Source organism: Xyrauchen texanus, chromosome 34, assembly GCF_025860055.1.
Source record: "Xyrauchen texanus isolate HMW12.3.18 chromosome 34, RBS_HiC_50CHRs, whole genome shotgun sequence".
Classification (NCBI taxonomy): Eukaryota; Metazoa; Chordata; class Actinopteri; order Cypriniformes; family Catostomidae; genus Xyrauchen; species Xyrauchen texanus.
In genome coordinates this window covers 34609136-34714973 of record NC_068309.1, presented here as the reverse complement: position 1 = coordinate 34714973, position 105838 = coordinate 34609136, and the positions used below count along the sequence as shown (strand labels likewise).

Sequence of the window (105838 nt, the reverse complement as noted above, 5' to 3'; positions counted from 1 at the left end):
AAAAACAATTCCAGCCCAATCTGTTATGCCTGTTTCCCAGTCTGGTCAGTTGGCTTGTTTGGGGTTTTTGGTAACTTTTTAGCTGGCCAGGATGGGAGACCAACTTAAACCAGCTAAATCCATCCATCCATTTAGGTGTTATTATTAATAAAATCCCCTACGTTTGAATATATAATTCAGACAATGACTATCTGATTCCACAGTGCTATGAGCCTTTACACAGCGCCATAATTGTTTATGAGTAAAATGAGGTGGTTTATGAATGTAATGGTTTAGGAGTAAACCAATTTCACTACTCCTACTATGGCGTAGCCGTAGATTTTTCATATTAACTAGATAATGCAAATGTTGCTGGTAACCTTCCAATGGTGAATGTTTTGTTTCTTAATATTAATTAAAGTAATCTTCCAATGGCGTAGCCCTGACTCATTAATATTAAGTACGACACCTTCGCCATAGTAGGAGTAGTGGATTTTCACACATTGACTCTCGCACACGACCAGGCGTGTACGCCTCGTGAACTCATGGACGAGCAAAATGGCGGGGAAGAAGCTCAAGTTTAATGATTAATGTTAACGATTATTTACACAGGAGTTTCGCAGTTGGCGCAACCCACGCACGAGCTTTAAGTGTTGGACGCGGCTCGCGTGCATGTGAGTCGACCGATGTACGGCACGTAATAACAATTTATTCAAAGATGGGTTATGGTTATATTACAATATAACTTAGATGTGTTATTATCAAAACATATGTATGATGTTTTATGCATGGAAGTTTAACAGAATATGATCTCGCTTCGCAGATCATCATGTCTTTATTACGAATGTTGAACAGACTGCGAGGATCTGTGCACTGGAAACAAGGCTTTGAGTATTTGGGAGCCAGTGGCGTTCATCCACACAGCAAGAGATTGCAGCACATTTCAACACATGCAACTTCATGCAACTATCAACTGCTGCATAACTGCTTAGGTGAGATATTTTCCTCCACTACATCAAGAACGTGTTGTTTCAGAACTGTCCTCGTTTATCATGCAGCTTAAATTGCAATGCACGTGCATTCCCAGATATAAGTTGCATTACAAAACTGAAATGTGGCACTTTATTGTCATTACATGTTTCACTGAAATGTGTGGAACTACCAAGAAAAAATTATATTTAAGTATTTATGTATAAAAATGTAATAAATTAAGAATATTTTTGTAACTATACAATCTAGAGCAGAAGCTAGATATTTTGGTGCTAGCTGTGTGCTTTTTATTTTTTTTTATTTTTTTTTTTTTATTTATTTATTTTTTGGCCACATGACAACAAAATGTCTACCTACATGTTGGTTACACCACCTGACATTGATTTTTTTTGGACAAAAGTTATTTTAAATAGGAATCATTTTTAAATTAAAAAAATAAATAAATTCTGCTACACCACTCATGCCAACATAACATTTTTCAAGAATATCAGCTTTTATTAATTTTTTTCTGTCTCCATAATGTTACACCACATGACATTTTTTACTTAAACCCCAGAAAAATTTATAAATAACTTTGAATTAATGAATTAAAAGCTTGTTCATTATAGAAGAGGTGTATTCAAGTAACTGTGTTCTGTGAAATGCATTTGTAATGTATTTTTGAATAATTTAATAGATCTGGACAAAACATTAGAGTCACATTATTGACCCACATAAATTTATTATATTATACATATACTATATAAATTTGGTAACACTTTACAATAACAATCAATCACTACAATCGACACAACGTTGAGTGAGTGACGGAAGGGAAACCTAAAAAGCTGGTTTCAATGTTACATTACTCTTAATATTGCACCATATATACACCCCGGCCCGTATACACATATATATATATATATATATATGTCTAAGTATTGCATGATTATTGAAAGTGTCGATCCCCGCAGATATTAATGCTGATGTGTGTGTAATTTTTCTTGTATCCCAGTTTAATGTGCAGAGACAAATAAAAGTAAGCTATTTGTAGGTAGATTTCACCTAAAAGTGTATCACTATGGCTCAAAACTGTCCTCTGAATGATTGAACATCCTCACCAGCCCGACACAGCAACATTGACTCAACCAGTGGTGTGAATGTGAGGGCGGGACTATCTGTTTTTACAACCAATGTGAGACAGGGATTTCTGAAATCAGTTTGAAGACAGTGATTATTTTCACACACTAAGCTTTAAATTGCACAACATAATAAACAGAAGCAATAGTTAAGCAATGCATCAATCATAAAATGAATTTACGTATATCCACAGAGCTCAACTATTGCGGTCTTGTAATGCACTTTGACTATGTGTGGCTGAGAGACCACTGCCGCTCGGCTGCATGCTACAACTCGAAAACGAACCAGCGTAACCTGGACACAGCCAGCATTGAGCTGAACATCAGACCTTCAAAGAGCAGAGTGGATGAAGACTACCTCTTCCTCACATGTGAGTGCACCATATAGATTAAAGGGATCATGTAAATTCTCATTTACTCACCCTCATGGCATTTCTAAACCTACACTGTGTTATTTTTTTTGTGGAACACAAAAGGAAAAATGTCAAACAATCTTCACGTAGGTTTTTTTCCATTCAACAAAAGTTCATAGTGGCCATGTCAAAAAAATAAAAACAATAAAATCACATTCAGAAGTTGTCTATACTGGACAACTCGTCTATATCCTGTCACTATCTACCTGTCCGTCGATCCGTCTGTCTGTCATCCATATCCATCCATCCATCAAAGCATTTTTTTTTTATTTTCGTCCAGTAAATGACTGTGATTAGCCCATCCTGGTAAGTGCTGAGAAAAGTAACAGGTACCACGTGAGGGGGTCAGAGATCTAGAAGGGCTCTGAGGGGATTGCACGATACTAGTTGGGTATTACCAACTCATACAACGGAGGGGGAGTTCAGTTTTTTTGTCTGACTATGACAGACTCCGAATCACATAATTGTAAGGCTTGCTGGTATTTCATACTCGATATGTTGATTTAAAATATATAAACAAGTACAGATGCATGATTAACACTCTCATGTACACCTACGGGCAATTTAGATTTTCCAATTTACTTGATCTGCATGTCTTCGGATTTTGGGGGAAACCGGAGCACCTGGATGAGATCATGCAAACTCAACACAGAGAGGCCCACAGAATAAATAACAGCATGCAGGTTTGGAACAAAATGAGGTTGAGAAAATAATGACAGAATTTTACATTTTCAACTATTTCTTGGAGACTGTGCCTGGAATACACTCATTTGTTAATGTTTTTTTTTGTCTTATGTTGGCACACGCTTATTTCAATCTTGGTCCCCATTTCGCGGTGAGCATCCTGGTTTTCAAAAAATATTTGTGCAAAAACAAAAGCGCATAAATAATTCACTCTTACATAACATGCATTAAGTGCGCACTGAAGTTCTCTGTAAAATATTGTTGTACTTGCTTCAGTGTGAAATCGAAGGATAGAAACTTCTCCGCACAGATTGTGGTCTTATTGTTTAGATTACTTTAACACTCTCCCAAAACAAAGATGATATCTCTTTCCTAAGTAAAGATAAGAGTCTGTGAGAACGACAGAACTTTGACTCTTACGAAACTCAGTGGAAACAGCTGACAGACCACCTGTGAGATTCATTTTAAAGAAGATTTTATTATTACCTTGAGGTGTAGTTACACAGTAACTGCTTTGCACACTCTCTGTTATGACTTTTGTGTCTGTGTTACTTTGGCCCAAAAATGCGTAGATAGATTGGTTACATATTTCAAGATACATTAGCCAATGAAGATGTTAAATGCATTTGATAGACTGTAGACTGACATTATAGTAACATGTATTTACTATTGCAGTATTGTGAAGTTAGAATTGACCCTATTTACTTTCTTAATAAACATTCCAGGTTTATTATAAATGATTCGTCAGTGCACATTATTAGAAAGAAAAAACTGTGCTCAACTAAACACTTCTGTGAGTTCGCTAAACTGTGAACTGTGGTCATTTCTTAAAAAGACAGTACCGTTTTAGCACTTGTTCTACAAATAAATGAAAATGCTTGAATAATACAAATTATGCATGTAAACAATAAACATGTGTCCAAAAAATCTATGCAATATAATGCAATTTTAAGACATCATATTAATTGATGAAATATGAATTTGTAAATTTTTAAGAAGTTAAAATATATCCAAAATAATGAAAACTGAATGATTAACCTCTCCAGTCCTATTTTTGGACAGTCTCCTGAAATTTTTCACACTCAAATATACGTAAAAGCCCACCATTTAAATATCATCATCATATTCTGCATACCCGCTAAAGGAGCGTTGCCTTTTTCATTGTACGCTCTCAACACTCTCTACCCTGAGCTCACTTCCAGACAGTGAAAAGACAGAAATTGTGTGGCAAGATCGTATTCAATAGCTCTCCACCTTCTCGGTCTGCCCACAGGTCGTTTCCAGGTCTTTGGGAGACTATACACGATGGTGCATATTGCTCGTGCATGGTCCTGTTTGGATGCCAATCGAGTGACATGTCCAAAATATTGTAGTCACCTTCTACAGATCTTGACTGAAATCGGCCATTCTCCAGTGCATCTGAAGATCTCAGCGCTTGTTGTACGCTTGAGATAGGATTTCTTAAATATCCTTCTTAAGCACCACTGGTGGAATGCATGATTTTCTGGTGTAGTGTTGTTGTTTCAGACAATGTTTCTGCTCCGTAAAGTAGTACTGGTAGAATGTAGACCCCATAGAGGCGAATTTTGGTTTGAAGTCGTATATCTGAGTGCCAGATGTTTCTTGTTAGTGATGTAAAACATTAATGAGTGATGCCAGTTTGCCTGGAGTCCTCAAGTTAACTGCTTCCTGTATAGTATGTCAGCCCAAGTAAATGAAGGACTTGCTGACCTCCACATGGTTTCAGGCAATAGGCACAGATGACAGGCATGTATTTGATGGGACAGTTGTCTGGATCTTGGTTTTATTCCAGTTGACCTCCAGCCTAACTGGCATGCCTCCTCATCCAGAATCTCCAAGAATAGGACAAGGACTTCCAGCATCTCCGCAAGGAGGGCAACGTCATTCGCAAAGTCCAGATCAGTAAATGTTTCATTGCCAAGAGTTATTCCTGTTACCACGATGGACAGTTCTTTCCATGATGTGATCCATTGGGATGAAGAAGAGGTTGGAGGACATCCTGCAGCCTTGCCTAATTTCACCATTGATGGGAAACCAGTGGGACAACAGGCCGTCGTTCGGTACCGCATTCAATGTGCTCGTGAACAGTAGGGTTGCCACGGTGTACAGTGTTATCGGTTTACTCGATACAAGGGACAACACCAGTGTGAAATTTTATACTGGCTAAAAGGGGGAAAAATTATGAATGGAACTTCCATTATCAATACAATAGCCTAACGAAGAGAATAGCTTTTAATAAAGAATATTTATAGGAGAGTGATACCACAATAGATTTTGCACTCCCAGTGGTTACCTTTGCCTTTGTAGAATGGGAGGATGATACCTCTTTTCCAATCCTCAGGAATCTCCCCACTAGTCCAAACCTTGTGGTTGATATGAGTTAGCCAGTCTATACAGGAAGAACTGCCTGCCTTCAGCATCTCCGCAGTGATGCAACATATGCCTGGAGCTTTTCCATTCTCTGTTAGCTGCATGGCAGCCATTACCTCCTCATGGGTAGGTGGGTCACAGTTGATGGTGTTGCCCAGCTCTACATCAGAGTCGTTCTGCATGATGGTAAAATCTACAGCCGATTCATCCAGCACTGTGGAGTGGAGTGGGGCTGGAGATGGCCTGTTACAGGAGGTGGCCATCAATGTATTCCTTCCAACACTCCAACTTCTGTTTTTTGTCAGTAAGGAGGTGACCATCACTGGCGCCTATTGGGCATGATGTAGGAGGAATGGCAGAGCGTAGTCTTCGCAAGTTGGCAAAGGCATCCTTAATTTGGCCTAACCTGAGGTCTTCTGCAGCCTTCTCATTGGCCCACTGTTGACGGTCCTGGTGGGATACTAGCCCTGCACTGCTTCTGTAGTAACTTGCACTCTTCCTCCTTGTTCTGTAGTCTGGCCAGGCATTTCTTCTCTATCAAGTTCCATACTGTGGACTAATTGCCAGAAATTGGTCAAATTTTTTCAGAACCCAGAACATTCCTGAGAACAAGAGCTTTCATTTGATATATGATTTCTATATAAGTGCTACTTGAAAGACTTTTATAGTCATATGAATATTTCTAACCCATGACCTCTAGGTGGCGCTGATTTTTGACGTGAATGTTTTCAGGGCTTATTTTGTAACATAATTGCAGAAGTGATGGTTATCTATGAAAAGCTCAGATTCTAAGGTTTCAAACGATACCCCATATGTTTATTTACATATGTGTGAAAAAGCAACCTTCGAAACATACTCACCATTGTTTATGTGAAGTGATGAAATCTGAATATTTTGCTGCATGTATCATCTTTCCTATATGTTATCTCTTAATTAAGTAATTTCCATGTTTTTTGGGTTTCCCATTTCCAGGGCCAGATGGTCATGTAACACGCTACAAACTAGCCTGGCTGGCTCAGAACAGCTATGAGGGCCAGAAGAGAAGTTCGGTACAACCTCGTATCCTGTGGAACAAAAACATCTACACCAACGCTAAGGTACCCTCTGCCGGCTGGGACAAGTTCATGAGCTGTGACGAGGAGCTAAAGAACTTCCTCAACAACTTCCTGCTTTATGGAATTGCCTTTGTTGAAGACGTACCAGCGACCCTGGAAGCTACGGAACAAGCAAGCCAAAGAGTGAGCCTCATCAGGTCAGAGCTGCGTATTGATGCTCCTACATTCATAAAAAATATCCTCCAAACCTCATCTGATTGTTTCTTTAAAAAAAATATTTCACCCAAAATGTAATTCTGTGATAATTTACACACCCTTATGTCATTCCAAACCAGTGTAACCTTCATCATTGGAACTGCTAAACTTAAACTTAAAGCTGACGTACGTCAATTCTGCGACACTAGTGCCAACGAACTGAATTGCGAAACTAAACTAATACAGCTTTCTGAATATGCCTGATAGTTCCACCTCCAACTCACACCATTGGTTGAGTAACTTTGTTGGGGGGGGCTCTAAGCTGTTTGCTTAAAAATACAGATGTATTTTCATAGCACCACAGAGACACAGTATTTACAGTTTTTGAGTTTTAAACTAATTACTTTTATGGTCATTTTTTCAGTCTCCATTCACTTTGGAAAAGAGTTGTGTGAACATTCTGCTAAATTTGACCTTTTGTTTTCTATGGAATTAAGCAAACCATACAGGTTTGGATTGACATGAGGTTGAGTAAATGATGACGGGTGAACTATTCCTTTAAAATACTGTAGGCGAATTATTTAGTACAGTTGCTACTTAAAATGTACGAAGTCAAGTCAGTTGTTGTTTCTCAAGTGTGCTGCTCGCCAGGCGCCTTTTGTAAGGCACTTGAATTCTTTTGGCTTTGCCAATGATGACTAATGAGCCAGTGCTGGAGCTATAATTAGTCAGACTGTGCACTTTCTTTTCTTGTCTAGCTTTTTAAGGGAAGTGTTCTTAAATTCTCTCCAGTGTGTTATTTTCTCATTTAATCCCAAATATTCCCACCCTAGAGAGCACAAAGAAGCTTTATACCTAGTCATAATTGTAATAATTGGAAAACATAATAAAAGTTTCCTCAGTTGACCAATAAGGCCCAATAGATAATTCCAAACGTTAAGGTCATTTAAGGGAATAATTCACCCAAAAATGTAAATGCTCTCATTATTCACTTTTAGAAGAAGATGGAGCTCTGTCAGGTCTTTATAATAAAAGTATATGGGTGCCAGCATTTTAATTATGCAAAAGTCATATTTAGACAGCATAAACGGAATACCCACAACTTCAGTTGATCAATTAATGTCTTCTGAAGGATAATTGAATAGGTTAAAATTATTTTCTTATTTTTTTGTCAAATTGTGAGAATTATTTCAAGATGAATGTACCGTTTGGGCTTGCTTTTATCACAATGCTGTTCTGTAAATAACAATGTAGTATTTCCGACATTCTGTTTGTTTTATGAAGATGAGAAAATTATCACCCCCAAGTATCATGCATAAATGTTTTTTAACAAGGTGCAAAGATGTTGAAATAATCCTCACAGAGTTACATGAGCTTGTCTCTCGCTCACACATTCAGTCAGAGATTCTCAGCCGCAAGCAAATAAACCGTAACAAATTATCGGCGAAAACATCGGCGTGATGATAATATTTAGGTTTCCCAGGTTATCGACCAATAATATACCGGCCGCCGATATATCGTGCATCCCTAGTGTTTTCTTGCTTCTTTTTATGGAGCTTTGAAGCTGGAATTAAATGGCTCTGGTCATGTGACTATTTACATCACCCATGTAAAATATTTACTTGAATACAAGACAGTCTGCACTTTCTGTACAAAATACAATATTTTGAATATATCTAGACAAAATCAAATGTGACAAGTGTATATATATCCTCTTAGTCCTTCTGAAAGCAGTCTTTAATGCATTGATAATTAAGATTACTTAAGTGAGGCAACTCTTTGTTTCTAGGGAGACCATGTACGGGCGGATATGGAATTTCACTTCAGATTTCTCTCGTGGAGACACAGCCTACACAAAGCTGGCACTGGACCGCCACACCGATACGTCATACTTTCAAGAACCCTGCGGGTAAACACCATAATCAGTTTGGCTTTACTTAGCTATATATTTAGTTTTATAAAGTAAACATAGTCAGGTAGAGGGTGGAAAATGATCACGATAAACTAAATCTCTATTACAGTATGACTTTGGTATTTGCGGTCAAAATTGACCGACCTTTTTGAAAATGAATAGGAAAGACCAAAAAACAGAATTTTTTTTATCTGTCAAATACAATCCTATCAGCCAAAATGCAGGGAAAAAAACAGACATAAATTACAGGGTGAGTCTCTAAAACATCCTCAGTGCAAAACATACACACCCACTCACACACAAACAACCAGTTTTGTCCCCACCAGTTTTAAAAAGCTCCCGTCAGCTAAGTGTTTTAAAGCAGAAGAAACAATGCCAGTTCTTGGGCAGGAGTTTCCATTTGATTTATTAAAAGATATATTTACATTAAAATATTATTTGAAATGATCTACATATTTAAGAGTTTAATGACATCATAAAATAACAAGAACAACTGTCCCCACCACGTTTTGAAACAAAGTGATGCCCGTTTCACACACACACAAATGAACTGGTAAGACTATAACGCAGAGCCTTTGACATTTGTCAAAAAAATGACTATAAATCAGTCATAATGCTAAACACACACACTCCGAAAAGAAGGGGTGAGACGTTAACACAATGCAGAACACACTCACATACACACATACACAGAACCAGGGCATCAATAAGTGGAGCTCTGCAGACATCTTTTGGTCATTGTTGGCATCACAAGTCAAAATGAACACTATTATTCAGTTGCCAGGTCATTAGGAGTGTATTAATGCAAAGCAAACGTTTATGTGTTCTTAATGTCACTTTTTTGATCAGTATGGTGCCACTTCCCAATTTTGAGCCAGGAAAAACCTGTTAACATTTAGAAATGTACATGTAAATAAGATCAAAATAGCATAAAATTCCAAACAAAATGCATAATTGTATTGTTCTTCAAGGAAAAAGAATTGTATCATAATCATCATCCAAAAAAAAGGGTTAAACATCTGACCCTTCTGATCAAAAAGGACCGCGAATACCAAAGGGAGGTGCACCTTTTCAATACCATAGGAGGGTTAAAAGCAATGCATTTTGTTCTTGATAGCTAAAAGAAGCCAAAGGATGCAAACATTGTCAGATAGAGTTCATTAGTTTACTGTTTAATCTGAGTGGCTCTATCAGATAATGATGAATATTAAAGTCCACCTGTGAACAAATGAGCTACAGAGAAACAGTGATTTTTAATTATTTTGTTGATGTTTGTATAAGCATCCAGGTGTTTCACTGTCTGAGGCACGAGGGTACGGGCGGCAGAACTCTGCTGGTTGATGGCTTTCACGCTGCAGACAAGGTCCTCCAGCAGACCCCGGAGAACTTTGAGCTGCTCTCTCGTGTGCCAATCAAACATGAATATATCGAGAATCTGAGTGACCACTGCAACCACATGATCGGAATCGGACCGGTGCTCAATGTTTATCCGTGGAACAATGAGGTGTACATGATCCGGTAAGATACCTTTTTTGTTTGGACAACAAATCATATTATGAATATTTTTAAAAATAATGTGATTTGAACATTTATGATAACCATTGATTTACATTTGATTGAACATGCAGATTTAAATGATTATAATCAATAAGATCAATCAATTGTAAAATAATGAAAAGGCATAAAATTGTGTGTGCAGATTATTCATTTATTTAATTAAACTGTAGCCTTTTGCGGTTTAATAATCTTATTTTTTATTGCATTATTGCAATTTCGATTAATTGTGCAGCCCTACTTTTATTGTAAACAGTTAATAAAATAATTGTAAAATAAATACAAGAAAAATAATATAAAATAGTTAATAACATAAAGAGAGATATTTTAAGTGAACTCCATCACGCCCTTGAATACTGAAATGTTTTGCTGCCACAGTAACACAATCGACATGCTGCTTCCGAATGTTCATGTATCCTGAAATCGACCTTACACTGCTGAATTACTAACAAGCGGCATTCCCATCAGACATAATTGCACCAATTCAAAAGTGTTTGCTTTTCCCTGTGGCACTACGGATGAGCAATCTCAGAGACTCAGGTTCAGGTCCAGTGGAAACCAGAAAGTAATCGTGTTCACATAATGGTGAGTATCATTCGAATGTTGCATTTTCGCTGTGAAATTACATTTTTAGGGTTTGGGTTAGGGCATAGAGTTCATAAAATAAAATATGCATTTCTGTTGACTGTGTTACATCATTTACAACTAAAAATACAACTCGCTTTTGGCGCCACTCTTTGGAAATTTCACTTCAACAACACTTCCAGCTTCGGCCACTGGAGGCAGTGGTTTTCCATATTTACAATGTGTAAAAACCATGTTGATGCACTATTTGAATGCACTGTCTACTTTTTATCAACACAATGTTTTGCAATATAAGCTTTTATAAAGCAACAAACAAAATACAGTTTTTTTCCCTGTGGTGCTACTAATGCTACCTTCACGTGCTATCTGAATTTTTTTTAAATACGAATTTGCTACTTGGGAGTTGTACATGAACACCACCTCAAGTCATAATTATGGCTGGGGAACTCTTGAGTTAAATTCGTTATTCAAGGTTCTGAGTTGGGAGGAGACATGGAGGATTATAGTTTCAATAGTGAAGCTACCATATTATTGCTTGCCGTTTCAGTCATATACATTGACGTATATCAGTAACTGTTTTGATGCTTATTGTAAGTTTTTACACAGAGAAAATGGCATGTATAAGACCAGAATTCCATCATCGTCAGCCGCTTGGCTAGCATGTATTATGGTGTCACAGTAAGAGTTCCTCAAGAAATATGCATGAATGGATCTGGCATCCTCCATGTTTCCAACAACAAAGCACTTGAACGTGACGTGCTCATAATTATGAAATCAGAAGTGGTAAGTAGGATAATTCCAATAGCAGCATAATAGCACGTTGCACATGTAATCTCCTTGACACGTGTTCTGTTCCCATGGAAACCAGGAGGTAATCGCATTCACATTAACAATGATGGCCGTGGTTCTGAGGATGCATTTTCACTTTAAAATGACAATATTACTCCACTGATGGATAGGTTTAGGTTTAGTTTGAAAGTAGAGTTAATAAAAATTACATTCCTTTTGACTGAATTTTGTCATTTACAACAAAAAATACAAATCGCTTTTGCCACCACTCTGTGGACGTTTCACTCCAACAACACTTTCAGCTTTGGCTAATGGGGATTTCAGTAAGCACAGACCCGATTTTAGCAGCAGAACTTTCGACTTCCTGATGATGAATTCACAGTGTGAGAAGTGTTCCTCACAAAGCTTGGAATAATACATTGAAAATACACTTTAAACCCTTTTGGTCAATAAAATAGGATTTTAGAAAGCAAGACAAACAACTGTTGTTAACTACTCATCCATTGATCCATTCATTCATGTTCCGTTCAGTAAAACTGACTGAACCTAGATCATTTCAGCTGTTTATATTCTGCATTTTGGGGTAATTTTGGTAAATGGTAAATTTATTACCATTTTGATGTATACGTGATCATCCTCATCTTGTGGATAAGATTTCATGATGATAACGTTTATAATTGTTCTCAATTAAACATTTGCTATAACCATTTTATAATTTATGGCTGTTAAAAAAAATCTATATTGTAGCCCATAAATATCAACTTGTCAGGTTGGGTTTCTGTCTGACGGGACCGTGGCTTCATCGTACCCTGTCTGTCTCGTGTTTGGATGTTCTTTGTGTGAGCGCACAGGTCCGGTTGTCCGCGCTGTGTGCGAGTTACCACCATGCGCTCTCCGGTAATGTCATGGTCCTGTCAACTTGTCAGGTTGGGTTCTTGTCTGACGAGGACTGTGGCATCATTTGTGTTTTGTGTCCGGGACATGGTGTCTAGATCCTGACTTCCTGTCTGTTTCGGTTTTGGTCTGTGTCAGGATCCGGACACTCATGCCCCATGTTCTGTTTGTTCTGTTCCAAGCGTGTTAATGTTTTCGCCCTCATGTATTTCAGATGCTGCTGGGGCACCAGCCCCTTGTTTGTTCATGCCTTTTGTTAATCCCCTCACGTGTCTTGTCCTTTGCTGGATTGTTTGATTGAATGTTAAATGTAGTTCAGTGTTGACTGAATGTCTTGCTAGATTGTTGTTTGGTGTGAAGAAACTAACCTCACTTTCTCTGCCTAGTTGGTCCTGTCTCATGTATCTGTTGATTGTGGTACCGTGTCAGGTGACTAGTTGCCTTCCAGTTTGCTGCATGTCAGCTGGATTTCCATGGAGGATACCTCGTCTTTGCCTGCGTGTCGGGAGCATCATTCTGCACCTCACTAAGCTTCAGTGGAGGATTCCACAAATCTATTCCTCGACATCCACCGTGACAGCTGATATTTATTGTAAACAAATCCTTTGAACTGTTCCTCTGGATTTGGGTCTGTTTTTCTCGCTATCGCGTGCTATGAGAACAATCCAGCCAAGCATGGACCCAGCAGAGGAATCCACTCTTCGCTCCGCCTTCTCTCAGCTTTGCTGGTACATCAGCAGGATAAAATCTCCACATCTAACCGGGCTCTGGAGATGATTGCTTCTCAGCTTGCTGAGCTCACATCTGTCATGCAGCAGCTCCGCCAATCTCCCGATGCTGGCCCCTCTCAGGAAGCATCTTCACCAGCACCGGCGGTTACCCATGTTTCAGTGCGCTCTGAAGCCCATATTCCCCTTCCTGCCCCATATTCAGGTGAGGCTGGTTCCTGTGGCGCATTCCTTTCACGATGTTCCTTGTTCTTCACATCACAACCCTCTGCTTTCCCATTGGAGAGAATGAAGGTGACATACATCATCCTGCTCCTCACTGGAAGGGCTGCTGATTGGGGAACCGCCATGTGGGACAATGGACGTGCTTGTTGAGCATTATTCTTAGCATTCGCCACGGAGCTCACAGTGATCACTGAGGCCATTCCCCTGCCGCTGCCAAGGCCCACGGCCACAGAGGCCTTTTCACTGCTGCTGCAAGTGCCCACAGTCACGGACACCGATCCCATGCTGTTGCCTGCGCAACAGGAGTAAACATAGGGCGATGTCACAGTCCTGTCAGACAAAAACCCAACCTGACAAGGTGTCATCGCCCCATGTTTTGTGTTGTGTCTTTGTGTTAGTGGACAGGTCTGATTGGCAGTTACCACCATACACATGTTATTGTCGAGCGCTCTCTGGTGATGTCATGGTCCTGTCACCTGTCACGGTCCAACACCTCCTGTCAGGTTGGGTTCTTGTCTGACGAGGATTGTGGCATCATCGTTCCATGTCTGTCTTGTGTTTCATGTCCGGGGCATGGTGTCTGGATCCTGATTTCCTGTCTGGTTTGGTTTTGGTCTGTGTTGGGATCCGGACACTCATGCTTCTGTTTGTTTTGTTCCAAGTGTGTTGACGTTTTCTCCCTCATGTGTTTCGGGTGCCGCTGGCGCTGCCGCATGTTTCCATGGTAACCCTGATTGTTTCCATGGGAACATTGATCATGCCAACTTTCAGCTGCAAGCGGCACCTGCCCCTTGTTTGTTCATACCTATATTAATGCCCTTGTGTGTCCTGCAGCTCTGTAACGCAGCAGAGTAGCCTCTGCCATTGGGAATGTAGATGTTTCACAAAGTAATTTAAAATAGTAACTTTTATAGTGTAAAACTACATTTTAAAAATCTAGTTGGCACACATGAACATCTGCATAAGCTATTGCTGCATTGCATACTGTTTTGAAAGAGCTGTGTTTCACTGTTGTTTTGCAGGTATAATAACTACGACCGTTCTGTGATTAACACCGTCCCTCATGACGTGGTGCAGCGCTGGTATGCAGGTCACAGACAGCTCACCACAGAACTGAGGAGACCAGAGAACGAGCTGTGGGTCAAACTCAAACCTGGCAAGGTATGCAGTACTTCTGCTACACACACATTGTTGTGCTCATATTATTTTGTAAGTGGGTCAATCTCATTTCAACTGTTAAGAAGATGTCCAGGTCATATTTTACCCCAAAATCAACAGATAAAAATAAGACATTTTATTTTGCATGAACAAAATGAAGCCTGTTTTAAGGACCATTAAGAATTTTGATTGTGACATTATTTTCAAGACTATTAAGTAGTGATTAACCAATAAAGTCCCCGATAAAGCAGATCTAGACAGTTGGTGCTGGGGCGGTGGAGGGATAACGCTACACATACTGCACCGCTGTAGCCGTTTCCTGATGTATTGCGTGAGGCGAGTAGCAGCTTTAGATATATTGACACACAGGAATTGGGTGCATAGGATGAGTTGCACCTGTTCGACCTATCAGCTGCGCGACGTAGAGTTTCCCAACTGAACTTATTTGTCATTTCCAAAAAGCCACTATTGGTGCCAAACCGATATGTCTAACTCAACATTTAAGAACATTTCTACCCCAAAAAATCTCATTCTAATTATTTTAATGTGAAAAAACAATGCTATATTATTTAAATGGTTACACTTTACATTAAGATTCTATTTTTTTATCATTGACCACGTTTACATGAACTTAAGAAAACTGTTTATTCCAGGGTTTTTGCTGAAAGCACCATTCTGAGAAGCCATTTAAGGAGTAAGAGAAAGCAGTTAAACACACCCATGTTTCTCCCGGAAAACACTGCTTGTGTCAAGTGTATCTGTCTGCATCTGAGAAGAGTATAGCTGCAGGCATTGCTTCAAAAAGGGCCGTGAGTGCCAAAGTGCAATTGAAGATGGAGGGAGCCCCTACCCTAACCCTTTCCCTAAACTTAACCACAAAGATTTAAAAAATAAAAAGTTTGTAAAATCATTAAATATACAGTAAATTAAAATTCCTTTGAATACAATCATACTGCTATATCACTAGGTGGTGACAGTGAGGACCAATTTATATAAAGTGAAGAGGAGAAGAAGCTAGCAGTATGTTAAGGTAATAGGCTAGAATTTTCTGGAGAAAACAGAACAGATGAATGATTATCTTACCATTTATATATAGTGGAATAGAGTTAAGAGCACTTCTACAAAATTTCACATTAAGGAAGTAAGTTAACTTTACCATTTGATATGTGAAATACATTTTAAAAGTTATTCTGTCATATATAAAGAGTTAAGAGAAAATGAATAATACAGAAATTGCATACATTTTTAAAGTTCTTGTAGCCAATAGAATCGCTTGATGATCCAAGGGAGATGCTTCTAGTCTTGCTGGACACACGAGGTATAGCTGCAGGCTGGATACCTCGAAATGGGGGCAGAAGCTACAAAAGAGGACAGGGTTACTCCAAGGGGGAAAGGGGTGTCACTTTCAGTCACAGTTATGGTTAGTTTTAGAGTTATGGATAGGTGAAGGTGAAATAAACACAACTAACAGTGTAGGAATGTGGCATCCAACTGTTCCAAGACTTCAGGATTTCGCTGGTTATTTGGAGGGGGCTTAAGTAGTGGTGGGCGCGTGTTGTAGTTGTCTTGCAGGACACAGACACACCACTCTCACTTATGTGGTAATGTAATGTTCTAACAGGTTTTTGAGGTGTGCTCATGTGCATGAACAGATTGAATAACAAACATCATAAGATGGACCCCAACAACATGTCAGTACAGTGGAAAGAATTCAACATTTCTGGGAGTACAGGGGAAAAAGTGCTTACACTATAAACTATACCCATTTATATAGTCCAGGGCCGTAACCACAATATACTTTGATGGGGACAAGTTCCCCCCCAATAATCAGATATGACCAGATTGTCCCCCCAATAATTGATATTCTAGTTGCTGTTCTGCTGCAGTCCATTATGCACTGCTGTCTAATTGTCATTAAGTTGTTGCAGGAGTAACATTTAAGGACATTTTAACATTTAAGGACAGTGTCATATATTCTTAATGCAAATATTATTAGGTAATTATTTAAAATCAGTTTAAGATTTTCTACATTTCTCTGACTTTAATTCTGAATTTTTTACAGCACCTCTTAAGACTCTACTTTTAAAAGAGACCATTTTATTTTGAGTATGTCTTGTCAGGTTTGTGCTCTAAAAATGAGCCACCTGTTAAAGGACTAGTTCACCTAAAAATGGAAAATGTACTTTTACTCACTCATTTACTCGCCCTTATGCTGTTCAAAGCCCATATGCTGGGGTTTTTCTTGGAACATAAATATATATATATATTTAAAGCAGCTCTATTCCATAGAATAACAGTTTATAGTGAGCAGGAGCTTAAAGGATAAATATTATAAAGCACTATTAAAGGTTCAGTATAAAAACATCATAAACGTAGTCCATATGACTCATGCATTATATTCCAAGCTTTATTGGGCCATACAACAGCTATGTTTGTGGTATTTTTATAGTGATTTATTTTCTCTTTGGACCTTGACAGCAGTGGGTCAATATGAACTATTTTTGTATGGAAAAGAGCAGCGTTTGGATTCTTAAAGAAAAAATTGCGTTAAGATTTCACTGGGAGGAAAAAACAACGAGGGACAACTTGAGGGCAGTAAATAAATGAGTATATTCTTTTTGCTACCCAGCTGACACAGTCATGTAATTTTACAGATATATATTGCATCCCCCAATGTTCAAGACAAGGTTACAGCTTTGATACACAGCAATGTAAACTATCAACGGTCCCTTACGTTCGTTCATAAGTGCTTGTACATTGAGGGAGTCGTGGATTTTCTGTAAGAGGAAACCACTATTGAAGTGCAATTCCACTGCAGCTCACGATAGAAAGATTAAGGAAACAAACACCGCAACAACTATGGAATATCTGAAAATAATGCAAAGCAACAGAGAATAAAATAGAGAAGTCTTTCTCGGATATCACAGGGAAATGATGTTGCTCTGGAGAAATCTGCTCACTGACTGAGCTGCATGTATACAGGAGTAAAGAGTACGCCGCTTATACAGTGCATGTAATCGGGAAAGCTTTTTTATCGCAATTCACCGCATTCTTGCAATTTTCTGCTTTCTGGTGTCCGTATAAATGTAGTCATTTGCAAATGTATTTGGTAGCATGAGATGACAGTGAACAATAACTTTTTACAGCATTTATTAAAGGTGCAGTATGTAAGATTCAGAAACACTTGTTATGAATGACACCTGTGGCCTTTAAGTGAACTGCAGCCAGTTACCTGTTGCTTGTGCTAGTGCACACACTCCATAAGGACACGAGCATCGGCCAAAACAATGACGTCACGTACAAAGAGACTGATCGTGATTCACTGGGATCATGCTGACAGATGAGGTTACATCTCATGGTTATAATAATAAAAATAAAAAACTGGCCCCATTCACTTCCATTGTAAGTGCCTCACTGGAACCTTGATTTTTGCTGCTTCTTTTTTTAAGAAACAGAGGGACGAGTCAAAATACATTTTTGTGGTACATTATGCAACAAATGCTTTCAATTGAGCTTAATTTGTATTGAACGCGGAACATTCCTTTAATGGTGCAATATGTCAAATGTTTCATGTAATATTCTCCTTTTTTTGCCAACGTGTGAACGGCTTGTAACGCAACTTAAAAAATGAGTCCTTCCTGGACTTCCTAGGTTGCCTATTAAGCATGTAGACTGATTTCCATGCAAACGGAGCATGTCGCTTTTGCCGGGAAAATCCAAAGGATGTGACACTTATGCGTGCTCCCGAGAGTCTTGCCTCAGACAGTAATCGCTTCTCTTCCGCTATTCAACAGAGACTACAAACTGCAACACTAGGTAACGTTATCTTAGAGATGGAATCCAGCAAATGTCCGGCTCCCAACATAACACAGACTCCGACACAAACTCTGAGTTAGCCATAAAAAAAACATTTATCTACTGCATCCTGTCTGGCTAAGCGGAAATGTGATCGCGGTTGAGTGAAAACTAGAGTGAACATCGGAAGGGCATTTGATTCCTGGAGGGACCTTCACTTGGTTTTGATCGATATATCAAAATGTCAGTTGTGATGGAATCACATCAATTCTGAATTGCGTCAACATATATAATGTACAGCCTATTTTAGAAACAGCTACAGTCATCATCCACCACATTTAGCTAACAGCTATTGATAAAGCTGACTAGCTAGCTAATGCCGACATAGGCTATCATATAAATGCAGTCAATTTATCATGCAAAGAAAAGTGATTACTTCAAACTACAGTCACACATAGTCAGACCTATATCCACACTTTGTTTTAGCCCTGTTCCAGCACTGCAGAGTCGAAAATAATATACAGACTCAAAGTTTGTTGTAAAACAATCATAGCTGTCATTTTAATTACGCTACCTCATCTGTCAGCATGATCCCAGTGAATCACGATCAGTCTCTTTGTACGTGACGTCATTGTTTTGGCCGATGCTCACTCGCTCGTGTCCCTATTAGGGTTGCAGCGGTATACCGGTTTCATGGTATACCACGGTTTGAAAATTGACGGTTATCATACCATGTACATTTGCTTATCTACGGTATTGAGAAAAAAATGCAACCAGACGGAGAATCTCACATGCGCTTGCGCATCTCCTTTCCTCCTCGTCTCCCTGTCAGACTCGTCAACTTGCGTCTCTCACACACACAAATGCAGCGGAGAAAATGTCAGAGAGAAGCGAGCCGAGGGGTACTGACATGAGTGTGTGAGTTAAAGCAGTGTTTCACAACTTGTTTATTCGGACTGGGTCGCGGACAGCAGGGAAAGAGCAATGCCATGGTTCTCCCATTGAAGATATTTCAGCGGCCGCCCAAAGTATAGACTATTTAGGACTGCCGAGGCAGATTTAATAATAATCTTGCAAACAGCTAAAGCAGACATGGGCAATTTACGGCCCGCGGGCTGGATCAGGCCCTCCACATGGTTTAATGTGGCCCCCGGCTCATTTATCGTAAAAGTGCTTTTATCATTCATTGGATATTTTGGTTAACTTGCATTCGGTTAACGTGTCTCCAAGTGTTTAACATGATCAGGGTTGCCAGATAAGAGACGAAACACCCCCAGTTTGAGATTTATACTTGTGCAAATTGGAAATATTCCATCTAATGTTATACTTATTTTATGCAATCTGGCAACCATGCACCATGCACACGAGTGCACTATTTCTGTCTCTCGAACAAACTTAGATCTGTAGTGCAATATTCTGCTCAAGGAAAAGTGTTATACGGCCACTCTGTGTCCATTCTTGAGGCTGCTTGTGATGTTTGGTGCTACAAATTTTGCAGGTACAGGGCTCTACGCTAACTTTTTTCCCAAGGAGTACATGCGCTCCTAAATGAAAATGCGTGTATGTGCGTGTACTAAGGGACAGCACATACCTCCCAAATCACACATGACCCATGCCTACTAAAATCAAAGGTTATCAGTTGTCCAGCTGCTTTTGTATGTTGACCATCTGGCATACTTGGAGGTCAGCCAGCAGTCTCTCATTATGTCAGCAATTTGACCGATCATCTCCGCACATTGTTGTATGTGGGATTAATGTAAACTCAGTTTTTGTGGTGGAGTTTGATAAGCGGCCCAAATTTCACGAAAGGTTCTTCTTCTTTCACAATGAAGTATGCGACGTTTATCTTTATTTTCAGCTGCTTCCTCTTCTCCTCCTCAGACTGCAGCACTTGCCTCCTCAAGGCTGCTGACACTGAGCCTGATGGTTTCTCCACCGTGAGATGTTTCGCTACACTATCTCTTTTCAGATTAGCGATGGGCATTCCGGCTCTTTTCATAATTGGTATTAAATCCATTCAAATTAAATTATTAAATGTAATTACACTCTACCTTAACCACAATTTATTTAAAAATGCATTGATTTGTTAAGAAAAATAATACTATTAAACATTTGCATTTAAAGTATAACTTATTGTATATAAACAAAGTGCATATAAATCTAACCATTCAAAATGAATACAATCTGAACAGCATAATAGACAGGGCCACCGCTGGCCAAATTGATGCCCTACACGTGATATGAGCGTGAAGCGATTGTCTGTGTTCCGCAATTGCTTTCGGGTCCTTGAATAACGTATAGCGAGCGAGTAAGGGCAGCCGGTGGACTTTCTGGTGCCATCCTAGTGTAAGATGGTGCCCCCCTAGGGAGTTGATGCCCTACGCAAACTGTGTAGTGTGCATGTAGGTAGCGGCGGTACTGATAATAGAATAATGCACCATATCAAAGAAAAATAAATCATTTGCAAAACTGCAGCATCACACAAATTGAAATAAATGTAAAAAAGAAGGATGTTATTTCACATGTGCATTTAAAGTATAACTTTTCAATGTACATAACAAAGTGCATATAAATGTAACAATTCAAATACAATCTGAACAACATATGTTGGCTCCGCCCTCCCTCACGCATCTTTGGTTCATTGGTTGACACTGCGTGTCTGATTGACAGAAACAACAGGTGAGGCTTTTAGTCTGAGCAGAACTAATGTGCGCTTGAGCATTTAGGCCTATATTATTTAATTTTGTTTTTTCGTTATTTTTGAATCTTTTGATTATTCATATCTTAATTTTTTATTTGTATAAATAGATTCTGATATGCAAGCCGGCTCCCAACGTTCACCTACAAGAGCCGACTCGTTTGCAAATGACCATCACTATTTCAGATGCGGGTTTCCTGACACGAAGGACGAGATGCCCACCTGTTTCTGCCCTCTACAATATTTGCAGAACATGATGTTGTTTTCGAACTCTAGCCAAGGGAACATTTTGAGCCAATTCGCATTGAATCTATATGTTCTCCCTCCACCGGCTACAGTGGACGTTGAAGTGACAGCAGTGGTCACGGTAGCTTTACTCTCAGCATCCCTAACGTTATGTCTCCGGTAAACCCTGTGAAGAGACTTCATTATTTGAACCTTGCGAATCCCCCTCGCCAAATTCCTCTTTCTCCATCTCTTTTTCGCTTAAAATAAAATGCGATGTCACCTATAAAGATACTTTTTTCCCATTGTTCACCTTTCCCTCTCTGACTGGACCACGTCATCACAGAAAACTCTACTGTGGAATGTGGGTTTTGTAATTTTTAAACAAATATCTTAAAAAGGGGGGTTATGTTTGTAATCTTTAATCGCACACTGTGCTCGTAAATAATTTTTCCAGTTCACACATATCTATTTTTAGGGGCAAATGCGAGTGTAATACTCTCACTGTAGAGCCCTGAGGTAAACCTTCTCAGTGATTAAATTAAATATAAAAGTAGATCTCGGCATCATTGACATGCGAGCAAAAGCAAGCCAGAGATGAATAAGTATATGTATTTATTATTTGTGCAATTTAGAAATGTTGCAGTCCCTTCACACCTGTATGTTAATTTAACTCTTGCAGTAATCATTTATCATAGTCATGCAGTCTGTGTTATTCTGTTGTGTGCTGAAAGTCAAACCATCGAGGAGACCCGCATCATGTCCCTTTTAGCATGTATTCGGGTAATGTTTTAGAAAAAAATAAGTCAACTCGCCCGCTTTGCGACAAACATTAAAAGTTCTATAAATGTAATTCTTTTTTTTATTAAAACAGACCTCTGATGTAGAAAGTGTTAAATTGAATAATAAATGAACTGGGAAGTAGAGATGGTAAAATACATTTATAATCTCAGCCTTTATTCAGTTTTTTAATTCCTGATAGAAAAGTATCTATCTTTGTTGAGTAATACAATTCTTAAAACAATTGCAGACTAGTCCCATTAGTCACCGATACTCTTCAGAAAATTGAGTACACAACAATTTCCGTGCTTAAAAGATACAAAAAACAAATCAATGCAGAACATTGTATCTCAAAAGCAATACAATGTTGGCCCCCTTTACCAAAATAGTTGCCCACCCCTGAGCTAAAGGCTTCTCATCTGCACTTTCGCACGAGTGTAACAGAACGAGCTCGCGATCGTGATGTTCTCACTGCGCGTGCGTTCATCAACTGGGCTTCCCTTGATATTGCGGAGCGCAGACATCAAAACTGATGCGACCAATTTGAATTCTAGTGAGACTTTTGTAGTTTAAAGTGTTACGGAGGAAGTCAAGTCGAACCTCTCAACAGTAGCAGCCCTGACATGCCAAACAGCACTGAGGAGGAGAAGAGCAACTGTGCTATGCGCCCAAAAATAGATTTTACATGAGTAAACTGTTTAAGTAACTGTTATATTTTGACAAAAAGTTATAGTTTTATTTGAGATAATCTAAAGGTAGAATCTATTAGGCCTCATTTTATATCAACAGTGGCGGTTATAGTTAAAGTTTCAAGATGTGTTTCAGCTAATATTTATTTTTCATAAATACTGTAATTCATTACTATTATTTAAGACCAACACACTGACCTAACCATGGTAACGAGGAGCCTTTCCTTCTGTGTAATATGTGTATAAATATTTAATATTAGGTAACAAATGGGATAATAATGGGCTCATATAATTAATAATGTCACTTGATGCATGTCCTTGTACTGGAAAACCATGAACAAAACTATGCAACCCAGGATACATTCAATTCAGGTTGTGTTTAATCTATGGCAGGTCGACACTTGATTTCCAATGTAAAATCTGTCCTGAAGCAAAAGCAGTTGAGAAGCACTGAGTTAAATGTACAGACAGGAGCGGTCTATATTAACTGTTAATAATCATATTACTTCAAAACCAGTTGAGAAACACTGAGTTAAAGGTGCAGACAGGAGCGGTCTATATTAACTGTTAATAATCATATTACTTCAAAACCAGTTGAGAAACACTGAGTTAAAGGTGCAGACAGGAGCAGTATATGTTAACTGTTAATAATCATATTACTTCAAAACCAGTTGAGAAACACTGAGTTAAAGGTGCAGACAGGAGCGGTCTATATTAACTGTTAATAATCATATTACTTCAAAACCAGTTGAGAAACACTGAGTTAAAGGTGCAGACAGGAGCGGTCTATATTAACTGTTAATAATCATATTACTTCAAAACCAGTTGAGAAACACTGAGTTAAAGGTGCAGACAGGAGCAGTATATGTTAACTGTTAATAATCATATTACTTCAAAACCAGTTGAGAAACACTGAGTTAAAGGTGCAGACAGGAGCAGTATATGTTAACTGTTAATAATCATAGGACATTACTTCAAAAGCTCATTTAGTAGTTCATTTAACATGTAAACTAACATGCTTTAGTTATATAATATGTTAGTTACATTTTTTTTATCATGTTTATAATTCTGTTAGCTTTCTTATTTTCAAAAGGGAGACTTTTTTACACATCAATAAAATAAATGGTTTCAATTATAATAGTGTTTGCTCAAAAATAAAAAGATAAATAAAATAACCCTTCTGTTTTCACTATAATAGTAATTGTGTTATAACGTGAAACTGTGATATTTTCTGAGACGTTTATCATACCGTGAAAATCTCATACCGTTGCAACCCTAGTCCCTATGGAGTGTGTGCACGAGCACAAGCAACTTGAGTTCATTTAACGGCCACAGGTGTCATTAATAACAAGGGTTTCTGAATCTTACATACTGCACCTTTAATAATGCATTTACTGATGTTAACATATACAACTTTTAATGTTAAAATGTGTTCTATGCAGAAATGAACATTAACCAAAGATTAATAAATGCTGTAAAGGTATTGTTTATTGTTTGTTTATGTTAACGCCTGCATAAATAAATATAAATATGGTAATAAATACATCCTTATTGCAGTGTTACCAATTAAACTGTAAACATTTTTAAAGTACCTATTGTAAAAACTAATATAATTATAAGATTTTAAAATGTATGTCTTGACAGGAGGATACCTTATTGTCCCACAATAATGACAATTTGAGAGAAATAATCTTAAATTAAAAAATCTCAATGGTCCTAAAAATAAGCTATATATCAATTCTTTTCTTTTTTTTTATTTGAGGTGAAATGACACGTAAATGTTTTGTGAAATATAGCATGTATGTCACTTCTGGTGTATGACACTATTGTTTTCTCTAAGGTCCTTTTCATTGATAACTGGCGTGTGCTGCATGGCAGAGAGTCGTTCACTGGTCTGCGGCAGTTATGCGGGTGTTACCTGACCCGAGATGATGTTGTGAACACCGCCCGCTCTCTTGGTCTCCAGGCCTAAGACCCCAGATTCAGCATCCGCAGAATTCAAACACCTGTCATTTTTTTTTGGCATCTGGGAAGTTAACGTGAAATCAAATTTACCCAATTGAATTTCTTTATACACACTCCTGGACTTATTGTGCACGTTATTCCAAAGAAAAATAACATAACTATTGCTAATTTTTTTCAATAAATTAACTACTTTCTTTTCTTTCTTTCCTCTATCGATAAATGTCAACCAATAGGCAAATAGCTATTTATGCATTGTTGTAGTCAATGTAGCCTTTCTTAAATCTTGCCAATAGTTAATGCAGTAATTGAATGTAGTGTTGGAAGGTCTGATTCATTTCTGCAAACCAGCTCTTTCAAACGGTTTGTTTCAATGAACCGTTAAAAAAAAAGATTTAGCAATTATTTTACATCATCACGTAATAGTATGTAATTCTAACAGCCCAGCGTCATGTATACATACTCAAAACATTCAAATTAAGCCATATGTAAGCAGATTATTACTAATTTAATGGCATTTAAAATGAATGTTATAAAGGTTACAGGAATTATAGCAATAGATTTGAAAAAGAAGCATTACCTTTGGGAAGCATGAAGAATCCAAACAATTCCTGATGGATAAAATCAGTTCCTACCTTACATTCATCTTGTTGAATATTCTGTTTTACTCACACATACAGTATGTCACATTACAGAAGTAAAATGGCTTACCAATGCAATTTCATGTTGACTTTAAATCCATTCCAAGAAAATGCAGATCGGGCCATTCTATCACCAAAAGCTTAAGAATGGTAAGTGAGGATAAGACTTCAATAAAGTCTTCTCAACAGAGAGATATGCAGCACACCCCAACACAAAATCACTTTTTGAATTTGATTTTATAAAAATATGCACTAAACACTGTAGGTTCATGGCACAGGATGGCTGATGAATAGCATTGTATGATTAAGGCAGCATGGCTTTGAAATGCTTCTTTGTTCTGCAAGACAACTTACTATCATTGAAGATGAACTTAACCTTTGTTTGAATGATGTCAACTAATAGAATTTGTATTAGAGGATGTATCATTTAATATGTAATGTTTGATTTCCAAGCTAAACCAAATAATAGTAATGAAGCGTATCATTCAGATTTCATTTTTCAGAAATAGGAAATGTTGGTGAGAAAATGGCAATGGAAATTCCTGTTTTCATCTGAAGGATGATTTGCTAGAACCTCTGATGAAGAATAGCAGTCAAATTAAAACAGGCACTCTGACATTGTCATACTTGATCCAAATGAAAGGATATATGCTGTACTGTAGAATTAATATGCCAATAAAGCCTTTGTTTCACTTTAAACTTTGAAGAATGATGTCTGAATTGGGTTTAAATCATTGTAAATGCAGGGTATTCTTATAGGTTGGTACCTTAACAGCTGTAATGTGTAGCTGAGAATGGGTTTGTTAGGATCTGGCTGCAAGTCACTCAAAATTTGCCTATATACTGTATACATTAATCTTGGGGAGATTTATTTTATATTTTTATGTGTAGCATTTTAACATCCTGTATTTGAAAATCTCAAATGATTGTATACAGAGAAATACCAATGTTACCTCTAGAAAATAAATTGAATTCCTCACATTTCATGTCTTTAATGATGACTTTGATTATAGTCTTGTCAGTAAATTAATTAATGGGTAAATGGAAAAACACTTCCATTAATTTCTTACTAGATGGCTATATGTTGTGTTTATGTAATTCACTTCCATGTTTTTTTAGTTTAGTTTACTGTAGTTTAACTTCTAGCAAGTCAGTCCACTGGCGGCCATCTTTGAAACGCTTTGAAACGAATCTGTTTCCAGCCATGCAAGTGCAGCTCCTATCTATTTGAATGGGGAAAGACCCAAATCTCCTAAACTATTTGTCAAGATTACGATCAAAGAACATATTTCAAATCAGCAGTATAATCTGAGAACACTGGAATCATAATGTGTGCTTCTTTACCTCAGATTACACTTTAAAAAAGACGCGATTTTCCGGCTAATGCTCGTTCCTGAGTTGATTGACAGGCAATGTCACTCTCTAAAAGGAGATTGGCTCGTTTAACTGTAAGGCGGGACTTCCTTTCTATAGCTTTCCAGCTCAATTTCAAATTTTTGTGTTAAAAAAAAAAAAAGACATTTCTAAGTGACTGCTAGTCATGACAACGGGCCCCACAAGTGCAAAAATTATCACAACTTTAAAACTATAAAACCACTGTAAATGGGATGAGTGGATTTTTTTTTGAGAAAGCACTGAAAAATAATCACTTTATAGCTCCGACAAACAACATGTCAGAAAACTTTTTTCCCAACATAGGTTAAAATGTACATGAAAGTACAAGGGAAAGTGTGTATTTTAGGTGCTGTGACAAGTCAGCATAAAGATCTTAATCACCTTTCAACTTTTTTCCAGAGGTGCAAATAACTGTCTAAACAACTAAACTAAACTAAACAAGTATAATATATATGTATATATAGCTATACAAGATCATAAAATAGTTTGAGGAGGAAAGCGTCACACAGCAGGACGCTGATGACAATGCTTAAAATTTCTTGTCAACTACTATGTGTTTATTCATAAATGAAAATAAAGTTGGACAGAATATGTACATATATAAATATAAACAAATATAAATATATGTAGAAAGAGTGAAATGCCCAATGCATGGATAAGCGCTGTTTCTGCTATCCTTTAAACAAAGTAAGACTCAAATAGCCACATAGTAATATTTTTCATGACTTATTTTCTGCATTTTATTATGTATGAGCATTATTCAGCAAAATCAAAGTCAAATCTTTATTAAATTTATTTCGTTCATTTGAGCAGAATTAAATAAAAAATGTAAATTTTCAATAGTCGAATCGCCCCCAATACGTCTACTCAAACTTTGATTATAGTCCCAACAAGGAAATAATTATAATGCAGTCAAGGACAATTTATGAGAAACAGAAAGATTAGTTCACCTCTGGATTCTTGTGCAAGTTGTTTGTTATTTTGTCACGTGACAGCTGTAAATGATAGATATTGATCTAAACAGAAGTTGCGCAATACATATGCACGGCAAACATAAAATGAAGGAATCATTCTGAAACTTCTCGTTCTACTGTCACATAAAAGATTCGTTCAAAATGAAACTTCTCATTCTACTGTCACATAAAAGATTCGTTCAAAATGAACAAATCGTTCACGACCCATTGTCACAGTGACAATCCTTGAACGTGGATGTGGTTACAGTTAAGCAAGTCCCAGTTGCGCCATCGTGTGGCAACATTGCTCGTTGTCAACATGTCACTATCGCGATACTTCACGTCACGAGATTTGATATTGAGCTGCTTCATCAAATGCGCATGTTCACTCAGTCACACGTGTTGCTGACTTGCGAAGCGCGCAGTGAAGATGGCGGACACAGAAAGTAAGATCATTTTCACGCATTTACGATATTTTTTACCACAATTACTATAATGCAATTTATAAATCAAGTTTCTATGTTTTGTCTTTTAATTATAAAATAAAATGCATATAAAGTGCAATAGTAATATTGGTAAAAGCTAGGATCTCACCTTCTGCCGCACATGTGGCAATATGCAATGTAGCTTAACATGGAAATACAGGATAGTTATACATCTACTCTCAGTTATGTATATGAAGGGTAATCATTATAAGCATAGTTATAATAAGTATTTTTACTTTACACAAGTAAACTGTAATGGACTGGTTAATATGATGGGAAGACAGTTTTTTGAATTTGGAGGAGCCTTAACCTAGAATATTAAATATTCGATTAAAACGTATTTTTGTGCTGCATTTAGTGTTTAGTAACATTACATGAAAACAACATAGTTTATACTTCTATAATTTATATTCTACAACCATGTTCACTTTGTTAGGGAGTCCACATCACGTATCGTATTTTTTGTAAATGTACCAAAACTATGTCCATAAATCTTATATGAAGTTTTGCAGTTAAATGTTTAAGATTTCAGTGCATTTAAAGTTTTTGAAAAGTAAGAAATGGTAGTTTCTACCCCCACGTGCTGTCTCCTCGCGCCACGTGGTTACACCAAGAAAATGGAACTAGAACACGCGCTTTTCCAACTGCAGTGGACAACCTGGATTGGTCAGGACATTGTATAGTCTTAATACTAAAAATTATATTAGAAAATAATTTCCTAAACATGCACGTCTCCTAAATTTCTCTCACTGTACGTTCTTTGTGTGTGCAGTTTCTCAAATTATTTGTAAAAGACCTTATCCATTGTTTATGAACAATTGGAAAAGTGGAGATTAATTTATAAAATGTGTAGTAACCCTGGAAATAGCCAGATGGGATTTAGGATGTTTGCAATACTGTTTTTTTTGTTGTTTTTCATACATTAACGTTCATACTGAAAATCTCTTTATTTTTTGCAGTTGCCTCAGCCAAGAAACAGAAGAAAAAGACAAAGAAAATTGCAGATGAAGAAGTTGGGGTAATTATATGCTTGCACAAGTTAATATATTTCGTTTTTTTATGTCAGGTGTGCAACTGCAGGCAAGGGGTGAGGTGACATGGTTATCTCAAGGTATGGTATGAGGTTCATGATTCAATAATATAATCTGGATATCACACACAAATGAAAGGTGTTTATTCCGCATCTCAAAGTTGTCTTACACGATATAATTTATTTAAGGGGTTATGAAATGCAATTTTTTTCTAGTTTGATTGTCTTCCATGAGGTCCATTTGATAAATGTTATTAAAGGAACTTACCAGGTTCAATATAGGTTAAGCTCAATCGAAAGCATTTGTGAAATAATATTAATGTCCACAAAAATTAACTCATCCCTCCATTTCTTTAAAGAGCACATATTAGGGTTTTTAAACATGCCTAATTTTGATTTAAAGGTCTCATACAATAGATTTACATGCATCCAAGGTCAAAAACAACTTTAATTTGCTCATAATTTATATTGCAGCATAAAATGTTTTCCCCAGTGTCAAAAACAACTCTTTAATGATCCATTCTAAAGCATTCATTCTAAACTCCTCCTTTCAGAGAGCCTACTCTGCTCTGATTGGTCAGATGTCCCAGTCTGTTATAATTGGTCTACTTCTTACAGCATGTGTCAAAGGAAATGCCCACTACCATATCTGAGTTTCAGATCCATCTGAACAATTTTTAGTTTTTACCTTGGCTGTACGTGTATACAGTATAACCATAAGACCAAGGATATGAGAGTAAAAATTATTCTGTAAAATCATTTTCAAACCTTTTGTGTAAAGTTATAGCCAATTTTACATCTTTGTCAGCAAACCCTAAAACGACTGTAAAAATTGCATTTTAAACTACTTTTAACAAGAATTAATGCAAGGGCTTTTTTAAAATATACTCTTAACATTTCTGTTGAAACCCTCCAAAAATGGCCCCATTCACTTCCATTTAAGTGCCTCACTGCAACCTTGAGTTTTGCAAAAATGGAACAGCAATTTATTTGTTTTTGGTGGTGGTGGTAATCAACATAATGCCACATATGCTGTCGATTTAGCTTAACTTGTATTTTAGGCTTCAACTAATTACTTATTTTTTTCCAACCGATTAATCTAGCAATTCTCCCCCCGCTGGAAAGTAACATTGCCCTACTAGCCATTAGCATCTACTCTAGGGAGTGTTCGTTGAGTTTTTGTGTGAAACATGACAGATGAGGCAACGACGACTCCCCAAGCACTGGCTACCAACCAACAATCCGACAAAACTCACTGTAATAAGTCCAAATACTTGCGCTGCTTTTTCGTTGTTTTTAGGTCTGAGAGCCCCAGTATGTTTTCTTTTGAGATGCTTGTGCATAGCACTTGTGCTGCTGTGGTAGACATTTCACTTTTACAAAGCATGCAGTTCACCATTTTATTAGGTCTCTGTTTAAAAAAAGTCCACACTTTTGATGATTGAGTTTGAGCTTTTTGGGATGGTATAATTTTCATGCCATTTATATCTCGGAGATCTTGATAATAAGGCAAGTTTTTCTGTACTTCCATGTGTAAATATTATATTCAGTTACTTTAAGGTCTTCAAGGACCTTGTGCGTACCCTGTAAATAGTGTTGAAAAAGGGACCGATTTATATTTTTAGTGGGCCATTTCATTTATGATCACATGGGCCTTTAAACGTTGTAAATTTAAAAATATTGGAGTTTGACTTATGGTTTCATTTATTGTTTCAGTTTGAACTATATAAAAAATCATTATATACCATATATTATAAACCCGATGTTGATCATTTTCGAATTCTGTTTCCTTACTGTATTATTAAATTGTTACATTCAGGAAATTCAAGAAAGTGGTGACTTCCTCATCAAACCTGAATCTAAAGTTGCAAGCTTGGACACATCTCAATGGCCATTGTTGCTGAAGGTAGGCTTCTGTTGCTCACCCACAAATAATTATAACGTTACCCAATGTGTGGCATGATGAACGTGTTTATCCATTCGCTGAGCGCTGCTGCTTCTGTCCCTTTGTGGCTTTGCGGTCCGTTTTGGTCTGTATGGTTACAGCTGCCTGGTTTCTCTCGGCTGGGCCAATGTTCTATTGGGTCAGCCGTTGTGGGGTCAGATGTGCTGGTACAAGGGGTCAGAGTGGCCCTGACAAAGACGAATTGACACTTCTGATCACACATGTACACTTGGGGTAGCATTTCATCCCGTTATGTGTTCATCTCTGCTTTTGTGTACTTGCTTAACAATGAACCTGCTTATAACCTACAGAATTTTGATAAGCTCAACATCAGGACAGCTCATTACACTCCTCTGCCACATGGGGCGAATCCACTCAAGAGGAACATACATGATTATGTCAGGTGAGAGGAGTGTAGTATTGACTTGTGAAAAAGTCAACATGAAATAAAAATTCACCCAGTTTACTTGACACTCATTCCTGCTAATGTTGTGAAACAAGTGAACCGTGCACAGTATTCCAAAGTAAATAGTTTTATAAAGTTTATCTTTGTAATCTTTCATCAGTGTATTAACTTGTTGGCCTCTGAAACGTGTCATTTTTGGCTGATAATACTAAGTTTGTCTATTTGAAAAAGTGTGTGTATATTAAATTTAAAATCGATAGGTGTTGGTCTTTTTTTCTTTTTCGTTGAACATTTCTGTTTTACATCACATATCAAAAGTAAAATGGGTTATGAACTTTGTTTCATGTTGACCATTTAGAAGCCACATGATGTGATATAGATTACATTAGCACTCTGTGCAAAGATGACCTATTATCTATCACCCAAGACTGATGGCTTTAACCAAGTTAATGGCAACATGTTGTACAAGTGTTTCTCTAAATTGCTTAATTCGTCTGTCCAGGACTGGTTTCATTAATCTGGACAAACCCGCTAACCCGTCCTCCCATGAAGTTGTCGCTTGGATCAAGAGAATCCTTCGTGTTGAGAAAACGGGACACAGTGGCACTCTGGACCCTAAAGTGACAGGCTGCCTGATCGTGTGTGTGGAGCGAGCCACGCGATTGGTCAAATCTCAGCAAAGCGCAGGTAGGTCAGCCATAGAACTTCCAGGTGCTTCTGCCAATAATTTGACATGAAGCCTGACTTCTACAGAAAAATAAGTAGCCTCTCCTTACTACTCTTGTGCCGTGTCTTTCAGGCAAAGAGTATGTGGGAATAGTACGGCTGCACAATGCACTAGAGAATGAACATCAACTAGCAAGGGTAAGTAGGAATGCAGTATGCTGGTTTAAGATACTGTTTAGTATTAGGGTTGGGTGGTATGACTGTGTATTCCGGGTGATGGTTGAAATGTCAAAAGGTATATGACATATCCAATTAGAATTGGAGTCAGAACTGTGGTTTTTAACTCCAATGTTTCCATGGTTATAGCAGACCTGGAAATGTCATATTTTTTTTAGATTTGCTCTGCTAAAACATTTTATTATATTGCTCTTTTTAGAGTAAAACATCCTCACAATTCATTGCGATGTCTGATGTGGCGTAGGGGGCTAAAGCACATAACTGGTAAATCGGTAGGTTGCTGGTTAAATCCCCACCGCCACAACCATGTGTCCTTGAGCAAGGCACTTCACTCCAGGTTGCTCCAGGGGAATAGTCCCTGTAATAAGTGCACTGTAAGTCGCTTTGGATAAAAGTGTCTGCCAAATGCATAAATGTGAGTTGTTCTTATGAATCTGTTCTCTTTAATGAATCAAAGCAATTCATAAAGGATTCATTAGAAAATCGGTCTGAATTTAATTGTATTAATCTGAACACTTATCACAAATGACTGGGTCATGGACATTCACTGGTCAGAAAGGGCAGGAACCCTGTAAAAGTTTTGAATATTAAAAAAAAAATCGTATCGTAATAGAATCTTTATCCTTTGTAAAGTGTTAATTCACTGGTTTATCCCACAATTTGATGGTTTGCTTATCATTTATAAAAATTATTATTATTTCCCAGTGGAATTCTGTGGCATCATGGGAAGATGAGGAAATTTGGCACAATGAAAGGGGTGGGTTTGAATAGTCCCCAGTACACTAGACCAAACTGTTGACATTTTGGATTGTAACTCGAAATCGGTGTAATGGTTAGAATTCTACCCGTGTGGTCTGGTTTAATACAACGTTTATGACCTTACTACGATAAATGAATGCCGTTTATTGCATTTACAGAACTACACGCATTGTCTGGTTAATCATAATCGGTGTTAGAACATGGATTGTGCTCTGCACATTTTTCCACCATTGGCCACACTGCCTCTGGAATTTTTTATTTTAATTAAGTGATGTATCTTTTGAACGCTTTGTCAGATTAAAAAGAAAAGTGTCACTAGCTGGGTTTTCTTCATAATGTTTCAAATATTAAGCACATTTCTAAAAGTTTGACAAAATATGAATTGTTGCACGTTCCCACCACACCATACGCATTGTTGAGCTGTCTTGTTATTATGGAGCAGCTGATTGACCTCCTTGCTTCGGGGAGTGTCTGAGTTTATGGTCATACTGCCCACCCATATTTCGTAGTTTAGACTAACTGATACTGTTTTATGCCATAAAATATTTTAGCTGCCTAGGAAGGGTCCACTGTGTATGAAATGATGAACTTGTTTATCCATTCTCTGAGTGTCTCCTGGCCCCCTCTCTCTCACCGGCATTCGGACTCGCTCCGGGCCGAATGTCAGTGCTGCTGATCTCCTGGTCTCTGCTGCAGTGTTTTACTGCAGTGGCTGATTTTGGAGACCCTGCAGGTTTGGAGGGCCTGGTTGCATCAAAGAAGACCAAACATGTCTGAACACATTCCTGTGGACCTTGTGACCACAGGTGGCAATTGTAAGTAACAGAGCAGTGGGTGCTAACAGTCTATTCTGCTTACTCCTGCAGGGTCTGGAGTGTTTAACAGGAGCTTTGTTCCAAAGACCTCCACTCATCGCCGCTGTGAAACGACAACTGCGAGTGCGGACCATCTACGAGAGTAAACTGATCGAATATGACCCAGAGAGGAGATTAGGTAAAAATGTAAAGCTTTTAAAATCTGTTTTTAAGTCAACATGAAATCAAAACGGTTTACTTAATGCACAATACTGGTTTTAATGTGCATGATTCCTCTGTGCGTGTTAACCAAAGAGAAAAGGTTTGTATTGTCCACCTCTGAAATGACTTTCCTCTTCAGCTGACATTACCTAGGCCATTGACTAGCATATTGGCTGCTAAGGCATTGTTAAAAGCTACTTTCTGCAGCCTTTATAAAATAGTAATTTAATGCTGGTTAGAGATACTGTAATGTTGGCCAATAAAATGATAGATTTGAAAAACGGTGTTCCCATTGGGATATTAAGGTTTCCTTTAGGGTGAAATTGACCATCCTCAAAGTCCTAGTCAGAAAGCCACCTCAAAAGTGCTAGTGGTTTTACAATCTGATCAATTCCAGATGAATAAAATAAAGTCCTGCTTTTTATTTTATTTGAAAGTTACATTATGGAAGTAAAATTGGTTTTAAATACGGTTTCATTTTGACTTGGAATATTTTGAAGCCACATGATGTGATCTAGATTGCATTAGCACTCTGCAAAGATGACTCATTATCTATCACCCAAGACTGATGGCTTCAATGCATTCTAGGTTATTGTTACGGACATTGAAGAATGTCAGTAATTGTGCATTCTTGACCCGTGTGCAGGTATTTTCTGGGTGAGCTGTGAAGCTGGCACATACATCAGAACTCTGTGTGTTCATCTGGGGCTGCTGCTGGGAGTTGGCGGTCAGATGCAAGAGCTGCGACGAGTTCGCTCTGGTGTTTTGGGTGAAAAGGTATGTTCTGATTCTGCTCCACCATTGTATGGAGACCCAAAGTGTTGAGTTCAGTTCTGGGTGTTCTCCCTGGTTCTGTTAATTTATCTTTGGTACAGAAAATGGCTGAAAGTGGAAAAAAATTACTGAAGTGGTTATGGTTTGACCTCTTCATCAAACATCAGCCTACAAAGACCCTCTAAATAACATCTTCACATTGAGGCCATGGCTTAGCATTTGGTGTTTGTGAGGCAAGTTTGAGTCCACATCATCCAGCCTTATAAGGGCATTTCTTCAACTTCAGGCAATTTTATTAGTTTTAGGAGTATTGTTAAAAATGTTCATTATGTCCAACAGAACATGGATTAGGAAATTTTTCACTTTGTAATTATTGCTGTCTCTGAAATTCATGAAGATTTCCACCACAGTGCCATTAAGCACATCTCAAATTCTGTGTTTAATAAAATTCTGTGCTGGAAATTACATTTTTGAAAGAAAATGGCTAAATCCTTGCGATTTGGTTAATTTCGTAGCTGACATTTTGTGTGTCCTAAATACAATTACATTTTTATGTTTTTGTTCTATTTTACAAAATTACAGCTTGTTTGGAACGGTTGCCCCAAAAAACATATTCTGGTTAAGTTATTTATTTTTTTTACATCTCAATTTCATCTCATGACACTTGTTTACTTGGTTAACAATTACACTTAAAATATTTATGTATTATTGGTGACAATTGTTCGGTGTGGTGGAAATGTTGCTACAACTGTGGGACGGTTGTAACATGACCACTTGATTAGAAGTCATTTTCACTTAATATTGAAATGGTTTATTTCACTGTTTAGATTATCGTAGTTGTAAACATTTTAGTAATTTTGTATTTTATGGTTCAATATTGAAAGTGAAAAATCTATATATGGAATATTTGAAAAGTATCAAAGTTAAGCTAAATAATGGTCTTGTAAAACTTTCCAGTTCAATTGAGTCCTTCATATAACCAAAAAGAAAATTTTAAATCTGTTTGTTTGACTACATATGAACCCATGCGACATGAAATTGCTTGATGTTGAAGGAACGGGCATATTCGTACATTAACCTGTTGATGCGCAATCCTCACGCGGTGGTGACGTCACTCTGCTTGCATTTCATATATAATTTACAGTCTAAATGTAATTAATGTTAACAAATTATACATCTTCTCAAAGGTCTAAGGGTTCAACGTTGATATCCGATCTTTCACGATAGCAATGCTCACGAAACGGCAATTTAGTTATTTGTGCCAGGAGAACTAATGAAAACATACAATATCAAAACGGACTTCATACCTTTATGAAAACACGATCGCCAGTTGAATCCAGTTCTCCACACTTGAGTCAAGCGTTCATTGAAAAACATCCAATAGCACTTTGTCCATAAAAGTGATAAATCTGAGAAATATTGATATTCTCCATTGTTTACATGAGATCTCACCTGAAAGATTAACAAACTGCAATCTGAGCAGCATTCATGTTGTAAAACTGTATATTATCTTGTTAGTCTCAAACAAAATGAGCCTGTCAATCTATTTTTTTAAAAAGCGGAGTAGTTTTATTAATAATAAAATTAGACGGATTTTGTGTCTTCAAAGGCAGAGCCTTAATTTTACTCTGTATACTGGCAGCGATTTTAGAGGGGAAAAAAGCTGCAGGAGCCTCATTTTTTGTTAGATCATCTTCAAATTTTAAATGTGACTTGTGGCTTTGAGAACATTGCAAATCCGGGTTGTCTTGGCACTTTTATTTTTATTATAGCACAAAATATTTCCATTACTATATACTTCAGCTTCTCTTTAAAAAAATCCATACACAGGGGTGCGTATCAACGGGTTCATATTCATTAGGAAATTGCGTACTCGTAATGAGAATTTCCTAAATTTGGTCATTATACACTGGTTTGTTGGCTGATATAATTTTTTTCTTTCTCAAAGGATAACATGGCGACCATGCACGATGTTTTGGATGCACAGTGGCAGTTTGACCACAACAAGGATGAGACTTACCTAAGGAGAGTGATCTTCCCTCTCGAGAAACTGCTCATCTCACACAAGAGGATTGTCATGAAGGACAGCGCTGTATGAACTTTTGTTATTAAATTATGTAGGATCCAAAATGAATGTATTTTGACTTGATAAGCATACTGTTATTGTGCCAACTGGGATTTGTTTCTTTTTTTCTTAATTCCTCACCTGAGATCCAAATTTGACTAATTCCTCCCTACTTTTTTAAGAAACATCCACAGCACAGAGCTTTATCTTGTTCTGACTTTTCTAACTGTTCAGACTAACTATTTTCTTGTGCTGTATGATCCCCAAAAATACCATAGAAACAAGACATTTCTGATCACCTTGATTTTGAGCTTTTTTAAATTCGGCACAGCCTTTCAGCCTGTTATGGACTTCCTTTTTGAAATACTGAGTCTTAACTGGAAAATAATAAAAAAAAATAAACCCATAGACCTGCAAAGTCAGATAAAGACCGATGTCTGTTAAATAACTGGCTAGCAACCAACTCTTACTTTAATCTCTCTTCAAACGACTAGTATTTGAACCCTCAGACTTTTTTAAACTTTCAGCTCTTGCAGACTGTTATCCCTTTTTAACCTGTAGTGGCTCTAGAGGGAGTCTGTCTGCTAAATCAACACACTGATCTCAGGACAGTGCTGTCTGCAGCGGGCCTGACAGACACCTGAGATTTTTGGACAAATCTTTTTCAAATATCTTCAAGGAATAGTTATTTTAAAACTTCCAATCTCTCTTCAAACTGCTCTAGTATTTTAATTAAACTTTTTAAACTCAAGTTTGACATTATACATTTTGGCTTGAACTTCTAGTTTTTGAAAATACAAGGTCTTACACAAATGTTAATTGCAGGTGAACGCTATATGTTACGGCGCAAAGATCATGTTACCGGGCGTCCTGCGATATGAAGATGGTATTGAGTTGAATCAAGAAATTGTCATCATAACAACCAAAGGAGAGGCTATTTGCACAGGTAAATATAGGAATATGCCCTCCAGCCTCAATCATAGCCACATGATGTGATCTAGATTGCATTAGCATTAAAGCAAAGATGACCACTTATCTATCACCCAAGACTGATGGCTTCCCAAATACTAATTATTCTATCAGTTCTATCAATTTGCACCTTCTGAATGTTCTATTTTTCCCTCAGCGGTTGCACTAATGACCACAGCTGTCATATCCACATGTGATCACGGGGTTGTCGCCAAAATCAAGAGGGTCATTATGGAGCGAGACACATATCCACGCAAATGGGGCCTTGGACCAAAGGTAAAGATCATTTGAAAGATGTAACTTGTTGTTGAACATTGAGTGTTTTATATTCTCTATCTAGCTCACTTGTGCTCTCTATCGAGATATATATTACACACACACTGCAAGATATGCTATGCATAGTATGCAATTCTATATGTATGGAATACATGGAAGGTGTTTGATACATTTGTGCAAAAATATTCAGTAAACAACCAGAGCACACAAAATACATGTGCTATTTTTAAAAACATAGTATATAGTGTGCAGTGTTTAGTAAGGAGATTAGTATTCTGTGCATAGCTGTTATCTGTTTTTACTAAGGCTGGGAAATTTTGCACGTTAATTTCTATGATTAAACACATTATTATCGTGTTAATTTGCGAACTTAATGCAGTATCCCCAATTTTACTTTAATAAATGTCACGCTATGGGAGAAAGTTGTCGAGTTGTTCCTGGCAGGCTTCTCAGCCTTTACTGGTGCCATATGGTCAGTGTGGGATTAGGGCATCAGCTGTCTGCCAGGAATAATGGCAATAATGTGTGGAGCAGTGCACGCTTGTTCATTGCAACGGCATAATAAACACTGTAGCACATTTAATGAATGGACGATGGAGACTTCCAGATGTGAACCAGGTGTGGGAGAGATGTCTGAACCAGTGTCCAAAGCGAAACCACCCGAAACCCTATTTTTCATGTCTGTTTATATAGTGTCTAATGCATCGGCAGTGTATGCTTAAGTTGATCTTACCAATACAGCTTGACATTAAAGCGAATCTGCCCATTTGATCCTATTAAAAAGTCCAACACTTAGGAAGGTTTTGCCCAACTTATAAAGCATGTCCACTGTTTTTAAGCGTGCATATACAGTTGAAGTCAGAAGTTTACATACACCTTAGCTAAACTCAATTTTTCACTATTGCTGACATTTAATCATAGAAATTATTAATTATCTTGGGTCAGTAAGGATCACCATTTTAAGAATGTTAAATGTCAGAATAAGTGATTTAGTTCAGCTTTTATTTTATCACATTCCCAGTGGGTCATATGTTTACATACACTTAGTATTTGGTAGCAAATTTGTTCTGCCCACAAATTTATCGAATTGAGGTCAGGGCTTTGTGATGGCCACTTCAGTACCTTGACTTTGTTCTTAAGCCATTTTGCCACAACTTTGGAGGTATGCTGTCCATTTGCAACCAAGCTTTAAATTTCCATGGTGTTTATACTTGTATACTATTGTTTGTACAGATGAAATTGTCATGCACAAAATAGAGGTCCTAAACGATTTACCAAAAATATAGTTTGCTAATATTGAATCGAGTGGTTAAATTAGTTTAATGACTTCAACCTAAGTGTATGTAAACTTCTGACTTCAACTGTACTTGTATTAAAGATTAATACCTGTGAAATGTCTAACTCAAAGAACATATGAGTATTTATTTTAATTAAAACAATAGATGACTAACCAAGATCTTGCAAGTTCTTTAAAACAAACATTAAAAAAAAGTTATTTGTCTTTGTGTCTTGTACCATAATTGACTCATGATTAATCACATTTTCTTTGTTTTTAAATTAGGAGTCCCAGCCCTAGTATTTACTAAAATTATATACCAACTCTGTTTCAGGCAAGCCAGAAGAAAATGATGATTCAAAAAGGACTTCTAGACAAACATGGCAAACCAAATGGCAGCACTCCTTCTGATTGGAAAGAGGGTTACATGGACTACAGGTACACTTCAGTCAGCATAGCTATAGAGTTTGAGCTGACCTGCTTTTGCAGACTGTTATCCCTTTTTAACCTGTAGTGGCTCTAGAGGGAGTCTGTCTGCTAAATTAACACACTGATCTCAGGACAGTGCTGTCTTCAGCGGGACTGACAGACACCTGAGCTCTTTGGACAAATCTTTCAAGTAGCTTCAAGGAATATTTACCCAAAAATTACAATTGTCATTTACTTGCCCTCAAAGTCTTAATTTCTTATGTGGTAAAAAGTTTGGTAGAATCTCCAGACTGCTCTTTTCCATATAATGCAAGTGATTGGGGACTTGTGCCATCAAGCTCCAAAAAGGACAAGTCCTCTGGCGCTATATTAAAGCTTTGTGTTGGGAGCCAAATAATGCAAAACTTTTTTGTTTGTCAGTTTTGTGGTTAGACCTCCTATGGTCACTATAAAATTGTGTTGTATGGAACAGGGTTTGTTCCATGGCAGAAAGTCATATGGGTTTGGAACAACATGAGGGCAAGTAAATGACATTGTTTTTGGGGTGAACTATTCCTTCAACTTTGTGCTATTGCAAGGCATCTTGCAGTGCTGGTTAGATTACTTCTGAAATTGACTGAGCTTGAAATCGGGGTAAATAAATATATATTACACTTGAGAATCTAATCTGGTTACTTTAATCCAAGCATGCGATACATTAATCTGATTTTAAGTGTATTTAGAACCAATTTACACTAAACATTAGTCAAAATAAGTCAAACAATATTCTGGTAATCATGTAATCCACAAAGTAGCTAATATGCACATTTAAAACACTTTTTTTTTTTTTTTTTATTGTTTTTTTAAATGATAAGTTCTTGTTTTTTGGAATCTGATTACAAAATCCAGTTTGAATGTAGTCCATTACTACTCAACTGGAATCTTTATACTTTTCTAGCTAGCTGATAATTTTATGAATCTCTGAAGTCTTATCGAAAGGTGATGTTTATTTTCTAGCATTCCCAAGGCAAAGAAGGTCGATGGTGGTGATGCTGGTCAGACAGGAACAAAGGTAAATCTATAGCAGTAAGCAGCTATTACAGGGCCAAGCCCACTGGCATATGCAATGTACGGAATTGTGACTTGTATAAAAGCAGCATAAAAAACACTGGTAGAATTGCTCAAATAAAAATACAATGAATTATATAAATTGAACTAAGTGGTGCTGTCCCCACATTCTTACTGCGGCTGCTAATGGTTCCAGGGTAAGACAAAACAATAAGGGGGAAAGAGGGCAACCCTGTCGGTGCCCCTAATCTGAAATTAATCCATTTGTTTGTGCCGCTGCTACAATGTTTCTATAAAGTAACTTAATCCAACCAAAAAATTTACTCCCGAACCCACACATTTCCAAAATCTTAAAATAATCCCATTCTACCATATCAAATGCCTTTTCGGTGTCAAGTGAGATGCCAGCGACCGGAGACTACTGATCATTCGCCACTGACCACGTGATATTGATGAAACGCCTAATGTTATCAGAAGAGCTGCAGCCCCGAATAAACCCCACCTGATCTAGATGTATAACAGATGTCAGTGGTATAAGCATTTTTAAACATTTCCTTATTTTTGACCACAAGGTGGCGCTGGCATTTTGTGTGTGTGTATATTTATATATATATATATATATATATATATATATATATATATATAATATGGGTGACTGCCAAAATGGTCTACATAGACAAATTTGATATGACTCTTTATTCCCCAAGGAATCTAAAGGGACCAACCTAATTTTTAGGCCATAAGTTACAAGCAAAAATATAAATTTGTCAGGCGATGCTCTGCAGATACCTTGAAGTCATGATAGCTATGACATGAACAAATACTCCACACTCCGGTGCTTGGCCCCTCCAAAATAAATATTTCTATTGTCTTGTTTTTGGTATTACTTTTGGATTAACAAGATACCTCAATGTTTTTCAGAGGAAGCGTGATGGCAGTGGCAGTGAAAATGACGCTGCTGCTGAACAGGACACTTCAAAGATGGAAGAAATCAAGAAGGAGAAGAAGAAAAAGAAGAAAGAAAAGAAACTGAAGCAGCAGGAGGAAGAGGCAGCGGTTGAAGCTCCTGCAGAGGGTGACACTGAGGTAAAGTTGTGACACATATTTGCTCTGATTTAGGCCCCTTTTACACCTGGCATTAAGTGGACAGCTGTTTAAGCCTTAAACCTTCCCATAGGTTCATTGACATGCATGTTAATACCAGGAATAAATGGTGAGCTGTCTCGGACGACAGCTTGTCACCGGATCAACTAAAAATAAATTACTAGGTCTTGGGACATATATTTCTCTTCTCCAACGCAGATAGTTATATCTCTTAAGCCTGTGTGTGGCTTTAGGAGTTAGACTGCAAAATGAGAGTGGATGAATGCACACACTGATTACATATCACTGTTGTCAGAGTGCATGAATTCTCTACAGTTGTTTCACCAGTGTCTTCTGTGTTTGCAAACTGATTTTCATCTTTTTTTTTTTTTTTTTTTTTTTTTTTTTTTTTTTTTTGAAGATGAGATTTTCTAACACTAATTAGTTTTTGTAATGACTCCTATCTAATTTTACATGCAGGTTACGGAGAGTGCAAAGAAGAAGAAAAAGAAAAAGGTGAAAGATGCAGAGGCTGAATAGAAGTGAACATGGAGACTTGTGAAATATTAGACTGTTAAAGAACCTTATGACTTCAGGAAGATCACACAGACTTTATTGGGCAAATGGAAACTCAGTCCTCCAGACTTGCCCACCAAGTGAGTCATGTCAGCGTTCTGGCACGATTGTTATACAGCGGGTTGGTCAATATCCATGGCAATTAGATTGTGCTTCTGAATGGTTATGTGACTGCCTGTTGTTTTTTGTCCAAGTGGAACCCATGCTGCCTGGGTATATTGATGTATTTTGAGTTTTTTTTTTTTTTTATTATTATTGTAAATACAGAGACTGAAACTGTAATCCTAAACAAATCAAATGAAACGTGAAATTCTTTTTTTACAAAGATTGTCCATTTGTTTTCTTCAATGCACTTTACATGTTTGCTATTATGCTTTGTTATCGTGTCACTACTAGGCCTGTTGCATTTACAGAATCTGCTCATTGGAGTTATTTTAGGTAACTGATCTTTTGTTCACTTAATATTACATTTTGTGATCTGAATATTTTTGGCCACTGTGTAAGGATCTGTCTCTGACCGTTTGTGATTGGAAAAGGAGGGTTGTTAATTTATGGTGTAAACATGGCAAATTCATGCTACGTTCCAATGCGAAGTCATTATAGTTTTCTAAAACGGGAATTAGTTGCATAAAAAGCAGTGTGAATTTGTGTAGAATTGCACGAAATTCTGGATCCATTGACGCATAATGTGTGAGCAGAGTTTACATTTATCAATGAAGTGACACCAATTTAAAGGGGTTATGAAGTGCTATTTTCTTGATGCACATCCAACACATTGCATTGAAATGGATTCATTTCAAGCACAACTTATTATTCAGTTATGACATTTGAAATATTCATGAGTGAAACTACATTTTTGATTGGGTCAAGGTGTTTTTATCTGGCCCATCTCAATAACCGTTCCTCTGCTAAACTTGAGTTATAATGACTGGTTCACAAGCAATCCATGCTAACATAAGCTAAACAAAACTGTACATACGTAGTCCAGAGTGGTGAAACTAGACACATACACTACCACCATTCACTTAAGTGCATATCACTGGAAATGTATAAAAATGGTCAAAAATGGCCATCTTGGTACGTAATTACATCCACAAACACTAAAAAATAGTGCAGATGCACAAAAGGCAGCAGTAGTTGAGAATTGCATCTACCTTGTAGAGTTGTAACTTGGAGTCTTTTAAAAGTGGCAAGATTCATAGCAGTGTTCGAAGAGTAGTTCATGTGTCATTGTGTCCCAGAAAAGGGAGGTGATTGGAAGGCATAGGAATAATCCAAAAAGGTGATTATTGTGATGAGTGGTCAAGGTGCTCTATACCAAGTGCAACAAAAATATTAAATGTTCAGGACTTATTAAACCACTTCAATGAGTTCTCATCAAAAAAATCCTCCACGTGCAGCAATGACAGCTTTGCAGATTCTTGACATTCTAGCTGTTTGATTGTCCAGATACTTGGGTGACATTTCACCCCACACTTCCTGTAGCACTTGCCCTTGTCTTGTTGGGCACTTCTCACACACCTTACAGTCTAACTGATCCCACAAAAGCTCAATGGGGTTTAAGATCCATAACACTCTTTTCCAATTATCTGTTGTCCAATGTCTGTTTCTTTGCCCACTCAAACCTTTTCTTTTTGTTTTTCTGTTTCAAAAGTGTCTTTTTCTTTGCAATTCTTCCCATAAGGCTGCACCCCTGAGTCTTCTCTTTACTGTTGTACATGAAACTGGTGTTGAGCGGGTAGAATTCAATGAAGCTGTCAGCTGAGGACATGTGAGGTATCTATTTCTCAAACTAGAGACTCTGATGTATTTATCCTCTTGTTTAGTTGTACATCTGGTCTTCCACATCTCTTTCTGTCCTTGTTAGAGACAGTTGTCCTTTATCTTTGAAGACTGTAGTTACACCTTTGTATGAAATCTTCAGTTTTTTTTTTTTTTTGGCAATTTCAAGCCTTGTAAAGCCTTCATTCCTCAAAACAATGATTGACTGATGATTTTCTAGAGAAAGGTGTTTTTTTTTTTTTTTTGTATCCAATTTTGACAAAGACATGCCAGTCTATTGCATACCGTAGCAACTCAAAAACAAACACAGAGACAATTTTAAGCTTCATTTAATGAACCAAATAGCTTTCAACTCTGTTTGACGTAATGGCAAGTGAATTTCTAGTACCAAATGATCAATTAATCATGATTGCTAAAGGATAAGGTGTTGGAGTGATGGCTGCTGGAAATGGGGATGGTCTAGATTTGATCATAAATTACTGTTTTATACATCTGAAATGTTCTTACTATACTTTGCGATCAGTTGAAAGTTAAAGTGCCAATTTCCTTCCGTACATTATTCCAAACATTTGTCTGCCAGTGTGTGTGTACATATATAAACTCAGCAAAAAAGAAACATCCTCTCACTTTCAACTGCTTTTTTTTCCAGCAAATTTAACATGCATAAATATTTTGTATGAACATAAGATTAAACAATTAAGACATAAACTGAACAAGTTTGACAGACATGTGACTAACAGAAATGGAATAATGTGTCCGTGAACAAGGGGAGGGGGGAGTTTCAAAACTCAAAGGCAACAATAAACGCAATGCTCTTTTTAGATTGGGGAGGACGTTTTGAGTTCAGAAATGTACTGTATGTTTTAGATTTGATACTCCATTTCATGACCCCTTTTAACCAATTATCCCCAATTTATTGGACAGAAATTTTAACCTAGCAAAACCAATAAAAAAATATTTTATTCCAGTAACAAACTAAAAAGAAAGAAAAAGGCAACAGTTCTAAACTTGTATAAAAGATGAAAAATGGAATATCGGTTTAAAAGTGATCATACGCCTGGATTTAATACTTTGTAGTGCTACCTTTTGCTTTCTTGACAGCCACCATTCTGTTCTGTCTTTGGTCACTCAAAGACTTTGACCTTCCCATATTTAAAACACAGTTTTGTTTTTTGGAAGCGTGTTTAGGGTCACTGTCGTGCTGTAAGGTGAACCACTTGCCCATCTTTAGTTGTCGAGCAGAGGGCGCTTGGAGTTTAGTCCAAAAATTCAATTTTTATCTCATCTGACCATAAACCCTTATGCCACATGGCATTAGAATCCTTCGTGTTTTTTTGAAAAGTGCAAATGAGACTTAGTGTGGCACTTTTTCAGAAGTGGCTTCTTTCTTGCCATACAGGTCAGGTTTGTGTAAATCTTGGGAGATTGTTGTCATATGCACAGACCGATCAATCTCAGCCATAAGGGCTTGTAAATCTTTCAAAGTTGCCTTTAGCCTCTTGATAGCTTCCCTGATCGATGTCCTTCAACAAAGTTCCAAAATAACGAACACTTCAGGAACAATATTTTAACAAAAATAAATAAATGAATCTAATTGCTTGTCAAATAAAGTGATTTCAGCCCAGAATGTTCTTGATTTTGTCGAACTTGTGTATTGACTAAAGCAGTCAGATCTTGATGTTAAAAGACTTAATTAAATGTGGCCAAAATGACATTAAATTTGGACACAGCCATTTTTTATTACATAATATTTAGTATTTATTTGATTTTAGTACAATACTTGTAAACTTACAATTCCAAAATAAAAGTTTCTCCTTAGCTAATTTCGTGGTTGGATAAAAGTAACAGATATGCATTAAAAAATGTTTTAAAGGAATATTCCAGGGTAAAAGAATACTTTCTCTTGATCTTTTGACATATAAGAGATCATTGTACTATAAAAAAAAAACATAACCATAAGATTAAAGGTCCACTCAATAAGTTTTTGTTCGTGTAGTCTTGAACATCTAGTGGTTTGGATTCAGCGTCATTCAAACACAATATTTTGCAGTTTCATGCAAACAGTTTATACTGAAGTGTAGAAAATTAGTATTCACAGTCAGCCATGATGACTTTAATCATTGAGTGAAAGTGTCAAATAACAGGAATGTTACTGAGATTAAGCCAGTAGCAGCTGGTCATGTGATTCTAACATGGCAGCCCCCATGTGTGGAACTTCTCAATGTAGAATAAGGCCCAGTCCCAAATGACACACTTAATGTGGACATGGCCAACATTCGCGCGTTCACACTAAGTCCACGAGACCGTCGGTTGACCCATTTGACATTTTAGTGCTAAAACGTTGCTATTGTTGCTTCAAAGAGGATTTAATATTATTGTTAATATTCTAGAGTCTCTAAAGTATCAAGACAGGAGAGAATAATTTAATGCACGTGACTGCAGCTTGTAAGATTGCTTATATTTATTGGTGATATTTATATCTGCAGAAGTTTGACTGTGTATATGAATATAATGATTTTTGCAGTTAGTGTGGTGTGTGAGAATTGTTCTCCTTTGTATACAAGAATACATACATTTGACAGTACTAGGCACCTTCTTGCAACCATCTGAGTAATGTATTTTTGATGGGGAATTTTGATATTTCAACCTCAGTTCTTGTAATACATCTATAATACACAGTGTACACAAAATATTTATACTCAGGACCTTCAGGACAAAATGTCCCCATTGAAACCCATTGAAACGGCAATATTTGATCCCAGTGACATTAAAGCATAAAATCACGAATTCTATGATATTATGTTTCATTCTGGAGCTCTGGCATCGAAATTGAAATTTTCAATGCATAATCAATATTTTCCACCAGATGGTGCCATTTTTGTCATGTTTGGCCTATGGAGCAAATACATGCTTTTTTCCTATTTTCTGTTTGTTGTATTATAGAGCACTGCAGGCCAAATGAAGAAATGATGCAGCTAAAATTGTGTGGGTGTGTTGGTATGGACGTCAGAGTGTGTCTTGTATATGTTGTCAACAAAGTCAGTGAAAGAGGAAAATAATATGATTAATATATAATATTTTTAATGGCAGTTTTTTGACCCAGGTCCTGAGTGTGAGGTTTTTTGTTTTTAAATCTGACTCAGGACAAAAAAATAAAAATTAAAATGAATGTTGTTGCTAATCATTGACATATCCCAGACTGTGATAATCCAAAAAAAAAAAATAATACATTTGAAAATTATTTGAAAAATAATTAAATTTTTTATTTATTTTTTTCATGAAAAACAGTGGCATTATGTAAACAAACTGACATTATAAGGTTAAAATCCTGAAAATGAATGAATATTTGGTAGTTATGATTGAAAGTGGAAAATAATATTAATATATCATTTTACTATGGCAGTTTTTTGACGTGGACATTTTTGTCCTCTGAGTAACTTATTTTATTGACGAACAAGTGTTAAAGTGAGTTCCTTTACCCTGTCTATCAATGCCATGACTTTTTCAAATAATAATTAGTAAAATTTTATGTGTATATAAACAATGTGTCATCTGATTGAAGTCTCGAAGTCTGTCCCAAATGCACACTTTTATCACTCATGCCCCATCATGGACTAGCTGACTAACACCCCATCGGTCTGCACACGCTTATGTCAACAAATTCTGCACTTAGAGGAGAACCTCAAGGGCGGAGGGTGCCATTTGGGACAGGACCTATAACAGCTTTTTTAAAGTCACTGATATGACTAGAGACTTCATCTATAGTGAGTCATCATGATTGTATATATTTGTTTCAAAATTACTATTAATTTTTTTAGGAGTTAAAAGAGGAAAGAATTACTGACTGCCTTAAGATCTTAAAACTCAACACTCTCTCTCTCTCTCTCTCTCTCTCTCTCTCTCTCTCTCTCTCTCTCTCTCTCTCTCTCTCACTGTCTACTCTCCTTAAATACTCCCGCCGCCCCTCACTGGTATGCGACATAGATATTATATAGAGACTATATGATGTCTATGGTATGCGAGACCGGTGTGGCACACAGGTGGACCTCATTCACCAATTATCTTCCTGGCCTCGCTCTGCCCAGACGCCGCTCGGCCCCGCCCTGTTCGCCACAAGTGGTTATATTTTTCTATCTTCAATTTCATGCATCCATTTGAATAGAGATTTCATTTTAGCGAGACTTTTATTTTGACATCTTTGAGTTCTTCCTGTTTTTCTGGTCAGATATATAAAGCTTCCCATTAATGCTGGGATACTCCCATTGCAACTCTCGAGCTGAAGTCTCTGTGCTACACCAGAGGAGTTAATTTCAGTGTTAACAGCCATTAAACACACTGATTGAAAATTAAGCACCAGTAGTGTGTTGCGATTGTGTGAGTGTGTGCGCATGCGTGCGCCTGTGTGTGTGTCCACGTGCTTGCTTATGTGAAGCAAATGACAGAACAGAGCGGCACCTCTTGTTCATTCTGTAGTGTTCAGCGCATGTGACTGTATATTATTAATTAAATTACATCCTTCTGCTGTTTAAAGATTACTCTTTGTCATATCCAGAGATTTTTATTTTATTTTCAAATTGTCATTGATTTCATCTCAAAACTGTGAAAATCTGTCAAAATTGTGAAAATCATAAACTCTGAAAAATTTGTGCAACATCATGGCAAGACATTGTAGATGCTAAATTGTGAACTGATTTTTGATATTTTGAACGGTGTCGCCATGGTGCAGCAATACATTTATAGCTAACAATTTTAAACAGGATGTTGCTTTTATCTTCTGTGTGCATTGTGTGATTTTGATGAAAATTCAGCTGTATGTTTGGTAACAGGCTGATCATATTCATGCAGCTACCAGCTGGCAGCAGGAAGTATGGCACTTTTAACAGACTTTGAAATAGCCCTCTCAAGTTCTTTAAAATGATGTCAAGACACTACTGATGTACATTTGTAAAGGGATATTTGATATCTTAAATAATTTTGCCATGACAACACATCTGCATTTCTTCCTATATTTGGGTGTTTTGAGGCACTTGGCATGCTTAAAATTTTGCACATCATTAGCCATATGTCTGGGCAAAAGTTCAAGCATAGGCATGTATGGGCACTTGTAGCACCCCCATTTTCACTGTATATGTACCAAAATCGGTACTTTCGTAACTATAGTCATTAGGTCAGCCCAACAGGAAGTCGGCCATTTTGGAGTCACCACATTTAGACAACATAATGCAATGACATTGAAGATGCTAAATTATAAACAGATTTTGATATATCAAATGGTGTTGCCAAGGAGAGGCATTCAATTAATGGTGAAAAATGGGAAACAGGAAGTGTCGGATATCTTCTGTGTGCAATGTCTGATTTAGTCTGTTTAGTCTTGGGGGCTAATCACATGGATTTGACAATTTTGGGTCACGGTCATAGTGCCACCAATTGGCAGCAGGAAGTGTGGCTTTTACAACAGTCTTTAAAATAGTCCTCTTATATAAATTGCTTCAGAATTGTTTCGAATATTGTCAAATGCCAAATGCATGTGTCCACCTTGCATTGTTTTCCGAAATGGAACAGTTGTGCTTGGGCCCCATCATCGCTGCTTGCAGCTATATTTCTGATTTGATTTTTTTTTTTCACAAACAAGGTACAAGTCTTAATAAATTTTGTTGTAATCAACAATGTGACACAAATGCTGTCGATTGAGATTAACTTGTATTTAACTCAGAACTGCTCACACAACAGCAACAGAGACTGACGGACTGACTCTGTAGTTTTTTATTTTGTCTACTAAAAAATGTCCAAACAGTGGGCACACATGCATCGCAGGAGATTAATGTCAGCTTTATGAAATGTCATACACATTTCCACCACAATGTAATTGTGTTTGATAACATCATGTGGTGGAAACAATTGTAGAAATGATAATTAAAACATTTCTGGAATAAATTGACAGGCTCCTTGCTATGGATCATTTCATAGCTAGCGTTTTATGTATCCCAAATACACACAATAAATACAATACACAAAATTCAATAATACACTGCCTGGCCAAAACAAAAGTCACCATTTGGATTTAAATAAGCAGATACTTAAGATGATTAACTTAATGATTGGATCATTATTGCAGTGATTCATATGTTTCAGCTGGCAACAATTATTTTATCCCTAACTGATTCAGTGTGTAGCTTCTCGTTTCTTAAACAATCATGTCGGAAGACTGATCCCGTGTTAGATGTTACTGCGTTTCAGAAGGGGAAAATTATTGGCCAGCATCAAGCAAAGTAAACAACTAAGGAGATTACTGAAATTACTGGAATTGGGTTAAGAACTGTCCAACAAATTATTAAAACCTGGAAGAATAGTGTTGAACCGTCAGATTCATGGCAGATATGTGATCAGGAAAAAATCTTGAATGATTGTGATCTGAGATCACAAATGCTAGGTGAAGTCACATCGTAAAAAAAATCGACAGTAGAACTCACGGCTATGTTCAATAGTGAAAGTAAGAGCATTTACACTCGCACAATGTGATGAGAATTTACAGGATTGGGATTAAACAGCTGTATGGCCACAAGAAAGCCAATCGTTAGTGAGACTAATCAAGATTGGACTATGGTGTAGTGGGCTAAAGCACTGAACTGGTAAGCAGAAGGTTGTCGGTTTGAACCCCATGGCCACCATCATTGTGTCCTTGAGCAAGGCACTTAAATCCAGGGGGGACTGTTCCTGTTATAAAGTCACTGTAAGTCACTTTGGATAAAAGCGTCTGCCAAATGCATAAATGTAAATGTAAAATGTAAAGGAGCAATGGAAAAAGGTCATGTGGTCTGATGAGTCCAGATTTACCCTATTCCAAAGTGATGGGCACATCAGGGTAAGAAGGGAGGCAAATGAAGCGATGAACCCGTCATGCATAGTGCCCACTGTACAAGTCTCTGGAGGCAGTGTTATGATCTGGGGTCGAGGCTCAGCCACGTTATACAGCAATAAAATGAAGTCAGCTGACAACCTGAATGTACTGAATGACCAGTTTATCCCATCAGTGGATTTGTTTCTTCCCTGTTGGCATGGGCATATTCCAGGATGACAATGCCAATATTCATCTGGCTCAAATTGTGAAAAAAGTGGTTCAGGGATCATGAGGAATCATTTTCACACATGAACTAGCCACCACAGAGTGCTGACCTTAACCCCATTAAAAGTATTTGGGATGTGCTGGAGAAAACTTTACAGAATGGTTGGACACTCCCGTCATCAATACAAGATCTCGGCCAAAAATTAATGCAACACTGTATGTAAATAAATGTTGTGACGTTGCATAAGGTTGTCGACACAATACCATAACGAATGTGTCGTAGTCAAACCTAAAGGTGGTCCAACAAAATATTAGAGTATGCAACTTTTTTTTTTGGCCAGGCAGTGAATGAAATTTATTTTCTTCAAGTTAAGTTTTTTTTACACTTTTAATTATTTATTAGTATTAATTTAACACTCAAATTGACTACTATTGGAATTAAAGTAAAATAACTTGATTGTCCTTTAGAGTGGGAGATATTTATATCAAGCTGACCGACTGCTTTTACAGGTGAATGAAAAAAGCATGCCCATGTGTTCAGCGGATCAACCTATGGTCTCCAAAGGTCCAAGAGGCAAAAGGGCATCAGTTTGTCTCTCCTATCTCTCATTTTTATTGACTTTACACTTAATTGAAAAATTAAGCACTGAACTACTATGTTCCCCTGATCCTTATTTGGAAATCCTTTGTAATATATTACATTAATCCTTGACCAGGATCGCAGCCTTTCAGTTCAAAGATCCCTCATGTTAAGATGGTAGAAGTGACCTATAAGAAGCACTCAATAAACCTGCCCAGCATAACATGAAATTGATCTTGTTTTAAGGATTTTTAGATATTTTTACAGGAAAACAATAAATTTTTTTTATCAAGAATATGATTTTTGCCCTAATATCAAAGGTCTTACTAGAAAAAAAGAAATTATGATCCAACGTGAATTTTCTTAATAAAAAAAAAATAACATGTGGATGTAAAATAGCTAGAAATAGCATTTTAGCTTAGCATAAAGCTGACAACAAAGCTATTTCTTCTTACTTCAAACGTACTTCTCTGGCTGCTCGTATGAATGTAACACATCATAAGAAAGTGTTTCACCGCTGTTCAAATGCACTTTGGATTGCATCAATTATATGTGTAAATGTTTTCCATCTGAAAGGACTAAGTATTACATTAAACAAATGACAATAAACTGCAAAGTAATCTCTTCAGTAATAAAAATACTTTTTGAATGTAACTGTATTCTAATTACCAGTTATTTAAATTGTAAATGTAGTGGAATACAGTTACTTATATTTTGTATTTTAAATACGTAATCCCTTTACATGTATTCCATTACTCCCCAACCCTGCCCTTGAGGTACCAGCCAAAATGAAAGGTCAGGTTCCAGTCAGAGATTCTGCAAAGGTGTTGGAAAGAGTTTCTGAAGGATAAGCTGGAAGACAACACCTTTGCTATGAAGCAGCGAGAGATCGAGGAAGCTTTTATGACATTATCTTTCTTTGCAGATATCATATATGAGACAAACTGTGCTTTACATCGTTTGTTTATTATTTGTTCCAAATTAATCAAATAAATAACTCTGTCTCAGGCTAACGAAAAGGAGAGGTTGAAGAACAAGCTGGACAAGGGAAAGAATTCTCGTAGACGATCTATTGCCAACAGGAAGTTTGTTTGTTCACCATCCATGAATTCATGGGGAGCCTGTTCAGAGACAACAAAGCAAAGGTGACCCATCAAGCCAGGGTTTATGTGGATTAAACATGACCCTGTATTTGCAGTATAATGTCAGGCAGATATGAATACCTGGTTTGTCAGCAAAATAACAGCATGGTATATTGTAGTGTGCGTACATATCCATGTCTTGTTTGAAGCTTAGGAATTGGTTCTGTTTTTTCCCCCCACTTTCAGTCAAAAATGTGTCAGTACTTGAGCCAGCTGGAGAGGTTGGTCATGGAGCTAAAAACATCCTCACAGGCTTTTTTAGTTGCTTCATGCTGCAGAAAGTCCTTGACTTGCAACTGGTGAGATGTGAAGTTGTGTGGATCTCAAGGGACTAAGTTTATCAAAAATGTAATCTTTTTCTATCATCCTCTCAGCACAATTGGGTCTCTTAAAGAGATGAAATGCATCCCAAGACCATCAAGGAGATTCAAAACGAGGCCAAGATAGAGAAGCAGGGGGTAAAGAGGAAGGGCCGTCCTCAACTGCTGTCAAAACACAAGAGAGTAGACCCAGTAAGATCAGGGCAGAAGAAGAATTCTGCTTGGTCTGAAATGTGGGGGCAGCAGGAGTCTCAATCCCCTCAGATGAGCTGGTCACATCACCACTAGGGACCCTTCCACATCTCTCACAGCCTGAACAGGCCACAGTGGAGAAAAAAGCCACTTCAAGCCCCTCACCTGAGAGAGTTCCACCACCAGAGAGCTTCTCAACATCTGCTGCCCAGCCTGAAAATGCAGTGGTGGAGAAAGATGCCTCAAGCCCCTCAGCTGAGCTAGTCGAACCACCACCAGATAGCCTCTCCACATTCCCCCCTGAGCTTCAAATGGTTGCAGTGTAGGTAAAAGATCCCTCCAGACCCTCAGCTGAGCCGGTTGACCCACCTGAGAGCTTCTTAACATCCTCCACCCAGCATGAGAAGGCAGTGGTGGAGGATGAAGTCCCGAGAACCTCACCTGAGCTGGTTGCACCACCCCAGAGAGCTTCTCAATGTCCTCAGACCAGCCTAAAGAGGCCGCAGTGGAGGAAGAAGCCTCACACCCCTTACCTGAGCTGATCGCAACACCACAAGGGAGCCTCTCTATATCCCATGCTGAAACTGAAAAGGTTGCAGTAGAGGTAGGTGATACCTCCAGACCCACAGCTGAGCTTTGACCCACCAGAGAACTTCTCAAGGTCCTCTGCCCAGCCTGAGGAGGCAGTGGTGGAGGAAGAAGTAGCCTCCAGAGCCTTACCTGAGCCAGTTGCACCACCCTCAGAGAGGTTCTCGATGTCCTTCGACAAGACTGAAGAGGCCGTAGCAGAGGAAAAAGCCTTCCATCCCTGCTGAGATAGTTGCACCAGCACCAGAATGCCCCTTCACGTCCCTCCAGCCTGAAGAGGCATCAGAGGAAGCAGATAAAGCCTTAAATCTCTCAGCGAAGGACATAACCAAAGACCCTTGAGCAGCCCCCACCTCCAAACATTGCAACATCTCCAGCAGACCAGAGTACAGTGTGGATTGTTTTGTTGAAAAATTATTTCAAGGCCTCTCGTAGACAGCTGTGGCTTCAAGCCATAAAGAGACCTGACTGGACTGAGGATAATCATTATTACTCACAGCTTTGCAGCAAACATTTATTGCAAACATTATTACAGGTATGTTATTAACTCATTATAATAATTGTATAGCTAAGTATATTTATGTATTTATGATGTTATGTATTCTTCACCCAAAGAACAGGGTGTCAAAAAAAAGTCTGCATAAATGCAAATTTTCAAAGGTAATTCCAACATGAAATTACAATATCTAGAAATCGGAATGAGCTTTAATGCCAAGTGTGCTCACGTACACAAGGATATTTTTTTTGGTGATATTAGAAACTTGCAAGTGCACACAGAACATTACAGTGAGGGCTTTTTCAAATTAGGGCATATAACATAGAATGTCGTTCATACATGTGCAAGTGGTAATATATGTGCAAGATAGGAGTATGTATAGTTATTCATTTGATTATGAGTGAATGTACATACACCAATCAGCCACAACATTAAAACCACCTGCCTAATATTGTGTAGGTCCCCCTCGTGCTGCCAAAACCGCATTAACCTGCATCTCAGAATAGCATTCTGATATGATATTCTTCTCACCATAATTGTACAGCGTGGTTATCTGAGTTACTGTAGACTTTGCCAGTTCAAACCAGTCTGGCCATTCTCTGTTGATCTCTCTCATCAACAAGGCATTTCTGTCTGCAGAACTGCCCCTCACTAGGTGTGGGTGAGAAACAGATCAATATTTTAGTCAATTTTTACTATAAATTCTTCTCCATACTCAATCACTCCACTTTAACTTTCACATTCCTTTTCTTGTGTTTTTGGTGATTCACATTCTTCATGCATACCCCCCATTGGGCAGGGAGAAGAATTTCTAGCAAAAATGTATTAAAATATTGATGTTTCTCACCCACACCTATCATATCACTTCTGAAGACATGAATTTAACCACTGTTAGTATTATGGATTACTTTTGTGTCTTTATTTGCTTTTTGGAGCATCAACATTTTGGCCACCATTCACTTGAATTGTATGGACCTACAGAGCTGAAGTATTCTTCTAAATATCATTGTGTTCAGAAGAAAGAAATTCAAACACATCTGGGATGGCATGAGGGTGAATGTTGAGAGAATAAAAAAAAAAGAAGAGTTTTTTATCCTTTCTGGTAATTTTATCCAACAGCATTATGAACTGTTCATGTACTGTTCTTCTACAAAACTTTATATAGCAATGAGAAAAAGCTAAATTACAGAAAGACTGACACTTTTTTTAAATAACATTGTTTTATCTACTTTAGGTCAAATACAAATAGAAGAACTAGAAGAACCATTAACAGTACATGGTTACAAAAAAAAGCCCTTTTGTACTATCAAATATAGCTCCAGGTCTAGACGGTTACCCACCAGAATTCTATTAACACTTCTGGTCAACAATTTCCCCCCTGTTCTACAGAATGATGACATAAATTGCAGTCTGTCATACCACAACATAAGAACACAGAATTAATTTAATTTCTGCTTAAACCAAACAAAGACCCATCTCTATGCAGTAGTTATATCGGCCATTATCTCTTATTAACACTGACATGAAAATAATCAGTAAAGCATACCATCTCTTATCCACCCCGACCAAACAGGCTTTATCAAAGGACTTCATTCATCAAACAATACACGTCGCTTATTTAGTATCATGAACATCTGCAAACAACAAAATACCAATAGAATCATTGTATCACTGGCACTTTCTTTATAAAACACTTCAGAAGTTTGGTTTCAGGAAGTCATTCATTAACTGGATCAAAACACTATACAGCACAACAATGGCATCAGTCATCACAAATGGCATCATATCACCATCATTCCAGTTACAGCGAGGGACGAGGCAAGGATGTCCACTCTCTCCACTACTTTTTGCATTATTCATATTAGAGCCCTTATCTGCTGCCATAAGACAAAATGACAATATTATAGGCTTCAGAAGCAATAATACCAACCATAACATTTCATTATATGCTGATGATATTCTACTTTATCTACAAAATCCAAATAGATCACTTACAGAAGTCATTCAACATATTGCTCATTACGACTATTCTATAAACTGGAAAAAATCTACAATCCTTCCATTATACCAAAAACTTGAAAAGACTAGACTACTGGACACTCAGTTTAAAATAGGCAATATTACATATTTAGGAATAAACAGCATCTCAGACTTGTTTAATCTTAAATTTAGGCCTGCATTAAAAACAACAGAAAATGACTTACTGTGCTGGATGTACCTTCTACTCTCAATCGTAGGACAAATAGTCACTATCAGAATAACCATACTGACAAAAATGTATTATCTTTTAACAATGATCCCAATACAACCAACTAAATAACTGGTTTGATCCATCAGACTGCATAAAAAGCTAATTTTACAGGACCATTAAGAAACCTATAATTAAACTTTAAACATTGCAAAAGTAAAAAGACCAAGGAGTACTATCAGCACCAAATATTCAATATTATTATCTAGCAGTTCAGCTACAATATCTTTGCAAATGGACTAAGAATAATCACTTCAACAACCATTGGCTAGAATAAACTATGTGCAAGGACAAACCTATATTTACATTTACATTTTTACATTTATGCATTTGGCAGACGCTTTTATCCAAAGTGACTTACAGTGCACTTATTACAGGGACAATTCCCCTGGAGCAACCTGGAGTTAAGTGCCTTGCTCAAGGACACAATAGTGGCATCTTGGTGGTGCTGACCTTCTGGTCAGTAACCCTGAGCCTCAACCACTGAGCCACCACTGCCCCATATCAGACCTACTCCACCTTAGTAACAATCAAACAGCACAATTTATACCAAAATACTGTTATTTGTACAACATTGATAGCATGGTGAAAAATTAACAACATAACAGTCACTCTTTATCAGCACAAATCTACACACCAATATGGCATAACCCAGATTTTACCATAAATAAATCACTTGTCAATAAAAATTGGATAGAAAAAAAGATATCACACACATACATTATCTCTACATAGACAAACACTTCATTACATTTTCAGAGCTATCAAATAAATATAATATTAATAAAAATCATTCTACCTACAAATAAAAATTGTTATCAAAGCTACAATTGGCAACGTACAATTAAACTCAAATCACTTAGTAATTTTGGAGAGTTATTGACAGGGCCGGACCTAGGGTTTTGGGGGCCCTAAACAAAAATAGTGTATGGGGCCCTACAGGTTTCTAGAAAATTCTAGTTAATTTAGAAAAAATATACGAAATGAAACATACTACATTTCATTGATACGGTTGTGTGTTTTGTTGATTAGAGTAATTGATGGGCAAAAAATACAATAAATGGGGGTGGTGGGTGGGTCCCCGAACCAATCACGGGGCCCTAAACAAATTTTTAGGTTGTTTATTGGGTCGGGCCGGCCCTGGTTATTGATCTTGTTAATCAATTCAATAAGTTATACAGTTTATTATTATCTATAGACGCAACATGTTGAGTGCTGTCTTTTACTTTTTGTGTGTTTGTGTATGGGTCCCTCAGTTAACCAGAGTGTCTGAGCTGGGTCTAGAAATCATATAATCACTGTCAGAAAGCACTTCAATTGACTCCCAATAATCCATAAAAAAAAAAAATATATATATATATATATATATATATATGTGTGTGTGTGTGTGTGTGTGTGTGTGTGTGTGTGTATAAGTATAATGGTTATTTAGCATATATGACAATGGATGTGTAAATGTATCCTTTAACTGCTCTGGCCTGCATTTTTTATATATAGATATGAAATAAATAAAAAAATAACATACACTTTTAACATACATTTTTGTTTTTCCTTTCTTTTTTTGCCCCTTTCTTTCTTTTCTTCTTTATTCTAATAGCTGAAAATACACCATAACCAGTTGACCCAGTTACCTTGAACACTTCAAACACTGAAATCCATCCGTCTGCTGTCTTCTGTGTAGAAAAAAGTAGAAAAAAGAAAAAAGATGCATGAAGATTCTTCAAATTTCTCCTTTCCCTTGTTCCATTGCAAATAAATAACAGAATAGGGGTTTGGAAAGACATGAGGGTGTATAAATAATGACAGAATTAAAATGTTTGGTTGAACTATTCTTTTAATGGGGTCATATCTTATAATTTGTATTATTTTTGCTTGGTCCACTTTTAATGTTAAGGGTTCTTGTACTAAAACATTTTTTTCATGTGTGACCATTATAATATTCGTGAGCTCCAGAAACTCAGTCACTCCCATTTATATTTCCTGCATCATGTCACAGCTCATTTGCATAAAGTTCAACTCTGTTGCACTGACAACAATTACTGTCGCTTATATCGCCTCAGATCACCAACTTCCAGTCACTCAAATTATCACTGAAAAACACCACCATTGTGAACGGCCCTTTAGAATAAAACAGCACATTCTTTTGCATCTTTGCCTTTAAGTCTTCCATGTAAATGCCTTCTTTGCATGTGAAATGAGCAAAAATGCTTGCTCATGGTTTGCTGTTGGGTCCAATAGAGCTGTTCAGCTTGTAGTCCAAAAACCTGCAAGAGAACTCGCCATGGGTTCCCTCAAGACTTTTCTATGGGTTTTTATAATGGGGTTTTTGAACTTGTGAGTAAAATAAGGTGAGCAAGAGGAACCTTCAAGCTCCTCATCAGAGCCAATGACACCTGGACCTTCTGCAGAGAAGAAGTATTAGTTGCAGTTCATGTCTCCTTGCCTGCAGGAGCCAGAGGGGCTTCCTGAGGGAACAATCAGGGGAAAACCAATCATAAAATGAAACTACAAAAGGACTACAAAAACTGGACACAGGAAATAAACAAGAATTTCAAAATAAGAGCACAAAAACAAAAGACAACAGGAAATATGTGACATACACATTATTTCAATGTAAATGTATAGCCTATTAAGAAAAACTTTATTGCTAACTAGTATACTGGATAATGTAGAACAGGCAAGGGCCATGGGCTTAAAGACTGGACAAGCATCAAGATATTTAATACACATTATTAAACGCTGTGCCCAATACACATTATACTGGCGAGAGTAATGTTGTGGAAATGTTATAGATGTAAATTGTTGGTTTAGAAACCCTCAAGCAATGGAAACAATTGTCACAGTAGTGAACTTCATGACCAAATTGTTTTAAATTCAGGACAGTAGTATCGTTCATATCACACAAATTAAAGATTGTCATATATTGCTCAGAGAATGTTTATGTCCATTAAATCATACAATGAACCATAGTGCCAGAAGAGATTATTTTGACATACATTAAAAAGAAAAAGAAAATCCAGTTACTAGCAGGCTAAATGTTTCTACATCATAGGCCTCACACGTCACTGTTCCCACAGTTCAGAAACACTGGAATAGACAGCATCAATTCACTAATCTGACACCAAAGACAACACACAATCTTAAACTAAATGTAACGTTAACACGACAGTCATTCCTTAATATCATTTTTTAAACAGACACAGCACCCTAATGTTAGAACTATAAAACAAACAGAGCATAACACAAGAAGGACGCGATTGTCAGATCACCACTTCATAGCCTCAGACTAACCAGAAACAATGACCTAGTATCTATGAACTAGTATCAATAAAATAGATTTATAATAAACATATTAACTTACCTTTACTTGAACACAAAATCCATTTGTCTCTCCTTGCGAATGAACATCTCCATCACTTTGGTGTAATAGTCGCCTGCTTGATTAAGTTTAGCTCTTTAATCGATTTCATTTAAATCAACTTTGTGAATCCCTGTAGGTTGGCAATGCTTACATTATATCCATTTTAGCACTTAATAACGCATTAGTTATGTGAATTTGAACGTGTCGCAGCAAAACAAAAATTTAGCCTATAAGATAACATGACTGAAGGAAGGAGCTTCTGATTGGCTTACTCATTTTGGTAAGCATGCTTACCTTGGCCATTTGTTGTAGCGGGCGTGATTCAACTTGAAAGTACAGTGTTGAATTAAAGGGCTGTAAACAATACTTTGAATCAGAGAAAGCTTAACATAAAGTGCTTATATTTGAGGGTAGCACCAAAGCAAATTAATAAATCTGTGCTGCTCAACTGAGATGAAAGATGATGAATTTGAACGAAAACAGAAGTTTATATTTACAATTTTATTTAAATATATCATAGTGTCATTTTTCTTTTCACCCTTCTGTTAGGTAAGCACTGATAACCTTGCTTATATAGATGGCACGTCCCTGATGTAGAAACAAAATTAACAGTAATTCCAGTCTAAGAAAAGAAGCCAGTTTTCTTTGCACATTTTTTCAACTTGTATCTGGACTTCAGATCTCAGTTTCATTCACACAGTAATTTTTTGTAAGCCATTCAACTTAAATACCATTGTAATTTGTAAAAAATCATATCTTATAATTTGTATTATTTTTGCTTGGTCCACTTTTAATGTTAAGGGTTCTTGTACTAAAACATTTTTTTCATGTGTGACCATTATAATATTCGTGAGCTCCAGAAACTCAGTCACTCCCATTTATATTTCCTGCATCATGTCACAGCTCATTTGCATAAAGTTCAACTCTGTTGCACTGACAACAATTACTGTCAGCTATATCGCCTCAGATCACCAACTTCCAGTCACTCAAATTATCACTGAAAAAACACCACCATTGTGAACGGCCCTTTAGAATAAAACAGCACATTCTTTTGCATCTTTGCCTTTAAGTCTTCCATGTAAATGCCTTCTTTGCATGTGAAATGAGCAAAAATGCTTGCTCATGGTTTGCTGTTGGGTCCAATAGAGCTGTTCAGCTTGTAGTCCAAAACCTGCAAGAGAACTCGCCATGGGTTCCCTCAAGACTTTTCTATGGGTTTTTATAATGGGGTTTTTGAACTTGTGAGTAAAATAAGGTGAGCAAGAGGAACCTTCAAGCTCCTCATCAGAGCCAATGACACCTGGACCTTCTGCAGAGAAGAAGTATTAGTTGCAGTTCATGTCTCCTTGCCTGCAGGAGCCAGAGGGGCTTCCTGAGGGAACAATCAGGGGAAAACCAATCATAAAATGAAACTACAAAAGGACTACAAAAACTGGACACAGGAAATAAACAAGAATTTCAAAATAAGAGCACAAAAACAAAAGACAACAGGAAATATGTGACATACACATTATTTCAATGTAAATGTATAGCCTATTAAGAAAAACTTTATTGCTAACTAGAATACTGGATAATGTAGAACAGGCAAGGGCCATGGGCTTAAAGACTGGACAAGCATCAAGATATTTAATACACATTATTAAACGCTGTGCCCAATACACATTATACGGCGAGAGTAATGTTGCGGAAATGTTATAGATGTAAATTGTTGGTTTAGAAACCCTCAAGCAATGGAAACAATTGTCACAGTAGTGAACTTCATGACCAAATTGTTTTAAATTCAGGACAGTAGTATCGTTCATATCACACAAATTAAAGATTGTCATATATTGCTCAGAGAATGTTTATGTCCATTAAATCATACAATGAACCATAGTGCCAGAAGAGATTATTTTGACATACATTAAAAAGAAAAAGAAAATCCAGTTACTAGCAGGCTAAATGTTTCTACATCATAGGCCTCACACGTCACTGTTCCCACAGTTCAGAAACACTGGAATAGACAGCATCAATTCACTAATCTGACACCAAAGACAACACACAATCTTAAACTAAATGTAACGTTAACACGACAGTCATTCCTTAATATCATTTTTTAAACAGACACAGCACCCTAATGTTAGAACTATAAAACAAACAGAGCATAACACAAGAAGGACGCGATTGTCAGATCACCACTTCATAGCCTCAGACTAACCAGAAACAATGACCTAGTATCTATGAACTAGTATCAATAAAATAGATTTATAATAAACATATTAACTTACCTTTACTTGAACACAAAATCCATTTGTCTCTCCTTGCGAATGAACATCTCCATCACTTTGGTGTAATAGTTAGCCTGCTTGATTAAGTTTAGCTCTTTAATCGATTTCATTTAAATCAACTTTGTGAATCCCTGTAGGTTGGCAATGCTTACATTATATCCATTTTAGCACTTAATAACGCATTAGTTATGTGAATTTGAACGTGTCGCAGCAAAACAAAAATTTAGCCTATAAGATAACATGACTGAAGGAAGGAGCTTCTGATTGGCTTACTCATTTTGGTAAGCATGCTTACCTTGGCCATTTGTTGTAGCGGTGGATTCAACTTGAAAGTACAGTGTTGAATTAAAGGGCTGTAAACAATACTTTGAATCAGAGAAAGCTTATCATAAAGTGCTTATATTTGAGGGTAGCACCAAAGCAAATTAATAAATCTGTGCTGCTCAACTGAGATGAAAGATGATCTAATTTGAACGAAAACAGAAGTTTATATTTACAATTTTATTTAAATATATCATAGTGTCATTTTTCTTTTCACCCTTCTGTTAGGTAAGCACTGATAACCTTGCTTATATAGATGGCACGTCCCTGATGTAGAAACAAAATTAACAGTAATTCCAGTCTAAGAAAAGAAGCCAGTTTTCTTTGCACATTTTTTCAACTTGTATCTGGACTTCAGATCTCAGTTTCATTCACACAGTAATTTTTTGTAAGCCATTCAACTTAAATACCATTGTAATTTGTAAAAAATCATATCTTATAATTTGTATTATTTTTGCTTGGTCCACTTTTAATGTTAAGGGTTCTTGTACTAAAACATTTTTTTCATGTGTGACCATTATAATATTCGTGAGCTCCAGAAACTCAGTCACTCCCATTTATATTTCCTGCATCATGTCACAGCTCATTTGCATAAAGTTCAACTCTGTTGCACTGACAACAATTACTGTCGCTTATATCGCCTCAGATCACCAACTTCCAGTCACTCAAATTATCACTGAAAAAACACCACCATTGTGAACGGCCCTTTAGAATAAAACAGCACATTCTTTTGCATCTTTGCCTTTAAGTCTTCCATGTAAATGCCTTCTTTGCATGTGAAATGAGCAAAAATGCTTGCTCATGGTTTGCTGTTGGGTCCAATAGAGCTGTTCAGCTTGTAGTCCAAAAACCTGCAAGAGAACTCGCCATGGGTTCCCTCAAGACTTTTCTATGGGTTTTTATAATGGGGTTTTTGAACTTGTGAGTAAAATAAGGTGAGCAAGAGGAACCTTCAAGCTCCTCATCAGAGCCAATGACACCTGGACCTTCTGCAGAGAAGAAGTATTAGTTGCAGTTCATGTCTCCTTGCCTGCAGGAGCCAGAGGGGCTTCCTGAGGGAACAATCAGGGGAAAACCAATCATAAAATGAAACTACAAAAGGACTACAAAAACTGGACACAGGAAATAAACAAGAATTTCAAAATAAGAGCACAAAAACAAAAGACAACAGGAAATATGTGACATACACATTATTTCAATGTAAATGTATAGCCTATTAAGAAAAACTTTATTGCTAACTAGTATACTGGATAATGTAGAACAGGCAAGGGCCATGGGCTTAAAGACTGGACAAGCATCAAGATATTTAATACACATTATTAAACGCTGTGCCCAATACACATTATACGGCGAGAGTAATGTTGCGGAAATGTTATAGATGTAAATTGTTGGTTTAGAAACCCCCAAGCAATGGAAACAATTGTCACAGTAGTGAACTTCATGACCAAATTGTTTTAAATTCAGGACAGTAGTATCGTTCATATCACACAAATTAAAGATTGTCATATATTGCTCAGAGAATGTTTATGTCCATTAAATCATACAATGAACTTAAATACCATTGTAATTTGTAAAAAAATTATAATGATAATAATAATAATAATAATAAAAGTGTAATTATTAGTGGCCGACCGATATATATCCCCGAGATGTCATTCATGAACCTCACAAAAATTCAGCGTTTTCTTCCCATCGAATGCTCCTCTAATATCATCCTCTGAAGCGCACATTCCATCAGCCAGAATAAAAATCTTCAGGATCAGGATCAAAAGTTCCTCCGATTCACAAGACATGACAGTCAGTCTGGGTGATCCAGGCCATTTAAACGGTCAGGAGATTGCTCTTTGGGATGGATCCGCATGAGCACGTGAGTGCAACTTCTAAGTAAATGCGCTTCACGTGTGCTATAAGTTTATGTCTTATTCACTATGCAGTGTATATACAATTGGTTTGATTCAGTATTTTTGGAGAAAATGTGATCCACGGTTGCTGGACCGTGCTTTTATAGTTCTTTTATGTTATTTTTGGAGCTTTAGAATAACGAATATAATATATGATCTGTCTAAAAACGTCAGTATCGGAGCCTATACCAATCTAGGTATCGGATCGTTGCATCCCTACATTAAATTATCTTTCTTTAAAGATATCCTAAATATGAGACAAACTGTGATTTACATTGTTTGTCAATGACCAAAAATAATCTAAATTCATAATTCTGTCTCAGGCTGGTGTGAAGGTGAGGTTGAAATTCGATTTGGATGAGGGAAAAAGAAGTCTCGTAGACGATCCATTGCCAACATGAAGTTCATTGGTGAGCTCTTCAAGCAGCAGATGTTGAGAGAGTTCACCATTCATGAATTCGTGGCGAGGCTGCTCAGAAACAAGAAAGATGAGCAGTCACTACAGTGCCTCTGTATGCTGCTCACCACTGTTGGCAAAGAACTGGATGTTTTGACAGCAAATGTGAGCCCAAGATTAGACCAGGGTGTATGTTCATTAAACATGACCATGTTTTTGCAGGATAGTGTAAGGCAGATATCAAAACCTGAGGTTTGTCAGCCGAATGCTACAACAGCATGGTATATTGTGGTGTGTTTAGATATCAATCTTGTTTAAAACTCATAAGTTCTGTGGTTTTTCCCACTTTCAGTCAAAAATGGATCAGTACTTGAGCAATGTGGTGAGGTTGGTTATGGAGCTAAAGACGACTTCACGAATTTGCTTCATGATGTAGGATGTCATCGACTTGTGGCTGAGTTGTGTGTGTATTGGCATGGTACCAATAGTGAATGTGAATCAAAAGTTTTTTTCACAACTTTTTCTCTTCCTCTTTTACCACAATTGGGACCCTCAAATAGCTGATCTGGGTCCTAAAACCATCAAAAAGTTCCACGTGGTGGCCAAGAATGAGGAGCAAGAAGAGAAAAGGAAGGTCCGCCTTCAACTGCTGTCCACTGATGTATCCAAGGTGGAAGGAGCAGAATCTTCAAGCTCTTCAATTGAGAACATCAAAGTTCAACCACCTCCAAACCTCGCCACATCATCTGTCCAGATTGAAAAGGCAGCGATGGAGGCAGAAGAACCATCAAGCCCAGCAACTGAGCCCATTCCACCAGCACCAGAGAGTTCAGAGGAGCTCTCACCTCCGGCCATTTCTATGTTGCCGGTCCTGCCTGGCAGTACTAGAGACAAGGCCCTCAAGCCCAGCTGCAGAGGCTATTGCACTGCAGAGCTCAGAGGAGCCCTCTCCTCAGAGAGTTCCTATGTGCCAGAGGAAGCAGCAGCGGAGGTATGACTCCCAAGCCGAGCAACTGTACCCATCACTTCCACACCAGAGACCTGAGAAGATTCCTCTACTCTGAGTCTCTCCATGCCCCTTGTCCTGATTGAAGAGGTGCCAGCAAGGTGACCCTTAAGCTCAGTTGCTGAGGCCATTGCACTAGCACCTGAGAGCTCACAGAAGCCCTCTTCTCAAAGCCTCTCCATGACCCTAGTCCTACCTTAAGAGGTACCAGCAGTGGAGGCAGGACCCTCAAGCCCAGCAGCTGAGGCCATTGCAACAGCACCAGAGTGCTTAGATGAGTTCTCATTTCTCATCTCCACGTCTTCAGTCCAGTCAGAAAATGTGGAATTGGTTGATGTATCACCCTCCATCCTAACAGCTAGAGCCTTTGCACCAGAAAGCTCAGAGGAGCCCTCTTCTCAAAACCTCTCCATGTCCCCAGTCCTTCCTGAAGAGGTACCAGCAGTGTAATCAGGACCTTCATGCCCAGCATTTGAGGCCATTGCACCAGCACCAGAGAGCTCAGATGAGCTCTCAAGTCCACACATGTCTGTGTCTTTGGTCCCGCCAGAAGAGGCGGCAGTGATCGAGGTATCACCCTCAAGCCTAGCAGCTGGACCCTTTGCACCAGAGAGCTCAGAGGAGTCCTCTCTTCAGAGCCTCTCAGTGTCCCCTATCCTGCCTGAAGAGGTGACAGCAGTGGAGGCAGGACCCTCAAGCCCAGAAGCTGAGGCCATTACACTAGCAACAGAGGAGCCAGCCCATCTAATTTGCTAATTAACTGTAGAATACAAAAGCTGCTTCTTACCTCTGCTTAGTGACAATCCTTACAACATTTGGCCCGGCACCAACCCAAAAACATGTCGGATTCATAGGGAAGCTGCTTCCAATACTACCAAAATATATTTTCAGCGCATTACATGCTTCTCTTCCTTGAATTAAAATTGTGATATGTTCAAGTTTGATCAATAAACCGTGAAAGACTGCACTCTTAGTCTGATTGAGCTGCGTGCTTTCAAAGAATCATGCTGTGTGTTTTAAGAGATGACAAAGCAGAGCACTCACCCACCATGAAGCGTGCAACACATGAAAAATTTATATTTATTTATAAAATTACATGACAACATTTGCAAATTAATGATCACACTGGGCCATGTAGCAAACTGTTTATCCTGACTTGTAAAGCTTCCGTCAAACACAGGTCAAAATAAAAGCTTGATTCAAAATAAAAGCAAGAAGTACTACTATACTATAACTGTATAGTAACATGTAGTAATAATAATAATAAATAATGATAATAATTAATAATAATATTAATAATAATAATACAAATAATAATAAAAATGAAGCAATGTTGTACTGAATTGTACTGAATTCAGTACTGAAAATTTACGTAAAAAAAAATGCAATTCTATGCTGGAAAGTAATTTTTCTAAATTCTTTTTTTAATTAAATTAAATTGTATTAATTTGACTAGACACTATTTTGATGATGAAATCAAATGAAACTCTAAAACATGGAATTAAATTTGTTTTAATAAAATTAAAAACGCATGCTTTGGGTAAAAATAAAACAGATTTCAGTAGGCCCTACTTAAAAATACTTAAAGCTACACTATGTAATTTTTGGCCCTCTAGCGGTTAAAAAATAAAACTGCATGCATCTTGTGGAAGAACATTGTTTTGGTTGTGCTTCGGCTCTGCTCCTCTGCGCGGATGAATGTGATTCGAGGCACCGGTATACACATGGATACAGGACATCTTATCAGAGCGAATGGACAAATAAATAACAAAAGAAAGGAAGAGATAGATATCCGAAAACAAGTCATCTGAGCAGGTAAGTGCCATATCTTATGCTGTTGTTTTGACTTATTGGAAACATTGATGTTTTGAAATATGTAAAAGACATTACAAAATTTAGGCAACATTCCTTTACATTAGACATAACGACTGCTAGTCTGATAAGGTCAAACGTTGTAAAGTCTTTATAACTGGAGTATATTCTGGCCAAATAGACCAAGATAGTAACTAATTTGTAGATTGTCATTGTTACCAACCAGAGGTTAACATAATTTCAATACTCACATATCCTTGGCAAGCCTAGGACTACATTTACATTTATGCATTTGTCAGACGCTTTTATCCAAAGTGACTTACAGTGCACTTATTACAGGGACAATTCCCCCGAAGCAACCTGGAGTTAAGTGCCTTGCTTGATGACACAATGGTGGTGGTGGCCATGGGGATCGAGCCAGTGACCACTAAAGGACTAAAGGATTTATTTATATTTATTGCCGTAGCTTCACGCTACTCCCACACCATACACGCACTACAGTAGCCGGAGCTTATTTTCTCTGTGTATGGATATAACGTCAACACGCACAGGTGAATGACGCATGTGTGCAATTTCCCACAAAATCCATCCCTACAGCTCTAAAATATTTATATTATAATATCATTATTATAGGTTTATCAAAGTGTATTTGGGTAAAAACATGGTTTGGAAGATGGATTTTTGCTGCACTCTGTCATTAATAAAAAAAATTATTTTTATATAGTGTAGGTTTAAACAATGCATACTTTATTGAGAAATACGAAGGATATATGCTACTATTTAAATGTATTATTTACATTTAAAAGTAGCTTTTTAAATAGGCTATTGAACACATGGAAGGACTTTCATTTTATCTATTTGAGTTCTACTGAAGTAAAGAAAGTCATATTGGCTTGGATGACACATGTTAATAAATAATAACAATTTTCATTTTTGAGTGAACTACTGTATCTCTTTAAAATGTTGCAAGGATTATGTAGACCTGAAAATGTTAGACACTACAACAGAGGCAAAGGCATTGGTGGTCTTATATGGTTTATTGTTTTTGAGATAAAAACATAAAAACAATACTTATAACCCATGGCTATGATGAATTAATTTACCGTAAAGACCTTTTATGTAGTTATACTTTGAGGTATTTCACAAGGACAGGATAGGTGGTGCCTATGTGCTTCTGGTTGAAGTGGTGACAGACTATCTCCACCTCATAGACGTTAAAGGAGACTTTCACACGCTCGTTTGGGGAAGAGAGGAAACACAGAGTGTACAGGGCAAACTCAAACTCAGGGCTCACTCCAATGAAGATGCTTCCTTTGGGTTTAATGCCATTCTTCCAGCTGAACTGGAGGGCTAACATGTGCTTATTCTCATCCGGCTGGGAATCATGTTGAAAAGAAAAAAATATTAAGCAGTATACATTAATATGTTAAGCAGACAACAAAACTCCACAGAATCATGCTGTGTGTTTTAAGAGATGACAAAGAGCACTCATCCACTGTGATAAATGGATAAATGAATAAATGGCTGGATGAATAGATAAATGGACTCTGTAGCTGTCAGGAAACAGATTTCTGTATATCTACTAATATATCAGTAGTCCCATAGTAGGGGGCCTGGGTAGCTGACGCTGACTACCACCCCTGGAGTCGCAAGTTCGAATATAGGGTGTGCTGAGTGACTCCAGCCAGTCACCTGAGCAACCAAATTGGCCCAGTTGCAAGGGAGGGTAGAGTCACATGGGGCAATCTCCTCGTGGTCATGATTAGTGGTTCTCGCTCTCAATGGGGCATGTGGTAAATTGTGCATGGATCGCAGAGAGTAGCATGAATCTCCACATGCTATGAGTCTCCGTGGTGTCATGCACAGCAAGCCACGTGATAAGATGCGTGGATTGACGTCTCAGAGTCGGAGGCAACTGCCCCGCTGAGTCCTCCGCCACCCACTGAGGCGAGTAACCGTGCCACCACGAGGATCTACTAAGTAGTGGGAATTGGGCATTCCAAATTGGGAGAAAAGGGGATAAAAAGTTATTATTAACTTAAACTATACAAAATAAATAAGCAATAAACAAACTAAGTAACTCTATCCAGTACATGTAGTTTTCCATGATGTCATAAACATACCGGAGGAGAGTTGGCATTCGCACTAAATCCTTTGTAGTCAACTTGTCCAAGTTTCTCTTGTAAGTACAATTGAATCCAGTTATGAAAACCAATGACCGTATGACCTCCTCTGGTCTCTCCTACAAACACATGCTCAAAACCAGATGAGTCCGGTCTTGTGGGGAGAGAGAAACATAAACAAAAATACCCTTTAAAAAGGACTTTGCGTTACCTAAATTGAAGCCTTTTTTAAAACATCAGCATACTGTATAAAAAGCATTTGACATTGGCTTTTTTCAGGGTACAAAATAGGGCCTGAAACTTAAAAAGTCCTTTACTTTTTGGTGATAATTCTCATAAAGTGTTGATCCCAGGAGGTCAACGTATTATATTAGCTGTTTTATTCATTTTATATGAGGTTTGCTGTAGAACATGTAATGATACATTTTCTGTAATATGACAAAAATCATGTTGTAACAGGGTTGTGCACAAAATGTGGAACACAACTAAATATTTATACATTATAAATAGTTTGTACATGTTACATTTTTACTACAATTAATTGAATATCAATCAACAGATTATAGCAAAATTATGACATTGTCGAGAAGGTGGGGATTTATGCTTCTGATGCCTTTTAAAATTCTATTTGTCGAAGATACCCAAGATTTAAACGGTAAGAATTTGGATTCAAACTTTACAATATCAGTCTTCTATAAGCTGTTCTTAAGCCTCTATACTTACTTACTGGACCCTCTCCTGGCGTACAGCTCAAACCAGATGCGGTACAGCTGCTGCTTGAAGCCTGTGGTGTCCTCTGGCGACAGATGCTTCCCCACTAGATATTTGTGGGCAATCTGATAAAAGCAAATATACAATTGTTTAAGAAAGTACTTGTTCCTCTGAGCAATCATGATTATAATTAGATATATAGAATTAAGAAATATATAATATGCAAATATGCAAGAATCCTTCATTTCAAATGTTGCTGGACATTGTTTAGCGCTAAAACAAAGCAATTTGTCTCATGAACATCCAAGCCATTCTAAACAAGCTTCTTTCATACCATTCATAAACACAACAGATGTCAAAATATTCAGTGTTTGGAATGAAATGAGGCTGAGAATATTATGATCATGTTTAGCTGAACTATTTCTTCAAGAGTCGCGTTTATACAATTGTTAAAAATCACACGATAGTATATCAGTGTGAGGTTATTGTAAGGGTTCAATATAATAGACACGTATTTCCGATTTTAGAACATGTATTTCTGTGCATGGTACTTGACAAGAACTAAGACAAATTGGAAAAACTGAATACAACTGAATCACCCTTGATAAGCACCGACCATAACAATGGTTACCTTCATTGTGGGAGTCTTTATAACTGAATCCAGGAACTTGTGGTTTTCCAGTTCTTCTTCTGGTGTGACTATCTCCGGCTCACCAGTATCACTTTCATAGTTGTCCAGCAGTGAGATAAAGGCTACAATGACACAATCAGAGAACTCAACTTTTCAGTGTAATCTCTTGTTTAATACCATACTTGTTTAGAATCAGCTATTTTCTTTTTTGTCATGGCACAGATCTAAATAGAATGGTATAGTGAAATATACATTCAAATACATGGTTGCTCTTCAACTAGTAAAGGAAAAATAGTCTTTTGTAACTGCTTGTTAAATATGACAATCATTCTCTGATTTCCTACCCAAAAAAGTCTCCTTTTTGAAGATGTTTTCATCAACAAATGTGAACAAAGGCAACCCCGCTGCATCATTGTCATCTGCGAAACTTGCCAGATTACCTGCTTTGCCCTATGACATAAAGAAAAGCTTGAATAACATCCAGAATTTTTTTCATCTTTCATGCAATCCATCTTTCATGCAAAACTGGCATAATCTGACAACTGCAGTTGACCTAAAAACTGACTTTAATATTAACAAAATATATAACGACTTAGCTGTCTTATTGTAGAACCTGTTAATGGGCTCTTTTAATACACTGATGCATATGCTATTGATAAGTGAAGCCAGAGAGGGGCTTTGTGTTTACAATAAATGTCTCTGACAAAAATGTGTTGTTCTGTATGTTCTTTTACTGGATGTATTGACTTTACTGAGCAGAAATGGGTTTAAGATGTGACTTGTTGACTTGTTGATATATAAATATGGATACTAATTTAATCACATTTATATGCACAAGAAAATATTAATCGGATTGATATCGGATTTTGGTCACATTCTGAACATATGTCATGGAAATGCATTAATCCAATCTTCAAAACCCAATATTACAGTTGCTGGACATCTAAATTAGACGTTTGGCATATGTCCATATTAATCATAATTCTGTGCCATGTAAACACCTTATTTAGAATATAGACACTTTACATTACTGTTCCCTTTTTATCGATTTATATGCATTATGAAACATTTGTGCAGTTATAGCAACAAGTATAAAAGGGCAACTTTCATTTAATACATGCCAAAAAGTGAACATTTTAACTCAACCTAACCTTTCTGCTCAATCACAGCATAAATCACATAATAAAGCTTAATGACCATTAAACCATACTGAACTTTATGTACAGGTTTCTAATGTTGGCAACTCCTTAATAAATGCACTTTACATAAGGATAAAATGTATAGATTACTAATGTTATATAAGTATAATTAAGGATTTATAACAAGTATTATTAAGCATTTATAACACAAGTTATATAAATAGGAAATTGCTTACTATTTGGCAGCCTTTTCATTCTATATGTTATAACTGCATATCAATGATTTATTGTGTATTATAATGTACTGTATATAGCAGTGCTAGCTCTAGCTAATCTTTGAACTTGGCAGTGTGATACTGCAAATATTGTTGACTTTTGTATGACAAATTGTTTGTTATGTCCCTCATTTGTAAGTGGCTTTGTGACTGTTTTTCCCTCATTTGTGATTCTGCTAAATGACTAAATGTAAATACAATGTATTTGAAATATGCTGATTACATGTAAACAGGAAGGTATATTAACACCTTTTTCAAAATGAAGGCTTAATCAAAATACGGAACTTAATAAGAAAAAGTACTGTGCATGTAAACATGGTCAATATTTACAGCAGCAATTAATTGTAGAATACATTAAACATATTTAAATGCAGCTAATTTGTTTATTCTAAAACAAATCAAATATGTTTATTTTTAGTAAACAATCCCAGCAAGCATTCCAGTTTACAAGTTAATGCCTTGTCCAAAAGTGCTATTGTGAATGTTTTAAAGAGCATTTGAACAATGCCCATCTCAGTTTGTATGTGTTAAATAGGTGCATAGGCTCAATCTCTCGGACCTTATGACCTCAGGTCAACAAACATAAAATAGCAACGCAAGTCACTTTATTTGTTTTACATAATAGAACGTGAAGGATGTAACAGAAAACAGATCAAGTCTGTCTGTTTATATGCTTTCTTAAAACATATTCAAGCAAACGTGATTTTCACACTGGAAAGATTTGAAAATTACCTGTAGAGATATACGATAATCTATACCAGGTCTCAGACGATTGGTGTCATTGTCCCAGAGCTCCTGAATCATGGCTGAAAGTTCTCGATCACCTTCAATCATCTTTTTTCTTTTTGAATTCCCAAAGGGTCACTACAGGTGTTAAAATATATAACACAATTGATTTACTCAAAATAGAGCTTAGTGACTTCATATTTCATTAAATGAAAGCTTTGGAGAGTGAACAATGATTTAGGAAGGAAATTGGAGAGAGGGGGCAAATGCAGTAAATAAAGTTTAGATGATATATTTACTAAAAAAATATATATTTACAGAATTTGGTGAATATTTTACAGTTCCAAACTGTATGTCCTTAAATGACATAATATGAATATACTGGTAAACTCTGCAATAAGGTTCCATTCGTTACCATTAGGTACTGCATTAGGTATCATGAACAAACAATGAATAAATTATTTACAGCATTTATAATTTTTTTGTTTGTTAGCAAATAATACAATTGTTCATTGTTAGTTCATGTTAGTTCATAGTGCATTAACTAATGTGCTAACACTTTACAATAAGGTTTTATTTGTTAACATTAGTTAACTACATTAGTTAACAATGAACAATACTTTAACAGCACATATTTATCTTGGTTAATGTTAATTTTAGCATATCATAATACATTTTTTCCATTAAAAGTTGTTTATGTCAACATTACATAATGCATTCTGAACTAACAATGAACAATTGTACTTTTATTAACATTAATTAACAAATGCTAACAAAAAATTGTTACCTACATTTACAACCACCATGTTCTGAACTGACGCCAGAACTTTTAATAAAACGATTTAGTCCATCATAAAACACAGATGCCACACATATAGTACCATATTAATGAGCAATTAGCCATCTATAAACCCACTGACCTGATTTCTGGTTTCGAGCTGGGTTAGTGGAAGGTTTGGGTTGTCATTTGAGAAACAGTGCCTGAAGGTACACCACAACAACTCACCGTAATGATGTTGGACTGTTGGGATAAGATGCAGTGACGTTCCCACACAACAACAGAGGGCCTTTTCTAAAGGGTTAGCCCGTGTCAGCAACTCTAGCAAAAGGGATTACAGCAGGTTGTGGCGCTTTTCATTGAGCCTCTGCAGTAAAGGCTAGCTCTTTGTATGTGTTTTCGTGAGGTATTGTCTCATTACCTGACACTGTGTACCTCCTACCATCTGCACACAGTACCAGCCGAACCAAACCCCCAGAACACTGACACCTCACAGATATTTATTTCATTTATCTACAAAGTCACTGTCAAATATTAGCCAGCTGGATCGCCCATTGGACAATTAAACTCTTGTAGGGTTAATATTGACCGTTTTATTCACCTTTTGTGTCTCAACTTCCTTTTCGTTTTCAGTGTTGGGTGTAATCTGATTACAAAGTAATTTGTTAATGTAATATAATTACCTTTTTAGTTAAAAAAATGTAGAGTAACACATTTCAATTTCAATTTTTTTAATAATTTTAGATTTTCACTTTCAATTAAGTACATTACTTTGGTTACACACATTTCTCAAATAATATTGTTTGTTTATAATACATTTAAAACATGAATGTGACAAGGTGAAGGGTGGGGCCGGGTGATAATATAAATAATATTTTAATGAAAAACTTAAAAAGACACACACACACATAACGGACATGCCATAAACGATCTCTCTCTCTCGCACCATCTTCCGCAGTTGGCCTTTATCTCTCTCGGAGGCTTGATTAGCCTGATAAGGGGCAGAGTGTGTAGAATCACCACCCGGCCCGGCCCCGCCCTCCGCCCTGCCACAATGATTTATGTTCATATGTATGTATTTTTGTGATTCTGTAACAGCTGAAGAAACAACAATGAACAGAGGAAATATAGACATTATTTTGAACTCATTGAGCAGAAAAACAAAAACCTGTCTGTGATGTTTAAGAAAGAACTAAAAAGTAAGTTAAAATTAATTAGTAATGTGATTACTTTTCCCATAATCAATAAAGTAATCTGATTACAAGGTTAGAGAAGTATTAAGTAATTTGTATTTTGAGTAACTTGCCCAACACTGTTCAGTTTTCATAGTTTTACTTCATATTTATTTCAGATTATTTTACACTTAATTGTGCACTCAGTCATTTTTTCCTCATTAAAAATGTTAAACTCCTAAAGACATGAACTGTAATTTTAAGTAGGAAATCATGAGCACTCACATTAAAATGAAGACTCCAGTCATAGCAGTATCCTTATAAAAGCTGTTTTATTCTACATGGAGAAGGTCCACACATGGGGGCTGTCATGTTAGAGTCACATGACCAGCTGAATACAACGCTCTTAATCTCAGTAACTCCTGTTATTTGACACTTTCACTCACTGATTAAAGTAATCATGGCTGACTATTAATACAACATTTTTACAATTGAATCTGAAACTAAAAACTATTGATTTTACATGATGCTGCATCCATGCCGCTAGGTGGCAGTGTAAAGCCCCGTTCACACTGCAAGCGACACAATCCCATTTGTTTTCAATGAGAGCACAGCGACGGCCATTGGCAACAGAGATCACCATGGAGAGCAACAAGACAAGTTGAGAAAATGTCAATGCTTTGCAAATGATGGGTGACAATAGCGAGCAACAATAAGAGTGAAGGAAGTGGAGCTCGTGTCATTGGTCTCCTGACAGACTGGACAGGAGTGCAGGCAAGACAGTTAAGTAGGTATAGCTGCAGGCCGGAGACCTCCAAAATGGGGCAGGGTTACTCCAAAAGGGGGTTGAGCCACCTCCAAAAGGAAGCATCACTTCCACTCATGGTTAAGTTTAGGGAAAGGTTTAGTTTAGGGGCTACCAATATCTTCAATGGAGGTTTGGAGCTCACATCCCTTTTTGGAGAAATCCCTGCAGCTTTACCCTTATCAAGACAGAGAAGTGTAGTGTCGTGAGGGTATTAGGTATTAGTTCTCATCCTTGATTACATTTTCAAAAGCTATAGCCAGACGTGCAGTCCTCCAATAACATTACAGCAACAAACAGTAGGAACACCCATTAGCTACACAGATCGCAGAGCCTAGCAACACAAAGTCACTGGGGGTGTGGGTGGGCTTTAGTCCAAGATGACACAAAGACAAAAGTTACTGAGGGCAGTTTATACAGTAATATATATATATATATATATATATATATATACACAGTATATAGGCTACAGGTGCTGGCTCTGGGACGGTCGAGGCTACAGGTGCTGGCTCACTGATGTTCGAGGCTACAGGCACTGGCTCACTGGCGGTCGAGGCTACAGGCACTGGCTCACTGGCGGTCAAGGCTACAGGCACTGGCTCACTGACGGTCGAGGCTGCAGCCACTGGCTCACTGATGGTCGGGGCTAAGGTCATATTGCACTCTTGCTCGTGTGATATTGCTTGTATACAACAGTTAAATAAAGAAGTATATTTTAAAAAAAAAATAGGAAAAACTGAGTATGGTCATAAAAAATGCATTTGTGCATGAAACTACTTTCTTACGCCACAGATCAGAATTTGCCGTTACTAGTTCAAAACAAATGATGGGTCCAAGCCTATCAAAAACATCACTTTCGAACTACTAGTATCACGGCTTGGGCTGTTTCTAACATGTTATTGGAGAAACAAGGTTGTATGTGTGTGTGTGTGTGTGTGTGTGTGAGAGAGAGAGAGAGAGCGAGAGAGAGAGAGAGAGATGGAGTGTATGTGATCACCTGTTGATGATGCTGTAGTCTGTCAGTCAGCTTTCTGAAGATAATGTAATTATTGTAATGATTCGAAGGAAGAAAAAAAATACAAAAAGTACAAAAATAACACGGAATACTCGGGAACAAGTCTGAACTAAGAACTAGGAATTAACACAAACGAAACATACACAATGAGAACTGTTACATATCAACAGGAGAGAAAAACAAAAACTCACAAAGACTGGGTAGAAATCAGGGCATTATATACACAGGGGTAGAGGAGGAAATGAAACATAGGTGAGAACAATAGGGAACACCTGGCAGTGATGAGGGCAGAGAATTATGGGAAGTGTAGTCCGGGGGAAACAGATGACAGGGGCAAAACACAAGGCAAAGCAACAGTGAATTATGATATAAACCCCCAATGGGTGGCTCCTGATGCCCAAGGAAGGCTGGTAAGGGAGGCAGGGTCAAGATGGAGCTGGAGATCAATGATGCAAGAGCAGATCATGCAAAGGCCAGGAGACTAAGGAGACCAGAGCAACTCAGGTGGACAGCCGAGAGACCCAGTAGACCAGAGTAGATCAAGCGGACAGCCTTGAGACCAAGGAGACCAGAGCAGATCAGGCAGAAGTCCAGGAGACCCAGGAGACCAGAGCAGATCAAGAAAACGGCCATGATACCAAGGAGACCTGAGCAAAGGAGGAGGTGGAGCCCTGGAAGGCTGGAGAGGCGGAGCCCTGGAAGGCTCGATAGGCGGAGCCATGGAAGGCTCAGAAGGCGGAGCCGAGGGAGGCTCAGGAGGCGACGTCGTAGAAGGCTCAGGAGGTGGAGCTGAAGGAGGCTCAGGAGGTGGATCCGTGGGAAGCTCAGGAGGTGGAGCCGTGGAAGGCGGAGTCATGGAAGGCTCGAGAGGCGGAGCCGTAGAAGGCTCAGTAGGCGGAGCCGTGGGAGGCTCAGGAGGTGGAGCCGTGGCAGGCAGAGCCGAGGGAGGCTCGAGAGGCAGAGCCGAGGGAGGCTCTGGGGTTGAAGCCGTGGAAGGCTCGGGAGGCGGAGCCCTGGGAGGCTCGAGAGGCGGAGCCCTGGGAGGCTCTGGGGTTGAAACCATGGAAGGCTCGGGAGGCGGAGCCCTGGGAGGCTCGAGAGGCGGAGCCCTGGGAGGCTCTGCGGTTGAAGCCGTGGAAGGCTCGGTGGGCGGAGCCGTGGAAGGCTCGAGAGGCGGAGCCCTGGAAGGCTCGATAGGCGGAGCCCAGGAAGGCTTGATAGGCTGAGCCCTGGGAGGCTCGATAGGCGGAGCCATGGGAGGCTCCAGAGGCGGAGCCCTGGGAGGCTCAGGATGCGCTGGCTCTGGAACGGTCAAGGCTACAGGCGCTGGCTCTGGGACGGTTGAGGCTACAGGCGCTGGCTCACTGATGTTCGAGGCTACAGGCACTGGCTCACTGACGTTCGAGGCTACAGGCACTGGCTCACTGACGTTCGAGGCTACAGGCACTGGCTCACTGGCGGTCGAGGCTACAGGCACTGGCTCACTGACGGTCAAGGCTGCAGCCACTGGCTTACTGATGGTCGGGGCTACAGGCGCTGATTTGTTGTTCGTGGCATGTGTGAGCTCTGGTTCGCTGAACATTGGAGGCATAACCATGGGAGGTTCTGTGGACGGAGCCATGGAAGGCGGAGGCTGGAGAGCAGAAGCCTTTCCTCTTCTCCTCCTGAGCCCCCCACGGCTCCGCCTACCACGGCTCTGTCTCCAGAGCCTTCTACGGTTCCACCTCCTGATCCTTCCATGACTCTACCTGCCACGGCTCGGCCCCCAGAATTCTCCATGACTCCGCCTACCATGGCCCTGTCTCCGGAACCTTCTACGGCTCTGCCCTCGGAGTTCTCCATGGCTGTGGCCCTGAGGCAGACTCCCAGACCTCCTGAACCTGTCCTATGGCCGACTCCCAGGCCTCCTGAACTTGTCCTGTGGCCAACTCCCAGGCCTCCAGACCCAGACCCTAACTTGCGGCCGGCTCCCAGGCCTCCTGAACCTGTCCTTGCCCTGTGGCCGACACTCAGGCCTCCTGAACCAAACCCTGTCCTGTGGCCACCTCCCAGGCCACCTGACCCAGTCCCCGTCTTGTGGCCCTCTTGGACTGCCTGTCTGCCCCTTGTGCCCCCGAGGACTGCCTGCTTGCCCTTTGTGCCCCCTTGGACTGCCTGACTGCCCCTTGTGCCCCCGTGGACTGCCTGCTTGCCCTTTGTGCGCCCCTTGGACTGTTTGCCCCTTGTGCCCCCCTTGGACTGTCTGTTTGCCCCTTGTGCCCTCCTTGGTCTGCCCCCCACTCCTTGGACGATTTCGTTTTTGTGGGTGTTTTTCCTTTTTGGAGCGTCTGGAATCCGCTCCTCAAAGGGGGGGTTATGTCACGGTCTCCTGTTGTCTGCCCCGTGTTTCACTTGTCAACTGTTGTAAACTACACTTCCCATAATTCCCTGCCCTCATCATTACCTGTCATTCATTGTTCTCACCTGTGTCTCGTTTGATCATCACTCTCCCTGTGTACATAAGCCCCGTTATTTGTTCAGTCCCTGTCAGTCGTTGTCAGTCCCTGTCAGTCGTTCATATGTAATGTTACCTTTGCCCTCCGTAGATGTTTCTCCAGCCTGTGTACTCTTTGGATGTTTTTGTTTTCCCATCGTGGACGTTTCATTTGTTCCAGCCTTGTTTGTCTTTATCATTTTCAATAAAAAACGCATTTAGATCCTCACCCCTCGTCTGCCTTCGTCTGCCTTCATAACAGTCAGAGGCCAATTATGTAGGACATTTATACCCTGATCAGACGGTGAAGCATTGGACGTGAAGGGAACAGGTTTGTTCATTTAGCTTGTCTTTGAAATTCTTTGGGGGGCTGAACAAAATATGAACGTGCTAGAATCTGCCAGAATCAGAGTTGCATACATCAAACCAAATGACTGTCAATTTAATCTTTTTATTATAATAATATATTATGTGATGCAAATAAATAAGTAGATTTCATATAAATGCTAACCATTTTATTTATTTTCAATCTCTCTCTCTCTCACACACACACACACACACACACACACACACACACACACACACACACACACACACACACACACACACACACTTGTTTCTCCAATAACATGTTAGAAACAGCACAAGCCATGATACTAATCAATCTAAAGTGATGTTTTTGAGAGTCTTGGTCACATCATTTGTTTTGAACCAGCAACAGCAGATTCTGATCCATGGCGTAAGAAAGTAGTTCCGTGCACAAATGCATTTTTTTATGACCGTACTCAATTTTACCTATTTTTTTTTTTATTAATTTTTTATTTAACTGTTGTATACAAGCAATATCACATGAGCAAGAGTGCGATATGGCCCTAAATCAGCACTGCTGTGATTACCTACAGCCTTGTGCCTGCGGCCGAATCACAGCAGTGCTGATGTATGGCCATATCGCACTCTTGCTTGTGTGATATTGCTTAAATATATACGTATATCAGATATTTAAACTTTTAAAAAAAGCAAAGTTATTTCTGGTCAAATGGAGTAAACTAAAGAAAACTTCACAATACTCTTTAAGATTAAAAAATATAAAAATATTGTAATTGTTTTATAAAACATCTAAAAATATATTTTTCATATATTTAATACAATAATTTACATGTTTTTCTATTTTTTAAATAGTTGGCTGCAGAGGCTTCATTAACATGTCAAGTACCAGGCTGCTTAAGGACATGGGAATCCGAGGCCAGGCCCAATGGCAACCCATCAAAGCCCTTTCCAGTGCAGCTGAAAGGGCAAACCAGTGGCTCTGGATTAAGAGGAGAGACAAAAGTAACATCAAGAACGAGTTGACGTCAAGGGGGATGAGCCTGGGATGCCAGGCCTCATTGCTGAACCCTCTGGAGGTGTAGTGGGTCATCAGTGAAACACTGAGGAAAGAGGGTGCCCACTTGAAAATCCTGAGACGTCATCATCATTCCTACTCATAACAGCAAGGCCTCAAGGTATGTGCAACACACAAGGGATTGATCACCTAGTCCTAAATATAATCTATAATCTAATCATTTTATTAAATATGTTTATAAAAATATGTAAACAAAGAGTTAAAAAACCACACTGTATTTCAAGTTCTTTTTTACTTGACTTTAATGTTAAGATTGCCCTCAGTCCCCCCTACTATTAAGGTTCCTTTATTTTCTAACATAAACAAATCAAACACAGGATAAAATCCTTTGCTTGTAAACCAACATTAACTGGGAGACTGAAGACAAATAATATTTTAAGGCATAATCTACAATCGCATTTTTCAGCAAACTGCACAATGATGACTTTAAGACATTACAGACATTACAGCTTCGTTTTTTGTAAAGCTGCTTTGAAAGAATGTGTGTTGTGAAAAGCGCTATACAAATAAAGGAAGGTTTTTTTGGTTGTCCCTAATGCTTAGCATAAGGTTTGCTTACAAATGTTCATCAAAGCCGTTTAAAGGGATGCTCCTTTGCATAATGAAAATAACGACTGTTAAATCCTTCAAAAAGTAGAATAAAAGTGAAAAAGAATTGTACATTTTCAAAAGACTGCCTCTGACAACATAAAAGCTAATCAATAAACGGAAGTAGAATGCTAAGTGCACTGGATAAAGTGCATAGAGAGATATGAGCTTTTCATTATGGTGGATCAGTCGACTTCATTGAGCCCCCTGTGCTGCCATTTCATCATGTAATCTACAAAGAAAGTAATAGTCATATTTTAAACAAAATCACAGCAAGATACTGCTTGAGGTATGCTCTTCAGTACTTGTCTTTGAAGGCAAGTACTGTAGCTTCAGACAAGGACAATTTCAAGTCAAAAACATCACTATTTCTTGTACATTCAAAACTGCTCTCCCAGAAATAACAATTCTGTCATCATTTACATTTATGTTGTTCCAAACCTGTATGACTTTTATCTGTGGAACACAAAAGGAGAAATTGTGCAGAATGTCCTAGCCACTCTTTTACTTGTACTGAAAGTGGATAGAGACATTTGGTGCTGTTAAGCTCCAAAATGAAAAAAATACAAGTAGACTAATATGATAATTTATCTTTCTTCCACTAGTCTCCTGAAGTCATTGATAGCTTGATAGAAAAAAATGTAAGTTGTTATTCACTGAGAATCTTGCCTTCTGTTGTTGCTCGCAAATCAAATATGATAAGACACGTCACATCAGGTTTGACGTCAATGATGTTTGGTCACGAAACATGTGAGAACTTATTACGTTTAATGTCACTAATGTCAAAATTATTGGGACACTTCTAATAGCGCCACACTTGATTTAAGAGCTGTGGCGGAAAGGGAAAAATGTAAGTGAATAATGACATACATTTTGGTCATGTGGACTTGGAATACAGTATAGCGCACAAGTCATACGGACCACTTTTTTATGTCATTTTGGAGCTTGACAAACCCAGTCGCTATAAGCTTTCATAATAATTAAAAGAATGGCCGGGATATCCTTAAAAATATCACCTTTTGTTTTCCCTGAAAAAGTGTGGTTTAAAATGACATTAGGGTAAAAAATAATGACAGAATTTTTATTAATGTGAGAACTATCATTTTAATATAGAGTGCAAGATTTCCATCTAAATAAATACAATAGTAATCAGTCAAGTATTGAGTTGTTCTGTATGGTTGCTCAAGCAAGTCAAAGACAAAACTGATGTCTAGAGACAGCTATAGAGACTGAAACACATTATAAGGGCTGTGTATATGAGACTCACTGATTAAAGCATGGTGTGTTAGAGATATTGAAGTGATCATAGGGGTTCATATTGTTGAGAACTTTTAGGCAAATCCAGCAGAAATTCTGCCTACAGGAAGAACAGCTCATCTTGTTACAGCCCTCATCCTTCTACAGAAATGAAACAGAAGAGAAGCACAAAATGCAGTTTAATGGATCTCATTGAAATTACATAACTGTGGCATCATTTTCTAAAAGTGTGTTAAGTGTTCTCCCAAACAGATTAAGGCTCTATTAAGTTTTAAATAACAAAAAACAACCTTCCTACCCTAAACCTTAAACCTAAACTTAAACAATAGTGTCATAAAAAGCAAATGTGACGCACAATTTAATTACACTCCAGGAAAATGCATAGATACGTAAAACGAGGCATGTAAAAATGTTTTTTTTAGGTGTCTTTGTGCCTTCCTGAGCCCATTTTGTTCTCTCTCTCCAAATGTTTTATTTCTCTCTCAAATTTGTTATCTTTCAAAATAAGATTTTTCCTCTTAAAAACATTTTTTTATCCTCAAGAGGCAACACCAAGAAACATCTATAATGTTGGAGAGTCTATTAAAACATGATATCCCCCAATTAAATGAATATACCTCAGGTTACTATGTTTCATATGGCATTCGTCGTGAAGTGTGACAAGTGTGGTTGTTTGATGACATTAACCACTGGGAATATCGATGCTTTATTAAATCGTTGGCCCATGTAAACATTTGCTAGATAGACGTCTTTGACCATTACGACACCTCTCACTGTTTTCAGTGCTGTGTTTAAATGGGACTTGTGTTAGAGTTGCTCAAATCAATGAACTCTTTAGAGCGATGCGACAGCTTCAACCACGGCACCGTGTCTAGTTAAAGGAAGATGCAGAGCTGCTTGAGGAAATGGTGCACGCTTCGTGTTCAAACGCCATGTGGCTGTCTGGTTGTCCTTGTTCTGTTAAATGAGGGGAAGCACTGAGTGTGGACGGCCGCTGAAAATGTTTCAATGGGGGAACCATGGCATGTTCAGTACCTGCTGTACCTGTCCGAAGAAACCTGTGACCCACCAGTTGAGAAACACTGCTTTAGAGTGTTTTGTCTGCCTGCTCTAAACCGCAAGGATTTTAGGTAATACAGGAGTCACAGTGGCGAAGTGGTGATTTTGTTATTTCGTTAAAGTTCGTTAAAGTGCACGTGCACACCAACCCGTGTCGATCGCTCACCTCATCTTAGTCAATCCTGGGAAAAGAAGGCGAAGCTAAGCGAAAGAGATAAGAAACAGGAGATACCATGTGCCAGTATCACCATGTTTGTCAACAAAGCAAATTATTAATATTAATAAAAATAAATTATTATTTATTATAAATAATTATGAAATATTTTAAAATAACAATAATAACTTGTGAATTATTTGTGAATGCCGGTATATATAAAGAGGCAATATATGTCTATAAAACTTAGCAAACATTTGTATATTTTTAAGTAAATTCTATTAGGACAAATACTGTATATACTCCCTCTCATAAATTGAATCAGGTGTGTTATTGTTAACGGGACACTGATGCACGAGGTAATACAACAAAGTAAATAAACAGATCAAGAACCACAGTTGTCATCTGTCACCTTGTAAGCATAAGATTTCATGCTTACTGATAGTGGCACCTGGTGGCCTAGGCTGGTACCACATGCTAATTGTTAGCTAGCAAGCAAAAACGAAATAATAATAATAATAATAATAATAATAATAATAATAATAATTATTGGATTATTGGCCATGGATTTATAGACTCTTGAGAGCGTGCCCTACTCCCATGCTGGAGATCACTGGTGAAATCCCGCTCGGGGTGGAAGGATGCATCCTTCGGAGATCACATTTGTCGGCCACGGAGATTAGAGGTTGTCTTATTTTATTTTTTTATATATATTTTTTTATATTGGGAATGCAAAAAAGGTTAACAATTGTATAAATGTAAGTGCATATACATAAAATGCATTGAAAATAGATACAAAAATAAGAAAAAGACAAAAAAAGAAAGAAAATAAAATGAGACAGCCTTGATGACATGTGGCCAAAAAATATGACCTCCGGAGGACGCATACTTCCAAACGAGACACAGCCTTTGAGTCTCCTTCAGCAAAATGAACAAATCCCCCCCCAGCATGTCTACATACGCAAACTTTGATTATAGTCTAAATAAGGAAAAATTGATAATGCAGCCATGGACAAATTATTGAGAAACAGATTAGTTCACCTCTGGATTGAATTTATTTGTCCACGTCGTTCTTTCTTTTGTCACGTGACTACCGTAAACACTCATATGGCTGTCACGTGACAAGAAGGAATGACTCGGACCAAAAGAGTTGAAAGGTGAACTAATAATTTCTGTTTTCTGTTTTCCACGTAACAAACGAGCAGAGGTTGCAAACGGGAATTTAGAACTCGAGGAAGGTTCCTTTTGCCATGGGGCTGTATATTCTGCAGTGGGGGAACAACACTACTGGAAAACAGTGCAAGGAACTTCCATTTCACGAGAAGCCGAGAAGAGCAGCTTTTATGTTTTGTGAAGTTTATCCACCTGTGCTCGAGTGTACCATTATCCGTATGCAGCACTGGCGCAGGCGTACTTTGGTCAGAGAGGTTGTAAACCTAACACAGATAATATTTTTCTCTCACTCTATAAATGGATCGTTATACAACCCCAATTACGAAAATGTTGGGACAGTATGAAAAATGCTAATAAAAACAAAAAGGAGTTATTTGTAAATTATATTCACCCCTTGCTACATTGAAAGCACTACAAGTACACAGTATATGATGTTTTATCTTGCAAATTTCATTGTTTCTTGTTTTTTTATGTACAATAAATTCAAATCAGATGATTGCAACACACTCCAAAAAAGCTGAGACAGGAGCAATTTAAGACTAATAACAAGCCACATCCCCCATCACAGAAGGGGCCTGGTCCTCTCCACAGATCATTACCTCAGAGGCCCCCACCTCCCCCACCACAATGACAACTATCTTCATCATGGAGAGAGACGTAAACAGACCATCCAATAGACAGAACCCCCGCAAAGCAGCCGAGCTAGACTCTGTCTCTCCATCTACCTTGAAGCACTGTGCTGATCAGCTGTCTCCGGTGTTCACAGATATCTTTAACACCTCACTGGGACATGCCATGTGCCAGCCTTCTTCAAGACCTCCACCATCATCCTGTCCCCCCAAAAAAACAAGGACCACAGGACTTATTGACTTCAGACCTGTCACCCTGACCTCTGTGGAAGCTAACAGGTCAGTAGACGATGCAGTTAACATGGCCCTCCACTTCATTCTCCAGCACCTGGACTCCTCAGGAACTTACGCCAGGATCTTGTTTGTGGATTTTAGCTCTGCCTTCAACACAAGCATCCTGGCTCTGCTGCAGGACAAGCTCTCCCAACTGAGTATGCCTGACTCCACATGCAGGTGGATCACAGACTTCTTGACTAATAGCAGGCAGCATGTGAGGCTAGGAAAACATGTCTCTGACTCCCGGACCATCAGCACTGGTTCCCCTCAAGGCTGTGTTCTTTCCCCTCTACTTTTCTCCCTGTACACAACATTTATTTTACATTTACATTTATGCATTTGGCAAATGCTTTTATCCAAAGCGACTTACAGTGCACTTATTACAGGGACAATCCCCCCGGAACAAACTGGAGTTAAGTGCCTTGCTCAAGGGCACAATGGTGGTGGCCATGGGGTTCGAACCAACAACCTTCTGATTAACAGCCCTAACAGCTGCACCTCCAGTCACCAGTCTGTCAAGCTCCTGATGTTTGCGGATGACACCACCCTCATTGGGCTCATCTTTGATGGGGATGAGTCCGCCTACAGGCGGGAGATTGATCATCTGGTGACCTGGTGCAGTCAGATCAACTTGGAGCTCAATGTTGTGAAGACAGTGGTGATGGTTGTAGATTTCAGGAAGAACACAGGCCCACCCACCCCATCATCCTGTGTGACTCTCCAGTTTACACTGTGGAGTCATTCCGCTTCCTGGGAACCATCATCTCCCAGGACCTCAAGTGGGAGCTGAACATTAGCTCTCTAAATAAAAAACACAGCAGAGGATGTAATTCCTGCGGCAGCTTAAGAAGTTCAACCTGCCGAAGACAATGATGGTGCACCTCCATCACTGAGTCCATCCTCACCTCCTCCATCACCATCTGGTACGCTGCTGCCACTGCCAAGGACAAAAGCAGACTGCAGCATGTCATTTGTTCAGCTGAGAAGGTGATTGGCTGCAATCTGCCATCTATCCAGGACCTGTATGCCTCCAGGACCCTGAGGTGGGCAGAAAAGATTGTGGCCGACCCCTCCCACCCAGGACACAATTTCTTTGAGACACTCCCCTCTTGAGGCTTAGGTCTATTGGGACCAAAACCTCACTCCACAAGAACAGTTTCTTCCTGTCTGCTGCTGGCCTCATAACCAAGGTTTATGACACTCTTGACACTGTCTCTTATCCCACCTCCATAGACACTACACATTACATTAATATAGTTTCCACATCTGTCTTGCGTCAAGCAGAGGCGTTTCCAGCATTGAAGGACATCTGGGGCTTAGCCCAGACAATTTTATTTTCACACTAGCAACCACTTCTCTGTAGTTCAAAGCTGGTGAGAGGGTATTCTTTGAGTTCTGCTCTTGCTGGGCCTGTTTCTACAGTTCCTAAATCTTCCACTCTAGTACTATCCTCAACTTCCTCTCTCCTCCCTGAATCATCTGTGATGCAAAAGAACAGATACAGCACATAACTTATTGCAAATCAGCTTCAAACAACTAATTCATCAAGTGCTACATATTTCAAAGTGTAGACCAATAGCGTTGAAGAAAATGTATTGGGAAGAGCAGATCAGTGGGATTGCCCTAAGATCTATCATGATTCTTGAATTTTCATGTACATTACCATAAAGTCATCACAAAAGAGTTATATTATAGTGAGTAAAGTGAGGTAAATTTTTTTTTTTTATATAAATAATGTATATTTTTTGACATATATAGTCAAAATGATGTATAAGATCCTAAGTTAAAGCAATACATGAATGACTTTATTCTAAGTTCATTGACACACCATGGCATCGAATTGTATATAATTCTCCATGTTCATCTGTCAAAATCCTTTCATTAGGATCATTGGGATAAACAATGTTTCACTTTTAACTTTAAAGTAAAGTGACTGATTAATTGTTACCAGTTTCCATGCCTGATTCTGGCACAGCTGCTGCTGCTGCTCCTCAGTGTGTAGCTCATCTTTGCTACCCTCTACAAAACCATTTAATCAAATCAAAGTGTATATTTACTACAAACTAATATCAAAAAACAAGTCACACATACATTTTATGCTAATGCTCATTGATTATCCTTAGAGAAAACAATACATGATAAACAAGAAAAGTACGCTAAGGACAGGACTCGAACTGTCGTCTCCGGCGTGAGAGGCGTATGCGCTATCAAGGAGCTAACAAGTTGCATCAGTCGTTTACACACCTTTTGAGGTCAGGAGAGTGAGGTTTACACACTGCACAGCTATCTACCTGCTGGCTCTCGTTACAAGTGCAGTGTGATAAAACTAGTGTTCCTGGCTACCCACTGACTTCTTTCGGAAAAATCTCCAAAGCATGATTTGCTTCATTTTTGCTGTCTTTCCAGCTAACGGCTGTTAACTCGCCAAAAAGTAACGTTAGTTGATGTCAACTCCTCCCCTACCTGCTGCATATTCAACAGAGAGGAAGAAACGGAGTAGCCCATAGGCTACCGACAGCAAAGAAACTTATTCTATTGGCTAGATTATCTTTAAGACCTATGTCTATTTTTACAGGCTGTATGCGGTATGAGAAAAGCCAAAGCACAATGAAATAAGGCAACTTATGATTTCGGGGGTTTACATAGGCTATTGTCCGGTTTCATATTTGTCAGTCAACATTTCCAAATACATTCGGGGCTACACTCAAAACATTCAGGGCTGAAGACCCGGCAAAATCGGCTGACGCCGCATCTGGCGTCAAGGTAAAGAACATTTATCTGGTCTATTGCACTTTTTAAACTCAAACTGTGAACTTTCCTGTGAACATTTGCACATTCTATGGTTCATATTCTGCACATATTTTGCACATCCCTGCACAACATCACATATTTTGCACAACTGTACAGCTCCTTTATTAATATATTTTATATTGTATCTTAAATATAGTTTATTATTTATCTTACTATGTTTATTGTTATTGTATGCATCAAACACCAAGGAAAATTCCTTGTATGTGAAAACCTACTTGGCAATAAATAAATTCTAATTTTGAATTTGACGAGATGAAATAACAAGGTGATGTGAAACAGGAGATGTTCAACAGGCAATTGTGTCATTGTATACAAGGAGCCTCCAAAAACAGCCAAGTCCTTCAAGCATGATCTCTGATCCCTCAGCCATTACTGTCTTAAAAAACATCATTCATCTGTAATGGATATCATGAACATGGGCTTGGGATTACTTTAGTTAACCTTTGCTAGTCAACACCACTCACCGCTGCATCCATAGATGCAAGTTAAGACTTTACTATGCAAAGCAGAAGCCCTACATCAACACTGTCTGGAAGTTCAGTCTCATCTTAGATGGAAAGTAGAACAGTGGAACAGTGGTCCACATTTCAAATCGTTTTTGAAAAACACACCCGTTGTGTTCTCCGGGCCAAAGAGCAAAAGGACCATCCAAGCTGTTATTAGCGTCAGGTCCAAAAGCCAGTTTCTGTATGGAATGGGAAACTCACATCTGTGAGAACACCATGAATGCATGAAATTATGCAGAGAGTGCAGGTGCTAGATTATCCTGCCTGAAGTCCTGACCATCTGCAATTGAGAATGTGTGGTGCATTATGAATCACACCATCCGGCAACAAAGACCCTGTAAAATAGTGCAACTGAAGACCTGCATAATGGACTTAATAAACTTGTGACTTCAGTGCCTAAATGCTTAATAAGTGTTATTAGAATAAATGGTGATGTTTCACAGTATAAAAAAACACTCAACTGTCCCAACTGATTTTAAATGACTTTACGTTAAAAAAACAAAAAAAACATTTAATTCACAGGGTAAAACATCATATAATGTGTAGTTGAAGTGCTTTCAATATAGCAAAGAGTGAATATAATTTACAAATCACTCCTTTTTATTTTATTAGCATTCTTTATAATGTCCCAACTTTTTCAGAATTGGGGTTGTACATGAAGATACATAGCTGCCTTTATTTAAAGGGGTCCCTTACAAGGGAATCATCATATTTGTGGGTCCTTGGCATCAAAATGTTTTTAAAACATGGTGTAAGTATAATAACATTTTCACATCATTGTTCGTTACATTCTTAATGTAGGATCAAATCCATGGAATTTAGGATAAAATCTCATCAGACTGTACCTAATTCATGTCATATGTATTTTCTGGGTCAATTATTCTTTGCTATTTCAAATCATTTATCTGAAAGCATTTCTGAAAATCTAGCCAAAGACCACACCAGCTTTGACCAACACAAATTCGATTTTTGTGTGCAGTACTCAGGCAGTGGGTGCTGACCTGTATGTTAGCGCCACAGGAGGGACACTGCTTGCAGTTATTCTTCACATATTTTTCACTTAAAGCCTCATTCTTCGCTCTCTTAAAGATCATCCTCTTGTATTCCTTGTTAAGTCGCATCTTCTCTGCTGCACTTGCAGCTTGGTACACTTCCAGCAACCTGAGAACCTCATCTGTTAAAGAAAAGCAGACCTATAAACTGTGCAGATGGAAATAAGAGTGTCTTTTTATAGACAGCAAGGTGCAATAGAACATTAACAATTATATATTTTTCTTCAGGCTATATAATAATTTACCTTAATATTATACTGCATCAAGCGGTTCTCAAACTTTTCAGACCTCCGATCAAATCAGGTTTGACGCGCAGCAGACTTGCTACCTAATCAGTTAATATCTTAACTGACAGTTTTTTTGAATGAATGGTAGCCTACTCTTAAGGAAACTGGTCTCCGAACAGTTTGAAAAGCATTTTATTTTCATTGTATGTCCGTATACAGCCTCGGGAGGCAGCCTTTTCTTGTTTCGGACGCAGCCTTGAAGTTGCACTCACACGATCGTGCGGATCAAGCACGAGCCTCAATCTCCTGATGGTTTAAATGGCCTGGATCACCTACTTTAATTTCACAGACGAACCATCATGATTTGTGAATGAGAGGTACATTTGATCCTGAAGTCTTTGATTCTGGTTGATGGAAAACGAGATTCAGAAGAATATATGAGGGCTCGACGGGAAGAAAACGCTGGATTTTCGTGAGGTTGGTTTATTACATCTGTTTAAACGAGATATGCACATATTTGCAGACGGTGATATGAGTTTTATTTATATTTGCCTTTTTATCATTAGACAAAAGGGTTAAAGTTCCTGGGAACTGTTGAGGAGAATGGAACAGGCGAGTACTTCAACATTATGAGCTCAAACGCGTCTGCCGCAGCGCTGATAAGTGGACCGTTTAAATGACACTGTGTTGCACACCGGTCTCTTATTGCAGTAACAAGATGGCACAAAACAAAGTGGCCGTTTACACGTCTCAGGCTCTTCACATGCAAGCAGGCGATTTTCGGTGCCCTCAAGAATAAAATCGGCCAAACTGGAAAATGTATCGGCCAATTCTGATAATTAATATTATTTTATTATCCCAATTTGGATTTCCCAATTCCCACTACTTAGTAGGTCCTCGTGGTGGTGTGGTTACTCGCCCCACTCCGGGTGGTGGAGGACAAGTCTCAGTTGCCTCCGCTTCAGAGACAGTCAATACACACATCTTATCACGTGACTCATTGTGCATGACACCACAGAGACTTGCAGCATGTGGAGGCTCATGCTACTCGCGCCCCATTGAGAGCGAGAACCCTTAATCGCGATCACGAGGAGGTTACCCCATGTGACCTTACCCTCCCTAGCAACCCGGGCCAAATTAGTTGCCAATTTAGTAGCTTCTAGTCACTCAGCACACCCTGGATTCGAACTCGTGACTCCAGGGGTGGTATTCAGCATCAATCCTCGATGAGGTACCCCCTTCCATTCACCACCATTGTTTTCTCCTGCTGATGGTCACAATTATGGCAGCTGTGTGGAAAATGTGATGCCACTGAAACAGTTCAATAGGCAACTGAGACTTGTCCTCCGCCACCCGGATTGAGGTGAGTAACCGCACCACCACAAGGACCTAGTAAGTAGTAGGAATTGGGCATTCCAAAAATTGGGGTGAAAAGAGGAGAAATACAAAACAAACAAACTATGGTGGTGAATGGAGAAACCCATAAAACTATTAAATTATTAAACTATTAAATATTAAAATGAATTGTATTCCAAAATTCAACTACCTGCCACAATCTCTCCCTGTTGATGTACCAATCTCTTATTTCAAGCAATTTGATAGCAAAACCAAGTCCTTCATTTGGAATGGTAAACATCCCAGATTACATATTAGTAAGCTGCATGGGCTGATTGACAAAGGTGGGTTAATCCTTCCCAATATTTTGTTTTATTATTATGCATTTGGTCTCAGACATTTGGCTCATTGGACACTTCCACCTAAGAGAGCCCCTCCCTGGTTTTGTATTGAACTGGAAGTTCTTGCCCCTATTTCACCATTGCAAAGCCTTTCTATCAAACTAATTGGAGAAGTTACGTTCCACCCCTTTATCTCGCATTTGCACTAGGTATGGACAAAAGTGTCCAGAGTGTTTAAGTCGGACATTTATTTAAACATTTCCTCGAACATATGGCTTAACCCAAAATTATGTATTAATAAGTCCCCTTTCTGCTGGTCAGAGTGGATTGTTGAGGGAGGTTAATACACTCGGTGACACATATGAGAGTGGAGTGTTGAGATCCTTTAAAAATTCAACATTTTGGGATTCCCAGGACTCAGTTCTTTAGGTATTTACAGCTGCGCCACCTGCTCTGTACTGTTTTTGGTAGTAGCACACACCCCCCTAAAGTTGAAGTTACTCTGGGAGTGGTGATTACTACTTTTGGTAAAGGTCATGAGGAATCAGTGTATTACTGAGTGAGAAAGATTTGAATTTGGTATTGGAGGAGGGGGTGTGGGCTAGGATTCTAAAAAAACTTAAAGTCTACATCTAGAGATGCAAGAGTGCACCTTATGCAATTTAAGATTTTACACAGATTCTATTGGACCCCCTCTAGATTGTATAGGCTTGGTCTTAAAGACACACCCACCTGCTGGCAATGCCCATGTTTTTTGGTGGTGTGGTAAGATCCAAGAATTTTGGTTGAAGGTTCAGAGTTTTATGTGTGACGAATTGGGCACTCAAATTTAATTTTGCCCCAGACTCTATGTTAGGTGATTGGGCGGTCATCAATATAGGGGATAAACGCATAAAGAAATTGGGTCCTGACAAGTGTTATGATCGGAAGACAGGTGGTTTTAAGGGGAAGGAAGTCTGCTGGAGCGCCCTCGTTTCCAGAATGGTAAGAGGGTGCCGGCTTTCGAGGAGGTGTCATGTAGAAGGCAGGGGACCTAGGATTCGTTTAATGGGAAATGGGGCAGCTATTTGGCATTTCTGGGGGGCTCTCGGAAAGGAGCAGTGGAGAGAGAAGCATAGTTTAAACGTGTGTGATTATTATACTTTTTTTTTATTTGTGTGTATACTTCTATATAACCACTTGGATGTTTGTTGAGGGTCAGGGTGGGGTTTGGCTTTGGGACTGGGAAAGTTGAGGGGTAATAGTGTGGGTTAAATGTTGATTCTGTGTATATATATGTTTTTCTTTTCTTTGTTATCTGTATGAATCAATAAAAAAAATCTTAATCAGAAAAACATTTAATATCAGATGAAAACAGATTCTAATCTTTTGAATTAACAGGTTTCAATGTAAAAACTACATCTGTTAAGAAACCTCATTAAGTTTTCTTGGTGTTTCTCCCAAAGACAAACTCAGCTGAGATCAACACGGATCTTGGTCGCATGACAATGTATGTCAAAAGTTTAACACTTTAATGACAGCCCAGATTCTCCTGAACTGAGATCAGTCAGTTTAAATTAAATAAATTATGCGTTGCATTTAGCGAATCCAAAATACAACATCCACGAAGGGAAGCAGGGTCGCACAATGTTAAACACCACTAGTAAAAACCAAAGTACCACATATGAGATAAGTGCAGAGAGCATGTTGTGCTTGATGTTTTGGCTTCTTTTGGATCTCTTTTTGCTTGCAGGAAAGAAATGTATGAAATAATTGGCCAATTGGATCACCTCCTTTACATGGATCATCTGCTTCTTTCATTTAAAGTCAATTTGTCTTTTACTAAATCCAATTCATCACATACTATTCATTTCCATAAAATCAAGGACATCAACTTGGACTATTTCATAACTCATATTAATAATCTTCCCAGTGCAGATAGCCTTTCTACGACAGATGAGTTTCTCACACATTACAATACACACCTCCTAAACATTCTCAACATTCTGGCATCACTCAAAACTCGATCTGTCACCTTCACTCACACATCACCCTGGTTCACTCCTACCCTCAGAAAACAAAAAGCAATAGGCCGTCGGCTGGAAAGACTCCACAGGAAAACTGGACTCACCATACACAAAGACATGTACACAACTCACATCCTCAAATACAAAGACTCCATTTCTAAAGCCAAAACATCCTACTACTCCCGGTTAATCAGCTCCAATGAAGGTAATTCAAAGGCTCTTTTCTCCCTCATTTCCAACATCACAAAACCACCAGATTCTCTTCCATACCATCTCTATTCTTCTGACTTTTGCAATAAACTGGCATCTTTTTTCACCACAAAAATTCAACACATTCACCAGCAACTTCGTCCGTCAGTCCTAAACCCACTCATTCCACCATCATTTAATCCAGCCCATACATTATCAAAATTTACTATTCCCTCTGTACACCAGATTTCTACTCTCATCCAAAAATCAAAAACCCCGTCCTGTCAACTAGACCCTATCCCCTCTTCTCTTGTCAAAGCTTCCATTCCTGCTCTTTCCCCTCTTATTACTAATATTATTCATGCATCCCTCACTTCTGGTACTGTACCCCCCTCTCTGAAAACTGCTGCTGTTATTCCCATACTCAAGAAACCCGGCTCTGATCCAACTGACCTCAATAATTTCCGCCCCATCTCGAACCTTCCTTACATCTCCAAACTTCTTGAAAAAACTGTTGCTGATCAGCTCCATACCCATCTTTCCTCCAATAATCTTTATGAACTTTTTCAATCTGGCTTTCGTTCTCTCCATAGTACCGAAACGGCCCTTCTTAAAATTACCAATGATCTCCTCCTTTCTGCTGACTCTGGTTCACTAACCATCCTCCTTCTGCTTGATCTCAGTGCAGCCTTTGACACCATTTCACACTCGAGCCTTCTAGACAGACTTTCCTCCATTGGCATCACTGGTATTCCCCTCACCTGGTTCCATTCTTACCTCTCTGACCGCTCCCAGTTTATTCAGCTAAAGTCCTTCAGCTCTCATCCCTTCCCTGTCACCTCTGGTATTCCCCTCACCTGGTTCCATTCTTACCTCTCTGACCGCTCCCAGTTTATTCAGCTAAAGTCCTTCAGCTCTCATCCCTTCCCTGTCACCTCTGGTGTTCCGCAGGGTTCTGTTCTTGGCCCTATGCTTTTTTCTGATCTATCTTCTCCCCCTTGGTCACATCTTTAGGAAACACAACATTCATTTTCACTGCTATGCGGATGACACCCAGCTCTACATCTCCAGTAAACCCAACAGTATACTTCCTCCCTCCTCCCTAACCAACTGCCTTCATGAAATAAAGTCCTGGTTCACTTCAAATTTTCTCAAACTTAATAGCAATAAAACTGAACTTCTACTCACTGGTACCAAATACACCTTAAGTAAAATAAACAATTTCTCAATTTTCATTGACGGCTCCTCCATTTCCCCCTCCCCTCAGGTAAAGAGTCTGGGTGTCCTCCTAGACAGCACCCTCAGCTTCAATGCACACATCAATAACATTACTCGTTCAGCCTATTTCCACCTCAGAAACATCCACCGTCTTCGCCCTGCTCTCACTCCTCTCTCCACTGCAGTTCTTGTTCACAGCCTTGTCACTTCCCGAATCGATTACTGTAATTCTCTCTTGTTTGGCCTTCCTCAAAAAACCCTCCATAAACTTCAACTTGTTCAGAATGCTGCTGCACGTATCATCACTCACACACCCTCCATAAAGCACATCACCCCAGTTCTTCAAAAGCTCCACTGGCTCCCCATCTCACATCGTATCCACTACAAAATCCTGCTCCTCACTTTCAAAGCCATCCATAACCTTGCCCCTTCATATCTGACTGACCTCATTCATATTGCCACACCAGTCCGTTCTCTCCGTTCCTCCTTTTCTCTTCATCTCACTGTCCCGCCCGCCCGCCTTATCACTATGGGGAGTAGGGCCTTCAGCCGCTCTGCTCCCCAGCTCTGGAACACTCTCCCCCCTGACCTCCGCAACTCTGATTCTCTCAAACACTTCCAATCCAGACTTAAAACTCATCTGTTTAGACAAGCCTACTCATTGTGACTACTATTGCATTATCCTCTTGTATTGTTTTTAACTGATGTATTTTAACATGTTTTTATGTTAGTTTTTAACAAAATTAGTTTTTATTTTGTTTTAATGTACCTTTTTCGTTGTTGTAAGGCGACCTTGAGTGTCCAGAAAGGCGCCAAATAAATAAAATGTATTATTATTATTATTATTAATTTTTGTCTGGAGCAGATGTTATTCAATATTATTTGCTTGTTTGTACTGTTGTATAAAAGCTATTTAAATTAAAACAGAAAAACATTACATAAAAAGTTTGTTTGGTCAAATTATTATATATTGTTCACACAATATAGTATTGTTGTATTCGTGCACACTTTTTTGGCTAATATTGCCCACAATCCCTTGCTTGACGGAAGAGAAATTTGACTGTTTGCTATACAGAACAACAGTTGTTAAAAGTGGAAAAACTACAAACATGGAGGTGAGACAGACGGTGCTTCATCAGTTCTTAAATGTTGTAACAACTTAAATGAAGAATGTCTTGTCATGATATCTCTAAAAAGATGATTGATGGGTCGGTGTACAGTGACAGGATGCAAGTAACAATTTTAATTACGTTATAGTATGTCCAAATACTTGCATATGTTTTTGCTGCACACTCAAAATAATGAATTTTTCCATTCCGAAAAGAGAATATACTAGAGCATAGTAGTAGGTATATTAATTGGGATGCAGGACTTGACACCAGTTGGTTGAAAGTAACTACAACATGGCCTGGAATAGTGAAACTAGTTCTGAGAAAAGGTCAAACTTAATTTGTCTGAAGATGCTGCTTGGATTGATATTTAATACATTAAAATTAATATTCTTATAAGTGTCCAGAAGTGTACTTGTTGGGGTCACAGTACATGTTTAGTATCGTAATTTCCAAGAGTCCTAATGAGTAACAACTTGGAGCATTCCACTCGCCACCAGTGATTTAGAGGGTCAATTTACGAGGCAATACATAAAGCATGTACTGTAGTATTTAATAAATGGTGACAATTGAACATGCGTTTATGAAGGGACACTTCACTTACCCTCTTTGCAAAGGGAGAGGCCATGGTAGGTTTGCTTGCATTTAGTGCAGAAGGCGTAACGGCAAGAGGGGCAGATGCCCATTGTGGAGTCAGGTTCCACCATCACAGCCATGCAGCAACTCTTGCGAGGACAGTAAACAACATCTGTCATTCGGTCCAGACTTGATTGCAGGAGGAGGCGGTCATAGCGGGCAAACTCGTCTTCTCCCACCAGATGTTTCACCTATTATTGAAGCAAACTGGGTTGCAGCTGTATTCATGGCTCACAATATGGCAAAATCACAAGAAAACAGTCTTTATCTTGATAATTACCTGTGTTGGATTGGCTATGGAAGTACACTTTGGCTCAGGGCAGTCAAGGCACTGGACATTGCCGTCTCTGATCTGGATCTCAAAGTATTCCTTCATGCAGGTCTTGCAGTAGACATGCTGACACTCTTTAAAGAGCAAACAGTTTGAGCCCAGCTTCTCAGAGAAGCAGATCCCACAACAGAAGACCTTCCCATCAAACACCTTCTGCTTCTGAGCTTCATCAAAATCCAGCAGCTGCTTTAGGATGTCCGTATGAGGGTCGACTTCTTGAACAGCTCGTTGGTCCAACTCTTGCAGTTTATCTCCATCAGCATCTGCTGATTGCTTCTGGACAGATTCACACTGAAGCTTGTCACCAATGCTTTGGATCTCCAGTGGAGACTGGATGCCCAAGAATTCCAGAGTCTCTTCCTTTAGGAACTGGATCCAGGTAAAAAGAACCACACTGCCCTGGTTCTCCTCCCAAAGCTCGTCCAGTCTCTTGCAAAGAGCAGTGATCTTTAGAGACAGAAGATAAGCCAGTGAGCAGTGATTACCTTAATGGTTCTGACAATATCGCACAGATCAGAAATACAAGCAGACAATAATTTAAATTGGCTGTTTTCCACCATAAGGCCATAGGTTCTTCTGAGGAGGGTTTCCAACATTTTGCCACATGAGCATTTTGATCGCTTCAGGATGGGGGGTCGTGCGTTTCACCCGGAGTCCCTTGAGCATTTTCCTGCTTCAGTTTGGAACATTTCAACATTCATCTGTTCCTGAGGTCCGTACACTGCTAAAATACATGACGGTAAGCATCTGGCAAGGGAAGTCTTATGCCAAAATATTGGATGTTCAAAACAGGATGATTACAATCCGTTCCACACGTGGATTTCTCAGCACCGTTAGCTAACCATACTCAGGACAGGAGAACCGTGCTGGATGAATGGCTTAAGTGACAATGCGACTGCCGGTTAATCAATTGTCAGTTGCTAAAGTAACTTCTTATTTTTGCATCAGGGTTATCCCATGTCAACTTAACCAGAGGTCCCCAGCTTAAAGTTTTGTTTTAGATCATTTTTTTACTGGTGAAAAATAAACATAATTGATTATGAAATCCAGATTAGTAAATGCTGTGGATCAATATTTACTAAGTAATCCATTATTTTGTAAGGAGGGTTAAAATTAAAAATTTCGCCAGTGATTTTGGAGCAAAACTACAGGAAAAAAAACCTTCATTAAAATTAAATGTGGCAGCATAATTATTTTATTTTTACACAGGAATGGGTTGGTCTATTACACAAAAAATTTACACAAATGTTGCATTATATGTCAATGTTGTGAGTCCAAAAATTTAAAGTTTTTCTTGTCCAACAAAACAAAGTACAAATATTACTGGAACTAGTTATGTACCTTTTATTCATTTACACACAATCAGTAGTCAAAATCTAAATTTTGGGGACTCCAAAAATACACTGAGCCAAAACATTGCCTAATATGCTGTTGGTCCTCCTCGTCCTGCCAAAATGGGCATGGGACTCTAGAAGACCCCTGAAGTTGTCCTGTGATATCTTGGCACCAAGACATTAGCATCAGATACTTCAAGTTCTGTAAGTTGTGAGGTGGAGCCACCGTGGATCAGACTTGTCGGTCCAGCACATCACACAAATTTGGAGTCCAGGGCAACACCATGAACAATTCATCATGTTCCTCAAACCATTCCTAAGCAATGTGTGCAGTGTGGCAGGTTGCATTATCCTGCTGAAAGAGGCCACTGCCATCAGGAAATACTACTGCCTTGAAGGGGTGTACCTGGTCTGCAATGATGTTTAGGTAGGTGGCACATGTCAAACTGACGTTGATATGAATGACCTAGGGTTTCCCAGCAGAACATTGCCCAGATCCACCAGCTTGTCATCTTCCTACAAAGCATCCTGGTGCCATCACTTCCCCGAGTAAATGGCGCACGCGCACGTGTACACGGACGTCCACGTGATGTAAAAGTAAAGGGGACTCATCAGACCAGGTGACCTTCTTGCACTGCTCCAAGATCCATTTCCGACATGCATTATCCATATTGTAGGCACTTTTGACGGTGGACGGGTCATCATGTGCTCTCTGACCAGTCTGTGGCTATGCATCCCAATACGCAGCAGGGTGCGATGCACTATGTGTTGTGTCACATTTCTCCCATAACCATCATTACAATTTTCTGTGACATGTGCCACAGTAGACCTTCTGTCAATTAAGACCAGACGTGATGGCCTTCGTTGCCCTCGTGCAACCCTGTCGCCGGTTTGTGGTTTGTCCCTCCTCAGACCACTGTGGATAGGTACTCACCTTTCAGAAATTCTCTGAACCATTCATCTGGCAATAACAATTTGGCCCTTTTCAAAGTTGCTTGGGTCTTTACTCCTGCCTATTTGTCCGGCATTCAACACATTGACTATGAGAACTAATTTACCCAGACCTTGATATGTGGCATTGTCAGAAGATGATCAACATTATTCGCTTCGCCTGTGAGTGGTCATAATGATTTGATTGATCAGCGTACACTATTATTTTGAATTGGCAACACATGTGGCTCTTCAATGCAATACCTACTGTTTTATGATTTCAGAGATGTACATCTGCAAAGATCTGGAATGCATTATTGGGGGTCCAGACACTAAAGGTTCTGAAACTCTACTGTATTTGTACAGATTTGTTTTTATTAAACTTTGTCTATCCTTAAAGTGTCTGGGTGTCAGAGGCCCTAAATCATAGAGATGGAAAAAGAAACCATAATAGTTTCAAGTTTGGATCGAAAAGTGTAATATTACTATAAATAAGACATACCTGGACTCTTGTGAGCCATTTGGAGCTTAGAGTAAAGACTGGAGGCGATGATGATGGATAATCAGCAGGGAGTTCAAAACTCAGAACCAAGGGGGGTAGAAATGATATACCACACTCTACACATGCCTGCCCTGTAAGATATATGCACAAACCATAACCTTATAATGATTAGGTGAAATCCTCTTGTAATTGGTTTGAATACCCACTAATATTATCTCACCCTTTTTTTTTCCCCCTTTTCTCCCAATTTGGAATGCCCAATTCCAACTACTTCGTAGATCCTCGTGGTGGAGCAGTTACTCAACTCAATCCAGGAGGTGCAAGACAAGTCTCAGTTGCCACTGCTTCTGAAAACGTCAATCCACGCAGTTTATCACATGGCTTGCTGTGCATGTCACCGCGGAGACTCCGCATATGGAGGCTCATGCAACTCTCCGTGATCTACGTACAACTTACAACCCGCCCCAATGCGAGCGAGAACCACGAGGAGGTTACCCCATGTGATTCTACCCTGCCTAGCAACCGGGCCAATTTGGTTGCTTAGGAGACCTGGCTGGAGTCACTCAGCATACCCTGGATTCAAACTTGTGATTCCAGGGGGTGATAGTCAGCATCAATAAATGTTATCTCACCCTTGACTATCAGTTTGAAGTTTGGAGGAAGTTCAAGGCACTGCTGGATCTCACCCTCCTGTCCTGATTCTGCCCTGCAAAACTCTTCTTCATCATATATGCTCGCTAGAGCCAGCAGTTCATCTTCTTGGGCTTCCTGGTTGTTGGACATTTCAGCATTCCTAAAATCAATTGTTAAATTTCACCAATGGATTAATATACTCGATTATTAAAGGAGTAGTTTATCAAAAGTCATAATTTACTCATGTTGTTCAAACTTATGACTTTCTTTTGTGGAACATTCTTCCAAAGATATAGGATAGCTTTGAATCGATTTCAAATTTAACTAGTTATTTTCCAATAACCTTAACATTTGCACTAGCTCTGCTTGACCTGTTCATAAGAGATGCAATGATGTATGATTTGTGAACAAATAATTTTATGAGTCGTCTTTTCAATTAATATATTGGTTTATCCAGTTCACAAAACCGGCCTTAATGATTTGTTTGTGAATCGGACTAAATTGGTTCTTGAGTTGACCTAGTGATCCAGTTGCAGCAGTTCTTGTGTTGAAAGGGAAGATTTTAAAGGTGCTGTAAATGATTTTAGCCATTCTGAAACTTCCTTGAGACTGAGCTGTTGAATTGGACATGCCACCTCTTTTCAAAACACCACCCTCAAAAGATACCATTGAGATCGTCAATGATTGATCATCTAAATAATCTGCTTCAACTACTACAGCCATGGCCAGGTATTGGCAGTGACATCAATTTTGTGTTAAGCAAAGTTTTCTGCTTCAGTTGTTGTGGTGTTGATTTCACATTGTTTCTTGATTATTGTGCAGAGTGATCAGATGCATTTTAAATAATTGCAAAAAGCTTCATTGGCCAAAAAACCCCCAAATTTCACAGTTTTTTGGCCCTGGCACAAAATTACCAGCTAACAAAATATCATTAATCATATAAGCAGCACCTGGGAAAGTGTGAACCAGTACTAGTCAGGTGAACTCACTGACTGGATTATAAGAGCAGACTGATTGCTATAAAAGGAGGAAAGAAGTGCTTCCAATCATTGTGTTATTTTAGCAATGGTTACTTCTAAAGAAAGAAGTCCAGCCATCATCGCTTTGCATCAAAATGGCCTTGCATGCAAAGAAATTGCATCTGAAAGAACCATTTACTGGATCATCAAGAACTTCAAAGAGGCTTCAGGACGTCCCAGAGTGTCCAGCAAGCGCCAGGATCAATATTGGCAGCAGGTTGGTGTGAGTGCATCTGAATGCACAGTGAGGTGAAGACTTTTGGGCAATGGCCTGGTGTCAAGGGCAGCAAAGAAGCCACTTCTCTCCAAGAAAAACATCAAGGACAGACTGAAATTCTGTAGGAAGTACAAGGATTGGACAGCAGAAGAGTGATGCAAAGTTATTTTCTCTGATGATGCCCCCTTCCAACTGTTCGGGACATCTGGAAAATCAATAGTCTGGAGAAGAAAAGGTGAACGCTACCATGAGTCCTGTGTCGTGCCAACAGTGACATCCTGAGACCATCCATGTGTGGGGTTGCTTTTCATCCAAGGGAGTGGGCCCTCTCACAATTCTGCCAAAAACACTGACAGGAATAAAGAATGGCATCAAAATGTTCTGCAAGAGCAACTTCTCCCAACGATCCAGGAGCAATTTGGTGATGATCCATACATTTTCCAGCATGATGGAGCACCATGTCACAAGGCAAGAGTGATAAGACTCCGCCATGAACACAGCTGCCTCTCTCCCGGATGAGCTTAATTCATTTTATGCTCGTTTTGAAGACACCAACACCGCCCTCGCGGAGAGAGCACTCGCGGCTGACGCTACAGAGGTCGGTTCACTCTCCGTCTCTATTGCAGATGTAACCCGATCCTTCCGACGGGTGAACATCCGTAAAGCTGCGGGTCCAGAAGGCATTCCGGGCTGCGTCATCAGAACGTGCGCGAACCAACTGCCTGGTGTTTTTACGGACATTTTCAACCTGTCCCTCTCCCTGTCTGTAGTCCCCACATGCTTTAAAACATCAACCATTGTGCCTGTACCTAAGCAAGCAAAAATCACTTGCTTAAATGACTGGCGTCCTGTTGCTCTGACCCCCATCATCAGCAAATGCTTTGAGAGGCTAATCAGAGATTACATCTGCTCTGCTCTGCCCCCCTCTTTTCTGCCTACCGCAACAACTGATGATGCCATTGCATCTACAATACACACTGCTCTCTCCCATCTGGAAAAAAGGAACACATATGTGAGAATGCTGTTTGTAGACTACAGCTCAGCATTCAACACCATAGTGCCCTCCAAGCTTGATGAGAAACTCCAGGCTCTGGGTTTAAACAGCTCGCTGTGCAGCTGGATCCTGGACTTCCTGTCAGGCAGACGTCAGGTGGTTAGAATGGGCGGCAACATCTCCTTATCACTGACCCTTAACACTGGAGCCCCGCAGGGCTGTTTTCTCAGCCCACTCCTGTATTCACTATACACACATGACTGTGTGGCAACACATAGCTCCAATGCCATCATTAAGTTTGCTGATGATACGACGGTGGTAGGTCTGATCACTGACAATGATGAAACAGCCTACAGAGAGGAGGTGCACACTCTGACACGCTGGTGTCAGGAGCACAACCTATCCCTCAATGTCAGTAAGACCAAGGAGCTTGTAGTGGACTTCAGGAGAAAAGACAGAGAACACAGCCCCATCACCATTAATGGAGCACCGGTGGAGCGAGTCAGCAGCTTCAAGTTCCTCGGTGTCCACATTACTGAGGAACTCACATGCTCTGTCCACACTGAGGCCGTTGTGAAGAAGACTCACTAGCACCTCTTCTACCTGAGACAAATGAGGAAGTTTGGAATGAACCACCACATCCTCACACGGTTCTACACCAGTACTGTAGAGAACTGCCAGAAAAATCATCGGAGGTGAGCTTCCCTCCCTCCAGGACATATATACAAGGCGGTGTGTGAAAAAAGCTCGGAGGATCATCAGAGACTCAAGCCACCCGAGTCATGGGCTGCTCTCACTGCTACCATCAGGCAGGCGGTATCGCAGCATCAGGACCAGCACCAGCCGACTACATGATAGTTTCTTCCTCCAAGCAATCAGACTTTTGAAGACTTTTGATCTCTCACGATCAACAATCAGCACTGCACTTTATTAATCATCATCTTGTACCACACACTGGACTGTCAATATATTCTCCCCAATTCAACGACTGACTGTATATATATTTTTATATACCCTTACCCATATTTTTTTTTTTGTATTGTATGTGTATTCTATATTGTGTGTATTGTTTACTGTACATTGTATATTGTGTTGTGTAAGTATGTGTACATTTGTTATGTAAATTGTGTTGTGTAAATATGTTGTTTATTGTAATTGGTACTGCTATGTTATTCGGAACCGCACACAAGACTTTCACCTACTGTTGCACTTGTGTACACAGTAGTGTGACAATAAAGTGATTTGATTTGATTTGATAATGAAGTGGCTCGGAGAGCATTACATTGAAATTTTGGATCCATGGCCAGGCAACTCCCCGGATCTTAATCCCATAAAGAACCTGGGGTCAGTCCTCAAAAGGCGAGTGGACAAGCAGAAGCTCACAAATTGTGATCAACTCCCTAGCACTAATAAGGCAAGAATGGATCGCCATCAGTCAGGATATGGCCCAGAAGCTGATATCCAGCATGCCAGAGTGAATCGCAGAGGTTATGACTAACAGGGGTCAACACTGCATATATTGAATGTTTTTGCCAATAAAAGCCTTTAAAACTTATGAAATGTTTATCATTGTTTTTCAGTATACCATAGAAACATGTGAAAAAATTATCTACAAATACTGAAGCAGCAAAATTTTATGTCACTGCCAATACTTTTGGCTACGGCTGTACACTATGAGAATGTGCAAAATGATTGACAGGCAGAAAGCACATCAAAGTCTTCTGATTGGCTGATCAAAG

General features: G+C 38.6%; 4 protein-coding genes and 5 non-coding genes across 11 annotated transcripts; 7 read left to right on the top strand and 2 right to left on the bottom strand.

The window, feature by feature from the left end:
• Positions 1–486: 486 nt before the first annotated feature.
• On the top strand, positions 487–25025 carry tmlhe (trimethyllysine hydroxylase, epsilon). 3 transcript variants are annotated; one of them, XM_052104210.1, is made up of 8 exons: positions 487–653; positions 803–971; positions 2282–2458; positions 6548–6827; positions 8615–8734; positions 10019–10255; positions 14535–14673; positions 24698–25025. In XM_052104210.1, exons 2-8 carry the CDS (start codon positions 809–811, stop codon positions 24827–24829), a joined length of 1248 nt encoding a protein of 415 aa, XP_051960170.1. In that variant the 5' UTR covers positions 487–653; positions 803–808; the 3' UTR covers positions 24830–25025. The 3 variants fall into 3 exon arrangements, with proteins under 3 accessions (XP_051960170.1, XP_051960169.1, XP_051960171.1); XM_052104209.1 differs by having other exon boundaries at positions 487–667; XM_052104211.1 differs by having other exon boundaries at positions 487–672.
• A 3171-nt stretch (positions 25026–28196) lies between these two features.
• Positions 28197–45328, top strand: LOC127627734 (H/ACA ribonucleoprotein complex subunit DKC1-like). Its single transcript, XM_052104249.1, has 15 exons — positions 28197–28254; positions 29253–29311; positions 31143–31229; positions 31580–31671; positions 32177–32361; positions 32474–32538; positions 34203–34329; positions 34999–35129; positions 37075–37218; positions 38017–38137; positions 38318–38436; positions 40047–40150; positions 41138–41192; positions 42110–42274; positions 42752–45328. Exons 1-15 carry the CDS (start codon positions 28239–28241, stop codon positions 42809–42811), a joined length of 1530 nt encoding a protein of 509 aa, XP_051960209.1. The 5' UTR covers positions 28197–28238; the 3' UTR covers positions 42812–45328.
• LOC127628291 (small nucleolar RNA SNORD17) lies at positions 31278–31487 on the top strand. Its single transcript, XR_007968642.1, has one exon. It is a non-coding gene; the product is annotated as a small nucleolar RNA SNORD17 (small nucleolar RNA).
• On the top strand, positions 32035–32111 carry LOC127628277 (small nucleolar RNA SNORD83). Its single transcript, XR_007968628.1, has one exon. It is a non-coding gene; the product is annotated as a small nucleolar RNA SNORD83 (small nucleolar RNA).
• On the top strand, positions 34852–34926 carry LOC127628278 (small nucleolar RNA SNORD83). The gene has a single exon (XR_007968629.1). It is a non-coding gene; the product is annotated as a small nucleolar RNA SNORD83 (small nucleolar RNA).
• LOC127628287 (small nucleolar RNA SNORA36 family) lies at positions 35164–35302 on the top strand. Its single transcript, XR_007968637.1, has one exon. It is a non-coding gene; the product is annotated as a small nucleolar RNA SNORA36 family (small nucleolar RNA).
• Positions 38174–38249, top strand: LOC127628279 (small nucleolar RNA SNORD83). The gene has a single exon (XR_007968630.1). It is a non-coding gene; the product is annotated as a small nucleolar RNA SNORD83 (small nucleolar RNA).
• Positions 45329–69413: 24085 nt separating the features above from the next.
• endou2 (endonuclease, polyU-specific 2) lies at positions 69414–75056 on the bottom strand. The gene is made up of 7 exons (XM_052104897.1): positions 74935–75056; positions 73935–74066; positions 72133–72238; positions 71789–71910; positions 71170–71282; positions 70447–70600; positions 69414–69698 (listed from the first exon to the last, which is right to left on the bottom strand). The coding sequence occupies exons 2-7, from the start codon at positions 74034–74036 to the stop codon at positions 69447–69449; spliced, it is 849 nt and encodes a 282-aa protein (XP_051960857.1). The 5' UTR covers positions 74037–74066; positions 74935–75056; the 3' UTR covers positions 69414–69446.
• A 6624-nt stretch (positions 75057–81680) lies between these two features.
• Positions 81681–102025, bottom strand: LOC127627960 (E3 ubiquitin-protein ligase RNF14-like). Its single transcript, XM_052104588.1, has 7 exons — positions 101869–102025; positions 101237–101367; positions 98420–98917; positions 98108–98330; positions 91028–91200; positions 83429–83559; positions 81681–82393 (listed from the first exon to the last, which is right to left on the bottom strand). The coding sequence occupies exons 1-7, from the start codon at positions 102017–102019 to the stop codon at positions 82357–82359; spliced, it is 1344 nt and encodes a 447-aa protein (XP_051960548.1). The 5' UTR covers positions 102020–102025; the 3' UTR covers positions 81681–82356.
• Positions 102026–105838: the final 3813 nt, after the last annotated feature.

Bases quoted from the DNA above. Each gene is read 5' to 3' on its own strand.
- LOC127627734 (XM_052104249.1), top strand. The intron at 31,230-31,579 runs GTAGGCTTCTGT...TATAACCTACAG, and splicing joins AATGGCCATTGTTGCTGAAG to AATTTTGATAAGCTCAACAT. The intron at 35,130-37,074 runs GTATGTTCTGAT...TCTTTCTCAAAG, and splicing joins CTGGTGTTTTGGGTGAAAAG to GATAACATGGCGACCATGCA.
- LOC127627960 (XM_052104588.1), bottom strand. From the start codon at position 102,019: ATGTCCAACAACCAGGAAGCCCAAGAAGATGAACTGCTGGCTCTAGCG. The intron at 91,201-98,107 runs GTAAGTGAAGTG...TTTCTTTAACAG, and splicing joins CCTCTCCCTTTGCAAAGAGG to ATGAGGTTCTCAGGTTGCTG. The intron at 82,394-83,428 runs GTGAGTCTCATA...CTTTCTTTGTAG, and splicing joins AACACACCATGCTTTAATCA to ATTACATGATGAAATGGCAG.
- endou2 (XM_052104897.1), bottom strand. From the start codon at position 74,036: ATGATTGAAGGTGATCGAGAACTTTCAGCCATGATTCAGGAGCTCTGG. The intron at 71,911-72,132 runs GTAGGAAATCAG...GTGTCATTGTAG, and splicing joins CAAAAAGGAGACTTTTTTGG to CCTTTATCTCACTGCTGGAC. The intron at 71,283-71,788 runs GTAACCATTGTT...TGCTTTTATCAG, and splicing joins TAAAGACTCCCACAATGAAG to ATTGCCCACAAATATCTAGT.
- tmlhe (XM_052104209.1), top strand. From the start codon at position 563: ATGATTAATGTTAACGATTATTTACACAGGAGTTTCGCAGTTGGCGCA. The intron at 668-802 runs GTACGGCACGTA...CTCGCTTCGCAG, and splicing joins GTGCATGTGAGTCGACCGAT to ATCATCATGTCTTTATTACG. The intron at 6,828-8,614 runs GTCAGAGCTGCG...CTTTGTTTCTAG, and splicing joins CAAAGAGTGAGCCTCATCAG to GGAGACCATGTACGGGCGGA.